The 144,179-nt window shown below is 39.3% G+C and overlaps 1 protein-coding gene across 3 annotated transcripts; it reads right to left on the minus strand.

Annotated features, from left to right (window-relative positions):
* Positions 1-68,934: 68,934 nt before the first annotated feature.
* TES (testin LIM domain protein) lies at positions 68,935-113,931 on the minus strand. Of its 3 annotated transcripts, none has more exons than XM_049893654.1 (8): positions 113,721-113,931; positions 110,676-110,792; positions 84,951-85,036; positions 76,603-76,855; positions 75,369-75,704; positions 74,193-74,408; positions 73,624-73,782; positions 68,935-70,241 (listed from the first exon to the last, which is right to left on the minus strand). In XM_049893654.1, exons 2-8 carry the CDS (start codon positions 110,676-110,678, stop codon positions 70,053-70,055), a joined length of 1,242 nt encoding a protein of 413 aa, XP_049749611.1. In that variant the 5' UTR covers positions 110,679-110,792; positions 113,721-113,931; the 3' UTR covers positions 68,935-70,052. The 3 variants fall into 3 exon arrangements, with proteins under 3 accessions (XP_049749611.1, XP_049749610.1, XP_049749609.1); XM_049893653.1 differs by having other exon boundaries at positions 110,676-110,804; XM_049893652.1 differs by lacking the exon at positions 110,676-110,792.
* Between the last annotated feature and the right edge of the window lie 30,248 nt (positions 113,932-144,179).

A 144,179-nucleotide genomic window follows, 5' to 3' on the forward strand; every position in this document is an offset into this window, starting at 1 on the left:
ATCTTAAAAAAGAGATTCAACAGCCTCTTTTGGTAATATTCTCCAGTCAGTATTTTCTCTAAGTCAAAGAGATGCCTCCACTTTAAAACGAAGGTCTATCATTTTTTTTTTTTTTACATTAGTGTAAACAGAAAGCAGCTGCCTTCATTCCCTATAAAATAACCTCTCATACATGGAAACATTCACAGTGGACCTCTCTCATTCTCTTCTCTTAATAAAATAAACCCAGTTCTTTGACCTTTTTAAATAGTCTTTTTTTCTTTTTTAATAATTGTCAAAGTTCTGAAAAATACTGAGTCACAAAACATAAAAACAGTGAAACATTTTATGACAACCCAGAAGTAATGCATTTAACACCTGAAAAAAGGGAGTCCACTTGAAAACAGTCTGATTTATTCGAGAGCTGCAGTTGTTCAGGAAATAGTCTTCAGACCATTATTATACCGGTGAGTTAAGTCTTAGTAGTATTTTCAACCAGTTCTAGTACCTAATCCTTACTTTTATAGAAATGTATTTCCAAGGAGTAGAAATGTTAATTAAATGGATATTTCAAGAACCTTAAAATATTCTATCCTTTGACATGTTAACTACATTTCTAAAGATCTAGCCTAAGAAGAATTAAGTTCATCATAGCAGGATTCAAATCAGTGAAAAATTAGAAGCAACCTAGAATCTAACAACAGGAAAAAGGTTATATAGGGTAAGAAATAGTTTGTTTCAGAAAAGTTCTTGTGTAACAGCGTTCCCGAAAGAGTAACTGAGGCCGTGTCTTTATAAGATCATTGCATTTTCATTTAAATTAATATTTTAAGGGTTATTTTTTGGCATTGGAAAATGTTCACGGTTGAATCAGATACACCCATAAGTGTAACTAGGTGGATTAAAACAATACTCTGAAGCAGAAAATAGAGATATGAGTATTTTGTTTCCTCAGGAAAAAGATCGATTCTGATTTACAGTGTGGTTTCCCGGTCTGGGCTCTTTATAAACCCAAAGACAGGTATGGGGCCGGGAGGGCAGGAAACAAGATTCTATCTGCTTGTGAAATTGGAAAAAAAAAAAAATTTTTTTTTTTTTTTTCTGAGAAAACAGGGTGATTATAATAGGATGAAAAGAATGTATTGGAAACTCAACTAGTTCTATGCAGTTTTTTTTGTTTCGTTTTTTCTGGATTTCTTATTTGCACTTCTATATATTTTTTTATACCTGTTTAGTGAAGTTTATTTTGAAAATATCAGCCTGTCTTTGCTCTTCTAAATGGAAACAACTGGAAGGGATTTTTTGGTGCTGGAGAAAGGGTGGTGAAAAGGACAAGGGAGGTAATAGTAGCAGGAGCGACCCACGTACTTACTAGACTCCTGAGAGGGAGGGGAAACTCGGGGGAGAGAGGAAGAGGCTGCTTACACATCTGGATCCTTTTGGAACTCTTCTCTGCTCAAGTCTGGGAAGGAACTGCTTTGTTTTAATTAGGGAAGCCAGCATTTATAAAAGGAGATGAATTTTATAAATGTTTGTCAGAAAGGATTCGGATATGTATATAAGGTAAGGTCGCTGGGGAGCAATTTGCAAAATAAAAAGCAAGACGAAAGCTTTAGTTGGGTCAACATAATGTTCCCATTTGATTGAACATGCAGCTTTATTGACTTCTGAGAACTTTTACTGAATTAAAAATCAATATAATAAATGACTATCTAAATGGGTTTTTCCTGAGTGAACACCTGTGAAACTAGCGCCTAGAATAGGAAACAGAGCATTGATTGCACCCCAGAGAATTCACATTCCTCCTTCCCATTATCCCCTCTCCCCTCGATCATAACCACTATCTTGCCTTCTCATATTATATAATAATTTTGTTTTTTTTGCAGTTTATATAAAGGGAACCATACAGTATGTACTACTTTTGTATCTGGCTTCTTTCACTCAACATATTTTGTGAAACTGATCCATAAAGTTGCATGAGAATATTATAATTCATTCATTCTCATCTCTGAATGAATTGAAATACTCTACTTACTGGAGTTCTTGCCTGAAATTGTCACACAAAATTTTTGTGTTTTCACACAAAAACACCTACCTTTAGTAGTGTGTAATTAACTTGAACAGGGGTACAAGTTTCATGCTTAATTTTAATGTTACTTACGTTTGTTTCATCATTCCCCTTAGGAAAGTCATTTTAATATTTTGCCAATATATGTAGAAATTACCCTGACTTTAAATTTAGGAGTTCTACCTCAGTGATATAGTACCTCTATAATAAATAAATCTGATAAATAAAAAACCCTTTCTAATGACTTTTTTTGATGCCAAAATGCAGATATACAACAGAGTTCCGTAGTAAAGAGTCTGGTCTTGTCTCTGATAGTAATTTTACTAACTAGTACATGCTGAAGTTTTTCTTCCTTAGGAATAACCTCTCTTTTCTTTAAATTCTCTTTCCTTATACACCTTACACACCCACCTAACAAAACCAAAACCCCGAATGAATCCAGTCCCTCGCCTTTGCTCGTCAACGTTGAAGCACACATCCGCCTTGTTTTCGTTCCACATCTCTGGCAGTTCTTTCTTGAGCTCCTTTGCCAGCTCATGATACTCTACCTGATGCATAAAACTTGGAGTTCCTCAGATATAAATCAAGATCCCTTATCTTCTCACTATATACTTGCTCTCGGCAATCTCATTCATTTCATGGCTTTAAATGCTATTAATACGACAGTGACTAACAAATGTAAACTTCCTCTGAATTATTAAACTGGCTACTTGAACATCTCACTTTGGAGTGTCATAGGCATCTCAAATATAAAATAGTATGTGCATAATTAAACTCTTGGTTTTCCTCCTTGAAACCTGCTTCTTCTCCAATCTTCTCCTACCCAGTTACTCAAGCCATATACATAGCAATTATAATGGGCTGAATGGTGGCCCCAAAAGAGATATGTACATGTTCCAGAATCTGTGAATATGACCTTATTTAGGAAAAGGGTCTTTGCAAATGTACTTAAGTTAAGAATCTAGAGATGAGGTCACTCTGGATAATTCGAGTAGGCACTAAATTTAATGACAGGTGTCCTTAGAAGAGAAAGAAAGAGAGATTTCAGTGAGAGGAGAGAAGGCCAGGTGAAGACAGAGACAGAGATTGGAGTTATGCAGCCACAAGACAAGGAATGGCTGGAGCCACCAGAAGCTGAACAAGTCAAGGAAAGATTCTTCCCTAGAGCCTTCAGAGGGCGTGCAGCTCTGATGACACCTGCATTTTGGACTTCTGACTTTCAGAACTGTGAGAGAATAAATTTCTTTTTGTAAGATACCCAATTTGTGGTAATTTGTTACGGCAACCTCAGGAAACTGATACAGCCATCAGGTTGGGGCTTAAGTACAAGCTGAAGGGCTCACACCAGTGCTGTAATATTCTTCCTAAAGTTTAATGTATTAACTATGTTGCTTACCTACTCAAAACTTCTCAGTAGTGTTTCATCGCCATAGAGTGTATTTTATCCTCCTCAGTCTGCCTTTCAAAGACTGGCTCTAGCATCAAGTTTGCAAACTAATTCTGTCTTAGGTATCTAGTGAAAATTATTCTCTCACAGTCTAGGAGGCTAGAAGTCCAAATTCAGGGTGCCAGCTCCAGCGGAAGGCTTTCCCTCTCTCTGTCAGCTCTGGGGGAAGGTCCTTGTTATCAATCTTCCCTGGTGGAGGAGCTTCTTGGAGTAGGGACCCCAGGTCCAAAAAGCACACTATTATCTTGGCTCTTGTTTCTTGGTGGTATGAGGTTCCCTCTGCCTCTCTGCTCACTTCTCTGTATTATACCTCAAAAGAGATTGATTTAAGGCACAAACTGATCTTGTACATCGAGTCCTGCCTCATTAACATCATAGAGGTAGGATTTACAACTCTTAGAAAAATCATATCAGATGATAAAATGGTGGACAATCACACAATACTGGGAATCATGGACTAGCCAAATTTAGGGGACACAATTCAATCTACAACAAATGCCCTATACTTTTTTCCAATACACACACTATGAGCCAGTTGTTTATTCACCCTGAACCTTTAAATTTGTTCCCATTCTCACCACCCCCATTGTAGCTACCTTGCCTACCTTTCTTGACCCAGGTCACAGCCTACTTTGTCTACTCTGCCTATAGAAATTTTTGCCTTTTGTCCATTCTTAACACTTATCGGTCAGGACATTGACTTGGCACGTATCTTGATCTGCCTTACATTATATGCTAGTATTTCCTATCCACATATCATCCCAATTCAGTTATAAATACAGTGAGGGAACAAATTAGGCCTTATATATTTCTGTATCACCTATAGTACTTGTGGCTTTACAAGGGGTAAAGCCTCGGTGAGGATTACTTATAATATATATACATACATATATATATATATAACATATATGTTTTTGTTGTTGTTAGGTGCCATTGAGTCAATTCTGACTCATAGTGACTCAGTGTGACAGAGTATACCTGCCCCACAGGGTTTTCTAGACTGTGAACCCTTGTGACGTAGTGGTTAAGAGCTACGGCTGCTAGCCAAAAGGTCGGCAGTTCGAATCCAGCAGGCACTCCTTGGAAACCATGTGGGGCAGTTCTACTCTGTCTTATAGGGTCGCTATGACTTGGAATTGACTCGAAGGCAACAGGTTTGGCTTTGGGTTTTGGAATCTTTACAGAAGCAGATCACCAGGTTTTTGTCCCATAGAGCCACTGGGTGGGTTTGAACTGCCAGCCTTTCGGTTAGCAGCCAGGCACTTAACCATTGAACAACTGGAGCTTCTTATTATATTATATATTATTATTTTTAAAATCACCCAAGAATGTTGGCAGATATTCAATGTTAATGAAAACATCCCACCCTGTAGCTGGGAAATGTTTTGAGCCTGACTTCACAATTAATATGAGAGGAAAATGAAATTTTCCTAAAGCGTGAATTCAAAATTCCACAGGGTCTTGCCAGGCAGGGACAGGCCTTGGTCCAGCTGCAATAGTTGTGTGATAGCCAGGTCCTGAGTTAGAGAAGATAAGAGTAACACAGAAAACAAATATGTCATTTAGAAAAAGCACAGGCTTTTAAGAAAAAGTGTGCGGTACCCAAGAAGTTGCATTCATTGTCAGAATAAAAAATTGGTGTTCTGATTGAAATTGAAATCTCTTCTGACTCTACATAATAAAAGATGACACGTTATTCCAAAGACCGTGTCTTACATGGTAAGATGTTAATCAAAATGACATTCAGAAAGTCAGATACTTTTTTTTTTTAATTATTTTTTTTGCTTGGGAATATCAGACTTGAAAAAAGTATACTCATTTCCCATATTTTTGTGAAGAACATTTTTTTTCTTGTCAGCGTAGAAGTAGAGAGGCATGCTGGTTCTTGAAATAATTTTAAGGGGAATATTAAATAAAATTTAAATTAAAATAAATAGGGACTGAGACAGTAAGTATCTTAGCCATAGTTTCTCTTGCTTGCCTGGTCCACTTCTTTTTGTGCATTTTCATTGAGATTAGTTAGTTTGTCAAAGATTTTGAACACAAAATCTATTTTTGTTATCAGTTTTGGTTTTTCCACAGATCAAAATAGGATATTTGTCTCATAGTTACTGTGGATTGAAAGGAGAGCTTACTATAAGACAGTATGTTTTTATGGAGTCAGAGAACTTGCTGAAAAACATCATTTATCTCTAGTTGACCCTTGCAATCTCTTAAGTACACTACTATTTTTTACTTAGTAAGAGTATCAGATGAAAAGCCTATAGATATCCACATGGTCATCACCCATCAATCAAAGGAGGCTTCTTAGAAGCTCAGTGAGGCAGAATACGGGTGAGGGAGTGAGCCAGTTGTCTAAATGGAAACAGTGTGCTGTGTCACTGTCAGTCCTACTTCCTGGCTCATCTAGAGAGTCTTAAAGCACCACCAAGTCCTTTGAGCCTCGAACTGCTGCTGGTAGTTTTCCGGTAATCAGTTTTTTTTTTATTAAAAACCCAACCCAGTGCAGTCGAGTCGATTTCGACTCATAACGACCCTATTAGTCATTTAACTTTAGCAGAAAGCATAATAGTCTACCTAATCTCAGTTTGGGCCTTGCCTATCATGTGCTCAGACACTAAAGTCATGTTTGCAGTTGATTTTTCTTCCAGAATTCTGAAATTCTCTCTTGGTGCCTGTCTCGATTGCCCAATCACCCTCTGTCCTAGTCTGAGCTAGTGTGTTTCTGCAAACGGGACACCTGGCTACAAGGGGTGGTCTGCTCCAGGTTTGAATCATTAAGCAAATATTTATTAAGCAACCACAAGAAGCCAGACAGTGCTGGTTGCTAAGGACGCAGAGTTAAATAACATTGCCCCTCCCCTTGAGTTACCTAAAGCCTAGTGGTGTAGAAATAGCAATCTATTCGTTTCTCTTGCTAAATCCCTTGATAACTAGAACAGTTGTACCAACGAATTGCGCTAAACAAAGAAAAAAGTAGAAAACACACCCTAAAAATAACAAATTGAATGACATTACAAGTCAAATGTTAATGTTTCTGAGTTGTTCTGAAGACTTAAAGACAAAATTTTAGCTCAAGTTAGATTTAGGTCAACGATTTTTTTAAAAACCTGAGACTAGTTTTATTGTTTTGTATAGATTTCCCATGTGGCCCTAAGTGAAGCTGCATTTTCATTTTCTATGGCTCTTGCTCTTTGTTGTTGTTTTTGTTAGTTGCCATCGAGTGATTCTGACTCTTGGTGACCCTATGTATGCAGAGGAGAAATGTTCCATAGGGTTTTCAAGGCTGTGACCTTTTGGAAGCAGATCACCAGGCCTGTCTTCTGAGGTGCTTCTGGGTGGATTTGAACCACCAACCTTTCAGCTAGTAGTCCAGCTCTTAACCGTTTGTATGGTTCTAATAGAATATGTTGTTAGGTGCCATTGGGACTCCAGACTCTTGCCCTAGTCTCCTGCATATAAAAGGCATCATTCTCTTTTGCCTCCAAGTATTTCTCCTTTGAGTTTTATATTATCTTGAAATAATCTTGTGCTATTTCATCTTCCCTTCCATTCCCTTCCCCACCACCCATAGCTCTACTGTCTTGTTTTCAAAGGTTGTTTCCAACTTTCTTGTTAAGACCACCTCTCCCTCCAATAAAATTTGTGTTCCACCTACTACTTCAAAGCCATAGTGCTAAAAATATCACTTATTCCTTCCCTATTTTGTGCTTCTTTCTTAGAAAAAAGAGCATCCTAATTACCAGGCCCTAAAGGAGGGTTTTTTTTTTTTTTTAAGGAGGATGCTGGGTTTTTTGGGGGGGGGGTTAAAGGAGGGTAGTTCTGTTATTACATGACTCGTAACAATAACTGATTGTACCAAGAGTGGAAAACTGACTCAAACTGGGCCCGTTAAAGTGTCCAATTTTGGAAATTTGAGATTGAGACACAACTATGTCAAGTAATAGTGAGGAGCTCAGAGTAAGGTTTGTAGAGTCCAGGCTGGAATCAAAGCCACAAAGCACCAAAGCCATGTGAAAAATAAAACTGAGGGAGCAGAGGAAGCATAAAGAAGACCATAATGAAGAGTCTTGGTCTTCAGAGAGATGCAAAATGGCAGAGAGGAGAGAGATTGAGAGAAATTTTATATGAAGCAATGGGAAGGCATTTGAGTAGGATCCAATATGATGTCAATTGTCATATTTTCATTGACCTCACAGATCATTTGTTCCTTTTGTGCTCTGAGTCCAAAAGAGATTAGAAGAAAATGAAACTTAAGCCATGGAAATATAACCATAGATTTCTATTTATATTTCTGAGCAATAAAATGAACCCATATTTCATGGAATTAGCTTAGAGAATTTTCTCAATGTATATGAAATCTGATCCTAGAAAAATTTGAAAATTACTCCAAGTGACTCTGTTACTTACTAACATGTAAACTGGGCAAGGTACTCAATATCTCTAAGTCTCAATTTCCTCATGTATAGAATGGGACTAAAAATATTATTTATCTCATAAGGTTTCTGTTAGAATTAAATGTCGTTTTTGTTAGTTGCCATAGACTCGATTCCAACTCGTGACAATCCCATGCGTGCAGAGTAAAACTGCTCCATAGGGTTTTCAAGGCCATGACTTTTCAGAAGCAGGTCACCAGGCCTGTCTTCCAAGGTGCCTCTGGGTGGGTTTTACCTGTTTGTGCCACCCAGACTCCCAGAATTAAATGAGATATGTGTAAAATATGTATCAGTGCCTGGGATTTGGCTAAGCATACTATAAATCCTAGTAGTTATTGGTAGTACACAATCAGCATCATAATTTTTATAATCAAGTCTACTTCCACCACTATTTCTTCACATCTTTCCTGCCTCCTGATACATCCATCCTCCAACCTCCTATAGCTGATGACAGATACCTGAGTCACTCTCTTCCACAGTGTTCATACTCCAAAATTACCTCTTTTTCACCATTTCATCCTTCCTCATACTCTACCCACCAACCCTATTCCCCATCAAAAATACCTTGCTTGAGATTTCAGTGAGAGCTTGGGAGGAGAGCAATCCAATTAAAATAATTCACATTAAAACTAGAATAACTCAACTATTCCAGAGTATTGGTCTTTTAAAAATAATACTTGTTAAATAAGCTTTAAACTGGAAGAACTTCAGAAAATGTAAAGAAAGAGTGAACTCTTCTGGAGGATTTTAGAGAAACGAGAGGACCAGAAAAGACTGAATCTGTATGGTATTTATGATGAATTGAAATTTTATAATAATATTGGCTTTGTAGCATCTATAAGGAATGCAATGTTCTGGACCAATACGTTTAACAGTTTCTGAAACTTACTATTTCAATTCTATATCTGAAAAAATAAAGGCAGTACCACCTCATATTTTTATGCAAGCCTTTGGAAATTGCCAGATGGGTTAGAAGGAGGTATTGTGGTAGAGTGAAATATAGGATCCACTGGCAAACTCAAACTCATTGCCATCAAGTCAATTCCGACTCATAGCGACCCTATAGGACAGAGTAGAACTGCCCCACAGGGTTTCCAAAGGGCTGCTGGTGGATTCAAACTACTGATCTTTTGGTCAGCTGACTTAGGATCAAATACTGATTCTGACACTTATTTGCTATGTGGCCTTAGGCAAATCACTTAAAGCATCTTACCCTTAGTCCTCATGTTTAAAAGAGGAACAATATTGCTTAATGTATAGCTATTATTATTAATAATTTTTGATTTCATTTTGAATATAAAGACTGGCCAAACACCCCAGCAGTTAATTGCCATTATTCAAATAGTCAACTGTCATAATATTGAAAATAAACATATTGGTAATCTAGAAGCTAAGTGGGTTAATTTGTTAAAACCACTGAGTAGTCCAGGTGTAATGTCACTACATTCTAAATTCTGAAAATCAAAGATACTTGGCTATATTTGCGTCCACTAGAGTACTGGAAAGGAGTTCTGGTTGCACAGTAATGAAGAGCTTGGCTGCTACTTGAAAGGTCAGCAGTTTGAACCCACCTGCCGCTTTCTTGGAGAAAGATGTGAGGGAGAAAGATGTGGCAGTATGCGTCCATAAAGATTATAGCCTTGGAAACCCTACAGGAAAGTTCTACTCTGTCCTGTTGGGTTGCTATGTGTTAAATTGACCCAATGGCAACTTTTTTTTTTTTTAATAATACTGGAAAAGTAGTCTATATTCAATAAATGCTTATTGATTTATGGGTGTCAGTCTGCTTGATGGTTTCTTTTACCAGTAGAATCTATGATCTAGTACCTTTGTTAATGTGCAAGAACTTTTTTACTATGAATTTATAATAGTGATGAGAGTTAATTAGTATTTTTAGTGTTATATGATAAAAATGGAACTGCCGATTTATTAAGTTTTATAATCCATATTAAGTTAAATTTCACTTCTAGCTCTGCGTATTATAAAACCCCAAATTTCAAGTTATATAATGGAGGGTTTTCATATTTTTATTATAATCTTTTATACAATTGAGACATAAGAGCATTTTCCCTCAAAATTCAGTCTAGAAGTTTATCTTTAGCACCCCTTCGGGCACCCCACCCCAGCCCCACTTGTCTTCTCAGAGTTTATCATTTATAGCTCACTGTATAGCCTTCCAAAACCTTTTCTAGGCATTTATGCAAAGAAATACAAATACATACACACATTGTCATAAATGGAATCAGATTTTATATATTGTTTTCAACTTCCATTTTAAAAATTTACAGTGTCCTATAGGTCTCTTCTCAAAGAAAAAAAAAAATCTCATACTCTGTTAGGAGTGAAAGAAAAGGAGCTTTATTGAGGAATAATACAGCTTGAGCTGGGCAGCACTAAGTATAAATAAAAAACACTCCACCATTCAAGTGGAAAGGGGGTGTATATACACAGAGAACAAAGGAAAGGTAGGAGGTTAACGACTGATTATAGATAAGATCAGCTTCAGCTTGAAGTCCTTTAAAATGTAAAGGTTGGCCACCTGGCTAGGAGGGAGCGAGTTACCACCTACGTGAATGGCCTTAGCCAGTTCAGTTATACATGATTGCAGTTATGAACATGGTTTTCCTGGGAACAAATTATTTGCATCTTGACACTTTCTTCCTGTGAACAAATGGTTTACATCCTGACCTTATGCTCCCTGGGAATGCATGTTGGCCCTGTCATTCTTACATCTGACACTAGTGCCTCCAGCTTGAAACTTTTCGACCAGCTAACTGAAAGGTTGGTGGATCAAACCCATCAGTGGCTCCACGGGACAAAGATATGGCAGTCTGCTTCCATAGAGACTTACAATCTTGGAAACTATCGGGTCACTATGAGTTGGAATCAACTCCATGGCAGTGGGTTTGTTTTTTTTCCTTTTGATCAAGCCTCGGCTAAGGGGCACCTATCACCCAAAGTGGAGTAGCCTCTCTTCTGCAAGGACTTTGTCTGTTTCCTTAGGATCTTTGGTTAATAAAAATGACTTTCTTCACCTTGCCGAGCTAATAGGCCTCATCTTCAAAGTGAGTATGTTTTATGGGAAAAATCTTAATGGACAAAGCCACATTCAAGGAACATTTCTCAGTCAGGACAGAATAATAGAGGTCAAGATGAAACATAACCAGGGAGACAAAAGGGTGGTGATTAAACAACATGATCTCTGGTGAAAGCCTATGAAATCAGCATGATTTTATGTGAAGGGTCAAATGGGTTTGCAGTATAGCATTTCATGGATAAAATGTGTTTAACTAAAGCAAAACAGCATTTTATAATTACAATAATAGAAACAATAAGGAATACAATGAATCCAAAATAAAGTAGCAATTTTTTCCACCATCCATCCCAAGAGGAAAACCAATTACTTATAGTACCAGTTAAGGAAGGAACAGGATGGTTAAGATGAGATACTACATGTTGCATATGATTAACACAGAGTGTAATATTAGTACTATTGCCAGAAATATAGACATAGCAATCAAATTTTGTTATGGCAGAGGTACCTCCTTAGAGGGTATTGAGAACGTTAAAAGCCATTCTATTTTGGAGTACTATGTCTCTCATCATTGCTATTTTAATATTGATCTCTTAAGCCCACGGGCACTGCCGTTTAGGGCAGTTTGTATATATTTGGATATTTCTACATGTTTCATAACGTCTTCAAGTTCTATCTGAGGTGCAAATACTGCTGCTTAATGATCAAGCCAATGGAACATTGATATAGACCTTTGAGCTCTTAATATGGGTATCTTAGCTGGCAAAGGGAATTCAGTTAAAGTATGTCATTAGTTACAGCTCACGCCCACAATGCATCTTCCAATTCAGCCTGGCAGAAGCCAGGGCCAGAAGATCGTTCCACATAGCCAAAAGGTGTTATTAGGGGCTACCCAATAGATACTTGAGTGTTGTAGCCAGTCAGTGGCTTAACCAATCATTAGCTTGTAAGGTTGTAACTGATGCACATTCAGACATTGGAAGCCATCCCTTAGGTCTGATGATAGATGGGTTATTCATATGGGTGTGGTTAGATTGTTCCCAGAAAAGGGGAGCAACCTGACCTAGCCTCCAGGCTTGGGGAGTTAAGCAGATGAATCAGTCCCACAGTTGTTGATATGGACCTATAATATGAAAAGTAATGTTTGTGGGTTTGGAAGATTCTTTAGCTAACTCTTCTTGGGCAACTTTATTTTGTAGAGTAAGGGTTGTGTTAAGATTAAAGGTTAAGTTATGGCCTAAGTTTTGTTCAGATCTGAAAAGAAGCCATTTATCAATTGAAAATCTAGTAATAGTAATTCCCTGTAGTAATGAACTATTTCTCCATTGTTCTTGTATTCATAGATTAAGAGCAACCCAATCAGGTCCCTGTAGTGGAGAGAACCACCAGGGAAGGCCAGGCTGACTTGAGGTCCAACGATTAAACCTTTAAAAATGGTGAGCCTAAGCATCTGCCTAATCTAGGGAAATATTAGTAGAGACATGACTGTAACAAAGGTAAAAATTAAAAAAAAAAAGATAAAAAGTTGTATTTTCAGGCCTGCTTCAGGGTCTTGGGTCAGCTGTCTGCCTCAGATGTCATCTGCTTCTGGCCGCGGGGGTGTTTAAATGTAACTTTAGATTATCTGGTGAGTTGTCTAGTCCAAAGACATATCTTAGCCTTTTTAAACTTTGACAAATAGATCCAAGATTTTATTCCCTCTAATTTGGCTGCACATGGAGAGGTAAGGAGGACTAAGTGTGGCACCTTCCAATGTGGTTTTAATGAATTTTCATTTGGTGTCTCTACCAATATACATATTCTCCTGAGGTAACATTAGACAGATTTTGGGAATCTAGTTTCTGTTTTCCAAAGTCTTCTCTAACCTTTGAAAGATATTCTTTAGAATATTGGATTAAAGACTGCCAATACTTCAGTAATTCAGGTTAAACAATGTTAGGGTTGGTGCAAGCAACATAAGGAAGGATCATGGGTCTCCCAGTAATTATTTCATAGTGGATAAGTTTGTGAAATCCAAATGGTGTGGACCTCAGATTTAAAAGAACCAAGGGGAGGACATTAATTCAGGATAAATTTAAAATTTCGCAAAGCTTTGCTATTTGGATCTTTGTTATTCCATTAGTTCTATTAGACCAGAAGACTGAGGATGACAGGGATGATGTAGACTTTGTTATATGAGAAAAACTTGACACGGGTCTTGGATTACCTGACTGGTGAAATGAGTTCCTCAATCACTTCAAAGAGTTTTTAGTGATCCACAGGTGGGTATGATGTTTCCAAGAAGTTTCTTTTCTACAAAGGCTACAGTAGCACTATCGCAGGGGAAGGCTTCTACCTAATGTGAAAATCTACAAATCATCACTAATATATATGTATAACCATTTGAGGATGGAAGCTGAATAAAATCTAGATGGCATTCAAACATCTACCTTTGCCTGGAAGGTAAAGAGTATTGGGGTATTGTTAAGATAGGACTTTAAGGTGATTTCTGGGATTGTAGAAAGGGCAAATAGGGTAATGGGTGGCAACATGTTCAGCAGCCTCAAAAAATTTTCCCCACCAATATTTTTTTAAGTCCGTCCCATGTGAGAACCTTCATGTAAGGCTTACAACATAGAAACATGCAGGAAATTGGGTAAGACAGTTTTCTTATTAGGCCAAGTCCACAATTAGTGGCAGGATCTTGGAAACAGCCTGCCTTTTTCCATGCCTTAATTTTGTCTGTTTGGGCTAATTGTTGGTGTTTTAGAAGTTTTTCTAAATTTAATTTACGAAGGTTGGAGTTATCAATAAACACGTTTGAGAAGTCCCTCTCTTTATCATAAGTGCAGAGATATAATAATTTGAGAGAGAGCTTCTTTGGCTACCATATCAGCAAGATTATTTCCTCTAATTTCTACAGTTTTGGGTACTCCTTTTGATTGGTGAGCTTGTATTTTTTCATAGTAATTCCAGAAGGGAGTAATAGAGCATCTACAAGTTCTGCTACTAAAACTCCATTTTTTGTGGCATTTCTGGAAGAGGTTAAAAATCCTCTTTTTTTTCCATACCACGCTAAAATCATGTAAAATTCCAAAAGAATATTTACTCTTCATAAAAATTGTGACAAATTTTCCTGTAGCAATTCTACAAACTCTAGTTAGGGCAATTAATTTGGCTTGTTGGGATGAAGTGGCTTCAGGGAGAGCCTAACTTTCAAGGACCTCGGTAGAAGTTGTAACAGCATATCACACTTGATAGTGAGGACTAGTAGGATTAGATTTAAATAGGAACCATCCACAAACAAAACTAAATCAAGATTAGTTAAAGGGATCTCTTTTAAGTCTTTCTGAGGGGCTAAAAGTTTCTCAGTCAAGTCTAAACAATCATGTGTAGGATAGTTATTCTCATTAGTTGCAGGGAGAAGAGTTGCTGGATTTAAACAAGCCATGAAGTGTAGTCTAAAGTTAGATACAGACAGGAGGAGAACTTTAATTGAACCTACTCACAGAAGGATGTTGGGTCAAGGAAGAATTAAGTAAGGCAGATGCAGCATGAGGCACATGGACATCTAAAAAGTTTCCCAGCACCACATCTGCTGTGGTTTCCACTAATTTGGTAGTAGGAGCCACAGCTTCAAGGCAGGGAGCATATCCCTTGGCTACAGGGTCAAGCTGTAGGCTATATTAACCTATGTATTTTTGTTGTGTTGTCCTCACTGTTTTTTGAGTTAGTATGCCTAAAGCATTTCCAGGTACTTCATGAATAAATAAGGAAAATTCTGGGTGGTAGTTAAGAAAGCCTACAGCAGTCATGCTCATTAAAGCCTCTTTTAATTGAACTATGGTCTCTTGGTCTTTGGTGTAATTTGGAATGAATCTAGCTCAGAGGTTTTTAAATATTTTTAAAGGGTTGAGGCAACAAAGAAAAATTGGAAATCAAGGTTTGACAATAGCCACAGAGTCCTAGGAACCTCCATATCTGTTTCTTTGTTTCAAGTATAGGAAAGACAAGAATAGCTTCTTTCCATTTAGGATCAACAGAGATATCTTCTGCAGAAATTAGGTGGTCAAATATTTAGCAGAAGACTGAGCCAACAGTAATTTTTCTCTGGATATCTTATGTCCACAAACAGATGTTTTAATAAAGCTATACTGTCATAAAGGCAGGCTGGCTGGGAGATTGAGCAAACTAGTAAAGCACTGCAGCAGTATTGATTTGTTTGCAAACTGTGAAGGCTGCAAATCTGCATGCAGAATCTGAGAAAAATGGGATATTCAGTAAATCCTTGGGGCATTACAGTCCAGGTAAATTGATGATTTTCTCAGGCAAAAGCAAACAAGTACAGGCATACCTTGTTTTTATTGTACTTCACTTTATTGTGCTTTGCAGATATTGCATTTTTACAAATTGAAGGTTTGTGGCAACCCTGCATTAAGCAAGTCTATTGGTGCCATTTTCCCAACAGCGTGTGCCCACTTCATGTCTCTGTGTCACCTTTTGGTAATTATCACAATAATTCAAACTTTTCCATTATTTTATATCTGTTATGGTGATCTGTAATCAGCAATCTTTGTTGTTACTATTGTAATTGTTTTGGGGTACCACGAACCGCTCCCATATAAGATGGTGAACATAATCAATAAATGTTTTGTGTATTCTGACTCACCCACCAAACAGCTGTTCCCCCCCCTCCTGTCAGACCTCCCTATTCACTGAGACATGACCATATTGAAATTAAGCCAATTAATAAACCTACAATGGCCTCTAAGTGTTCAAGTGAAAGGAAGAGTCACATGTCTTTCACTTTAAATCAAAAGCTAAACATGATTAAGCTTAGTGAGGAAGCCATGCTGAAAGCCAAGAAAGCACAAAAACTAGACCTCTTGAGCCAGTTAGTCACTTTGTGAATGCAAAGGAAAAGTTCTTGAAGGAAATTTAAAGTGCTATTGCAGTGAACACGTGAATAATAAGATAGCAAAACAGACTTATTGCTGATATGGAGAAAGTTTTAGTGGTCTAGATAGAAGATCAAGCCAACCATAACCTTCTCTTAAGGCAAAGCCTAATCCAGAGCAAGGCCCTAACTCTCTTCAATTCTATGAAGGCTGAGAGAGGTGAGTGAGGAATCTGTAGAAGTTTGAAGCTAGCGGAGGTTCGTTCCAGAGATTTAAGGAAAGAAGCCATCTCCATAACATAAAACTGCAAGCTGAAGTAGTAAGTGCTGATGAAGAAGCTGCAGCATGTTATCCAGAAGACCTAGTTAAGATAATTGATGAAGATAGATACACTAAATAATAGATTTTCAATGTAGACAAAACAGCCTTGTATTGGAAGAAGATGCCATCTAGGACTTCCGTAGCTAGAGAGGAGAAGTCAATGTCTGGCTTCAGAGCTTCAAAGGACAGGTTGACTCTCTTTTTAGGGGCTAACACAGCTAGTGGCTTTTAGTTGAAGCCAATGCTCATTTACCACTCTGAAAACCCTAGGACCTTTAAGAGTTATGTTACATCTATTCTGCCTGTGCTCTATAAATGGAATAACAAAGCTGGATGACAGCACATCTGTTTACAACATGGTTTACTGAATATTTTAGGCCCACTGTTGAGACTTACTGCTCAGAAAAAAAAGATTTCTTTCAAGGCATTACTGCTCATTGACAATACACCTAATTACCCAAGAGCTCTGATGGAGATGTACAAGGAGATTAATTATATTTTCATGCCTGCTAACACAGCATCCATTCTGCAGCCCATGGATCAAGGAATAATTTCAACTTTCAAGTCTTATTATTTAAGAAATATATTTTGTAAGGTTATAGCTGCCATAGAAAGTAATTCCTCTGATAAATCTGGGTAAAGTTAATTGAAAACCTTCTGGAAAATATTCACAAACATTCATGATTCATGGAAGGCTGTCAATTCTGAAACAAGTTCTACTTTCGGTAAAATGCTATCAAACAGTATTGCATGCTGCAGAGAAATCTTTTGTGAAAGGAAGAGTCAATCAAAGTGGCAAACTTCATTATTGTCTTATTTTAAGAAAGTACGACAGCCACCCCAGCCTTCAGCAACCACCACCCTGATCAGTCAGCAACCACCAACATTGAGGCAAGATCTTCCACCAACAAAAAGATTATGACCTGCTGAAGGCACAGCTGATGGTTAGTATTTTTTAGCAATAAAAATTAAGGTGTGAACATTGTTTTTTTTTAGACATAATGCTATTGTACACGTAACAAACTATAATATAGTGTAAACATAACTTGTACATGCACTGGAAAACCGAAAAAATTGTATGATTTGCTTTATTGTGATATTCTCTTTATTGCGTGGTCTGGAATCGAACCCACAGTATTTCTGATGTATGTATGCCTTTATTGACTTTCAGAATGCAATTAAATAGTGAAAAAGGCACTGCAAACATCCGCAACTGTAAATGAGTTGCATCTGAAAGGACATTAGAAGGTAGTAAATGAAGATTAGGAACTACCGGGAATCTAGGAGTAACAATACGGTTATGATGCAATCTTGAACAAATCTTCATCCCCTATTGTTTGATTTTTTAACTGGAAGAACAGGGGTATTACAAGGGTTGGTACAAAGGACAGTTAAACCTTTAGAAAGGAAATCTCGTATAAGGGGAGGTAGTCCTTCTTTTGCTTTCCATTTGAGTGGATACTGGGGAATTTTTGGCAGAGGTGTAGATAAATCTATTTGAATTTTAATCATCTCAGCTGACAAAACTCCACCTACATCTGCGGATGTGGCACATAAGGTTTCAGGAACTAAAACCAGCAAAACCCAGTGCCATCGAGTCAATTCCGACTCAGGAACTACGGAAATGATTTCAAGAGAGCCCTAGGCTGAGTTTTGGAGAGGCATCACAAATACTTGCATAAAGCAAATGGCTTCTTCTTCCTGAATATTGCCTAATTCAGAGCCTGTCTCTGTTGACTTAGGGATATCAGGCAGACTCAATTAATATTTCCCTCTTTTAATTGAATTGTAAATGGCATTTCCATTTGGATAAAAGGTCTCTTCCCAATAGATTGACAAGTTTATCAGAATTGAGCAAAAAAGGGTGCAAATCTTAAATAGAACTAAGAAATACCAGAAAAAGTTGAGAATGAATCAACATTTCTTGCTGATTGGTTACCCCCACTACTTTTGAAGATTTAGTACTCCAGGGCAGGTGCTTTTGTAAACAGGTGGGGTTAATAGCAGACAGGGTGGTTCCAGTGTCAGTTAAAAATTGGCAAGATTTTCCGCTAATAGTTTCTCCTTGTGGATTAAGAGGCACCACAGAAAAAGTCTCTGTTTTATTCCCAGAGCCCTTTCATTTTGAATCAGGTTGTAGGATTTCTTTTAAAGGGAGTCTATGTCAGTCTTTTGTTGATTTATTTATTTATATTTAATTAAATTTTGCTTTAGTTGAAAGCCTACAGCACAAATTAGTTTCTCATTTAAAAATGTATACACAAATTGTTTTGTGACATTGATCACAATTCCCAAATATGTTGGCACTTTCCCCCTTTCAACCCCAGGTTCCCTGTGTCCATTTGTCAGCTCCCATCTATTGTGCTCCCCTGCTGGCTGCTATCAATTCCTGCCTTCTTGTCTTTGCTTTGGTGCAGGTGTTGCCCATTTGGTCTTGTACACTTGATTGAACTAAGAAGCATGTTCCTCAGGTGTGTTATTGTTTGTTTTATAGGCCTGTCTAATCTTTGGTTAAAAGGGGGACTTCAGGAGTGGCTTCAGTTCTTAGCAGGGTGTCCACTGTTTTTTTTAACTTACACCATTCATTTTTCCAATAGCTAGGTTTTTTACAATAGTGACCAAAACCCACCTTTGTGGCATTAGAAGGTTTATCATTTTGCTTTTGACTGAGATTGTAATTGTTGCGACTGGAGCCATTAATTTATTAGCCTTAGAAACTTCTTTCAAAAGTCTGGGAAAATTTGTAGGCTAAGTTGGTTAGCTCAACAATAGGAGCTCTCTCCCAGTCTAATCAATGCCACTTTACTAAGGCTGAGAACTCAGGTTTAAGACTAGATATGAAAACAGCATTGACTGGAGATACCAGGCATGGTCAAAGTGAGGCTAGAGTGTTCAGAAGTCTTGTGGAGAAGCCAAGTTTGATAATCATAAACATTTTCATCTTTATTTTGTTTACAAGAATGGATTTTAGTCTAATCAGTGAAGGAAAGGCTTTGGGGATACCAAAAACCCACTGTCATCGAATCAATTTTTCACTCATGGCCTAAGAGTCTTCCAACAGCTCAGTGGCCATTTTATCAATACTTAAGGCTAAACTGTCCTTGGGGTCTTTCCATTCTGCCTGTTATAGCCATAATTGGACTCCCCCTGAGCCCTGTAATCATGTGAACAAGCTGATATAAGTCAGGAAGCCCAGGATGACAGACTTAAAGGATTGCAAATTCTTCAGAAAATTTGTAAGAGTCCTCATGGAGTTTAGGAAAATTTTTCACGATGCTATGTAACTCTGAGTGTGTCCCATGGGGCAAAAGTGATATGAGGGGAATCTTCAGCATCACTACTGGGATGAATTTTAAAGGGCCTTTTTTTTTTTTTTCAGGAATAGTTTATTTGCTGATTTTTTTAGGGAAAAAAGGAAGTTCATATAAAGCGTTATCAGAGGAGTAGGAAGACAATGAAGTGTACAAAGAGGTAACAGCCAGCAGGGGAGCAGAAGGGGTGGAAGATGAAATTTGACATTGTAATTCTGTATTTTGCTTAGTTAATTTAGAGACAGCATCCTGCAGGGAAGTAATTTTACTGTTTATGTCGTTTAGAAACCTCAAATACCAATCAATTCAGTAATCCCACTGAGAGTATTTAATCCGGGAGCATCGGTTCTCTAATTTACTGTACAGAAAAGTTAATTTAGAGACATCAAAAAAAAAATACCAAAGGGGCAACTGGTTTTCTAAACTGTTTCAAACAAGGTTATGCCAGACAGACAAGAATATACATGATTTAAAAAAAAAAAAAACCCAAACCAAACCCATGGCTATCAAGTTGATTCTGGCTCATAGTGACCCTATAGGACAAAATAGAACTGCCCCATAGAGTTTCCAAGGCTGTAATATTTATGGAAGCAGACTGCCACATCCTTCTCTTGCAGACCGGCTGGTGGGTAAGAAATGATGACTTCTTAGTTAGCAGGAGAGTGCTTAACCATTATACCACCAGGGCTCCTTCCCCCATAATGCTTATTCATGTAATGAACAAGAGTCCCAGAAGGTGGCTCCAAATCTCCTTTGTTGTTGTTAGATGCTGTTGAGTTGGTTCCAACTCATAATGACCCTATGTACAACAGAATGAAACACTGCCCAGTCCTGTGCCATCCTTGCAATTGTTGTTATGCTTGAGCCCACTGTTGCAGCCACTATGTCAATCCACCTCGTTGAGGGTCTTCTTATTTTTCACTGACCCTCTACTTTACCAAGCATGATGTTCTTCTCCGGGGACTGATCCCTCCTGATAACACATCTGAAGTATGTGAGTCATATTTCGCCATCCTTGCCTCTAAGGAGGATTCTGGTTGTAGTTATTTCAAGACAGATTTGTTCCTTCTTTTGACAGTCCGTGGTATATTCAGTATTCTTTTACAGCAGCACAATTCAAAGGCATCAATTCTTCTTTGGCCTTCCTTATTCATTGTCCAGCTTTCCCATTCATATGAGGTGATCGAAAATACCATGGCTTGGGTCAAGCACACCTTAGTCTTCGAGATGACATCTTTGCTTTTTAACACTTTAAAGAGGTTTTTTTGCAGCAGGTTTGCCCAAGGCAGTGCATTGTTCAATTTCTTGACTGCTGCTTCCACAGGTGTTGAATGTGGATCCAGGTAAAATGAAATCCTTGATAACTTCAATCTTTTCTCCATTTATCATGATGTTGCTTATTGGTCCAGTTGTGAGGATTTTTGCTTTCTTTATGTTGAGGTGTAATACATGCTGAAGGCTGTGGTTTTTGATCTTCATCAGTAAGTGTTTCAAGTCCCCTTCACATTCAACAAGCAAGGTTATATCATCTGCATATTGCAGGTTGTTAATGAGTTTTTCTCCAATCCTGATGCCTGGTTCTTCTTCATATAGTCCAGTTTCTTGGAGTATTTGCTCAGCATACAGATTGAATAAAAAACAAAAAAACAAAACCTGTTGCCGTCAAGTCGCTTCTGACTCATAGTGACCCTATAGGACAGAGTAGACCTGCCCCATAGAGTTTCCAAGGAGTGCCTGGTGGATTCGAACTGCTGACCTTTTGGTTAGCAGCCATAGCTCTTAACCACTATGCCACCAGGGTTTCCACAGATTGAATAGGTATGGTGAAAGAATACAACCCTGACACACACCTTCCCTGACTTTAAACACAGTATCCCCTTGTTCTGTTCACATGACTACCTCTTGATCTATGTACAGGTACCTCATGAACACAGTTAACTGTTCCGGAATTCTCATTCTTCTCAATGTTATCAATGATTTGCTATGATCCATACAGTTGAATGCCTTTGCATAGTCAATAAAATACAGGTATATATCTTTCTGGTATTCTGTGTTCAGCCAGGATCCATCTGACATCAGCAATGACATCCCCAGTTCCATGTCCTCTTCTGAATCCAGCTTGAATTTCTGGCAGTTCCTTGTCAATATACTGCTGCAGCCGCTTTTGAACGATCTTCAGCAAAATTTTGCTTGCATGTGATGTTAATGATATTGTTTGATAATTTCCACATTCAGTTGGATCGCTTTTCTTGGGAATAGGCATAAATATGGATCTCTTCCACTCTGTTGGCCAGGTAGCTGTCTTACAAATTTCTTGGCATAGACGAGTAAGTGCTTCCAGTGCTGCATCCATTTGTTGAAACATCTCAGTTGGTATTCTATCAATTCCTGCAGTGTCCTTTAGATGCGGCGTTCCCCATTTTATAATGACAGTAACAACAAAGAAATTTTACTTGCAATAACCAAAACAAATCCAAGATAAGACTTAAAAAGCTATCAAGGCTAGGTAGTAGAGATTGGATTCAAGAAGTTTTTTTTTTTTTTTTTTTTTTTTTACCTCAAACGAGTCCCAAGAATTTGCCAAAGTAGAGAGCCCAAAAAGCCTTAGCAGGTATCATGCTAGTGTGTGGATGCTCCAGAGATCGTCAAAGATAATGATCATTTGAAGTCCTATTTTCTGAAGCCAGAAATGTCAAAGAAGAAAATCTTGTACTGTGTTAGGAGTGAAAGAAAAGGAGTTTTATTGATTAATAATACTGTTTGAGCTGGACAACACTAAGTAAAAATACAAACCACTCTGTTGTTCAAGTGGAGAGAGGGGTCAATATACATAGAGAACAAAGGAAAGGTAGGAGGATAATGACTGATTATAGGCAAGATCAGCTTCAGCTTGAAGTCCTTTGAAATGTAAATGTCAGCTATGGGCTAGAAGGGAGTGAGTTACCACCTACACTAGTGGCACCAGCTTGACACATTCTTCCCGTGAACAAGTGGTTTACATCCTGACCTTTTGCTTTATGGGAATGAACTTTGGCCCCGTCGGTCTTAAGTCTGAAAGGAGTGCCTCCAGTCTGAAACTTTTCAGTTTACACTCTTGTGCCAGTATACATAAATTTTACTCTTAATTACGGCATAAATATTTCATAGCATGGATGTACCACAACTTTAACCTCCAATTGATTAGCATTTGGATGATTATCTGGTTTTGGTTCTTAAAACAATGTTCCATGACAGTTCTGTTCTTTGCTTTTTGATGCATATGTGCTAGTGTTCTTCTAGGATAGATGTTTATAGGTGGAGCTGCTAGCACAGAACATACGAGCATTTTTGATTTTCATAGATATGACCAACTTGGGTATGCCATTCTTTTCACTCCCACCTCTACTTCTCTAATATATCTGAAATAATGTCTGCCCTATCCCTAAAAATCTTTTGACTGCCTTGCTGACCACATTCCTAGTATAATATGGGGTTAGCACAGTTCCAAGATGTTGCAAGGGCTCCGAGAATCTAGAGTCATAACATTGAGCAGCTCCTTTTTTGTTTACATGGACAGGATCATAAGACCTGGAGAAAATCAGACGTACTGGCTGTCACTGCTAAACGTGAGGTATTTCACTGTTTCTACTGTGCCTCTTGAACTTTACTGAGTTTCAAATATAAGGAAAGTACTTTCTCTTTTCTGATGGATAATCTTAAGAAAAAAAATCTTGCATCTTATATTTGGCTGTAGATCTGAATAGGGAGCCATGGTTGCACAGTGGTTAAGCACTCGGCTACTAACTGAAAGGTTGGGCGTTCAAATGGACCAGCTGCTCGATGGACTAAAGATGTGTCAGTTGGCTTCCATAAAGATTACAGCTTAGGAAACTCTATGGGGCAGTTCAACTTGTTGTTTTAGGTGTTATCAAGTTGGTTCTGACTCACAGTGACCCTACTTAAAACAGAACAAAACAGTGCCCAATCCTGCGCCATCCTCACAATTGTTGCTATGTATGAGCTCATTGATTGCAGCCACTGTGTCAATCCATCTTGATGACAGTCTTCCTCTTTTTCACTGACCCTCTGCTTTTTCAAGCATGATGTCCTTCTCCAGGGAGTGGTTCCTCCTAATAACATCATCGCCTCTAAGGACCAATCTGGCTATACTTTTTCCAAGACAGATTTGTTCCTTCTTCCAGCGGTCCATGGTATATTCAATATTCTATGCCAACACAATAATACAAAGGCATCAATTCTTTGGTTTTCCTTATTCATTGTTCAGCTTTCACATGCATATGAAATGGTTGAAAATACCATGGCTTGGGTCAGGTACACCTTAATCCTCTAAGTGACATCTTTGCTTTTTAACCCTCGAAGATGTCCATTGCAGCAGATTTACCTAGTGCAATACATCATTTGATTTCTTGACTGCTGCTTCCATGGATGTTGACTGTGGATCTAAGTAAAATAAAATCTTTGACAACTTCAATCTTTTCTCTGTTAATCAAGATGTTGCTTATTGGTCCAGGTGTGAGGATTTTTGTTTTCTTCAGGTTTAGGTGTAATCCATACTGAAGGCTGTGGTTTGATCTTCACCAGTAAGTGCTTCAAGTCTTCTTCACTTTCAGCAAGCAAAGTTGTGTTGTCTGCATGTCACAGGCTGTTAGTGAGTCTTCCTCCAATCCTGATGCCCCATTCTTCTTCATATAAGCCATATAAACCAGCATCTCAGATTATTTGCTCAGCATACAGGTTGAAAAAGTATGGTGAAAGGATACAACCCTGACACACATCTTTCCTGATTTTAAACCCTGTAGTATCCCCTTGATCTGTTCAAACCACTGCCTCTTGGACTATGTACAGGTTCCACATGAGCACAATCAAGTGTTCTGGAATTTTCATTTTTTGCAATGTCATCCATAATTTGTTATCATGCACACAGTTGAATGTCTTTGCATAGTCAGTAAAACACAGAGAAAGATCTTTCCGGTATTCCCTGTTTCAGCAAATATACACCTGACATCAGCAATGATATCCCTCCTTACATGTCCTCTTATGAATCCCACTTGAATTTCTGACAGTTCCTTGTCCATGTACTGCTGCAACTGTTTTTTAATTATCTTCAGCAAAACTATACTTAGGTGAGATATTCATGATATTGTTTCATAATTTCCGCATTTGGTTGGACCACCTTTCTTTGGGACTGAATCTCTTGCTGTCAGTTGACCAGGTAGTTGTCTACCAAATTTCTTGTCATAGATGAGTGAGGGCTTTCAGTGTTGCATCCGTTTGTTGAAACATTTCAATTGTTATTCCCTTAATTCCTGGAACCTTGTTTTTCACCAATGCCTTCAATGCCGTTTTGACTCCTTCCTTCAATACCATCAGTTTTGATCATACGTTACTGCCTGAAATGGTTGAACATTGACAGCTTCCAATTTTCCTAGATTTGTATTTTGTACATTCTATGTTCCAATTATTAATGGATGTTCACAGCTGTTCCTTCTCATTTTGAGTCGTGCCACATCAGCAAAAGAAGGTCCCAAAAGCTTGACTCCATCCACGTCATTAAAGTCAACTCTATTTCAAGGGGGCAATTCTTCCCCAGGCCTATTTTGAGTGCCTTCCAGCCTGAGGGCACTATATCAGACAATGTTCCACTGCTGTTCATAAGGTTTTCACTGACCAGTACTTTTTTAGAAGTAGATTGCCAAGTCCTTCTTCCTAGTCTGTCTTAGTCTGGACCTCTGCTAAAACCTGTCCACCACCCTGCTGGTATTTGAAATACTGGTGGCATAGCTTCCAACACCACAGCAATGTGCAAACCACTACAGTATGACAAACTGACAGATGAGTGGTGTAGTTCTACTAGGTGTAGGAAAACTCGCCTCCTTTAAATAGAGAATATAGATGTCTTTCAAATATCATGAAATACTTATAAAATTGCCTAAAATAATTTTTTTGGCAACAAATAAAAACTCAATTCCAAAAGGTAAAAATTAAATGGCTTACATTCTCTTCTCTCAATGCTAAATTTAATTAGGTAAATGTTTGAAAAAAGGCAGGTGACACTATATTGACATCTATGTTGAAGATAAAAGGTAATAAAACTTCATGTGCTACATAACATAGCCTTGAAATACAGTAAAAAAAAATTTTTTTTTTTTTAAATAGAAAAGAAATTCTAAAGAAAGGGAGATTTTAACACAAATTTCTGAATCCTCGGTAAGATTGAGAACACTAAAGGTAAATGGATATAACTATTCTTGAATAAGTTGGGCTCCTTAGGGTACCATACAAAGCAACCTTATTCTCCTATAGTCCAGTTGGAATTGACTCGATGGCAACAGGCTTAGTCCGGTCAAACTCAATTAGATCTTTATTCACTTCTGAATGATATCTCAGGTAGGTCACTCAGCCGCAAGAACAATCACAATTCAACAATTAAAAGGCCAAGTCTGATGTAATAATTGCAGCTCCAAATTTCATTTAAGTTAAAGCTTTTTCTCTTTCTCTACATGTAGACCCCTGAGGGGAGGGGGCCCTACACACAGCCTCTGTTCGTCAGGATCCCTTTGCCTCTCCAGGTGGTTCTCTTGGGTGGAGGCTCTTTTAAATTTCCCAAGTATACTCCTTTACAGGGAGCTACTTGACTCTTGGGAAACTCAGGTATCCTTGCCCCACCCCAGGAAAGTGCAGCTGTGCCCAGCGCTCCTATTTCCCTTTACTGACAAAAAGAACAATTCCAGCCTTTAGAAATCTCTAGGCACGCATTAGACACCATTTCTTCTAGGGGACACATGTGAAGGCCTGGCAGCGATTCTCTCAAAGCCCTTCTCAACTTGCTCAGGTAGCGGTAAAACACTTCCTCCTGGGGTGGGGGGGAGGGGGGTACAAATGGAGACACACAGGATTTAACAACTTCTCCAGCCTCTTTATCCAAAGACTTGTGGTTTTTGAATTGAGGGGAGGGGATACAAATGCATCTTCCCTTTAAACCCTTCAACACTTTATTTTTTATCCACTGAAGGTGAATGATCACCAGGGGACCATCCACATTTCGTGGAGACTAAACTGATACAGTTTGGGGGCAGGTGTCTTTGTCAAGAAAAAGAAAACAAAGTAACAAATATAAAATTAAGAATGAAAGTGAATATTTATTTACAAGGTGAAAAGAAATCAGAACTAATTACAAACTTTAAGATGTTTACAAACACCATAAGCCTTAAATTTTTTTTAAATAACATTTAAATTATAAATATCTAAGTATAATTTATGTCTATAGATGAACTATACATGAATATAATAAAAAATAAAAATATAACATTTTTATTAATTGCCTAACACACCTCTAAAATGCCTTTTCTTATGATTTTTGGCTACATACCCTTTGATATCTTTTTCATATGCCAATAATTTAGGAATGTCATTTTCAATAGATACATGAGGAAGGTATTTTAGTTTTTACTCTGGCATGGTTAATAAAAATTTGGTTTTTATTATTGATAGTTTTATAACATCTTCTTATTTCATTATTCACTATTTCATCTTTCACTATTACATCTTCTTATTAGTATTGCCCGTAAATTTTTAGAATTCTTATAAAATCTGAGGATAACAATATCGAATTTCTTTCATACATGAGCTATAAGATTTCAGGGAGTTTCGAATTTTCAGGTGCGATGACTGATAGTAAATACTCTTTTAATTGACATTATTCATTGTTTGGGACCTTGGGAGAGGCCTGTGTAAATGAGGGGCCCTAATTCCTAATCTTCATTAATTTGTAGTAAATCCATGGTGACCTGCTAACACTTGAAGAACTGGTTTTATAGTCTCTTGGCATTTCTCAACTAGGTCATTCAGTCCCTTAATTTAGGATGGGGGCCTTTAGTACCTCAGTTGAAACAGAGACTTTCTGTGATATTACATAATAATATGTGGGTTATGCATGAGATGAGTAAGTCAGTTAAAAGACTAACTCAAACTCTATAGCCTATTGGCAGAGACTAAATATCCCATCTTTCAAAATCCATGGAATTTATAAAACATTGTAAGGGTCACAATCTCTGAAATAATGCAATAAGATAAATTCAGCCATTCAAATAGGGAAAAAATAATAATTACTTAGAAAACAGTATTAATTAAATTGTTACATACAAAGATCTATGGAATGGTATTAAAGTTGTAATTAGAGGCAAATTGAAAACATTAAGTTTTTTATTATTAAAGTCAAAAGTTTAAAAAAAACCTAACCATTAATTCTAAAATGTAATAAAACAAAACAACAACAAAAAAAAAAACATTGCTGTTTGAGCCGATTCTGACTCATAGCAACCCTATAGCACTGCCAGTAGGGTTTCCAAGGAGTGGCTGGTGGATTCAGGCTGCCAGCCTTTTGATTAGTAGCCATAGCTCTTAACCGCTGCATCACCAGGGCTCCACAAAAAATGTGATAAGGACTATATATATATATATATATATATATATATATATTCTTTATATATATAAGGAATGCAGAAGCTTAAAATTAATAAAGATGAAAGTTGAAATTCATTAATTAAAAACAGGTAAAAGTAGGGGTAATGAATAAATACCCAACCAAAAAACCAAACCCAGTGCCGTTGAGTCGATTCCGACTCATAGCCACCCTATAGGACAGAGTAGAACTGCCCCATAGAGTTTCCAAGGAGTGCCTGGTGGATTCGAACTGCTGACCCTTTGGTTAGCTGCCGTAGCACTTAACCACCATGCCACCAGGGTTCCCGATGAATAAATACAAGATAAAATAAACTAGTTAAACTATTAGCTAGTATAAGTTGGAAAAAAAGAAAAATAGAGTATATTTGTGATAAATCCTTTATCTGTGATAAATCTCAAACTGGATTAATATCTCTTTCCTCTGTAATTTCGACTGATGACCTCTCTACATAATTTTTAGGAAAAATAATGAAATCAGACAGAAGGAATGTCATCTTCTCATCAGTTATCACACCACTCTGCCTGCATTCAAACCCATATTGTCTGCCTTTCCACTGGCCACCCTGAACATGTATCCCTGTACACAGGGTTAGCAATGCCTCCACTCTCATTCAGAAGGCCTCAGTCCTGCAATTTCTTTTTCTCTCCACATTATCAATTTTCCTTTCTTAGATATTTGTTATTGTTAGTTGCTATCAGTTGGCTCTGACCTGCAGTGACCCTGTGTACAACAGAACAAAACATTGCCCAGTCCTGTGCCATCTTCATTATTTTTATATGCTCAAGTCCATTGTTGCAGCCACTGTGTATTTTGGGTGTCTTCCAACCTAGGGGGGCTAATCTTCTAGCACTGTATTGGATAATTCTTTGTTGTGATCTATAGAATTTTCATTGGCTAATAAAAATTCTTTAAGGAGCCCTGGTCGTGCAGTGGTTAAGTGCTCAGTTGCTAACTGAAAGGTTGGCATTTTGAGCCCACCAGTCACTCTGTGGGAGAAAGATGTGGCAATCTGTTTCTGCAGAGATTTACAGCCTTGGAAGCCCTATGGGGGCAGTTCTACTCTGTCCTAAAGGGTTGTTATGAGTCAGAATTGATTGGATGGCAATGGGTAAAACAATAATTCTATAAATCAGAATAAAAACCTGAAACAAGAAAAGGGTGGCTATTATTCTCACTTATATTTAACTTTATTCTGAAAAATCGTAGCCAAGCAATAAGACAAGAAAAATAAATTAGAGATATTAAAGTCATATGAAAGGAAACAAAATGTAAACAGTGGATGAAATTCCTCTTAACCAAAATTTGTTCTGCTTTCCTCTGCCACAGAACTCTAAGTCATTGCAGTATTGGCTTTTCTGTGTTCTATGTTCCTTTCATGTAATTGGTGAATGAATTATTTAGTGTGCTTCTGTCAGTTTTTGGCTAATCCTTCTTCTATCCCAGTGTAACAAGTTGCCGTGTTCTTCCTAGTATCTGCTGCACCACGTGTCTGTCAGTTTGTCATACTGTGGTGGGATGTGTGTTGGTGTGCTTCTGGAAGTTTTGCCAATGGTACATCAAATACCAGCAGGGTCACCCTTGATGGATAGGTTTCTGCAGCTCTTCCAGACTTAGACTAGAAAGAAGGACCTGGCAGTCTACTTCTGAAAAAATCAGCCAATGAAAACTTAATGAATAGCAATCAGACATTGTCTGATATAGTGCCAGAAGATGAGCCCCACAGGTTGGAAACCAAAAAAAAAAAAAAAAAAACAACTCACTGCCATCTAGTCAATTCCGACTCATAGAGACCCTATAAGACAGGGTAGAACTGCCCCACAGAGTTTCCAAGGAGCAGCTAGTGGATTCAAACTGCCAATCTTTTGGTTAGCAGCAGTAGCTCTTAAGGAACTCAAAATATGACTGGGGAAGAGCTGAAAGTAGAGTTGACCTTAAAAATGTGGATGGAGTCAAGTTTCGAGACCTTTATTTGCTAATGTGGCAAGACTCAAAATTAGAAGAAACAGCTATAAACATCCATTAATAATTGGAATGCATGCAGTATGAATGTAGGAAAATTGGAAGTTGTCAAAAATAAAATGGAATGCATAAAGATTGATATCCTAAGCATTAGTGAGCTGAAATGGACTGGTATTGGTCATTTTGAATCAGACAATCATATGGTCTACAATGCCATATGACAAATTGAAGAGGAATGGTGTCACCTTCATTGTCAAAAAGAACATTTCAAGATCTATTCTGAAGTACAACTCTGTCAGTGACAGAAAAATATTCAAACACCTACAAGGAAGACCAGTTAATATGACAATTATTCAAACTTACAAACCAACCACTAAGAACAAAGATGAAGAAACAGAAGATTTTTACCCACTTCTGCAGTCCAGAATTGATCAAACATGCAATTAAGACACATTGATAATTACTAGCGATTGGAATGTGAAAGTTGGAAACAAAGAAGGATTGGTAATAGGAAAATATGGCGTTGGTGACAGAAACTATGTTGGAGATTGCAAGATAGAATTTTGCAAGACCAATGATTTCTTCATTGCAAATACCTTTTCTCAACAACATAAATGGTGACTATACATGCGCACAATGCCAGATGGAATACCCAGGAATCAAATTGACTACATCTGTGGAAAAAGGCAATGGAAAAGCTCAATATCATCAGTCAGAACAAGGCCAGGGGCTGGCTGTGGAACAGATCATCAATTGCTTATATGCAAGTTCAAGTTGAAGCTGCAGAAAATTAGAGCAAGTACACAAGAGAGAAAATATAACCTTGAGTATACCTTACCTGAATTTAAAGATCATCTCAAGAGTAGATTTGATGCACTGAACACTAATGACTGAAGACCAGACTAGTTGTGGAATGACATCAAGAGAGCAAACAAAACAAAACAAAACAAAACAAAAAAAAGTGTTGCCATCAAGTTGATTTGACTCATAGCAACCTATAAGACAGAGTAGATCTGCCCCATAGGGTTTCCAAGGAGCACCTGGTGGATTTGAACTGCCAGCCTTTCGGTTAGCAGCTGTAGCTCTTAACCACTATGCCACCAGGGTTTCCAAAGAAAGCAAGAGGTCATTAAAAAGTTAGGAAAGAAAAAAAAAGACCAAAATGAAACTTGCTCTTGAATATAGAGTAGCTAAAGTGAAAGGAAGAAATCGTGAAGTAAAAGAGATGAGCAAACAATTTCAAAATTTTTCTAAAGATAATTTAAAAGTGGTTGCAGCAGTACTTTGACAGGGAATTGCCAGAAATTCAAGCTGGACTCAGAAGAGGATTTGGAGCAAGGGATATCATTGTTGAATGATATATTCAGCCGGATATATCATGGCTGAAAACTGAGAATACCAGAAAGATGTTTACCTGTGTTTTATTGACTAGGCAAAGGCATTTGACTGTGTGGATCATAACAAATTATGAATAGCGTTGTGAAGAATGGAAATTCCAGAAGACTTAGTTGTACTTATGAGGAACCTGTAAATAGGCCAAGTGGCAGTCGTTTGAACAGAACAAGGGGATACTGTGTGGTTGAAAGTCAGGAAAGTTGTGAGTCAGGGCTGTATCCTTTCGTCATATCTATTCAATCTGTATGCTGAGCAAATAATCCGAGAAGCTGAACTATATGAAGAAGAACAGGGCATCAGGATTGGAGGAAGACTCATTAATGACCTGCATTATGCAGACGACAAAACCTTGCTTGCTGAAAGTGAAGAGGACTTGACGCACTTACTGATAAAGATCAAAGTTCACAGCCTTTAGTATGGATTACATCTTAACATAAAGAAGAGAAAAATCCTCATAACTGGACCAATAAGCAGCATCATGATAAAAGGAGAAAATATTGAAGTTTTTAAGGACTTCATTTTACTTGGATCCACAACCAATGCCCACGGAAGCAGCAGTCAAGAATCAAACAACATTTTGCGTTGGGCAAATCTGTTGCAAAAGATCTCTTTAAAGTGTTAAAAAGCACAGACGTCGTCTTGAAGACTAAGATGCACTGGATCCAAGCCATGGTGTTTTCAATTGCCTCATATGCGTGTGAAATCTGGACAATGAATAAAGAAGACGAAAGAAGAATTGATGCCTTTGGATTACGGCGTTGGCAAAGAATATTGAATATGCTATGGTCTGGCAGAAGAACAAATAAATCTGTCTTGGTAGAAACACAGCCAGAATGCTCATTAGAAGCAAGGATGGTAAGACTTCGTCTCACATACTTTAGACATGTTTTCAGTCCCTGGAGAAGGACGTCATGCTTGATAAAGTAGAGGGTCAGCAAAAAGGAGGAAGACCTTCAACCAGATGGATTGACACAGTGGTTGCAACAATGGGCTCAAGTATATCAACGATTGTGAGGATGGCACAGGACTGGGCAGTGGTTCGTTCTGTTGTACATAGTGTAGCTATGAGTCAGAAGTGACTAGAGGGCACCTAACAACAACAACAGAGTGAGAAAGAGAAGATCAGTATGAGATGGAGAAGACTGGCTTTAGGATTAATGTCTGAGTGATCGCAACACAAAAAGAATGACGGAACTTGTCAGCAAGGAAGTTTTTTTTTTACAATTTGAGGGATTGTGGCTGGTATTCACTATGGAACTCATGAAGCCAAGGGATCCAGATAAACTTTGAAAAATACTTTCTATTGCCTATTGGACACCATTCTAAATTTATCCCAGGTTCACATTTTGATTAGAGATGTCGATTAACTGAATCAGAGTGACAACCACTCTGAAGGATATGCTTTGTTTTCTAAACATGCATAAACTTTGGTATCTAGGCACCTTAAGGCACCACTAGCCTATTCATACAATAACACTGGTTCTAACAAGAAGATTGAACTGAAAGTTAAAAGAAACTAGCAGGGAAAATGCTTGTATTTTGAACTTATTATATTAGAAATTTACCGTTAATGACTTGATGAGCCTGGACATACTTGTGTATCAATAGCTAGCAAAATAAATTCATAACTTTACTATACTTGGCTTACTTTATGCATAAGTGTATAAGGGATTGGAGAGCTGGCAGTTGGAAAAGAAAACATGCGAGCCCTTGGAATCATGGCATAAAGTTCTCGTAGAAATGTTTGCAATACTTCCTGAGAGAAAATTTTAAGTAATGTTATGAAAGTATTGATTGATTTCCTGTGATTGCGATATCTTTTTTGGGCGGTGTTTTAATTTAAAATTGATAGAGATAAAACAGAGGCTGAAATACTGGCTATACTTTGTTTTTTCATTTTTGTTTTGCGTAGTATGTTTGCAGTGCTTTTACGTCATTTTATAATCTTACATAAAGGTCCTGGACGGTTTTGCTTGCTCAGAGGAAAATGTGTGTCAAATGTAAGGCTTTCATAGTACAACTCATTTTAATTTTGAGGACTTCCTTAGCTCATCACAAAACTGTTTTCAATAATAATGACAATTTTTCTTTTAAATTGAGACACATTGTAGAAACACAGAAATAAGTGTGTTCAGAAAGAGTTGTTCAAATATTAGATTATTTAACAATGCTTCCCTAACTTCAGCCAAATCAGAGAATAGTGATGTGTGGGATTTGGAAACTTGCCATATTAGTTTGTGTAAATTGGTACAATCTTTGCATAGTCATGTAGTTGCCAGTGTTTCTCCATCAAAATATAGAGCACATTTGATAAAAATCAGCTGACAAAAATAACCACAGTAACAATACACAATGTATGACATGAGTTTATTGATATGCTACAGAATACTTACATGTAACCTAAGTATTCTGGGTTTTTTCAAAGTTTTACTCTTCGAAATTTAGATTATCTTCACAAAAGCCAAAAGTCCTATTATAAACATGTATAAATTCAAAGTTCACATTCTACTCACTTAACTCTTAACTGGTTATGTTCACTAGTCTACAGATAATCTGGGAAATTACACAGTCTTTATAAGTCTTGCATGGGAATTAAAAGAACATTTTACCAAATTTTAATAAACCTAGTATAGTTGTTTCTATTGTTTTCAAATAATATTTCCACTTACTTCAAAGGAAGTAAACATCAGGCCCAAGATCTGAACCTTTCCATGAAGAGAATTGGAAACTCCTTTTAATACAACAACTAAGTTTGAAGAACTCCAGTAAAAAAAGGCAGGATAAGGTGAATTTTTATAAGAAATACTCTCTTTAAAATTTTCCAGGAATCTTGTGTATACATTCGGTATCAGAGATAATTTATTGATTATTTCCATGGGTTGATACTCCTTCTTTAATGAAAATATAACATGGTTTCTATAAATTTAGCATATTTCTATAAATTTTTTTCATGAGAAAAAGACATTTGGGAACACTGTTACATTTTTAAGAATTTTTGATTTTAAGTAGTAAGGCTTTAAAAATAAATTTTCAACTATTTCTTATAAACATTCCAAATTCTGAGAAACATGGAAGCCAAACAAAGAACAATACTGTTATGAGTCATATATTTGTTAGAAAGGAAACATAAGGCACTGCCACGCAGTTGAATGTTGCCTTGATGAGACAGAAGAGGCTCACGTGAGGCCAGGTTGAGTTAATGTTTTGGCTGTGCTGTGCCCAGTGAGCCTCAGGGTGCTGGCACCAGAACAATGGCCTGGAGGATGAGTGTGAGTGAGACCCGTCCTGCAGGTGACCAATATCTGGGCACAGTGAAAAAAACTTCCTTTTGATCTGATCAGCCATTAGAGATGGCAGAGTGATGGGGGTTCACAATCTTTTCTCCCAACAGCTAACTAAATAATCTTTTTTTAAAGATAAAAATTCATCAGCAGTACCTTAACAAGAAAAGAGTACAGCTCTTTTCTATAAAATTTGGAAAGCGATGACCTAAGAGAGAGAATAAAAGCTGCTTTTAATAATCATGTCACTCCTCTGCAAAACCCTCTAATGGCTTCCCATTTTCCTCGCAGTAAAAGCACAAGTTGTTAGAATGTCTTTCGGGGCTCTCTATGGGCTGGCCCCACCACCTATCTGACCTCCTCATCACCTACCGGTCTGCCCCTCACTCCTTCCCTCTCGCATCGGGCTCCTCACTACATCTCAAATACGCCAATCTCATTCTCCGGGGCCTTTGCATTTGTATTCCATCTGCCTGGAAGGCTCTTCCCTGGATATCTGCATGGCTCACTCTTGCACTTCCTTCAGGCCTATGCTCAAATATCACCTTATCAAAGAGGCCTTTTCAGGCTGAACAAACAAAAAAACCAAACTCATTGCTGTCCAGTTGATTCTGACTCATAGAGACCATATAGGATAGAGTAGAAGTACCCCATAGGGTTTTCAAGGCTGTAATCTTTATGGAAGTGGATTGCCACATCTTTCTCCCATGGACTAACTGGTGGATTTGAACAGCCAAGCTTTTGGTTAGCAGCTGAAACTTTAACCACTGCACCACCAAGACTCCTATGATGATTCTAGGTGTCCCTAGAGTATAAATGCCAACAAAGGAATATAAAACTATTTAAAAATATAATAAAGTTTCCTCTGAAAAGAAGGATAATCCTTCTGAAAAAATAATTGATTGCGATATTTCTCAGCCCTGTCTATTCAGGAAGCCTTTTTACCTGGAACTTACCACATATATCAACGCCTTGGCCTCACTGCAGAGAGCTGTTTAAAATCTCTGCTGATGAATCTAAAATGTAGCCGGGTGAAGGTCCACTGATCTATTGTTTCTTATACTTACTAAGCTCGGCTGCTTTCAAAATAAATGTCTTGAATTTGTTGGAGGCTGTATGGTTAGTTCAGTGGTATGATCAACACTTCTGTTTCCAAGATTGTCATGACTGATTCAAGGCTACTACCTTTTTCAACTCTGACATTTCTTTTACAATTTACCTAGCCAGCAACTGTTCTGCATTGCTATTTGGGAACTCCTACACAACTCACCAATTGCTAGAATAATGTCCCAGAAAAAAATATTAGCATATTATATGCATCATTTCATCTTCATTCAGAAATAATTTGCTCAAATTTTTCAAGGGGAAGGTAAAGAAAGTAACATCCAAACCCACTCTGCGCCAGGGTTTAGTTTTCTACAGCGAATGTGGAGGCAAACCCTGCAGGACAGTTCCACTCTGGCCCCTCGTGTCACTGTGAGTTGGAATTGACTTGATGGCACGCAATAACAACGAAGATGTCCAGAGTTTAGCATTACCTGGGAGTTATCCAAGGCGAGATTTAAATCTCTGGCAATAAGGACCGGCTGGGGGCGGGGTGGAGGAGGGCATAGGTACTGTATTGTGGGAAGTCCCCATATTGCACAAGGAGTGAAGGGTCATAGAGGAATGCTCCTGGCTTCTTGGATGTTCCAGGATTCAGCAAAATCCAGAAAAAAACCACACTCTGAGTCACACTAAATCAGACTTTTGAGCCAATAGGAGAACTGTTCATAGAGTATAGTATTAGGTCAGATGAAGCCTTAGGGATTATCTAAAAAAGGTCTTCTCCTTTGTACAGATGAGGAAAAGGAGGGTCAGACATAAAAAGTCACTTGCAGTAGGTACAGATCAGTCAACTTGTCACCACCATATCCCATCCCACTCCCTGGCATTCTGTTTGCACACAGCTGAGTCTTCCATTTGCCCCTACTATTCAAAATGTTTTTCTTCTTAAATTGGTTTCTCCAATTGGCCAAACCTGCTCTTATCCTAGCTCCCAAGGTAAATGACAGTCTCGACCTTTGTTGGGGGGTGTCAAGTTGATTCCAACTCATAGTGAACCTACAGGACAGAGTGGAACTGCCCCATAGGGTTTCCTACGCTGTAATCTTTATAAGAGCAGATTGCCAGATCTTTCTCCTGTGGAGCCACGGGATGGGTTCCCATCACCATCCTTTTGGTTAGCAGCCAGCGCTTAACTATTGCCCCACCATGGCTCCTTTGTTGAGCATTACTCACACCCTTTTCCATGGAAGTCATCATCACCTCTGCTATTTCAAAGCAGAGCTAAAGTTCCAGTCCCGGGAAGGACAGATTCTTCTGAAAGTGTTTTCGTGTTCACAGCTTGTTCTTTTCAACAATCTCCCCTTGAGTTTCTGGAATTTGAAGACTGCTCTCGTTTGAAGAAAGCACTGGCCTACATACTTTTATTATTGAAAAAAAAAAGTAAGAAAAGGATTTGTTACAAGGGGCACTGCTCTAACAAGCACTATAAAGTCTTGGACTGTTTCCTAGTTAGCATTCTCTCGGTACTTTATTCACATGCCTAAGGAGAGTGGTGTACTTTTGTGATCTAGCTAGTGGGTAAATTAAAACTAAAAAGTTAAATAAATCAACAAATAGACTGAAGAACAGGTTTTAAACTCTAAACCCAATGCTTTAATAATGGGCTCCCTTCTGTCATGACTTTCTACAAAGCTATCCTTTTTCCTAACCACCTGTACTTTCTCATTTCTAATGCTCTCAACTTTTCTTAAATCCAGATCGTTCCCTTTCTTCTCTCTTCTTACTCTTTCCACTCACCTCTCCCCACATTTTTTCTCTTTAACTCTTTAAACCAAAGAGTAATTTTGTTCATTTTAATCATACTGATCCTGGGCTGTTATCAGTTAACAATCCATAGGTAATATTTAGGTCTTGATTTTAACTTCTTATGATTTTTTCACTCGAATTTCTCACGGTGGTTGAGATTTTTTGTAATATTAAGAATGACTATAAAAAAACCAATATATGAGAAAAAGAAATGGATCAAGAGACAGCAAAAGGGAGAGAGATTGCAAAGAGATTTTATTTTATATTATTTGAAGACATTTCAAATAAAAGCTCAAGGGACGTTAGTAAGGTCAAAGCTGTGTAATACCAAAACAAGGTTCAAAGAAAGTAGCAAAAGGTACCAGAACATTTTTTTACATTACATAACAATGGTTCTTTTGTTTGCACTAGCTTTTCTACTTACATTTTGACGTGACTGAGAAGTGCTAGTTTCCTTAAAGCCACGCCCAGCCTGCACTCAATTTCTGTTACATAAACCTTGTTTCCTCACATGTGTTAGGAAGAGAACAGGAAATCAATCATGCTGGTCTCTTATATGCCTTGGCCCCCAAGTGAGGTGTGCCAACTCCACTTCTAATCCATTGGTCAGAAGTGGTCACATGACCTCACCCCAGTCTAAGGAAGGCCAGAGGATGGAGGGAGCATCAACATCCCCTGCCACACTTGGGGTATTTGAAAAACATAGTCTTGGAGTCCAGCAAAGCTGTGTTCCGATCTATCTCAAACTCAACAGAGGAGGCAGGACTTTTCATTTGCCATGAAAAAGTATGGTTTACTTCCCTATATTCCCCAACACATTTACAATCATGTTATATCACCAAGATTTTAAACCACATGCCTTAAATAGATACTTTTTGGTGAATGGTGTGTAAGCCCTTTGTCTATCATTTTTATTTCAGATCAAAGCAATGGTTGTCTATCTCAATAAATTAGAAGGAAGCATCGGAAAGAAAAGTAGGAAAGGCATTTTATAATTTATCCTGCTCTTCTTAAATTTCATTAATGTGAAATGTACATATAGAATAGTTCATGTATCATAACTGTACAGCTCAATGAATTTTTGCAAACTGGTCACATCTGTGTAACTGTCTCCCAGATCAAGAAATAAACCTTTAGCAGCAACTCAGAACTTTCTTCTAGTCAATAACCCCCTGACAGTCACTATTCCACCTTCCAATACCATAGAAAGTCTGTACTTTATATAAATGGAATCCTATAGTATGTTTTCTTTTGTATCAGGCTTTTTTTACTGAGCATTATGCTGAGTCTTATGTCGTTAGGTTGTTTTCTCTTATCGCTATAGTATTCCATTGTGTGAATATAAGATCACTCTTGTCAGTGTTACTGTGAGCCATCTACCTCAGAATTATTGGGGTGGGGGGAGTACAGGGTGTTCCTGGTCTATGATGTTAGTTGCCCATCAAGTCCATTCCGACTCATGGTGACTGTGTTACAGAGTAGAAACGCTCCATTGAGTTTTCTTAGCTGTAATCTTTATGGAAGAAGATTGGCAGGCTTTTCTTGGGCAATGCCACTGGGTAGGTTCGAACTGCCAACCAGCCTTTAGGTTAGTAGTTGAGTGCAAACCATTTGGACTATCCAGGGACTTAGTCTATAGCTCAGATATACTAAATAAAATTCTCTGGAGAGGAGCCCCAAAATTTGAAATTTTAGCACCAGAACACTTTTATTCCTAATGATAAACAAACCCACAATATATAGACAAATGAAACAGTTCCTGCTGAAGTGAGTATGAGGGCCTGTGGTTCCAAGGACTCAGCCTTCTCTTGGCCCTTTGCAGTGGAAACCTCTGCTCTATTTGCAAATGACTTCTAGGAAACATGACCAAAATTACAAAAAGGAGTAGGGAAGAATAAAGACTCATTTTAGGATTTGATCCACGCTGCTTGCTTTCATATTTCTCCCCACCTTCACTCTCCCAACCACAAAGCCCTGGTGGGAAACTTGAGTAGAGCTGGAGCTGAGGTTTCTATTATGCTGTTGACCTTGGGGCAAGCACAGAAAAAGTATGGAATCGATAGTACGAAGGACACCTCTGACCTTGAGCAAGTGTGGCCAAAATTTATTCTTATTCTGGGACACACCCTGTAAAACAGAAATCTTGTAAATCAAACCAGTTCCTTTCCACTTTGTTTTTCTACTATCCAAAAAATTCAGAAATAAAAGATTCATAGGTGTGCCTACTTGCTGTCTTATCTTGAAGAACCCTTTAAAGCATAACTGAAAAGCAGGGATGGAAATAGAAGTGATACTCTCTGGGAGTTATGCCCAGTAATTTGTTCTACAATCTGTATTTCCAAACCACACACCTGTGTTCTTCTAATTTTTTTTCAACTTTTCCGCATTTAAGGGGGACGAAGAAAAAAGTTCTCGTTTTTCCCAGATTGTATGGCATAGCTTATTTATACTACAGTTCGTGTTCACATATTATTTTTAGAAAAGCTATACATTGTTTTCATAAAAGTGGTTTCATTGTCCCCAGTGTGGAATAAGGCTTTGAAACATTTTTGACACTTGTAAATTTATTTGTTTGTTTTCCCAGTAAGCAGTAATCCATATTACTGGATGATGGCTGTACTACATGAGCGATGTTTGAATTTATATATGAGCTGAAATATTTTTGTTGTTTGAACAGAACAAGTGGGTACTGTCTGGTTTAAAGTCAGGAAAGGTATGCTTCAGAGTTGTACCCTTTCACCATACCTATTCAATCTGTATGCTGAGCAAATAATCCAAGAAACTGGACTATATGAAGAAGAATGCAGCATCAGGGTTAGAGGAAGACTCATTAACTACCTGTGATATGCAGACGACACAACCTTGCTTATTGAAAGTGAAGAGGACTTGAAGCACTTACATGGTATATCCTATATTCTTAACCAGCACCATAATTCAAAGGCATCAATTCTCCTTAGGTCTTCGTTATTCACTGCCCAGCTTTCACTTGCATATGAGTCAATTGAAAACACCATGCCTTGGGTCAGGCCCATCTTAGTCCTCAAGTGACATCTTTGCTTTTTAACACTTTAAAGAGGTCTTTTGCAACATATTTACCCAATGCAATGTGTCATTTTATTTTTTGACTGCTGCTTCCACGGGCGTTGATTGTGGAGCCAAGTAAAACGAAATCCTTGACAACAGCAGTATTTTCTCCATTTATCATGATGTTGTTTGTTGGTCCAGCTGTAAGGATTTTTTTTTATTTTCTTTACGTTGAGGTGTAATCCACACAAAGCCTGTAGACTTTGCTCTTCATCAGTGAGTGCTTCAAGTCCTCTTCACGTTCAGCAAGCAGAGTTGCATCATTTGCATATCATGGGTTGTTAATAAGTCTTCCTCCAATCCTGATGCCACTTTCTTCTTCATGTAGTCTAGCTTGGATTATTTGCTCAGCATACAGATTGAATAGGTGTGGTGAAAGGCTACAACTCTGAAGCATATCGTTCCTGACTTTAAACCAGGCAGTATCCCCTTGTTCTGTTCAAACGACTGTCTCTTGGTCCATGTACAGGTTTCACGTGAGCACCACTAAGTGTTCTGGAATTCCCATTCTTTGCAATGTTATCCACAATTTGTTATGTTCCCTACAGTCGAATGCCTTTGCATAGTCAATAAAACACAGGTAAACATCTTTCTAGTATTCTCTGCTTTCAGCCAGGATCCATCTGACATCGGTAATGATATCCCTCATTCTCATCCTCTTCAGAATCTGGCTTGAATTCCTGGCAGTTCCTTGTCAATGTACTGCTGCAAATATTTTTGAATGATCTTCAGCAAACTTTTATTTGCATGTGATATAAATGATGTTTTTTAATAATTTGCACTATCAGTTGGATTACCTTTCTTTGTAATGGGTATGTATATGAATCTCGTCCAGTTGGTTGGCCAGGTAACTGTCTTCCAAATTTCTTGGCATAGACAAGCACTGCATCTGTTTGTTCAAACATCTGAATTGATATTTCATCAATTCCTGGAGCACTGATTTTCACCAATGTCTTCAGTGCACCTTGGACTTCTTGCCTCAGTACCATCCTGATCATATGCTATCTCCTGAAATGGTTGAATGTTGATCAATTCTTTTTGGTACAGTGACTCTAGGTAGTTTTTCCATTTTTACTGCTTCTGTATTGTTTAATATTATGCCTATAGAATCCTTCAATATTGCAACTGGAGGCTTGAATTTTTTCTTCAGTTCTTTCATCTTGAGAAATGCCGAGCATGCTCTTCCCTTTTCATTTTGTAACTCCACATCTTGGCCGATTTCATTATAATACTTTGTCTTCTCAAACCACACTTTGAAATCTTCTATTCAGCTTTTTTATTTCTTCATTTCTTCCATTTGCTTTAGCTACTCTATGTTTAAGAGCAAGTTTAGAGTCTCTTCTGACATCCAGTTTGGTCTTTTCTTTCTTTTCAATGACCTTTTGCCTTCTTCACGTATGGTGTCCTTGATGTCATTCCACAACTGGTGTGGTCTTCAGTCATTAGTGTTCAATGCATCAAATCAGTTCTTGAGACGGTCTGTAAATACAAGTGGGATATATTCAAGGTCACACTCTACCTGTCATGAACTTGTTTTAATTTGCTTCAGCTTTAACTTGAACTTGCAATTGATGGACTGTTCCACAGTCTTCCCCTGGCCTTGTTCTGACAGAGATATTGAGATTCTAAATTGTCTCTTTCCGCAGATGTTGTCAATTTGATGACTGTGTTTTCTATCCAGTGAGGTCCACGTGTATAGTCATCGCCTAAGTTTTTGGAAAAAAGGTATTTGCAACGCATAAGTCCTTGATCTTGTAAAATTCTATCACTTAATCTTTGGAGTTGTTTCTATCACCGGGGCCATATTTTCCAACCACCGATCATTCTTTTTTTTTTTTTCCAATTCCAATCATCAGTAATTATCAGGCATCTTGATTGCATCTCTAATCAATGTCAGACTGCAGAAGTAGGTAAAAATCTTCAATTTCTTCATTTTTGACATGAGTAGTTGGTGCATAAATTTGAATAATAGTCTTATTCGTTGGTCTTCTTTGTAGGCATATGAATATTATCCTGTCACTGACAGTTTTGTGCTTCAGAATAGATCTTGAAATGTTTATTTTTGATGCCATTTCTCTTCAATCTGTCATTCCTAGCACAGTAGACTGCATGATTATGGATTCAAAATGGTCAATGCCAGTCCATTTTAGCTCACTATTGCCTAGGATATCTATTTTCAAGTGTCCCATTTCATTTTTCTTAACTTCCAATTTTCCTAGACTCATACTTTGTGCATTCCATGTTCTGAGTACTAATGGAGGTTTGCAGCTCTTTCTTCTCATTTTGAGTCATGCCACACCAGCAAATGAAGGTCCTGAAGGCTTTACTTCACTCGCTTTGTTAAGGTTGACTCTACTTTGAGGAGGCAACTCTTCGCCAGTAGTATTTTGTGTGTATTCCAACCTGAGGAACTCATCCAGCACTGTATTAGACAATGTTCTGCTGATATCCTTAAGGTTTTCACTGGCCAATTTTTTTGAAAGTTGTTAGTTACCATCGAGGTGGTTCCAACTCATAGCAACCCTATGCACAACAGAATAAAACACTGCATGGTCATGAGCTATCCTCACAATTGTTGCTATGCTTGAGGCCATTGTTGCAGCCACTGTGTCAATCCATCTCATTGAGGGTCTTCCTCTTTTTTGTTGACCCTCTATTTTACTAAGCATGATGTCCTTCTCCAGGGACTTATCCCACCTGATAATGTGTCCAAAGTATGTGAGATGCAGTCTCACCATCGTTGCTTCTAAGGAGCATTCTGGTTGTACTTCTTCCAAGACAAATTTGTTCTTTCTTTTGACAGTCCGTGGTGTATTTGATATTCTTCGCCAAAACCACAATTCAAAGGCATCAATTTTTCTTTGGTCTTCCTTATTCATTATCCAGGTTTCACATGCATATGAAGTGATTGAAAACACCATGGCTTGGGTCCTCAAGGTGACGTCTTTGCTTTTCAACACTTTCAAGAGATCTGTTACAGCAGATTTGCCCAATACAATGTGTCTTTTGATTTCTTGACTGCTCTTCCATGGGTGTTGATTGTGGATCCAAGTAAAATGAAATCTGTGACAACCTCAGTCTTTTCTCCATTTATCATGATGTTGTTTATTGGTCCAGTTGTGAGAATTTTTGTTTTCTTTATGTTTAGGTATAATCTATACTGAAGGCTGTGGTCTTTGATCTTCATCGGCAAGTGCTTCAAGTCCTCTTAGATCTCCAAATCCTTCCTAGTCTGTCAACCTGCCCACCATGGTTGACTCTGCCAGTATTTGAAATACTGGTGGCCTAGCTTCCAGCATAACAACAATATTGAAGCCACCACAGTATGACAAACTGACATGGAAGTGGTTCTCCGTAAAGATTAAACCCAAAACCTAGTGCCGTCGAGTTGATTCCAACTCATAGTGACCGTTAAGGTTACAGCCTTGGACGGAAATCCTATGGGGCAGTTCTGCCCTATCCTATAGGGTGCTATGAGTTGGAATTGACTTGATGGTAATGAGTTTGGTTTAAGAAGTCCTGCTGGTGCAGTGGTTTAGCACTTGGCTGTTAACCGAAAGGTTGGTGGTCAAACATATCAGCTGTTCCCATGGGAGAAAAGTGTTGCAGTTTACTTCTGTAAAGATTACAGCCTTGGAAACCCTATGCGGCAGTTCTACTCTGTCCAACAGGGTCGCTATGAGTCAAAATCCTCTTGATGGCAATGGGTTTGGATTTGGGTTTATATATACAAGACACTGGGATGAACTAGGGGGAATTTGGAGGCAGCTGTATGGGACTTATCAAAAAAGTTTATTATATACTCTTTATTTATACAGTTATGATAAAAACACAAAGTATTTTTGAAGAGATTGAGTTTTCCCTACAGACAAACCTGCTGAATCTTTGCAATTTTTTGAATGAGGAACTTGAGTTTGCTTTGGTGAATATAACTTTTTGTATCATATTTTTTATGCCTTAAATGGTTACATACACTTCCTGTTCAAATTTTATTAAGGATCATCTTTGGCAACTCTTGACAATCTTCACTGGCAAGATACATTTTTTTCCACAAGTGATAAAAATTAAATCCACTGAAATATGATAATAGTTAAAATTATATTTGAAGAATGTAATAGCTTCTTACTTTCCTTTCAGTGACAACTGTAACATTAAAACTTGTTAACAAGGATAGATTTTTTAACCTCGATAGAATTTTTTTCATATTAAGTATTTCGTATCATGTATTTCAAAATAATTTTCCAGACATGCGCATGCATCAGGGAAGCTACCATGCAGCCAGATTGCATGACACCAAAGGGTACATAGCCTGAAAATGGAAAGAAATATTCAATATACGTGAGGCCAGAAATGGGGAGGGCACTGCCTGGAAACACCACCTTCCTAACACCCCACTTTGGATCCCTGCTCCTCCCCAGAAACCGCCAGCCTCGCTGTGAGCTCTTTGGGCATCTGGAACACCAACTCAACTGGTGGCCTCATGGGCCCTGTATGGGTTTAATGGTGTTCTCCACACCCAAAGATATGTCCACATCCTAATTTGGAGAACCTGTAAATGTTATCTGGCTTGCAAAAAGAGTCTTTGCAGGTGTAATTAAGTTAAGGATCTTGAAATGAAGAGACTATCCTGATTTATCGAGGTAAAAAAAAAAAAAATTTTTTTTTTTTTTTTGTAGAGCCTGGGTAAATGTCCTTATAAGAAACACACAGGGGAGATTTGAGAGAAAAGGAGGAGGCAATGCGACCATGGAGGCAGAGACTGGAGTCATGCAGCCAAAAAAACCAAACCAAAAATCAGACCCTTGCCTTAGAGTGGATTCTGACTTATGACAATCCCATGTGTGTCTGAGTGGAACTGCGGCTCCACAGGGTTTTCAGTGTTAATATAATGGCTGTATTCTTGCAGAAGTAGATGGAGGCACCGCTGTCCCACAGCCAACCTTTTGTTTAGTAGCTGAGAGCAGATTGTGCCACTCAGGGGCCAGAAACTAGAAGAGGCAGGGAATGGGTTCTCCCCAGAGCTTCCAGAGGGAGCTTGGCTTTATTTTAAACTTCTGACGTCCAGAACTGTAAGAGAATAAATTTTCATTCTTTTAAGTCACCCAGTTTGTGGTTACTTGCTAAAGAAGCCACAAGAAACTAATACAGGTCCCTTGTTCACAACAGGCAGTGGGCACGAGGGAGCTGGCTGCTGAAGTGGACATCCAGGCAGGCTCCCTGGCCACCGTATCCAGTCTAAGCAGAGCTCCCCACTGCCATGGACCACACCAAGCATAGTCAGACCTGCTTGTCTGGGACTGCCCTCCGAGAAGCCCCTGATGAGGCTCCGTCACCCCTGGGCTTGCTGAGCTGTCCCAGAGCCAGGGGCAAGCGGAGTGGTAGGGGTCAGGGTATTGTGGTACCCTCGACCCCTTTTGGAATGTTGCCCTGAGGGCTGTCACAGAGAGCTGCTATTAGCCTCTGTTTGTGATGTGGTTTCTTTTCATTTCTTTTTCATTTCTGGGGTTTCTGACTCTCTGAGTTGGAAACAGCAAATTATTTCCTATAAAAATGTTGCTTATAAAAAAATAGCCACCGTTTTGGTAGGCAAAATGCAGGCTTATGGTGAATCGGTACCAGGAAAATCACCCATCAGAAAATATTTCCAACTTCTATTTTGAATTTTATTTAGAGCATTCCCTGAGCATAATACAGAAGACCTTAAGAGGGGGTAGAAAGTGGTGGAAACCTTTCACTGGCTTCTATATCTGGGTTTAGGATTATCCTAAGTCCGTGGGGTAGTCTGTTTGAGCTTTTCATTTTAATTAAATTTCTGACACATCACTTTTCAAGAGGTAGCAAAACTACTGAGAAATGTTTTTCAACCCACTTCAGGTCATGGTTTGCTCTCTGCAGTTTCTTCCTCCACCCTTCTCTTCCTTCTGCTCTTCTACACGCTCTGCTCTGTTAACACCTCTGCTGCCTCTTCTGACAGCCTTTGGGGTCAACTTTCCTGAACATTACCTCATAGTTTCTCTGTTTTTTAATCACCCTGAGAAAACAACTGGACATATAAAAGAGATCTGAAGAAAAATTTTATTTGGTTCAGAGAGACCACACTGGACACCCATGAGGCAATTTTCATGAACACACAGCTATCCAAGTTATTGGGGGTATGGACTTAAATTATTGTCAATTGTCTTATAACAGCTGTTTCTTAAGTGCCCTCAGTTCTGTCAAAGCCACGCAACAATATTCCCTCAAAGCATTTTGCAAAGTGTGCATGCCTTGAGCGTTTTTATATGTAGTGTAAGGCAGAGTGATCTCACCCAGTGGAGTTGACATTGGACTTGGTGGTGATATTCTACATCTGTCCATACCCATGGCTATTCCTAAATTCAGATTATAATACTGAGAAACTGGCATGAGAAAACTTTCCCAGGGTGGCCTGTGGTCAAAATTTATTGAAGAATTTTACAAAGAAAATACCAAAATAGACTGGTCAATAATTTAAAATTAGCCATTGGCTAGCTTTGGGAGTACTTGAACTATAATGATGAGCTTATAGAGTCTACAGTTGTTGGGGCTGAGGGAAGAGAGGAGAGGTGGGTTCCTTTATCCTAAGTCAGAATGCAGTAACACTAAACAGAATGTGGGCAGAACAGGGGTAGGGGCCACACTTGCTTCTGCTTCTTGAGGTGATGGGAGAAGTAACAGCAACCACGGCAGCAGCACACAGGTTTCTGGAACTGCCAGCCTATGGCCAGTACTGTGGAGCCCTCTCATTCCCAGAGACATTGTCTGAGTCTTAGGTGAGAAGTACTAGGACTGACTCTTTGGATACATGCACCCATGTGGCTTCTTGATGTTACCACCCGTCAGTTTGCTGCACTACAGTGGCTTGCATGTAGCAATGCCACTGGTATTTTAAATACCAGCAGGGCCACGCCCTGGTAGATAGGTTTCAGCAGAGCTTCCAGACTAAGACAGGCTAGGAAGAAAGGCCTGGTGATCAGCTTCTTAAAATCAGACAATGAATACCCTGTGGATCACAACAGGATATTTTCCGATTTAGTGCTGGAAGATGAGCCCCCTAGGTTGGAAGGCACTCAGAATACACAGGGGCTACAACCATGGGCTCGAGTATGCCAATGATCATGAAGATGGCACAAGACCCGGCGACATTTCATTCTGCTAGCCATAAGGTGGCCATGAGTTGGAGCTGACTAGATGGCCACTAATAACACCAATAGCTTCTTGACGATACCAGGAACAGCTCCTCAGAGGAAGACAGAACCTTCGTTAATCTAGGCATGTGAGATTAGGTTTACTCTGGCAAACCGATGTGGCATATGCTGTGCCCCAAGATCTAAGTGCCATCATTGCTCCATTTTATAGATGGGAAAACAAGGCACAGACAGTTAATTGGGATCAGAGCCAGAATACCTACCGAGGCTCTCTGGCTAGACACACCCTGTTCGATATGATTTTATTTGTATTTAAATCCAGCAAAGAAAGTGGAAGGATTGGTCTGTTTTTTATTCAAATGATTGCTCCAAGAAACAGAAATAAATGATGCATGAGAATTTTACACTTTAGGGTGCGGTTAGTGCCACAGGAGGACGGGAGGGGATTGCTGGTGTTTTACAAAGACAAGTCATGCAAGGATATCTTGCATTCGGTCTTGGAAAAGGCGAAACTGTTCAGGTACACAAGATTGAGATAGTATTTATTTCAGCAAAATATTTTGAGCCTCTCCATCTTTATTCCCCAAGGTTTGGAAAATCTGACATTTGTTTACCCTAGTTAGTATAATATATTTTAGTGTTAATGTTCTCCATTTTAAAACTAAAATTAGAATTTGGGGTTAAAGGGAAGTCTTTATTAAAGCTAGTGTTCTTTTCACTATAACGCTGTTTGACTTTGCTAAACTGGTATCCGAGTTGAGTCCTGGAACACAAGCTGTGTAGATCGTGAACTTCGTTGTCGTTAGTTGCTGTTGGGTTGATTCTGATTCATGGAGTCCCCAGGTAAGCAGAGTAGAACTTCTCCACAGGGTTTTCAAGGCTGTGACCTTTCAGATCAGATCCCCAGAAATGTCTTCCGAGGTGCATCCTTTTGTCTAGAAGTTGAACGCTTAACCATTTACATACACCACCCAGGGTCCCCTTATGAAAGTTAAAAACATTTGGGAACCCCTGGATGGTACAAATGGTAAATGTGCTTGGCAGTTAACAGAAAGGTTGGAAATTTAAGTCCATGCAAAGGTGCCTCGGAGGAAAGGCTTGGCAATCTACTTCTGAAAAATCAGCTCTTGAAAACCCTATGAGATACAGTAGTGCTGTGACACACGTGCAGTCTCCACGAGTTGAAACCGACTTAACGGCAATGGGTGGGTGGGTTGGCTGGCTGGCTGGCTTGTTGGTTAGTTGGTTGTTTGGTTAAAAACATATGGCTGGTATTCTTAAGAAATCTTAAAACCTAAACTAATGTATTATCATTTTCAATCAACTTTCTAGAACATATGCAGAATTTTCTTTGCCATTAATGTCCAGAAAAGCAAGTCGTAAGTACTGATTCCTAATATCCATTGAGAATCAATTATTTACTATAATATACCTGAACTTTTCTACTAAATTTCATTATAAGCAAGTCATTTATGTCAGTATCTTTTTCAGGAGAGTCAAGCTCATCAAAAAGACGTACAAATTTTAAACATTATAGTTAGAGACTAAAAAGCCCGAGCTGAAGTTATAAGTTTGCTCTGGTTCAACCAAAGTTGTCTTAACAAAGAGAGACCCAAACACCCAGACCCGCTGCTGTCAGGTAGACTCCGACTCATAGCAACCTTATGGGACAGAGTAGAGCTGCCACATAGGGCTTCCCGGGCTGTAAATCTTTATGGAAGCAGACTGCCACATATGTCTCCCATGGGCTGTAACCGCGGGCCTTTCGGTTAGCAGCCAACTGCTTTTACAACTGCACCACCAGGGCTCCTATGAAGAGAGAAGCCGTCCGTTAAATAAATAAAACAGTAGGTTGAAGATAAAAAAAACCTAAGGTAAATTCATCTTCAAAATGCCAGACTCCAGTGACTCCTTCCGGAACTCCAGTCCTATATATTTAATGTCTTATCAGCTATGTTCCCATGGATATGCCATTGGTGTTTTAAAGAAACAAGCTGAAACATGCCCTAAACAGAACTCACCATCTTCCTCCCTCAAACCTGCCCCTCCCCAGGCTGTGTCCCATACGTTCATCCATCACTGAAGCTAGAAACTGCAGAGTGATCCTTGACTTTTATCTTGCCCAAGGTGGATTTGTTTCTTCAGATAAATTCCTGCAAGTGGAATTGCTGATTTTTTTTTTGACTTTTTATTTTGAAATAATTTCAAACTTACCGAAAACTTGCAAAAAAAAAAAAAAAAATACTAAGATTTTTTTTTCTGTGCCTTACACCCAGATTTTTTCTTTGAATGTTAGCCAAAAGCTGCAGGTGTCAAACTTATTTCCATTTCAAGTACTTTATAAGACTCATGAATTAAGAGGTCTGATTGTTTTATTGCCTGGTAGCCAGAGAAAACTTTGTGGTATACGTGCATTCTACATTTCTGAAACCATGATTAACTCTATAATTTGGAGGAATATGTGGGTTTGATAGCTTTAGCTGTTTTTTTTTTTTTTTTGCAAATTCTAAGCTTATAGCCAAATTTTCCAGCTCTCCTGTTTATTCAAAAAACTCTCAACAGTCTGTTTTTTATTTCAGGTAGTTGAAAGTTCCATGAGATTTAAGAAGAAAAACAAATTGGTTAGTACAGTAGGTCTAACATTTTTGAAATGAAATTTAATACTTGATAGCTGAATTCATTTTGCCAGAGAAGTGCATATTACTGAGAGGTAAACCATTTTCTTCAACTTGCTGTAAATAGGTGAAGATACATGATGGGAACAGCGCTCTCACATCTATCTCTTTTGTAAACGCACCTTATCTTGTAAAATTCTTTAGCCTTCTTGTTAAAGATGTGATCCATAATGTTTACATTTGTTTGAAGAGAACTGACAAAAGCTGTTTTCTACGGCAGCTGGATATTGTCTACTGCACATCTTTCTGCTTCAGTTCACAGAAGGACAGTCTTCTTCTGATGCCTAAGGAAGATAGATAGCTAGGTCACCTAAAAGGGTAAAAAAATGGACCCTTCCCTCATCAGAGACCTCAGAGCCTGAATGTGTGCAACTCAGTTTCTGGACCTTTGAAGATAGCCTATGGGAGTATACTTTTCCGTAGCAGAAGACACTCTGATTTTTCTGTACTGCACTCCTATTGTTTTGAGAATGTTCTAGAAGTCAATGTTGAACTAAACTCTAGTATACTGTTTTCTCTTTCAAATACATTCCATTCAGATTATGGCACAAATGTGGGTCATGTCAGTCAGCCTTCCCACACACTGTGATTCATAAGGAAACCCCTTTTATTAATTGCCAACATATCAAGAGCTTGGGATGCCAGAGTTTGAGAGAGACAGATGGATTGATTCAGAGTGAGGCTGGTCATGCAGGGACATGGTGTGCATTCCAGGTTGGCAACAGTGTACAATTTACAATTGCAAGGCAAACTGGTGCTGCTAACGCTAAAGATAAGTCAAGGATTCTGATAACGACTTACTAAATGAGGCCCGAATGAGGGCATTGGGGGTTCCATGGTAGAATTCTCCCCTTCCGTGCAGGAGACCTGGGTGCAATTCCTGGCCAACGTACCTGTTTGTCAGTGGGGGCTTGCTTGTTGCTATGATGCTGAAGAGATTTCAGTGGAGCCTCCAGAGTAAGATGGACTAGGAAAAAAGGTCTGGTGATCTACGTCCAAAAATAAGTCTGAAAACTCTGTGGATGGCAAGGATCCAATCTGCAACTGATCACGGGGCTGGCACAGCACTGGGCAGCGTTTCATTCCACTGTGCATGGGGTCACCAGGAGTTGGAGCTGATCCAATGGTAGCTAACAACAAAATGAGACCTCTATTTCTATGTCAATCTCATCTCTCTTTCTCTCTCATTTGTTTTCAAAGCTGAGACATTAGTATTTGTAAATTTTCCAATGCTTCTTATTCATTGTTAACATACAAGCCACTGGCGTTATGCTTAAACGTCTCTGCAGCAACACAGCACTGATCCATCCCTAGAATCAAAGCTAAATGTGTAAGGCTAAGTATGTGATAGTTTGAATCGCATTACCATACAAGGCAGCTTTGAATTTCTCACAGTAACCTTTTATTACCGTTTTTAAGTTTCCCAAGCACAGCACTGCCAAACATCTCGAACTTTGTGGAACGATTACAAACTTTATAAACATAAATCCTTGATTCCACTTTGAAATTGTGCTAAGGAATTATATTAAAAATTGTATTAACAAAACATGTATTTTAAAATCAAAGACCTGGATACCATTTTGATGACTTTGGTGAATACCATTGGAAAACTGATAAACGGGCATTGCAACAGCTGTGCTGGTTTTCAAGAAGAAGATTATACAACCCAGAGACATCGTTTGGGCTGCAAAGCTGGCCTGGTCTCTGGGTTGTTTGCCTTGGATATTTAGAAAGCTGCTACTTTAAAAACTCCAAAACATTTATTAGAAACATTTCATTTTGTAAGTTTGTTTCCCTTGGCATCTTAGTAGGGTAGTTCTTTTTTTTTTTTTTTTTTTTCAGCTCAGAATATGAGGAATTCCCTTGAGAAACAGAAAGGGTTTTGTCTTTAGCAGGCAGGCATGGTACTGCTGCCTGCCGATGGCCCAGAATCAATTCAATATGGAGCAACTCCTGACAGAGAGAAGGCCGTTCTCTTGAGGGCTAAAGCTTCTGGAAGATGCGAAGGTGAGTGGAAGAAATCTTTCTCTGGAAGGACAAACAAGCAAAGGAACGCTATTTTCATGTGGTCCTGACATAGCGGCCTGACATAGTTTATATGGAGGGGAAGACGTATGGCAGTATGATGTGGTGAATAAGGATTCAGACTATGGAGCCAGATTGCCAGGTGCAAATTCCAGTTCTTCTGCTTCCTAGCTTTGTGACTTTGGCCAAGTTAAATAATCTCCATGTTCTTAGTGTGCTTATCTGTAAAATGAAATCATAAAAGTGCCTACCTCAAAGGGTTGTTGTGAATATTAAATGAGTGTGTGTGTGTATGTGTGTTGTCATTGTTGTTGTTAGGTGCCATCTTGTTGGTTCCTACTCATAGCAACCCTATGTACAAGAGCACTTAACACTGCCTAGTCCTGCACCATCCTCACAATCACTGTTATGTTTGAGCCCATTGTTGCAGTCACTCATTCAGGGTCTTCCTCTTTTTCCCTGACCCTCTAATTTACAAGCATGATGTGATTCTCCAGGGATGGGTTTCTTCTTGTAACATGTCCAAAGTATATGAGATGAAGTCTCACCATCCTTGCTTCTAGGGGGCACTCTGGCTGTACTTCTTCCAGGATAGATTTGTTTGTTCTTTTAGTGGTCTATGGTATATTCAATATTCTTTGCCAATACCATAATTCAAGGGCATCAATTCTTCTTTGGTCTTCTTTACTCATTGTCCATCTTTTGCATGCATATGAGGCCATGAAAAATACCATGGCTTGGGTGAGGCACACTTTAGTCCTCAAAGTGACATCTTTGTTTTTTAACACTTTAAAGAAGTCATTTGCAGCAGATTTGCCCAATGCAATATATCCTTTGATTCTGTGATTGCTACTTCCGCGGGTGTTGATTGTGGATGTAAGTAAAATGAAATCCTTTAGAACTTCAGTATTTTCTCTGTTTATCATGATGTTGCTTATCGGCCCCATTGTGAGGGTGTTTGTTTTATGTTGAGGCGTCATCCATACTTAGTGAAGGCTGTAGTCTTTGATCTTCAACAGTGAGCGCTTCAAATCCTCTTCACTTTCAGCAAGCGAGGTTGTGTCACCTGCATAATGCAGGTTGTTAATTAGTCTTCATCCAGTCCTGATGCCGTTTTTTTTTTCATGTAGTTCAGATTCTCAGATTATTTGCTCAGCATACAGATTTAGTAAGTATGGTGAAAGGACACAACCCTGACACACAACTTTCCCGATTTTATACCATGCGCTATCCTCTTTTTCTGTTCAAGCGACTGCCTCTTGGTCTATATAAAGTTTCTGCATGAGCAGAATTAGGTTTTCTGGAATTCTCTTTGTTTGCAGTGTTATCCATAATTTGTTATGATCCACACAGTTGAAGGCCTTTCAACAGTCAATAAAACACAAGTAAACATCTTTCTGGTATTCTCTGCCAAGATCTATCTGACATCAGCAATATCCCTTGTTCCGTGTCTTCTTCTGAATCTGTCTTGAATTTCTGGCAGTTCCCTGTCAATGTACCTCTGAAAGTGTTTTTGAATTATCTTCAGCAAAATTTTACTTGTGTGTGATATTAATATTTCTGCATTCTGTTGGAACACCTTTCTTTGGAACGGCCACAAATATGGATCTCTTCTAGTTGGTTGGCCAGGTAGCTGTCTTCAATATTTCTTGGCATAGATGAGTGAGCACCTCTAGCTCTGCATCCCTTTGTTGGAACATCTCATTTGGTATTCTGTCAGTTCCTGGGGACTTCTTTTTCACTAATGCCTTCAGTGAAGCTTGGACTTCTTTCTTCAATACCATTGGTTCCTGCTTATATGCTACCTCCTGAAATGGTTGAACTTCAACCAATTCTTTTCGGTACAGTGACTCTGTGTATTACTTCCGTCTTCTTTTAATGCTCCCTGCGTCATTTAATTTTTTTGCCCATGGAATCCTTCAATCTTGCAACTCAAGGCTTGAATAGTTTCTTAATTTCTTTCAGCTTGAGAAATGCCGAGCGTGTTCTTCCCTTTTAGTTTTCTATCTCCAGGTCTTCACGCATTTCATTCATTATAATACTTTGTCTTCTCAAGCTGCCCTTTGAAATCTTCTCTTCAGCTTTAGTACTACATGTTCAAGAGCAAGTTTCGGAGTCTCTTCTGACACCCATTTTGATCTTTTCTTTCTTTCTTGTCTTTTTAATGACCTTTTGCTTTCTTCGTGTATGATATCATCCCAGAACTCGTCTGTTTTTTGGTCGTTAGTGTTCAATGTGTCTGTCAAATCTATTCTTGAGGTGGTCTGTAAATTCAGGTGGGATATACTCAAGGTCCTACTTTGGTTCTCATGGACTTGTTTTAATTTTCTTCAGCTTCAACTTGAATTTGCATATGAACAATTGGTGGTCTGCTCCCCAGTTGGCCCCTGGCTTTGTTCTGACTGATATTGAGTTTCTCCATCGTCTCTTTCCACAGATGTAGTTGATTTGAACCCTGTGTTTTCCATCCAGTGAGGTCCACAAGTACATTTGCTGTTTATGTTGTTGAACAAGTGGTTTTCAATGAAGAAGTCATTGGTCTTGCAAAATTCTATCATGTGATCTCCGACATCGTTTCAATCACCAAGGCCATGTTTTCCAACTATGTATCCTTCTTTGTTTCCAACTTTCACATTCCAATCACTAGTAATTATCATTGCTTCTTGATTGCAGGTTTGATTAATTTCAGACTGCAGAAGTTGGTAAAATTTTTCAATTTCTTCATCGTTAGTATTAAAAAAAAAACAAAACCACTGCCATTAAGTTAATTCTGACTCATAGCAACCCTATAACATTAGTGGTTGATCCTGTATCATCTATATCTATCTATCTATATAGTATTTAGAACAGTGAGTGGCACTGCTGTTCCAAAGAACATCAATGAAATTTTTAAAAAGAGATGTCCAAGAATGAACTTAAAAAAAAAAAAAAAATGGCTCCATCAATGATTAGCTGTCTGACCTTTGGAGAGCTACTTAAACTTCCTAAGCTTCAGTTTCCTCACCTATAAAATGTGTACAATAATATCCACCTCACAGTGCCTAGAACATAGAGGGACAATAATAAATGACAGCTGTATATAAGAACATGGTATAGAATGAGATTTCCAGAACCTATTTCCCATTCATCTTCTCCACTGATAAAACCAAAAAACCAACCAAACTCGTTGCCCTCAAGCTGATTCCGACTCATAGCAACCCTATAGGACAGAGTAGAACTGCCGCTTAGAGTTTCCAAGGAGTGCCTGGTGGCTTTGAACTGCCAACATCTTAATTAGCAGCTGTAGCACTTAACCACTACCTATGCCACCAGTGATTAATTAGCACAATGCAAATACAAGGTCATAGCTAAGTGAACATATTCAACAGTAGCCTAAGGTGGCATTAAGCAATATTAAAATTAATATGCTTATAATCACCCTGCAATAAGGAATCAGTAAAAATGATGAAAGTATGTGGATTTGGTTGATCAGTCAAGAAATCAACTATTGTAAGTACCAGGTCAGTATCAGGAAAACCTGTGCTTACACTGACTCACTGCATGGATTTGACAAGTCTCTGTGGGGCCCATTTCTCATTAATAAAATGGAAAGCATGTAAGTAATTTCCAATTTACTCAACTTCTGGAAAGCTATTAGATACTGAGTGACTACTGCTCTCCTACAAATTTGCCTTGTTGTTAAAACTCCCCCCCGTCCATGCACACACACACACAAACTTCCTCTACCACTGGAGCTGCCAGACTTAGGGGTTGTGGGCCTGAAAACTCAGCAGAGAAGAGGAAAACTGGAGTGTCTGATGGTTTGAAGCTACTATTATAATAATTATTGCTCCTTTAATAATCAACCATTTTGTGAGTTGATCTCTAACCTCTCATGGAGTTCCAAGCAAGTAAATGTTGCAGGAAAAAAAAAAAAAAAGTTTCAGCCATTTGCTCTCATTTCGTCCCAGCTGAGTTTTTTTTTTTTTTTCGTAATGTGAGAACGGGGTCATTCTAATGTTATTAACTGTTCCTTTGGTAAATACCATATTTAATGGTTATGAGAGAGGGGGTGGGGATTGAAAAACACTAAATAGACAAAAATAAGTGGAAACTTTGGTGAAGGGTAAGACAGTACACAATACTGGGGAAGGCAGCACAACTTGACCAAGACAAGGTCATTGAAGCTTCATAGACACATCCAAACTCCTTGAAGGACCAAATTATTGGGGCTGAGGGCTGGGGACCATAGTCTCGGAGGACATCTAGGTCAATTGGCATAATATAGTTCATAAAGAAAATATTCTAAATCCTACTTTGACAAATGGTGTCTGGGATCTTAAAAGCTTGTGAGCGGCCATCTCAGATACATCTATTGGTCCCATCCCATCCAGAGCAAAGGAGAATGAAGAAAACTAAAGATAAAATGAAAATATTATTCCAAAGGACTAATGCACCCCGTGAACCACAGCCTCCACCAGCATGAAACCAGAAGAACTATATAGTGCCTGGTACCAGCACTGACTGCTCTGACAAGGATCACGATACAGGGTGCTGGACAGAGTGGGAGAAAAATGTAGAGCAAAATTCAAATTCACAAAAAAAGACCACACTTTGTGGTCTAACACAGACTGGAGGAACCCCCGAGACTATGGACCCTGAACACCCTGCTAACTCAGAACTAAAGCCACTCTCGAAGTCCACCTTTCAGCCAAAGATTAGACAAGCCTATAAAACAAACAATAACACGTTAGGAACATGCTTCTTAGTTCAATCAAATATGTGAGACCAAATGGTCAACACCTACACAAAAGCAAACATGAGAAGGCAGGAGGGACAGGAAAACTGGACAAATGGACACAGGAAACCAGGGGTGGAAAGGGAAAGGGGAAGAGTGCTGATGCATTGCTGTAGATTGCAACCGATGTCACAAAACAATTTGTGTATAAATTTTTGAATGAGAAACTAATTTGCACTGTAAACTTTCAACTAAAGCACAATAAAATTTAAAAAAAAATTTAGTTAAAAAAAAGAACTACTGTCAGCCCTATGACAGTGTCCCAGTAGGGGTGCTGAATCCTCCTGGGGTGCAGCTCCTTCCAGGCAGAGGCTTCGCCTGCCACTTGCTTTGCTCTATGCAGGCCATAGCAGTGGTCAGAGAGGAATGCTTAAGAAGTATTAAGTGAGGATGATGGTTTCACAATAGTGCCTTCCAGTTATGTTTTAGATTTTTCAAAACTGCATAGGATATTTCTTGATATTGGAAAATGCTGGTGAAAAGCCATACAGCAAAAATAGGTGGGATGTGGAAAAGCAATTCAGAATTAAAGTTCTGTGTGGACCTACATTGTCATCGGCTCCCCCCCCGAACAAGGAAAGAAAGAGAGAAAGTGCTGGTAGAGAAAAAAGAATATATTATCTGCCTTTGTCAAGCAGGGCTGCCAATAGTCTTACTCTCCTACATAGTTACCCTTGCTTATACTTAAATACTTTGAAGGTATGATCAGTAAGTTAAACAAATTACAATTACGATGAGATGATGAGGTTTTATAGCAGTGCTATGAGTCAGCGACTCCACTTCATGGCAAATGGTTAAAGAAGTTTTAAATCTGAGAGAAAATTTTAAGAAATCAAGTAAATCACTGATTATGAATAATATTATACACCATTATTCTTTGGTAAACTATACATAAGGACAAGTTTCTGGGTTAGTCTCAGATTTTACCTTTACTCTTCCACTTCTCAAGGAGCCTGGATGACACAAGTGGTTTGTGATAGGTTGCTAACCCAAAGGTGGCGGTTTGAACCCACCCAGTGGTTCCATGGAAGAAAAAGCCTGGCAATCTGTTTTCGTAAAGATTACAGCCAAGAAAAACCCTATGGAGCAGTTCTACTCTGCAACACATGGAATCACCACGAGTTGGGAGCCAACTTGATGACTGCTAACAAGAACAACATATCATTTATCACAAAGGATTGTAGTAACCCAGTGCTGTCGAGTCGATTCCGTCTCATAGCGACCCTGTAGGACAGAGTAGAACTGCCCCGTAGAGTTTCCAAGAAGCACCTGGTGGATTCGAACTGCTGACCTTTTGGTTAGCAGCCATAGCACTTAACCTCTATGCCACCAGGGTTTCCAGGATTGTAGTAGTTGGCTTAAATGCCTGTCTCTTTTATTAAATTGGGAATGCCTTCAGGGTAAGAACTATATTACATACAGTTTTATACCCACAGTACTTGGAAGCTTGTGGGTAATTAATAAATTTCTCTCCTAATCTGCCCTAAATAAATGAGTTTTATTTCATAAAATCTGGAGAATAAACAAGGCCCTGCATTGTAAATTCTTTCCCACTAAATATTTAACAACACTAAAGGTGTGTCTCCCCTTGGCAGGTTAGGAATTCAAGAGTTGAAGACTCCCCATGGAGCCTTCTTCTTGCCCCAGGACATAGATCCTAACCCCAGGAATGGACTGTCTTGGAAACAGTGCTTACCAGATTTTCTGAATCTAGATTATTATAAACATTCCTGCTGTTTATAAACTCTATAAGTTGAGTTTATGGTCTTAGGGTTATTAGGACTGCACATCTGTATAAATCCTAAAGCAAAGGGGGAAGAAAGGTAAATGAGAGGATGAAGCTTAATATCCTAAAGGATACATTGATATAAATTATATTTTGTAGATTATAGAACATACTTACATGTTTGACCGGAATTCTCATCTGTGTATCAAGTAGATATTACAGATGCCATAGCCACCTAACAATTTACCCCAAAATTTAATGGCATGAAACAATTACTCATTATGCTCATGGATTCCGTGGTTCAGGCATTTGGACAGGACCCAGTGGGTTCAGTTTGTCTCTGCTACATGATGTCTGGGGCTTCAGCTGGAAGTCTTGAATGCTGGGGACTTGAATCATTTGAAGGATCATTCATTCAGTTGATGCTGACATTGGCCTGGGAGCCTCAGTTCCTCTCCGTATGGGTCTCTCCACGTGGGCTCTCTGAGTAGGCTATTTTGGGCTTCCTTATAGAATGGTGACTGTGTTCTAAGGGCAAGCAACCCTTGAGACATAGAACCTGAAGAGGTCATGTCACCTTTCATGACCTAGCCTAGGAGGTAATGCACACCACATCCTATTCTTTGAGGCAGTCCTAAAGTCTGGTCAAGTTCAAGGGGAGGGGACATAGACTCCAAACGGTAAGTGGTAAGGCTCTGGAAGAACAACCAGAAATATTGCTATGTCCATTTTTCAAAATGTAATCTGCCAAATAGGGGTTGATATTCCCATTTTATAGATAAGGAACTGAGGCACAGAGAGGTTAAGTGGTTGTCCGTGGCCCTACAGCTGGTGAGTGGTGGAGCTCACACTCCAATCCAGTTCTTGTGACTTTAAGTGAAGTGCTTTTGCTATTATACCACAACCATGTAGAGCCAAACCATCATGTGAACACTCCACTTATATAAAGAGATGACTTTCAGTAAAATATTTTTTCTTCCTTTAATTGTAATTGACAGTTAAAATATAACTATGATTTTATAGTTGCTAAGTTGGTTGATGCCAAGTTGTGAGATGATTTAATTTTGCCAAACACTATATTTTAAACCAAGAACATTAAAAAGAGAAAAGTACAATGAAATTCCAAATTTCATCCTATGATGTGAGCTGGAAATATTTCCACTTTTTATTTGAAAATAATTTCAGACTTATAGAAAAACTGCAAAAAAATTACAAAGATTTCTGTTTACCCTTCATCCATGTTCCTCAAGTGTTAACATTTTACGGTATTTGCATTATCATCCTTTCTCTCTCTATGTATTTTGTTTGAAACATTAGTGTGCATGTTGCAGATATGATGGCCCTTTACCCTGAAATACTTCAGTGCGTATTTCCTAAAATCAAGGATATTTTCTTGCATAATCCTAGTGGGAAAATATATGGACCTTATTATAAGCTGGAATTTAAATAAACAAGCACTAGAATAGAATAAAACTTGCTCCAGAAAAAGTAACAGAAGAAATATATTTCCTTTTACCGTCTCACAAAATGGAAAATGTTGGTGTCCACAGGAATAACTAGTACCCTGGAGAAGCTCATGATACTTAAGATATAAGAGAGAGATACAGCCTTAAAAATTAACAATGCTAATTTATTTAGGGATTTTTTTTCTCACTATGGATTTCCTTCCACTAATGGTCCCTTCCCTGCCAACAAGGTGGAATATAAGACTTCTACTTCATCAAGCAGAGACGCACATACTGAGAGGTCTTTGAGGATGCAACCTGATTGTATGCATGTGTTGTACACAACAAAAAAAAGAACACTAATCATAAAGACCACCACACATCTGTCAGTTTGTCATACTGTGGTCGCTTGCATGTTGCTATGATACTTGAAGCTTTGCCACTGGCATTTCAAATACCAGCAGGTCAGCCCCTTGTGGACAGGTTCCAGTGGAGCTTCCAGACTAAGACAGACTAAGAAGAAGGACCTGACAGTCTGGTCTACTTCTTAAAAAATTGGCCAGTGAAAACCTTATGAATAGCAGCAGAACATTGTCTGATATAGTGCTGGAAGATGAGCCAGTCAGGTTGAAAAGCACTCAAAATACGACTCTCAAAGTAGAGTTGACCTTCATGGTGTGGATGGAGTCAAGCTTTCAGGACCTCTATTTGCTAAGATGGCACAACTCAAAATGAGAAGAAACAGCTCCAAACATTCATTAATAATCAGAATGTGGAATGTATGAATCTAGGAAAATTAGAAGTCATCAAAAATGAAATGGACCACATAAAGATCAATATCCTAGGCATTACTGAGCTGAAATGGACTGGTTTGAACCGTTTTGAATCAGATAATCATGTGGTCTACTATGAGGGGAATGACAAACTGAAGAGGAATAGTGTTGCATTCATCTTCAAAAACAACATTTCAAGATCTATCCTGAAGTACAACACCGACGGTGATAGGATAATATCCATATGCCTACAAAGAAGCCCAGTTAATATGATTATTATTCAAATTTACCCACCAACCACTAATGCCAAAGATGAGGAAGTTGAAAATTTTCATCAACTTCTGCAGTCTGAAATTGACCAAACATGCAGTCAAGATGCATTGATAATTATTGGTAATTAGAATGAGAAAGTTGGAAACAAAAAAGAAGGATCAGTAGTTGGAAAATATGGCCTTGGTGATAGAAAGGACACCAGAAATAGTGTGGTAGAATTTTCCAAGACCAACAACTTATTCACTGCAAATACCTTTTTTCAACAACTTAACGATGACTGTACACATGAACCTCACCAGATGGAAAATACAGGAATCAAATTAACTACATCTGTAGAAAGAGACGATGGAAAAGCGCAGTACCATCTGTCAGAACAAGGCCAGGGCCAACTGCGGAACAGACCATCAATTGCTCATATGCAAATTTGAGTTGAAGCTGAAGAAAATTAGAACAAGTCCACAAGAGCCAAAATACAACCTTGAGTATATACTACCTGAATTTGGAGACCATCTCAAGAATAGATTTGATGCACTGAACACTAATGACCAAGGACCAGATGAGCTCTGGGATAACATCAAGGACATAATACACGAAGAAAGCAAAAGGTCATTAAAAAAACAGGAAAGTAAGAAAAGACCAAAATGGATGTCAGAAGAGACTCTGAAACTTACTGTTGAACATAGAGTAGCTAAAGTGAATGGAAAAAATGATGAAGTAAAAGAGCTAAACAGAAGATTTCAAAGGGTGGCTGGAGGAGACAAAGTAAAACATTATAATGAAATGTGCAAAGACCTGGAGGTAGAAAACCAAAAGGGAAGAATATGTTTGACATTTCTCAAGCTGAAAGAACTGAAGAAAAGATTCAAGCCTCAAGTTGCCTTTTTGAAGGATTCTATGGGCAAAATATTGAACGACACAGGAAGCATCAAAAATATATGAAAGGAATACGCAGTCACTGTAACAAAAACAATTGGTTGATGTTCAACCATTTCAAGAGGTGGCATAAGAGCAAGAACTGATGGTATTAAAGGAAGAAGTACAAGCTGCACTGAAGGTATTGGTGAAAAACAAGGCTGCAGAATTGATGGAATACCAATAGAGATGTTTCAACAAAGGGATGGTCCTCTGAAGGTGCTCACTTGTCTATACCAAGAAGTTTGGAAGAGAGCTACTTGCTGAGCTAATTGGAAGAGATAAATATTTGTGCCCATTCCAAGGAAAGGTGATCAAACATAATGAGGAAATTATCGAACAGTGTCATTAGTATGACATGGAAGTAAAATTTTGCTGAAAATCATTCAAAAGCAGTTGTAACAGTACATAGAAATTCAAGCTGGATTCAGAAGGGGACATGGAATGAGGGATATCATTGCTAATATCAGATGGATCTTGGCTAAATGCAGAGAGTACCAGAAAGATGTTCGCCTGTGTTTTAAGACTATACAAAGGCATTCAACTGTATGGATCATAACAAATTATGGATAACATTGGGAAGAATGGAAATTCTAGAACACTTAATGATGCTCATGAGGAACCTGTACATAGACAAAAGGGCAGTCATTTGAACAGAGCAAGGGGACACCACATGGTTTAAAATCAAGAAAGTGTGTGTCAGGATTGTATCATTTCACCATACGTATTCAATCTATATGCTGAGCAAATGATCCAAGAAGCTGGACTATACGAAGAAGAATGTGGCATCAGGATTGGTGGAAGACTTATTAACTACCTGCGATACCCAGATAACACAACCCTGCTTGATGAAAGCTAAGAGGACTTCAAGCACTTACTGATGAAGATCAAAGACTACAGCTTTCAGTATGGGTTACACTTCAACATAAAGAAAACATCCTTACGACTAGACCCATAAGCAACAACACGATAAATGGAGAACAGATTGACATCAAGGATTTTATTTTGCTTGGATCCACAATCAACGCCCATGGAAGCAGCTGTCAGGAAATCAAATGATATATTGCATTGGGCAAATCTGCTACAAAAGACCTCTTTGAAAATGTTAGAAAGCAAAGATATCACTTTGAGAATTAAGGTGTGCCTGACCCAAGCCATGATATTTTCAATCACCTCATATGCATGGGAAAGCTGGACAATGAATAAGGAAGACCAAAGAAGAATTGATGCCTTTGAATTATGGTGTCAGCAAAGAATATTAAATATACCATGAATATACAGAAGAACAACCAAGTTTGTCTTTGAAGAAATACAGCCAGAATGCTTCTTGGAAACAAGGATGGTGAGAATTTGTCTCAAGTACTTTGGACATGCTTTAAGGAGGGATCAGCTCCTGAAGAAGGACATTATGCTTGGTAGAGTGTCGTCAAAAAAGAAGTAGACCCTCAATGAGATGGATTGACGCAGTGGCTGCAGCAATGGGTTCAAACATAGCAACAATTATGAGGATGGCACAGGATCAGTCAGTGTTTCATTCTGTCGTATGTAGGATAGCTATGAGTTGGAACTGACTTGACGGCACCTAACAACAACAACAACCATAAAGATATTCATCCCTGTGTTTTACATAATAATGAAAAACTGGAAACAGCCTGAAATTCCAGCAACTAGACAATGGTTATTAGTTAGACATTTATAGAATAGTATCTATCCGTGCCCTCTTCCTTGGGGAATATGCTGACACTGATGTCTAGGCTACAAGCTGGCTGCTGGCTCCCTTGTTGTTAATCTTGATGACGTCAACATTACCAAAGCTCCCCATTCAACACTTGAACCTGTTATTGTCTTCTTCTTGTTGTTGTTAGGTGCCATTGAGTTGATTTCAATTCATAGTGACCCCAATGTTACAGAGTAGAACTGTCCCATAGAGCTTTCTAGGCTGTAATCTTTATAGGAGCAGATCATCAGGTCTTTCTTACATGAAGCCACTGGGTACGTTCAAACAGCCAACCTTTCTATTAGCAGCCAAGAGCTTACTATTGCACCATCCGGGCTCCTTTGTTGTTTCTTAGACTCCTTAAATCCAGCAATCTTGTCCTCTACCCTATCTCAGCTGTGACTGTGGGGAGAGAGGCAGAATAAATGGACTTGGCCAGAAGGTCTCTAGACTCCTAATCCCAGAGCTCCTTTAAACTGTATCACACTCCTTTACAATGAGTAGGAGCCCTAGTGGTACATGGTTAAGCACTAGGCTGCCAGCTGAAGGGTCAGCAGTTCGAAACCACCAGCCACTCCATGGGAGAAAGATGTGGCAGTCTGCTTCCATAAAGGTTTACAAACTTGGAAACCTATGGGGCAGTTCTACTCTGTCCTACAGGGTTGCTATGAGTCAGAATGGACTCAATGGCAGTTTTTTTTAAAATAATCAGTCAATATTGACAGGGAAATCAACTCCAGTGTCTCTGCATTCAATAATGTCTGAATCTAGTAAAGACAACTGGGGAACAAGCTGTTTTTGTTATTATCTGAAGGTTGAAATTCCTGGGGGAGAAGTATCATTGAAAAAAAAATCAATAGCACCCTTTATAAATGTCAGTATAAAATGACATGCAAAACAAGTATAAAGGTTAACGACATCCTGATTTCAGTGTTTCAAAATACATTATCAGATTCAATAGAAGCTTCAATGACATGTTGTTGCCCATGAAAGGACAAAATAATTAGTCAAAGCTATTTAGGCATCTAGTAAATATATGAAAAAAAGATTCTATATTCTATTAAGCCAGCAACGATGTGTTTCAGGTTGTATGCACAAAACACACCCACGTTACCCAAGAACATTGGGTCCTTTTCATATAAGTGAGCACTCAGTACAATCATCAAAGTTGCCATCCAGCACTTAATCAGGAGAGGTCAGAATGGGGCAGAGAGCATCTAGTAAGAAATTGGGGTAAAGTGTTTTTTTATGGTGACATTGATGGAGTCATATATTTTCCTAGGAATTAATACCCAGAAGACAAGTTCAGATATGCCAGGGTATCCTGAGACAAAGGCTTTGTACTGACATTGGGTGGTAGTGTCTCTTTAGTAACCATGGCGACGTTGGATGAGTTTAAACACTACATGCTGGAAATGCCTTAAGAATGAGTCAATAATGACTCTCTTGCCTTTGATGAAATGGGGGTGAAATATTTCAGAGTCAGATTTGGAAATCTATGCATGAAGACTTCAGAGTCACAGAAGTTTCAGCTAGGGTTGATCAAAGAAAAAAACAACACTTGGCCCCTCACTTAAAACACACACACACACAACAACAACAAATATAAAGGTCAGTGATTCTCAGGAGCAACTCGGATTTCTAAACGGAATTGGGTAACCCAAGTCTTCTGATTTCTCAAAGTTATAACTGTATCCAAGGGTTGTGTGCAAAATTCTTCTGTTTAGAGGTGAATAGGACGTGTGCGGGTTCTGTGAATGAGTTCATTAGTGATCATTCTAATATGGTCTGATTCTTTTAATTGGGAGAAAATAATGTATTACCTTAATATCCTATAGCAACTTCTGGGTCTCAGGAAAGTAACATCTCCCTTCTCTTTACTTACCCAATCCCCCTCTGCTCTCAAGTTCTTTTTGCTGATAGAAGATGGAAAAAGCAGAAGGCATCATTACACCTTTTACTATCCAAGATGGTGGCTTCTGCAGAAGGTAAGTGGACCCCGGTATTTTACTTTCTGTGGTGTCTTTAGGTGTCCCGGGGTGGTGCGAACAGTTAACGTGCTCAGCTGCTAACCGAGAGGTTGGAGGTTCAATTCCACCCAGAGGCACCTTAGAAAAAAGGCCTGCTGATCTACTTCTGGGAAGTCATCCACTGAAAACTCCATGGAGCACAGTTCTACCCTGAACACTTACGGCCATCGTGAATTGGAATTGACTTGGCAGCAACTGGTTTTTCTGGTGGTGTCTTTATCAGTGGGTTCATTTACTGGTATTCTCTCCTTCCCTATTTAGGCCCTTCAAACCTGAGAAGAGGGTCTCTCTACAGCTCACTGTGTAGACACAGTTAACTGCCTGCTATGCTCAAAGGAAAGGGCTGGGCACAAAAACTATAAGCTAAGCTATATATCTTTAAAAAACGGAACTTAAATAGGATTTTGATGATAGAGATTCTCATTTATTGACCCATAGGAAATAAGTAGAACAAAAGTTTAGTCTTCATTACATACTTTTGGAGGAGAAAAAAAAAAAAAAAAGCCCACGAATCCAGACAAAAGCCTTCATTGTTTTGCTATATCATCCCCATTGCCAGGGGAGGACTTGGCTTTGGCCCCTGTCTTAGTTTCATAATACTGCTGTAACAGAAATGCCCCAAGTGGGTGGCTTTAACAAACAGAAGTTCATTTTCTCAGAGTTTAGGGACTAGAAGTCTGAATCCAGGGCGCTAACTCTAGGGGAAGGCTCGCTGTCAGCTCTGGGGAATTATCTTTGTCTCTCAGCTTCTGGTCCTCGGTTCCTTGGCCATCTTCATGTGGCATCTATTGTTCCTGTTTGTCCTTGCTTCTCTACCTAATCTGCTCATTTATATCTCAGAAGTGACTGGTTTAAGACACATCCAACATGCATGTGGCCTCATTAATCATAATGAAGAAAATCCTATACCCAGATGAGATTATATCCACATGTATATATCAGGTAGGATTTACAACACATATTTTTGGGGGACACAACTCAATCCATAACAGCCTCTATAACCAGTAAACCATTATTTAGAATTGAGGACAATGTAGAATATATAATTATGGGAGAAGGGTGAGCAAACCGTAAATGCTCTAAGAAAAATAAATCTTATAGAATCTAGCAACATCTTACTCTCTTGTTAAATAATTGTAATATTTGAAACAAAGTATTTGAAAGACCGTTTTTAAAAACCTATGATTAACAATAAAAATGACAGAAGACCTTGAGAAATTCTCATATAGAGAGTTCATTCTCTTGTATTACAAGGCCAACCTACAAATAAGTCAGTGTAGAGCCAAATCTAGTGGTTCTGTATCTCTTAGGCAAAGCAGTTTATTCTTCTAGGAAACAGCCTAAAATGGAATGCTATCAGTACTTTGGGTAGTGAATGATGGACTTGGTCTAATTTCTTGAGCTACTAACAAGTTGCCATTAAGGCGTTGCAGACTCAGGACGAGTTCAAGTGTGTCAGAACAGAGCTGTGCTTTACAGGGTTTTTAGTGGTTGATTTTTCAGAAGTAGATCCGTTAGGTGCTTCTAGGTAGACTCAAACCTCCAACTTTTCAGTTAGCAGTTGAGCACATTAACTGCTACACCCCCCAAACCAGCCTGATTCTACCTCAGCCCCAGAGAAGTGAGGATTACATGAAGCCTGGCTGCATTACTATGTGGGGGTTTGGGGGCTTGGGGGAGTTCTGTGTCAGTTTATCCCCACTTGGAACTGGTTCCAGAGAGCTAGCATTTGATACAATGTCATCTTTGTCATTGGGACTCCTGGGAGGTGGGGGAAGGAGAAGTGAGGAACAAGGCAAACAATATTCTTGGAGATGAGAGGAAGCCTTGTCTGGGAAACGCAGGTTATTCAACCTTATGAAAAAATGCTTTTGAGAATATACCTGTTGCCCTTTGCAATAAGGGTAAAAAGCTGGGTAGGTATAAATTGATTCATTTATAGACAAGGGTGGCTTTTGGGGATGATATTGCTGATATAAAACAGAGTAGAACTGTCCCATAGAGTTTCTTAGGCTGTAATCTTCACAGGAGCAGATTGCTTGGTCTTTTCTCCCATGGAGCAGCAGGTGGGTTCAAACTACTGACCTTTCAGTTAACAGCTGAGTGCTTAACCATCAGGCCACCAGGATTCCTTTGGGATATTAGCATTTAAAATTGTATGCAGAATTAGATTACTTCCTTAGGTTAGGTGACACTTGTTCGAATTCCATAAGACACCTTCATCTTCTCATGGCTAGGAAAACAGTGCAAGGGAGTAAGTGTATCTATATGTTCGCGTGTGCAGGAAGAATGGAAGGAGAAGCACTTTCAGTCAAACCAAGTGAGCTGAAAATAAAAATTATTCTGGGCATGTGTCAGAGAAAACTGCTACCCTCACTAAAAAAAAAAAAAAATTTTTTTTTTTTCTAGGATAGAAATACTTTAGATGGGGGCGGGGGGGGGGCGGTGGACCATAGCCTGCTAATGTGAGGAAGAACAAGTTTACTACTATTCTGCATTTGTTTCCTCTCTCACAATAAGTTACGATAAAAAAATTCTTAGCCAACCAAACAAGCAGAGTAGCAATTCCAGTATAAGAGTAATACTTGTTAGATTTGCCTGAAGAGAAACTAAAGCTTTCCCAGACTTCAAAGGACACTTTCCTTTTTGGGGGGCGGGGGCGGGGTGTCAAACTCCTGCATGGCTTAAAGGCTAATGACTTAAATGCTTTGATTTATTTTAAAGTTTCATAGAACTTGTCCTTTCCTCATAACAAAAAGCCTAGATTCTGTTCTGTCCCATCAGAAGCAGCAGCCTTTGTTAGTTTTTAATCTTTGGAAACATCGCCCCCTGCTGTAACATGCATTTAATTGCAGAAGGCTCTCAAATGAAAAAGTATAAGAAAAAGATACTATTAAAGTGAAAAAAAGTTTTTATTTTGAACAATATACATAACATTCATTCCATTTGATTTCCATAGTGCATAGATATTTATGGAAGTATACAGGGAAGAAAATAAACAAGCAATGCTTAAGTAGAGAAGTATACAGGCAAAGAAGACACTCAATACATACATGAGCAGGCTTAGAAGCGCAGGCTAGGGCAGTACGTCAGGAGGGAATACGAAACATGCAGAACACTCTATCTGAACCATGGCAGGCAAGTGCAATCAGTATCTGACACGGTTTCCTGGGTACGAAACTACATGTGCTCTTTGGATTGAAAACATAAATGAGTAGCTTGGCTTTTCTAACCAAACCAAAAATCATTTATAGAGTAAAAGGTGTGGACTTTGTTATACCACATGTGGTAATAAAATATATAAGGCCACAGATGGAGGTCACCAGCTTAGAAAAAACATACTGAGAGGTAGGGCAAATAAAAAACAAGAGAGAAATGCAATAAGGAAATGATACCTCCACCTAAAGTGGGCGATAGTGGCTGCACAGGCGTTAAAAAGAGCAAGAGTTATACATACTACACCGCATTTCCATTTCACTGTCAGAGGGCGTTCACTGTGTGGTCACAAAGCGCGGTGAAGAAAAGAAGGCAATGAATGCAGAGCCTTGGTGTGGGGGCAAGTTTCATTTCCTTTTCACTTTACGCATGAAGGAAAAAACGAGTATCTATAGAACATCTTCCCACTCGTTACAGCGACTGTTAAGTGCTTCATATATACTGGGTCTGGCACAAGGGAGATGGGGATATAAAGATTAGGGCATTAAAATCAAGCCTCCAACTCAAATATCTTACAGCTGGAGAGCTAAAGAAAGATAAAATTCTTGCTTAAAAAAAAAAACAAAACTCCTTGTCGTCGAGTTGATTCCAACTCATAGTGACCCTATACGCCTTAAATCAGGTTTTAAAAGTTGAGATGAAAAAAACCAATAAAGAAAAAAATTGCAAAGAATGATACTGAACAAAATCTCCTGGTTTCTTTTAGGGTTTTTTTCCCTCCCCTTTTATTTTTTTAAATTGCATTTTACAGTAGCTAGAAATGCAGACCACTTGGGATAACTATGGCTCGGTATTGCTTGGTGCTCTCCTAAGACATCATCTTCTTACACTCCACGGAACAGAAAACCATCCCTTCTACTGGCATGAACTTCTGCCCAATGAGACACTTGCTGCAGCAGGAGCACAGGAAGCACTCTGTAGAGGCGTGCCAGCTGAAATTGTTGTAGGTCACCCGCTGCACCTCTGGGTCAATGGCATTGTGGCATCCTTGGCACACCTGTTAAGGAATAATGCAAATATGAAATGAGGGTGAAAGATCAAACCATGATGTAAAATTTTCATTTTGGAACCAAACACATTTCTTCAGATGATAAGTGAAACTGAGAATGACAACCTCAAAAGTACACAACTGAGAGAGCCCTTCTCGTTAGCCTTTTAAGCCAACAACTGTTAATGGAGGTTCATACACTGAGCCACCACCTGCCTGTCAGTTTGTGGTACTGTGATGACTTGCCTATTGCTGTGGGGCTAGAAGCTAGGCCACTGGTATTTCAAATACCAGCAGGGTCACCCATGGTAGACAGGTTTCAGCAGAGCTTCCAGACTAAGACTAGAAAGTGATCAGGTGATCTACTTCTGAAAATGAGTCAACGAAAAATTGGTTTACAACAGAATATTGTCTGATATAATGCTGGAAGATGAGCCCCCTAGGTTGGAAGGCACTCAAAATACACAGTGGTTGTAACAATGGTCTCGTTATTACCAATGGTCATGAGGATGGCAGAGGACTGGGCAACATTGTGTTCTCTTGTACACGGTGTCGCCACGAGTCGGAGCCAACGCAACGTCAACTAACAACATCAATGTGCAGTAAGCACTGTGAGAAACAAGAAAGGCTCCTTAAACCCATTGCCGTGGAGTCGATTTCGACTCATAGTGACCCTGTAGGACTGAGTAGAACTACCCCAACAGGGTTTCCAAGGCTGTAATCTTTACAGGAACGGACTGCCACATCTTTCTCCCACGGAATGGCTAGTGAGCTCAAACTGCCAACCTCTTGGTTAGCAGCTGAGCACATTAACCACTGTGCCACCAGGTTTCCTTAAGGACCTTCTGAACTGATGCTTGTAAGATATATCCCCATGGTGTTCACGGTAGAAAGTCTTGACAGCAAGTTCCAAAATAGTGCATTTGGTTCCAGCACATTCTGTTAGATTGTATATTAATAATTATAAAGAAGTATAGAAAATTATTTTTCCTCACTCTTGGTTTAAGCTTTGAAGTAGTAATTCTACCAGCCTTACCTATGACACATGAGATTATTAACGCCACTAATTCTAGACAGTAATAAATGAATTATGTTCAAAGTAATTAAGGACTCAATTAAAAATACTGGCACTGTTTGAGAATAATTAGTTTGCACTAAAAATATAACTTGTAGTTAATTGGCTTCTGTTCTGAAGGAATAATATCAGTCATAACTGATGTATAATCTGATATCATAGGACATCACTACTTACACTCCCTACACCATTAAGTGTGTATTACATATGTTATATACAAATACATATATATACCTATAGGTATATATATGTATTTGTACATAACAATAACATACACATATACACACACCCAAACATGCATGCATATATACATTCCTCCCACCCACCCCATGCAGACCCACACACACATATACATACACATACAAAAACATCATTTTCTTCTTAGCTGAATATGTATATGAAGAAAATAAATGAACATCCCTTTATAGTACAGCAGAAAACTAACCAAGTTGAGACCTCCAAAATGCTGGGTAGTTCATACGCCTTCCTGTTTGCACATGCTCTGAATGAATGTGACTATCTAAAGTTTTGTTTTAAATTTTATAACAAGCGAAGAAACCAACAAGATCGTCCGTTATTAGATGACACTGACTATAACTTTCAGCATCCTTGGTCCCTTAATGTGATTGCCAGGAATTACTGAGAGATGAAGATTAGGAATGGGTGGGTTGAGAGTCATTTAGCTCGAGCCTCCTTATCTGAAAAGACCTCAACATGTGGCTGCTACTCAGTGGGAAAATGAGTTTAGGCAGTAAAGTGAAGTCTTGTCACAAACATCTACTTCCATATTTTCTAAGGGCAGTATTACTTCTAATCCCAACAGACATTGTGGCTGCTTAATCCACACATAATGTCAACCCAGTCTTCCCTGAAAAGCAAGGGAGAGACTCTTTTTGCATGATCAGTGTTATGGATTGAATTGTGACGCCCTAAAATATGTACTATAAATCCTACCCCCATACCTGTGGTTATAATCTCATTTGGGAATAGGTTTTCTTTGTTATGTGAATGAGGCAGTATTAGTATACGGTGTGGCTTAAATCAATCTCTTTTGAGATATAAAAGAGCAGGTTAAGCAAGCAAGCACACATCCAAACTGTGGGGCAGATACATGCCACATGATCGCCAGGGACCCTAAGAACAGAAGCTGAAAAGAGGCAAGGATCTTCCCTCAGAGCCCACAGACAGAAAGCCTTCCCCTAGAGCCAGTACCCTGAATTCAGACTTCTAGCCTCCTAAACTGTGAGAAAATAAAGTTCGTTAAAGCTACCCACTTGTGGTATTTCTGTTATAGCAGCACTAGATACCTAAAACAATCACCAAGACACTGGAACTCTATCAAGATGTAATGTTATTCCTTAGCCAGGAGTCTCCTCTACCTGTTAACTCAGGGGAACCTTGATAAGTACAGATCTTCCTACATATAAAGAAGCAAAGGCTATCTTTTTAATACCCCTGGCTTATAAGCAATGCTGGTGGTGCAGTGGTTAAGCATTCAGTTGCTAATCAAAAGGTTGGTGCTTCGAACCCACCAGTCGCTCCTCGGGACAAAGATGTGGCAGTCTGCTTCCATAAAGATTATGGCCTTGGAAACTCCATGGGGCAGTTCTACTCTCTCCTACAGGGTCACTATTAGTTGGAATTGACTAGATGGCAACGGGTTATAAACCTTACCATATATGGTCAGCTCTGTTTTTACCTACCCTTTATCAAAATTACCTATCCTCTTGGGCATCACGGAATAGAAGCTGTGTCAGCAGGGCAGAACCAAGAAAAAAATAAGTACACATTAAGTGCTTGCATGTTTGGCCCAATCAAATAAATCTAGGTATGCAGGTCTATTTTTGTTGCAATAAATTATTTCAATAAAGGTGTAAAAAACAGGCACTGTACTATCTCCAGGGAGCAAAAACAAAGTCCCAGGGGGGTGGTCCAGTAACATGAACAGAAACCATGAATACTCAAATAGAGTTGAAAGTATGAAAAGCCCACAGAAACCCTTACTTTAATGGAATCTGATCTGTACCCATGAGAATAAATCAACTAATCTAATTCCCACTAATGACTTTTTTTTAGGGAGGATTTTATCATCAAACAGCACTAATAATCCCTAGTATAAACTACACAGATAGAAATCTTGGAGTGGCTCGAGTCAATGAATGTATCTTTTCAAACTGCCTGGACTTTTAACACCCTCTTGTTGGAAAATCACATGCTTACTACTTGAGAGTAGTGCTTCCTGATTCCCATTTGTAAGATGCTTCAATAGAGACATAAACTCAGGTCATAAGGCAGATGGAGGCAATGCTATCTCACCACGGCATGATTCTTCACATAGCAGGGCTTGCACACGGGCTTGTCGTTGACCATCACGTATATTTCCCCAGCTAGGATGTTGTCGCAGTCAAAGCAGCAGAAGTGTTTCAGATGCCAATTTTGGTTTTCGGCCTGGGTATATTCATTGCTGAATATGAGCTAGGAGGTGGATAAAACAAGGATGAACCATGCGCTTTCCTTTGGGCTCCAAACGACAAAGTGAGGTTCTTTCGGCAATAAGGGATTTAAACCCACAAGTGTACTTTCTTGGGGGTTGAAGTTTGAAAATGTTAACCTAAAGTTCAAACTTACATAATCATTTAGCTTAGTACAAATCAATCTTTGGTGTTTCCGGGCAGTTTGTTTTTAGTCAACATAATTAACACTGACACTCAGAATGAATGAAATGAAAAGTTCCTTTCATTAAACTTCCTTGGATGTAAATAAAGCAATTGATATTAGGCCAATTCATGTTGCCTTCTTTCTAAGGGTGGCCTGGTTATGACGGTAAGGGGACCGTATGGTGGTACAGAAAGAAGACTGCGTGAGGGCAGCCCCAGAGAACATACCTCATCGCAGCCAGCACAGCGGGGTTTCTCACTGTCACAGTAATGTCTGCCACAGTACAGCTTCCCATTCTTCCAGAAGTAGATCATGTCGACCAGGAGTTCACTGCAGGCGCTGCAGACAAAGCAAGCTGGGTGCCACAGTTTATCGTAGCCAGCCCTCTCGGCGTAGACGGCCGGGTCGCCTTCTTTCATACTCAGTTTGCAGCAGTAGCAGGACTGAAAGGGGAGCCATACAAAATCAGGTCCTCAGACAACTGGCATTTCTGATTATCAACTGTAGTTGGAATTCAGAGAAACAACTTTCAAGAGAAATAATTTCTACTGCAGTTAGCGATGTATCCACGAAGACAATAAAACGTTAATACATCTGTAGAATGGAATCTCCTGGCTGTCTCCCGACTGTTCAAACCTAACTCAGTGCAAGAATTCAGCACTGTTTCCTGAATTAAAGTCACTTCCGGAAGAAGGCGAGTAACAATATGTACCTCACTTTTAAGAGTTCTATCAATAATGATCACCTTAAAAAAATAATAATCACCTCAGAGCTTATTAATACTCTTCAAAGGACTAAGCCTGATTGGTTGATGTGCTAACTGAATATATGAGAAATACATTACAGTAAGCTTAGTACTTTTTTTGTTGTTCAACTGTGTCACTACTGTCCTCTATATTCAGGCTACAGAAAACATTTCCATTGTATTTCTCTCTAATAGAAGCCTGGGGAAAAAAAAAACAAAAACAATGGACTATACATATCCACATTAATTTAGGGATGAATTTTGGGCACAGTCTCCCAAGCAAAACCGAAGTAATCTAAGCATGTATTATTCTTAATTTACGGGGAGACATAAACATACCAAAAGTATGTTTAGAAAACAGATTCTACATTTGTAGTTGTATTCCAGCAGGATGCCAAATGCCAACTACTGTGTGTACATTAACCCTCAATTATCCTTGGCAATAGATAATCAGAAACCTCAGCTTTAGAAAGAAGTTTAAATGTGATCCTCTCTCAAGCGTAAGCTGAATTTTAATTCAATTTACTTATCTCAACTCCCTTTTGGAAACAGAGGAATGCCCCCCCCCCCAAAAAAGAGTCCAAAGGAAAGCAAAGAACCTATTAAATACATAAATAAAATATACACATCGGGCAACGATGTGACTCCTCTCACTTACATACTGAGTTCCTTTTTGCTCAGCAGACTTGTCCTCCATGGCCCCCACTGCTGCTGCGGTGCTTCTATCCCCACCTGGGATGTATATTCTGTTGGGCCCCTGAGTGTCCATCTCTTGGGGAAGTTTGACATCTCCTACCCCCAGAGCCTCATTCTTGTATTTCTTCACAAACTGCTCCATCTCCTTCACCTCTCTGGGCGTCAACTCGTGGCACTTTGAAGGGTCCTGATCGTGCGCGGGGAGCTGCTTTGCCAGCTGCTTCTTCCGGTACTGCGCCCCTTCTGAGCCCGCCACGGGCTGTTTCTCCTTGGGCAGCATCTGCATGTACTGCCTGGCCTAGACCACAGGAGACTCGTGTTAACGTGCGAGTGCCTTGGCCATTAGACGGTTCAATGTTTCATAACACACTTGCACCAAGTTACTTAAAATGAAGTTGGTTTTATCCATTAGCGACAATTCCTCGTCATAATATAAATATCTGGAGATGTTAGCACGTTCAAACGTGTCACACTAAAGAGATCTGGTTCAGCAAAAAATGAACATAATCTGAAATTAAAGTTTTCAGATTGTAAAAAGATCTGGGTTATTATTGTGTACTTGCCCTAAATATACAAATGTAAAACTGCAAGAAAACACAAATCTCCAGGTATAAATGTTCAGAACGACCTTATGGACCGGCAGCATTTTCAGCACTATATGAAAGAGACCGATGGACTGGCAATCGCAAGGTTCACTTTAATGATTTAACTCGCTTCCTTAAGAGACTTCCAGAGGCTCCATCTAGTTGTTATAGTCGTGGGAGGAACTTGACACAAAACTGCACTTCTTTGTCTTATACAGTAAAATTAATATAATGCTGAACATTTTTTCAATTCTAAACAATTGCAGAAATTATATTCTTTAGATATTCTTTACCATTTTATTAAGATAGGCCTTTTCCAAAGTAACTTAGAAGAGTTACTAGATTTATGCAAAACATTCATTTTCATCTATTTTTAAGAGCATCAAACCACGCCCTCAAAGAGATAAACACATGTAGGTAGTCAGGAAATTCTATGAGCTTTCTAGTCTTGCTCTCAAAAGATGGTAATAGGAGTTGGAAGTCAAAGTAATGGGAGCCCCAGAAAGATATCAGACTTGGGGTGTGTGTGAAATTGGTTAGGTCACTAAAGGAACGGCCCTAAATAAATAGTTCAAGAACTTTAATAAACAGGCCCTCTCACCCCTTACTTACCAGTGCCTGGTTATGGACAGGAGGAGCCCATTCATAAGTAACTGTGTTGATGGAGATATTCTTCTTGGCAGCAACTGGATTGGTCAGTATCATAACATTGCGTTTATACATGGGAATTCCATCGGATTTTAGCTTTGCAATCAGGGTGGTATACTTGGTGTCTTCAAAAAGTTTTCCCACTTTTCGATCCTCTTCATTGCTCAAGAGGACATCATGCTCTTCTTGGCCACACTTGCAGTTACGGCATATTTTTCTATAATTTTGGAGATAAGTACACAATGATTAATTGTGCCTCATAGTCTGTACTTTTATATTCATAAAATACTTTTTATACATGTTCTGTATAATGGTATGCATAAGCAAATATTTTTTGAGATACCAAGTAGCTATCCAGAAACTTAAGCAAGAAGGAAACACAAAAATTTACCTTAAATTTATAAGATTTTTAATAAAAAATTATATTATGATTTAAAAGTATATGCTAAAGGGGATATGTCTAGGGTAATCCCACATGGCAACCCCACTCTCCCATAAAAATAAAAATCACAAGAAAAAAACAAAAACTATTACAGTGAGAGCTTGCACATTGTACTGCATGATAACATTTCATAGCCATTACCTAAGGTTTTTATTTTATTTTTCTTAAGTGGGAGACAAGGAGAGCGAGAAAGCGTTTCCACTTACAGACTACAGGTCTGGATTTGAGTTTATAGCTGTTCCCATTTCCTTTCTTTGTTTTCCTTTCTTCTTCTTTCCCTCCCTTCCTTCCTTTGATTTTTTTAAAACATTTATTGACTACCTACCATGTGCTCTGTTATATATAAAAAAACAGTTATATAAAAGTCTCTGCCCTCATCGTGTTTCTTATAGTTCAAGGATATCACCTCCTTCCCCAACTGACACAGCCAAGAAATAGTTCTTACATAAAATATAAAATTTAAAGAGAATAAAAAAAAGAGCCTTCCACTCATTGAAAATGTAAAGCAAACTACCAACTCAGAAAACATTTGCAAAACATAAAAGCTAACAAACGATTGTTGTTGTCATGTGCTGTTGAGTCGATTCCGACTCACAGTGATCCTACAGGACAGAGCAGAACTGCCTCATAGGTTTCCCAAGGAGAGGCTGGTGGATTTGAACTCCCGACCTTTTGTTCACCAGTCCAGCTCTTAGTCATCGTGCCATCAGGGTACCAAATGATTAGAAAAGTATATATAAAGAAACAACATAAAGATAAAAAGTTTGAAACTGTATTTCATAAAAGATGAAACATACATGGTCAAATATCATAAGAAAATATTTTAATCACCATAGTAACCAGGGAAGAGCAAAATAAAACTGTAAGGAGACATAATTTTACATACAGAAGATTGGCAAAGAAACACAGTATCAAATACTTGCAAGGAAGTAGATTTGAGATTCTCCCAAATGGCTGGTAAGAGCGTAAATAAATTCTACCTCTTACAAAAAAGAAAAACAGCACTTCAGAAATAAATCTCTTTGCCAAATAACAAATAATTATAAATGTTTGTGTTCAGAGTTTTGAGGTAAGATATGCAAATTGAAAATACTGCACCTGACTTTACAGTCCCAGAAAGAGAGAGCACATGAGAGCCTGAGCTCCAGCCAAACTACTCTCCTTGCGCACACGTTTGCCAGAAATCTTTATTTGGTAAGACTGCTGAAAAGTCTGTCTCTTCTGGCTCGGCTAGAAAGGACTCTTTCTTACATGTGGCTATCTTATACTCCCATCTAGTGGAAAGGAGCATACTATCCTACTACAGTATGTTCTTCATTCTTATACTTCGCTTAACAAAAACAATCCATTTAAGGAACTACCATGTTGTTTTTGGATCAAGTTTAAAATTACACCTTCCTGAGGGGAAAAGAGAGGGTGGGTTTTTAATCTAGCAAAAGAGATCCTTCTACACCTATGACCTAATAATTAGCACAGGGATTGACTAAAGAAGGAAGCAGCACGTTACAATGGTACGTGATGCTCACTGGACTTCCTTTGGGAATATTTATTATCCAATTCTATACCAGCACAATATGTACGCCACAGAGCGGGGGCGAGGGGTGAGATTTTAGAATTTGAAAGACAAATGGGAAAAGTGAAATAAAACCTGCTACTTTCTAAAACACGAACATTGTGAAGATGTTACATATAATAAGTTATCATATTAACCGATGATATTTGAGCCATTCTATAATTTTTCTGGTTATCCATGTTGGCCATTCCTGACAGGATTCAGATTCTGAGGAAAACTCTGTCTTCCCTACCCATCCCCCCACCCACCCAATATGCCTTTATCATGCAAGTAAAATCAGGCTAAAAAATACACCAACAGCAGCAGTGATGAGGGAAAAAGATACAGCTAACGAAGTCATGCTATACTGTACTGTTAGTTCCCTAAGTTGGGGAAACCTGTGATTAATCCTTTATAATTTTTTAAATCATGAATATATCATAAGCCTTATGTGCATCCTTGCTCCAACGTGGTGATTTTTGGTAACAAAGCACTTGGCAGGAATGTGACTCCAGCAGGGTGGGAGGGTTCTCTTAGCTAGAGCTGTCATCCCTCAATCAGCTGGAAGGACATCCTCTCCAGACTCCTTGCTCCATCTCTACTATAGAAAGGACAGCTACAACCACTATGAAAGAAAGAAACCTATAAATTCAGGGCCAGGTGCTAAGAGCTATCCGTTCTGGGAATCTTCGCTGTTTACCATCTACCTTAATTTTTTTTTTTTCTGTATCTTTTTCTGGAGCTGTAGTCTATAGTGTTTTATGTTTGAATCTCCCATATTTAAACTGAAAGAAATTTAATTTTAGAAATACTTTTTAAGAACTTTTAAAATAAAGTAATTTGGAAGTTGCCCAAAAAATTTATTAAAAGGAAACCTTGTTGAGGAACTGGGGAAGGAATACTGTTATCTTGGTATCCAAGAGAGGGTCTAAGAATGAGTGGAACATTTACTACATGTTTAAATTTCAGCCTAAAGTAACCCAGATTCCATTCTTCTTAAGGAAATGAAAGACCTTTAAAAACTGTCCCTATACCAACCTAAAACAAAACTAACAAAAACCAGGGCATGAGTAAGCTTCCCTAGTCCCTATATGCCAGGGACTATATTTGTAAAGTTTGTGCAATAATCTCTGTTCAGATGATTCATAAATAACCTTTGATGATTATATAGACTTAAATAGTTTGTTTACTGGATATTTTTTAAGTCACACCAATTGATAGTTTTTCCGGAGTATATAAATCAGTTCCTGTATTTACTACAGTTTTCAAATCTCTGAATCTCCTGAACTGTTCTGAAGAGCAGTTCTCCCCAAACTCTCCATGGGATGTTAATAAAAGTTACGCTGGGGAGAGAAGAAGGGCAAGTGTCAGAATCTAGTTAGTTAACAGTCTTTTTTATGATCTTTTTGTAAAGATGCAAAGGTAGACTCCAAAAAACCCCTTGCCATCTAGTTGATTCCAACTCATAGCGACTCTCTATGACAGAGTAGAACTTTCCCCACAGGGTTTTAAGGAGCAGCTGGTGGATTCAAACCGCTGACCTTCTGGTTAGCAGCCAAACGCTTAACCACTAGAGTGTGGGGCCCTGCCATGTATAAAAAACCCATTGCCGTTGAGTCAATTCCAACTTATAGTGACCCCTTTAGAACAGAGAACTGCCTCATAGAGTTTCCTAGGGTTTCCAAGGCTGTAAATCGTTATGGAAGCAGACTGCCACATCTTTCTCCTGCAGAGTGGCTGGTGGGTTTGAAACACCAAACTTTCGGTCAGCAGCTGAGCACTTAACCACTGAGCCACCAGGGCATCTCCTACAGTATATAGCTTTCTCAAAATATTATGACCATACACATTCATAGAAACCCTGGTCGTGTAGCGGTTAAGTGCTACGGCTGCTAACCAAGAGGCTGGTAGTTCGAATCCACCAGGCGCTCCCTGGAAACTCTATGGGGTAGTTCTGCTCTGTCCTATAGGGTTGCTATAAGTTGGAATTGACTCGACAGCAACGGGTTTGGTTGGTTTTATACACATTCATGGGACTTGAACACACTTTGAAAAACTCTCTAAAAGGCTATTTGTATCAAAAATATTTTAGCATCATTCTCTCACACACACACACACACACACACATTAATACGCATGACAAATCAAAACTGTATACTCAAAATTTTACATTACAACTTCACAGTTACTGCATTAAATTCAAGAGAGGGAGTACCAAAATTTACCAAAAGCATTGCCGTAGTAGAAAAATACACAGATCTACAATTTCAGGCTAAAAGTGCTCAAGAAACTACCCCTCATTCCCCCCAAAGAGAAATGTTTTCCTGAATCACTATTTGTAAAAATTACTGTTTTTCCAAGGCAAGTAGTAGCAAGTGGAGTGCTCTGACATGCTGCCAACATTCACGGTGATTTACAGGCGTGGTCATGGCACTGCTACAAACCATCATTTCAAATGGTTGGAAGCTGCCCTTCTGTAACAAGGATTTACATATATGGACTGAAGCATGAGCCTCTGCTCTAGAATTCAACACAAGCATTAATCCATTTATGGTGGGGAATTTTTAGTTTTAGCCAGCTGTAAGCCAACCAGAAATTCTCAGAACAGATAAACACTATACTCAAATAATATTGTTCTAGTAAAATGTGGCTGTTTTATCGAAAGTATTTAACAAAGTTAAGACAAAAGATTAATTCCATTACTTCTATGATAATTGATTTGTGGTCCCCATGACATTACTGTGCCTTCAATATGAAATAACTGGCAATAAACTCCCTAAGTCCTGCGTTTGTATCTTGCGTTTCATAAATATTTGTGATCCCAAAATACCACTTGGAAGTGTGCCTAGCAGACGGTAGTACTGGTTTAGTAAGCATCAGGCATCCTCAACCTTTTTCTCCCTCTGGTCTTCTAATCTGGTCTTATTAGGTGTGTCCCAACAGTTGTAAGGAGTTAAAAATGAATTCTTAGGCTTATGAAAGTTGAGAGTGGAAATTGCAGCTTAGCTAGTCAGACCTCATTTTACAGATCAAAGAACTAAAACTCAAGGAAGTTAAAATGACCTGTCTGAGTCCATATTATGAGTTCACAAAGACGTCTATATGACAAAAAGTAACACTTTAGAGAAGACAAACTGGTGCAGTTCAGTCTACACTGGTCATCGGAGTGTAAACGTGGCTTCTAATTTCTGCTCTGCCATGTAGAAAGGTGCTAATAAGGAAGGTTCTGGCAAGCTTTGGCTCCAAATTCTGGTCCTGGTAACTAAAAGCCAAGACTTTGGTAAGTTATTTGACTATCCTAAATCTATGGTTTTTCATATGCAAAATGCGAATACTGCCACCTATCTCAAAAGGTCCTGTGAAGAGTAGGTACAATCAGGTTACATCAAATGCTCCAACAGGTCATTTTAACTTCCATGGGTTTTAGCTCTTTGATCCGTAAAATGAGGTCTGTCTGTCTAGTTAAGTTAAAAGTTCCACGCTAAACTTTTGTAAGTCTAAGAATTCATTTTTAGCTTCTTACAACTGTTGGAACATACTTAACAGGCAGTCATGGCTGCTGGGTCTCTTCTACTTGCCTCTCCAGATGCATCCTCCATCCTTCGGTACCCTGTGCTCTCCACCCAGGAGGCTGACCCTTAGGAACTGTACCAGTGGTCTCCCCTGTCCCTGGCAATGGGAGGCACGAGGGGGAGATTGGGGTGAGAAGAGTGAGGACTGAGTATTTATTCCCTGTCTTTCTCCGTGCTAGGTCACCTCCATAACAATCTCCATTCAGGCTGCCCTCTCAAGACAGTGCTCTCTCCTGTTCAAGAAACCGTCTCTCTATCTTTTCAGGTCCAGGGATGCTAACCCCTACCCCACTTCCCCCGGCCCTAGCCCTGGGGTGCTACACTATCTCTTGATGCTTTTCCTAAACCTTATTCATGCCTTTGTAAATAATCCCTTTATTAAATGCTCCTCAAATCACCTGTTTTGCCTGGGCTCCCCACCACCATCACCACAGATTGATGCTGTTGTTGGCTGCTGTTGAGCTGATTTTGACTCATGACGACCCCATGTGTCACAGAGTAGGGCCTTTATAGCAAAAGAAACATGTAATAAAGCACAGACATCTTAGAGAGCACCATATATCAAGGAACGTGGGAGATGAAGCTGGAAAAGCAGAAGCCAAATGTTGCAGTTTAACATAATAGGCCAAAGACTTTAAAGGATCAAGTTCAGTGGGAAAGCACAGAAGGTTTACTTAAGCTTTTGGGAAGTATGTGATGGTATCTGTTTTTTGAAGACCATTCTTTGGCTGTGTGGAAGGACGGACTGGTAAAGAGGTAGGGAATATTTAGCTCTGATTTTCCCAGTGTGCCCCTTGTAGCCCTAAGGGTCCTAGAAGTCAAGGTCCTCCTGAAGATGGAGGGAAAGGCTAAGTGAGAAGAGGTATGAGCCCCCTTGTCCACATTAACCAGAGCAGTTCTGTGCTCTAGACTGTACCTGTAATCTCTGTTGCACTCAGGACAACCAGTCTGGAATATTTTACTTCAAAGACTGTATTGAACAATGGCTACATCTTAAGGTCAAAGGCTTCTGCCTCAAGCCATCCAGTTCTGGTGAAAAAAGTCAGTGAATTATCAAGAATTTTAACTAAAACAGAAGTGTGTCTGAACTCATGCCAGGAAGAAGACAAAACTATTAAGTAATAGTGTCTGGATGGACTGTGTAAACGAAGCTGGATTAGAGGCCATGTCCAAAGCCCTCATCTTTTATGGTTCTTAACAGAGTTTAAGACTATATATCCAGGGGAATAAATCAGTCAGGTGAATAAATAAGTCTGTGTGGTAAAACTGAAAAAAAGAAAAAGCGATTTTCATGCCACAAAGATCTTGTCTTGTCTGACATATTCTTATCTGAAAATATAATAGGGATCTGCAATAGAAAAATAACAGAGAGAAAATTTAAAAATTACTATAAATTAACCTCTGTTTTAGAGAGAAGACGATAGCTCTTACTAAGGAGCTTTAAAAATCTCCATTAGCAGCTTTTGGCAACTGTGTATCTGAACTAAAAAGGACTCTCTTCAAGGACTATAAAATGAAAACTATGCCCAGTAGAGGGCAGTGGAACCCTCCACAAAGCAGACAAGGAGAGACGTGAATGAAGAGCAAAGTATTGTAATCCATGGAAACTATTTTGTCTTTAGTGACACTACCTTTCGAAAACACGACAGACATATTGCCTAATGACTATGTCCCCTGAAAACAGAGCAAAAGGAAGAGCTATTAAAGTCTTGTAACTAAAAAAAAAAAAAAAAAAATCCCTGGAAAATTTGAGCACCCTAAAAATAAACATTAAAATACACCATCATCATTTCTGGGAGGACTGAGATTTCTCTTGCCTTCACTATTTAAAACAACTGTTCTTAAAACCTATTAAATAAACTAGCTTTTCAAAGAGACTAATATCCCAAGTTCTACTTGTTTACATTTTCCTTTAACTTATACTGTTATAAAAAAAAAAAACTTTTTCTTTTTTTATACTGTACACAGCCATAATTAAATTTTTAAATCTAGAGTTTCCAATGGAAATCTGAAGTATGGAAGTGGTCTTCAAATGAGATTCATTTCAGTAATGCAACCACTGTCATAATATTGCATAGCTGATTATCAATTTTTTTCCCGTCTATCGATAATATACTGATAACTTTGAGCAAACTTATAAACATTTATTAAAGAAAATTTATTTTCTTCATAATAAAAGGTTTTAAATACTGATTTTTAGATTTAGATGGTCCACGAAATTATTTCAGAAAAAATATGCAGATAGAATCTATGCAAAATTTGAATTTTTGATCTATTAATACTGGTCCTCCACATACATGCACTTGATTCAAACCAACAGACTGACAATGAATTATTACCATTATTGTTACTATTATTTTAATTTTGGTGCTTCAAAGTTTTTCAGTAGCAAATTCACAGTTGAAAATTCCAAAGAGACCTGAATTCCACTTCATGTAAACGGTCCTGGAAGGTTGTCATAAACTTTTTTGCCACTCAGAAAAGAGACATATTCATGTTCTAGACCCACAGGAAACCCGAAGGACAGCAAATAACCTACCCCAAACATAGCTATTATTGTCCAATTAGCTCAGTCAAACTTAATGACAGGAAGACAGAACAGCTTTATTTTTGTTTCATTTCTTATAGGAGAATAGAACAACTTGGCAAGTACGCCACCGGAGAACTTGCAAGAGATCTCCATTGTCTGAGGAAACAATGCCAAACCATGTACGTTATTCATGTGGTTGTAGTTTCCAAACATTACCTCCAGAAGTGCAGTTCGAATCCTTCACATTTTTCTTTGCATTTTAAACAGGGGGCTCCAAATCCCTGTTCATGACCTAAGCCCATCTGTTAAAGAGAAAACATGTGGATCTATTAGTAAATTTTTAAAAAACCCCAAAATTCAACAAATTATACTTTCAATTCCACATATCACTCCTGTTGATATGACTTTCAAACAAATCTTTTATGAGACATGACATTGTTTAATCAACGGTAACACTCGGGTATGCATATGGTGACTCCAAGAACGTATACAAGGTACTTAGTGTTCTTATTTCTTTGATTATTATGAAAAGGAAAGTGTCAGAATATCACTGCATGTTGTTCAAGTTGATCCTGACTCATAGCGACCCCATGTGACAGAGCAGAATTGCCCTACAGGATTTTCTTGGCTGTAATCTTTATGGAAGTAGACTTTCAGGTCTTTCTCCCACGGAGTTATTGAGTAGGTTCGAACTGCCAACCTTTTGGTTAGCAGCTGAGAGCTTAAGCCGAGAGCTTAGAAGACTACAAATACTGCAAGTTCCAAGTCATGTGCTTGTCTTTGGCCACTACATGCCCTGGATACAATAAGTACAAGGAGCACTAAGAAGGCCAGAGTTTAGGAAGCAAGCCTGATCCAAAAAGAATACATGTTCCACTAAACAAATATGTGGAAAATTTTAGGATTTACAATGAAAATATTACATTCTATAATGATAAATACAAAAATAATAGCGACAGCAAACATTTATTAAATGCCAGGCACAGAAGTAAGCACTTTATTTATATTATCCCATCAAAATCTGGCATGATCTCGTAAACTATCCATAAAGTAGGCAATGTTATTCTCCATTTTTGAGATGACTTAACTGAAACTCAGAGAGATTAAGGAATTTGCTTAAGCTCAAGGTGTTAATAAATGGTAGAGAAGAGAATTGAATCTAGGTCTGTCTGACTGGAGGCCTGGGCACTCTACTGTGGCCCTTGTTATAGTAAAACTTTTTTTTTTTCCCTTTACTGTATTAAATAATCCTTGTGAACTTGCTGAGACATGACCTAGTAGGTAGAACGGGAGTTTGTAGAGAGGGGGATGGACGCAAAACAGCAACGTAAGCTCTTTTATCTAACTACTGATACTAGAGTAAAAAAGATCAACCGACTTTTCATCAGGACATTGGCAATTGCCAGTGACTGGATTAGTCCATATTTTAAATATTGTATCAGTGGCTGCTCACAAATTAGTTACTGACTGGAGCTTGGAGCAGTAGTTCAAGCCACACAAATAAGAAACCTTTTTCAATGGAACCTTTTTGTAGCTTCACCAAGTTGTCTACCACTATGTAATCAAAACCACATTGTGCCTTGTTCCTTGAAAGATCAGCCTGACATAGCTCGAAGTTTAAGTGAAGCCCTTCCTTTTTTTCTGAAGAAAATTACCACATCCGCTTATGATTACTCGGGGCACATTCAAAGCCAGCCAGTCCTCCAGGCTGCTTAGGAAAACCCACCTTATTTTTAAGTCATACTACCTCAAGCGCACTGTCTGAAGGTGGGGAACTTCTGCCCAGCATTTCCTAAAGCTCCCCACCCTTATCAAATATACATTATCGATTTTCAAAAGAATTAAAATACTCTAAATTGTATACTTAATGCTAGAGTAAAATTTTTTTTTTAGAAATAAAGTTATTTCCTTGTTACTGATGATCACAGTTCACGGTGCAGACCTAAAGTGGGCTTAAGATGATTGGGGGGGCGGGGGGAACTCGTTATTTGAGTTTTCTAATCTTTTATAAGGAATGTAATTAAGTGTTTTCTCCATTATCCACAGTAATAGCAAGTGTAGAAGAGTGTTTGTTAATAACAGAGAATCAGGCTGGTGTATTGCTTTGTACCATGATTCATACACCTCCTGCTAATCTCTGATCACAAATGGAAATATGTTTTTTAGGTTTAATCACATAACGAAGTTAAATTGGCAGCTTTTAAATCCTCTTGCATGTAATTCACAGTAAGACACACATTTTAGGTCACACATGGGGGAAGACAGCATGTGAGGATCCAACTACAAGCTAAGGAATGCCAAGGATTGTCGGCAGCCACCAGAAACTGAGAGAGGGCCCTCCGAAGGAATCAACACAGCCAGTACTCAGAATCTGAACTCCTGGCCACCAGAGCAGAAAGAAAATAAATTTCTGTTCCTCGAAGCCAAAAAAAAAAAAAAAAACAGTTTATCTTTTGTCCCAGAATATGCGTAGACACATACAAAATTGTGTATGTTAAGTGTGTGTAAAACCCTGCAACAAAGATTTACTGGCTTAGATCATACCTAGAAGCAAGTATGCCTCTAAATTAAACGGGCACTGCCACCTACACAAATTCTTACCTGCTTTCACATCTGAATCTCCTGGTCTGACCAACACAGGGCTTTCTTAATAAAACACTACAAACATAATGGAACAATACCATCTCATTCCCTCTTTTTGAATGCAATTTGGAAGCTCATCTAATATAACTGGAACATTGATTATTAGTCAGCGGAGTTTTTACACTAAGGCATCGGTATAGCTCACTGCTGATTTACAAAGTTAACCTCTGAAAGGCACACATTTTTTTTCTCTCCTACCCATTTTTTATCTTCTTATATTAGTCATCAGTTTATTTATTACAGTATTACTGGGGCTGATTGTATTTCACTGAACATCTGCTCTTTTAAAGTACCCCACATATTCTTACGACTGGGCAGTCCTAGGTATCCCCTTCAGGCAAGGGATTGGGGAGTTACACCAGAGAGGCGAGATGATTTGCTTCTGGTCGCACAGTTAGTTCACAGCAAAGGGAGACGTAAGCCTCGTCTGGCTCCTGCTCCACTGCTCTGCTGGAGCTGACCAGTACGAAATGTCAAACGGAAGCCCCCCAGTCTTCCAAAGACAGATTCTCTGGTCCATTGTCAGTTTAAGGACTCGGAAATCCAAAACCACTCCTGCAACCCCTCTAAATATAGATGATTTTCCAAGAGTTTTACATAAGGAGAATTTGAACTACTTAAAAAGGCTGGGGGAAGCATTTTGTGAGCTTGAGCTGAAACTGAAAGGATGAGCAGCATCTGACTCAGCAGAGAAGAAGGAAGTACATTCAACGCACAGGGAACAAGACATGCAAAGACCCTGTGGCAGAAGAGGGAGTGTTACGAGCCATGAACATCTTCAAGCAGTTGCAGGGGGATGGGGCCAGCCTTGTGGCAGGCAGAGTATGTTCTTGTTTCTATAATATCTTTCCTTTTCGCAAAGAAGAAAGTAAACCCACTGAAGCACTTGGCACCATGCCATGGCTACCAGGTTTAACAGACCTGAAGGCCATGGAAGGGAGGCCGGGGACAAGAGCACCTGCTCTCACACTCTGCCAGCCAAACCCTCGGTGGTGGACCGTCAGGAAGACCAGGAGGCCCGACTTTGGGAAAAGCAGTAATTGGAGAAAACAGCTCTGTAGCCTGCCTGAAAACTCAGGAAGCATTGCTCTAGTATTTCTCTACCCTCACTGGCCTGCCTGGAAGGTTAACTTCACCTCCATTTTGGCTCTTTCCAGCAGGGTCTGTGACTGCCTGGAGAAAGCTCCCCTTTCCACCTTTCTAAATACCCCCACTTTCATCTTTCCTACCTGCTGAGCCATAATCAGCCAGTGGACTTTGAAAATATCACAGACAGGAAACAAGTAAAGGAAAGAGAGGGGGATGAGGCTACAGCAATATGATACAATTTCTCCTGCTATAACCAGTTTTAATTAAAAACAAACAAAACCACCAAGTTTTCAAAAGCATTATTAAATAACAGCTGAAATGATCAAAGCTAGAGAGAAGTTTAGCGTTGCAATCAATTAATTTTCCTATGGGGATTTTGGTAAGAAATTATTTTATAGCCCCAAGTGTATAGCTATAACAATTAAACCTCAATGACATCAGCACTGAAGATCTCTAATTTACGACACATTATTGGGTGGGGACTTCCTCTATATTCTTATCCGGTTTATCAACCTCTGTTATGATTAAAACACACACACACACACACACACACACACACACACACACACACAATGCTACTTCAACAAAGATGTGGGTTTCACGCCCTAGTGTTTTCCCTTCTTACATGGATGTGGCTAGTTTCATAATGAATTATAATCTACAGTACAGTTGTTTTGTAATCCTATTAAATCCAGTGTATATGGTACAACTGTACTGTAGCAGATCTACCTCTTCTGGTATGAGGCAACTTCTGCTGTTCCCACCCCAAGTTAGCTGTCTCGTCATCTGCTTTCTTCCTCTTTACAAACCAAACATGTACCAGATGAAGAAAAATGGTACTAATTCTACTCTGTAGTAAAATGAGTTTCAGAGCCAGAATTGCCCCAGGCAGAATTTCTCAAGGTCTATTCCCAGGGCTTCTGCGGCTGAGTGTCACGGGGCCTGGAGTTCCCCAGGTCTTCCTAGTCTCAGCTTGAAGATCTAGAATCCTACCTGCCCTAAGGACTACCCTCCTTCACTGTGTGTTCAGGATACCCTGTGGTCCAGGACCCAGAATTCTCCTCACCACGCCCCCTCCCTTCTCTTTGCCCTCAGCACACAACCACACCCTCTAGGCAGGGTCCTTCTCCTTTCTTAGAGGCCATGACTATTATTACTCTTGGACATTCAAACGTGTGTGCTGGTTTCTGTCTGAGTGTCTGGGCACCATAAATTCTTGGTGAGGTTAAGAACAGGGAAAGTATTATTTAATGATACCCAGGGTGTGAGCAGAGGTGTGTGTGAGACGGGTGTGGAAAGAGGAGCCTGGAAAGTTTCGGCTCATCGGCTAAGTGAGGCAACTAACTGGCTGTTCAGAAAGCGAGATCTGGATACTAGGACTAAACTCAGAGATGTGTGCTTATATGCATCCTGAGAATTAATTATACAAGGTATGAAGGTAAGTATGATCAAGAATTACACTGGTTATAGATACTAAGAACTAACAAAACAGGAACTGTGAAAATGCAGAAAGCTCACTGCAGGAGTGAGGAAAATTGCTATTGGGCTCCAAGGTGTTGCTGCCGAGTTCAGTGATCTCAGAAGTCATGTTTTCCCTTTTGGGGTTTCATCAAGATAATGAGGGAATTGAACTAGATCAATTCCAAGATACCTCTGAATTCTAAAATTATGATGGTAAACCATGAATCAGATTCACTGTATCTTTCTTTAGCTGTTTTTCAGCACAGTCACCTGCTCAAGGTTTAAACACTAAACAGAAAATAACTGCTTGAGAAAGCTAATAAGGTAACAGTTCATACGTCAGAGTCATGTGGAACTCAGTTTGGAGGAGTGAGACAAAAAATGCACATAGGAAACAAACGATTTAAGATCTGGAGAAGAAAACTCAGTTCTTTTGCATGTAATTATTTCAACAGCAAATGTGATACGGTATTCCCCTCAGAGTCAACACTCAGTGCTGAAAAACACATGCTTTTTGTAAATGCACAAGTCCCAAAGCTGTCTACTCCATGTAATTTTAGTAACGCAGTCTGGCCGGCATCAGTACGAGGATATGACAGATTAATTTTTGTTTTTCAGTGTCTAAGAAGACAGGTCCTTTGGACTGACTATATTCAGAGAAACTAGTCGGGCTTTGGGAATACCTATCAAGGTGCTCTGAAAAAATAAAAACGAGTAACTATCCTGAAGCAGTAGTCATAGACCAAGAGGGCTTTTAAAATACCTTTAACTACAGGCTCCAGATACTGAACTTACACCCCCATGATCCATACCTCCAAACACCCTTTTATCCCCACTTCTTTTAGAGTGAGAAATGTGGATGGAATCAATTTCTCCATATTCATAATTTCAGGCAACCAGACACGTTGGTAACATTTCAGGTGATCCCACTAACCCAAGAAAGGCTATTTCATGTCAGATACTTTAAAGAAAAAAAAAAAAAGAAGTGTGCGTGTGGGGGTACAAACATCTGGTATTTCAAACACGGTCTGAGTTGATTTGGAGACAATTTGGGTCTGGAAGATATTATGCAGTATTCAGGGTGAGATCATCTGATTCAAGCTGTTTTCATAACCAAATTTCCCTCTGGAGCAAAGAATCATATATGGTTACTAAATAAGCAAGTGTTACCAAGACTTCTTTAATCATCTTGGAATGAAACTGACCAAGGTAGATTATATGAAATATACCATATTCTCTCTCTGTATATGCGCATGTTTATCTACCATACACACACACACACACACACACACACACACATTCATATCCCACTCTTTAAGAAGCATTTTGGATTTTGTTCACAGATGAATATTCTGAACAAAGTAACTACAATTCCAAATAAATAACTCCTGCCAGCACATAAAAAAAAAAAAAAATAGCTCTCTTAAACACCTAGTATAATCTGTGAAGTCTCTCCTTCACCCCATCAACATATTTTGATTAACCTCTGATATAAGATTTTAAATTGTTTGAAGTTTTTAGCTCATTGCCTGCTTTGCAATGTCCACCAAGATTGACACTACCAAAAAAAAAGGCAGGTTACACAGGAAACCAGATTTAAATACAAACTCAGAGGCAAGCACCTTCAGCTTTTAGGTAGTTTGCCAACTTTCTTAGCTGAGACGAAATAATTTATTGGGATTAAGAGCTATTATTAATCATTCCTAAAAAACTGCTATATTTTTCATTGCTATAAGAATGAAAGAACCGTCCCATCTCTCACTCAAGTCTGAAATACATGAGTGGAAGAGTGAAAAAAAAAAAAAAGTCGTTAGCACCCAGCTAATGACCCAAGCTGCTTGTCTAAAAAACCAAAACCAAACCCACTGCTGTCGAGTTGGTTCCAACTCATAGCGACCCTTTAGAACAGAGAGCTGCCCCACAGAGTTTCCAAGGAGCATCTGGTGGATTCGAACTGCCGACCTCTTGGTTAGCAGCCATAGCACTTAACCACTATGCCACCAGGGTTTCCACTGCTTATCTAATCATGCTTATTATGCTCCAAGTCCTGTTAACCTCACCTCTAAAAACTTCACAACTTGCTCCTGATTGCTTCCTTTGTATCATGTCATATTGCTGCTCCCAAAATTATTTTAACAAAACCCAGAGATGATCATAACTCTTCCCTTGTTAAATGCCTTTAACATATTCAATGAATGTCACATTTCTCACATGGCAGTGAAGGTCCTTTACAATATGGCACTGCCAGTCTACGTTTGAGGCCACCACCCTGGCTCCTACCACTTGCCTTCCTCACCCTCCTCCCCTCCAGCCATTCTGCTTCTAGGGACCACTTCCCCTTTGCCAGGATCTCCTTTCCCTTCTCCTCTATATGGCAAAATCCTTCTCCCTAATGATTCAATTCAAATGTCATTTACTCTGTGATCTGGAGCCCTGGTAGTGCAATAGTTAAGCATTCGCCTACTAACCAAAAGGTCGGCAGTTCAAATCCACCAGCTGATCCCTGGAAGCCCTATTGGGCAGTTCTACTCTGTCCTATAGGTTCTCTGAGAGTCATAATCAACTCAACCAACAGATTTGGGTTTTTTCTGGTTTAAAGACTCAATTCAAATGTCAGTTACTCTTCAACAAATCCCCAGCAAAGTTCTTCTGAATTCCCAAAGGTTTCTATACAAATTCTATTATTCGTATACTATGATTGTTTGCAAGGATCCCTGGTGGTGCAACAGTTAAGCCCTCAGATACTAACTGAAAGGTTGGAGGTGGTTTGAACCCACTCAGCAACTCTGTGGGAGAAAGACCTGGTTATCTGCTTCTATAAAAATTACAGCCAAGAAAAACCTATGGGACAGTTCTACTCTGTCACATGGGGTTGCTATGAGTCAGAAATTGACTCAGGGGCACCTAATAACTACAACATGATCATATATGATGCCCGCCCAGTGTTTGAGACTTAAGAGTAATACTGGCAAGTTTTTTTTTTTTTTAATTCATTTACTTAATTGTCAAATGACGTTTTTAACCGGGTTCCCATCGCTCTTCACAAAGCAGATTCTGGCAGGTTGGTAGCGATAACAGCAGAAGCTACTATTTAATGAGCACCAGGGAACCTTGGTGGTATAGTGGGTAAGAGCTATGGCTGCTAACCAAAAGGTCAGCAGTTCGAATCCCCCAGGCACTCTTTGGAGACCCTATGGGGCAATTCTACTCCGTCCTATAGGGTCGCTATGAGTTGGAATTGACTCGATGGCGATGAGTTTTATACTGCCAGGTATAAAATCTAAGTTTTTTTCATAGATCATCTCTTTTAGTCCTCACAACAGTCCTACGGGAATCTGAGGTATCATTATTACCCACATTTTCATTCAGATGAGGAAATTAGAGCAGAGTTTAAGTAATCTGCATTCCAGAGTCCCTATTCTTAACCACTACTGACTGCCTAAACACAGGTTATGACACAGAAAAAGCAGAATTTTTAACCTAAGACCAAAGGATTATGACTCAAGAATAGAATAATCAATCAGAGGTCTTTTGTTGTCAATACTGCTTACTCAGAAGCAAATGGGACTAAAACTCTTCACTGCAGGCTCTAGGATTCATTTCCATATCCCTTCAGCTTTTCACTGAAGAAGTAAAGCCAGAAGTGCTACATGAATCTCTATCATAAAACCCACTGTGAGCCAAGTGGACTGAAGACTTTTGGTGACATACAATAGTAAATAAGCAGATAGACCAGTCTGTCAGGAAAGAAAAGGAAATAAGCTATCTTTCAGCCTAAATCTTTTATAATAAATTCTATTCTGGAGATACTGGGTCAATCTTCCTGGAGCTTTAATGAATTAAAGTAGATGTCTCCTATCCAATGCTTCACCTATATTTCTTAAAACAGTACTTATATTAGGTAAGTAGCAGAGCTACCATTTCCCTTCGCAATTTGTCTACATGGTATGAGATTTAATAAGGTTGTATCAGATTAATTTAGCCGTATGTACAACCTTAATAAATTTGGTAATGTATTTATTTGCTTAAGTACAGAAGTGAATCCTGCTGCTTTCCTAGGAAACAATAATGTATTTTATTTTACTATTGAGTTACTTTTATTAACTCAATAGTTATTAATATTTAGTTATGAAATACCTTGAAGCACTTCTACTTGTGACTTTCTTAATTAGCACTGATGGTTGTGATGGTGGAGAGGGCATTAAAAACATACCAACAACCAACCACCATTTATTAAGATGTTACTAGTGCGAGGTATAATATACGTATCACCTCATTTAATCCCCACAACAACCAATGGGAAAAGTATTATCATCCTGATTTCACAAATAAGGAAACTGAGACTTGGAGAGTTAAAGTAACTTGCCTAAGATTACCCAGCCTCGCAAGTGGCAGAGCTGGGATTTGAATCCTGGTATTTATAACTCCAACTCCTAGGTTCTTAACTACAAAGCCACCATTTTGTCCCTCCAAAATGAGGCTTTGAACATAAGTAAAAACTTAAATGAGTAATATTTCTCATCTGTAACTTCTCTAGAACAATAGATCTTGATTTGAAAGACTGCCTATTGTTCACTAGCCAGGAGCTCCTCCTTTCTAGACAAATCTGAGACTGATTATAACAAATCTAAATGTCTGCACACTAGCTGCACTCACACTGAAGCCCCTGAGGTGATTAATTCTCAGACACACACCAGAGGGATGGGGTGTGAATCAAGGGAAATCTCCAGAGTCCTAATACAAAATAGGTCTTTTCCAATGTTGCAGCAAGAGAAGAAAAAAAAAAAATTTGTAAAAGAGAGGGAAAAAAAAAAATGAACAAATTATATCCCAAAATTGAAATATATTTAAAACACGTAGTACTAAAAATCATTTTCTATATTATATAAATGATTCTATACATTATTGTGGGGGCTGTTTGTTACAAATTACTCTAAAACTTAGTGCTGGAAATAACATTATCTCACGGTTTCAGTGAGTCAGGAATGTAGGAGTGACTTAGCTGAGTGTGTTGGCTCAGGGTCTCTTACAAGGCTGCAATGGACAGTCAGCTAGGGCTGCAGTCATCTCAAGGTTTGCTCAATTGGTAGGGGACCCACTTCTGAGCTCTCTCACAGGGGTGCCTGAGGACATGGCAGTTGGCTTCTTACAGGCCAAATGATCCCCAAGAGAGTGACAGCACCCAAGACAGAGCTGCATATTCCATTCATTGGCAGCAACTGATTAGGTCCAGCCCTCACTCAAGGAGAGGGATTACAAAAGGGTGTGAATACTCAGAGTGGGGCGGAGCATCTTTGGAAGCCATCTGAGAGGTTGCCTACCACACCTCCACTGCTATTCATAAGGTTTTCACTGGCTAACGCCTTTCAGAAGTAGACTGCCGGGTCCTTCTTCCTATTCTGTCTTAGTCTGGAAGCTCAGCTGAAACCTGTCCTCCATGGGTGACCCTGCTGGTATCTTAATACTGGTGGCATAGCTTCCAGCATCACAGCAACACGCAAGCCCCACAATACGACAAACTGACAGACACGTGAAAGCTGGGCAATGAATAATGGAGACCGAAGAAGAACTGATGCTTTTGAATTGTGGTGTTGGCGAAGACTATTGAATATACCATGGAATGCCAAAAGAACAAACAAATCTATCTTAGAAGAAGTACAACCAGAATGCTCCTGAGAAGGAAGGATGGCGAGACTGCATCTTACATACTTTGGACACATTGTCAGGAGGGATCAGTCCCTGGAGAAGGACATCATGCTTGGCAAAGTACAGTGTCAGCGGAAAAGAGGAAGACCCTCAACGAGGTGGACTGACACAGTGGCTGCAACAATGTGCTCAAGCATAACAACGATTGTTAAGGATGGTGCAGGACCAGGCAGTGTTTTGTTCTATTGTGCACAGGATCGCTATGAGTCAGAACCGACTCGTTGGCACCTAACAACAACAACAACCATACCTCCTTTTCTGTCTTGATGTTAAATTCAAAGACTACGTGATTTACAACGACAGAGGTACACTACAAAGGGAGGGGGCACAAGGGGTACTTATCTGCCATCTTTCCCTTTATTATTTTTTCTATTGCAAATATTTAAATATCTCTTTACTCAAATGGACGAACTAAAACAGAGCTTTACTCCTACCTTATAATCACTCTATTGCCCTCAGTAAAGACCAGGGAACAGTCTTCCAGAAGACAGAGGTTAAAAATCATATTCTACCCTAAGTCTTATTCTCTATCCTATCCAACACAGGCACACACTTGTGTACACACACATACACTGATGTTATAGAACAAAGTCATAAGCGAAAATACAAAATGCCAGCTTGGACTGGCAGGAAATTTCCAGAAATACATTTAAGAGAAAATTTTTACTATTCTTGTAATATGCCATAGTTCTTCTTAATGAACACAGAATAAAATAAAAATGGGGAAGCTTTATATAAGCTTTATTCTATTATATAAATCTATCTGGAGATGGAATGAAGTAAAAGAAAACAAATATAATACTTCCTCATGATAAAGAATGCAAATTACTTAATTCAAATTAGGGAGCATTTAGAGTTGGCAGTTCTTAACTACTTTCCCAGTACTGCTATTTGAGGCCTAATGCATTCTCACAATACTAAAAACAAACCAAACCCAAACCCACTGTCATCAAGTCGATTCCATCTCATTCACAGCCACCCTACAGGACAGAGAACTGCCCCATAGGGTTTCCAAAGAGCGGCTGGTGGATCTGAACTGCCAGCCTTTTCGTTAGCAGCCAAGTTCTTAACCGCTATGTCACCAAGGTTCTTCACAATATCATTAGGGGTAAAATTAGTTTTTTTTTTTTTTTTTTTTAAGATCCATATTTATTTAGGAAAGCAAATGATTTTTAAAAATGTATTGTCTGTTCAGTTTATGCTGGTTACTTATAAACATTTTTCAAACTGACTACTATCAAATATTTTTATACTATTGGGTAAAGAGAGTCACTTGAAATGTTCACCCATAAAATACCTCTTCCATGGACTCTACTCAAAAAGGGCCTCCTCCTGAATATTCCTTGAGAATGATGATGCAGGCTATAAAAACGTCACAATTAACAGCTATGACCGTTGCAGAAATTCCTTCTTAATGAGGACGGACTGAGCCTGGGCTCCGCTGCGGAACTCTGCAATGGCATGTGGTTATACATAGCCCTCAAAGCCTCCTGATTATTAGCTATAAAAGGGATTTTAAAAACCCGATTCCAAAAGGTGTTTGTAGGAGAGCTTCATAAGAATCTACATCATGGCAAATGTTCCTAATTTGGTCTTGTGTCATTACCTCCACAGCTGGCTCTAAAGAGTGGATCCCACACTTAGTGGTATCTTGTGAGGCCTTTACTAAGACATTGTATATGCAAAACTTGCCAGACCTTAGGGCTAAAGTATTATTTCTTCAGGAGTGATCCATTATAACTCATGAGTGAGGATGTGGGGAGAGTAGGTTATAGTTAAGTGATTTACTGCCACTAATTCCCTAACTGCCTAATTGGAGCACTTGCAGGAAGATAGTATCAGTGTGTTTTCACAGGCAGAAGGGAAGGAAAGGCTATGGCGTTGGCTGAGAGAGCCACTACGGGAGGCTGCTCAAGTAGGCAGGAGAATCCAAGGGAACCAGAGTAAAGCTCAATGGAGAGAAGGTACAGAAAGGAGAAATGAGTGTAAAAAGACAATCTCAATTTCCACTTTTGCCCAGGATTGGCATTCAGGGGCATTTAGAACAAAAAAAGTCTCACAGCACAGATGAAGGTCTTAGAAGCTGCGAAAGGAGGGGACAGATACAGGAACCCTATTGCCAGGTGTCTTATGCTTGCTTCTTTATTGCCAAGTCATTTCACACCATCCCTTCCTCTGAAAAAACTGAGTTATGCTTACCCAATGTGCTAGTGTAGACTCCCAGGAGTCTAAAGCTGATACTTGGCCTCAGTGCTATTTGATTCTCCAAACATTTACTCACTGGCACCAAAGTCTAGCTAACTAAACAAAACTGATCAGAGAACATTAATAATTAACACTGATCGAGCACTTGTTATACATCAGGCATTGTTCTAAATGCTTACATGTACAAGGGGAAGTCAAAAAGTATCACTACTAGGGTTCCAGTTCATAAATACACGGGTTTATTCCAAACAAAACGTGTTTAAACGTGTCTCTGTGATCAGTGGATGGCTGCAGACAAGTTCTCTAAGTAATTAATAAACTTATCTTAGTCTCATTATGGTACCTTCAAAAAACAAGATAACTTTTTGGGCCACGGAAGAAAATGATTTTGAGGTCAGGGCTAATATCAAATTTTTAACAAAATTCAAGGGGACATCTTCCCAAATCATTGAAGCTTTGCAACAAGTTTATGGGAATGCTGCCTCACATAAAACAATTTTTAGATGGATCAAGGGTTTTAAAGACGGTCAGGAAGACCTCAAAGATGAGCTGAGGAAAACCACTCAGAAGGTTATGACAACTGTTTTTTGGGGGGGGGATTCCAAAGGGGTACTCTTGACAGATTTTCTCAAAGGGCACAGGATGATCACGGGGGCTTATTACAAAGAAGTTTTAAGAAAATTGAAAACTGCCTTGATAAGAAAAAGGCCAGGAAAGTTGTGCCAAGGAATTTTTCTCCATTACAACAATGCCCTGGCTCATTCTTCAAGGGTAGCAAGGGCCGTCCTATGAGGATTTTCCTGGGAAACTTTACCCCATCTACCCTACAGCCCTGATCTTTCCCCTTCAGGCTTCTTTTTTGTTCCCAAAACTCAAAGAACATTTAAAAGGAGCATATTTTGAGTCCCTCGAGGATGCTGAAACTGCCATTTTGATGTACTGTAAATCAAAGAGCACAGAATTCTTTGGGGAACGGTTAGAGATGGAAACACTGCCTTCAGAAGTCTACAGGCCTAGATGGAGGATATGTCGAGAAACAATAGCTTCATTTTGATACTTTTGTTTAACAAAGGTTTCTGTGATTTTGTAGCAATACTTTTTTGCTTACCCTCATATTACCTTTTTTAATCCTCACCCGTTACTCATTGCCGCTGAGTTGATTCCGACTCATAGTGGCCCTACAGGACAGAGTAAAACTGCCCCCTAGGGTTTCCAAGGCTGTCATCTTTCACGGAAGCAGACTGTCACATCTTTCTCCCGTGGAGCAACTGGTGGGTTTAAATCACCGACCTTTTTGTTAGCAACCAAGTGCTTTAACCACTGTACCACCAGGGCTCCTTTTTTAATCCTCAATACTAACCCAATAAAGGTGTATTACCCAGGCTTCACAGACTAGTCCCTTGATGCCAAGGGGGCTAAGAAACTTGCCCAAATTCCTCGGCAAGTGTCAAAGCTGAGATTCAAACCTATGTCTAGAGACATCAAAGCCTGTGCTGCCTTCTATGAACTCCCTAAGTGTGACCCAGAGAAACGGGCAACATGTTCAACAGGACAATCCTATCCACTGGCTTGATTTCACCTGGTCCAGGAGAAAAGTACCAACAAATAACCTCTCTATTGTTTTACCTGTGACACTGTAAAAGAAATGTGGATATTAAGCCACCAAAATCTGTCTTGCTGCTCTGTGCCTTTAATTTCTGCCCATTTCTCTCAGAATAACTTTCTATTCTGCTACCACTAGCAGAGTGCAACACATAGCAATATTTGAATATTTGTGGAATACAGTTTCATTTTTTTTTTTTGCAATATTGAAAAGGTCAGATCTTGTTACACCCCTCTTTAAAAATGTCTAGTGACTTCCCATTTCCGAGAGGATGAGATCCATATTTCTTTATACAACATGGAAGTCTCACGACCTGGTTGGAATGAATTTGGAGAGGACTGTTTCTCAGTCAAACAGAAGAGAGACTAGACTGAAAAAAGGACCCTCTAAAAATCAAATCTACCACCCATCTGTCCGTTTGCCACAATGTGCTGGCTGTGTGTTGCTATGAGCTGGAAGCTGTACCACCAGTATTTCAAAGGACCAGCAGAGTCACTGATAGTGGACAGATTTCAGTGGAGCTTTCAGACTGAGAGAGACTAGGAAGAAAGGTCTGCTGATCTCCTTTGAAAAATTAGTCAGGGAACATCTTATGGATCACAAGAGAGCGCTGCTCAACTCACTTTGGACATGTCATCAGGTGGGATCAATCATTAGGGGAGTACATCATGCTTGATGAGAGGGCTTGGGAGACCCTTGGTGAAATGGATTGACATAGTAGCTGCAATGATGGACTTGACCATGCTGGAAATTGTGAGGATGATGCAGGACTGGCCAACGTTTTGTTGTACATAAGGTCAATGTGAGCTGAAGTAAATTGGACAGCAGCTAACAACAGCAATTAACAACAAAAAATCAAGTAAGGGTTATCACAGGTTAATTTTCCTTTAGTTTTTCGGAAGGGCCAAAGACTATCCTGTTTTGGAATATCAGTAGTCTGTGATACTATACAGAATATTGTGAGAGATCTTTGTTAGGTATCCTTTAGACCCCAGATTCAACAATCTCACTGTGTGGTAGACTGAAGCCGTGGTCCCAACTCCTCATTCCCCTGTAGCAGTATTTATTATGTATCCTCACCCTTTCTCCATCGCCTCACTGTGGCTGTACTGGGCTTCCCTTCTTGACTTTGGGCTTGAACGTGCGACTATTTTGGCATGAGCAGAGACTTAAATGTGTTCCTGCAATTGGGCATGCCCTCTGCTCCAACCTTTTGCTTCAGGTACCCACTGATTCAAGGAGGAGGAAAGAAATGGAGTCTCAACCCACAACCTGGAGCCAAGCCCAGCATGGATCTGCTAGACTCCTGGTGAAATTTCCTCCTCTACCTCAAGAGGCAAGACTATACATTAAATAAGAACCAAAGTTAAATAGAGGTGAAGATTCTCAACAGCGCTACCTCAGTGACACTCTTCCTCAATTCAAACCTGTACACTGAGAAAATAACAAATAATTACAGATCATGCACCTTTATTTTAGAAGAGTCAAAACTGAAAATGTTAATTGTGTGAATACCAAGGGTTTGTTGACTTCTCACGAGGGCTTCAAATTGGTTTGAACCATTTCGGTCATGATTTTCACAGCAAAGCTGGAACAGATCTCAACTCCTAAAATGTGGGTGTACTGGAACAATAATCAGAATGGGAAAAATCAGGGGTCGAAGCCCTGGAATGGGAGACTCAGAAGAGGCATAGTGAGCCCTTTCAGGAGCCTGATGTGGAGAAACTGGATTATTGCCTGGACTGTGGAAAGTGACACACATTCAAAGCGGCACAGTCGCTGCCATCTTTGAGTGGAGCACCACTGTTTTTGGTTGTTATGCAACGCGCCTGCTGCTCTCGTTTTCTAAAACAGGGCAGCAACCCGCAATTTTTCCCTTTACGGTTATCATTCCAGTACACCCACACTTTACAAATTTAGTCCATTTCAGTTTCACTTCGTCAGCTATGACTGAACCGGGAAGAACTGGATCAAAGCCCTGCTTCTCACAGCTACGTGCCTTTGGCTCCTGCTATTTATTCCTCCAAGAATGCCTTCTTTGCCTACTGAAACCTAATTTCTCCTACCGGAGTTAGTTTGAAGGTTGCTTCCTCCATAAAGGACTCCCAACCCTCCCAATTAAAGTTAGTAACTTCTGCTTCTGAGACTCTATAATAGTTGTATTCCTACCATTGCAGTGCTACTCCAAGTATAACAATCCAAGAAGTACTCGTTACCAGTTCATGATGAGATATATAAATAAACTGAGAGGAAGCAATTAAGAACTATTGTTAATTAATTTGACTACGTAACTTTATGTCTACTGAATTAAAAAATTTAAGGTGACCTTGTATTTGTCTTTTTTTAAATAAATAATTCATTTGTATTGTGTGTGTGTTTATTAGCCATGGTAGTTTGAGAGTTTAAAAGGAAAAAATGTTTCCTCACCAGACATATTTTGAGAAATACTGGATTATAGAATTTATTTAATCCTATCCATCATTCTAGTTAATTTACATATCTCTCTTGCCTACTCTCTTGATAGAATGCTTATTAGGATGGCGAGACTTTGTCTCATAAACTTTGGAGATGTCATCAGGAGGGACCAGTCCCTGGAGAAGGACATGATGCTTGGTAAAGCAGAGGGTCGGTGAAAACAAGGAAGACCCTCATGGAGATGGACTGACACAGTGGCTGTAACAACGGGCTCAAGCATAGCAACAATTCTGGGGATGGCGTAGGACTGGGCACTGTTTCATTCTGTTGTACATAGTGTCACTGAGTCTGAACTGACTCAACAGCACCTACCAACAACTTGTGTACTAGTTTCTTTTCTTTTTTTAATCCACCAAAGTTGACATCACAGTGGTTTGGGGGTACAAGCTCAATATTGCTGTTATTAGGTGCTGTCCAGTCAATTCCGACTGATAGCAATCCCACAGAGCAGAGTAAAACTGCCCCATAGTGGGGGTTTTTTTGGCTATAATCTTTATAGAAGCAGATCACCAGGTCTTTTCTCCCAAAAAGCCACTGGTGGGTTCAAACTGCTAACCTCTTGGTTAGCAGCCACGTGCTTTTCCGCTGTGCCACCAGGCTCCTTATAAGCTCAAGAGATGATATTAATAGAGAAATGGAGTTTATACTCTGTAGTCTAAACTTAAACTGTGCTTTTAATATTCTTTATGAACACAAAGGGCAACTTTCTTCTAATTTGTTCAGCCCCTGATTGTTTTTATTGTAAGGCAGTACCCCATAAGGAAAAACAGATCCTTTACCTGTACTTGGTGACTCATTCCATCAAGACTACACAATGATAATATCATGACATATAAAGACAAAAATCCACCTAACATCTGCATGATTACTCAGCAGTGAAACATGAGATCACTTCACCTCAAACAAAGGAAAGTTCACTGTGGCTACACACTTACTAGTGGACTCAACACGGAGGCATTTCTGCTAGGCGTTCAGCCCTCCTTTTTGCTAGGCTCACTGTGCAGATAAGAAGCTGTGTAATGGACATCCTGAACCATCCTTTTACAGTTTTTCACAGTGGTCAGAATGTCACTATAATACACATAGGCTGAATCATTCACCGCTTGAGAGTGATTCAGCATTTCAGAGATTAAATATATTTATGTAGTAGTAGCCTTGATATCTTTTAGGGTAGATCTCAGCAATTCCCATTGGCTGACTTCTCACAAAGCTCCCTTGAGTGTTGCTTAAGCTGGAGTAGTCCCTCATTCTTAGCAGACCACCAAAGGATCCGAGAAATTTGCAACCCTACACTACGCTCAAGTAAAAGCAGTGATCCTGGAATCAACTAATATTTATAGCTATGTAGTCGTTATGAAAGGAGCCCTGGTGGCGTGCTGGTTAGGCACTGTGCTGCTAAACAAAAGGTCAATGATTCAAGTCTACCAGCCGCTGCATGAGAGAAAGTTGTGGCAGTCTGCCTCCTTAAACATGAAACAGCCTTGGAAACCCTATGGCACAGTTCTGCTCTGTACTATAGGGTGGCTACAAATTGGAATTAAATCGACAGCAATAGGTTTTACTCAGTGTGACAGAAACGTTAAACACTTCCACACCACTGTTCCCAAATTGTACCTAGTGAGTTTCTTGTAGGTCTTTCCTCTAGCACTTACTATTCTTTCATGAAGCTTTTTGTCACAGGCAGTGAATACCAATTACAGAGATTGGTTGGAAAAGAAAGAGAAAAGCAATTAAGAAGACATTTTAGGGTCACGACATTAAGTTGCATTAGAAAATTGTGGTCATACATATTCCTCTCTCTCTCATTCTCCATTATTTATGCAGAGAGTTGGGTAGATAAGGTATTTAAAAAAAAAAAAAAAAAGGTAAAAGGACCCTAAATTTGACTGCAACTCTTCTGTAGAAAAGTCAAAGATTGTAGTTGGATAGTTGGAAAAGCATAACCTCTGAATTTAATCCTCCAATAACAGTGCTTGAGGCAAACTCTAATACATGGATATTTTACTCAAAAAGCAGGGGAGAACTTAGCAATTACTATACTATTTTCTTTAACATCTTGAAAATCTACTATGAGGCTTTGAAACCTGTTTTTAATTTGGTTAGTCCTTTGTTCCTCTATTTTCCTCTCCTCCAAAAAGCTGATTTCATAGCTCATGATTTATGGGCTCTTCCCTCAACATCATCACCTTTCAAAAAACAAAATAATATCCTAAATTTGCCATATATTAATGATCTCATAAAGAGATATTTTTTAAATCATAGTTTTAGTTACCATGACAGTAGTTACCAAACAAAAATTAGCAATGACTGCAAAGAGGAAACATAGCCCAAGAATGACTCCTTTGTAAGGCATTTGTAATCAGGAAGACTTAGTTTATTTCATGGGTGTGAGGCTGTAATTAGTATAGCCTTATCTATTTATGAGGAAACCCTGATAGCATAGTGGTTAAGTGCTACGGCTGCTAACCAAAAGGTCGGCAGTTCAAATCTGCCAGGCACTCCTTGGAAACTCTACGGGTCAGTTCTACTGTGTCCTATAGGGTCGCTATGAGTTAGAATTGACTTGACGGTGGCGGGTTTGGTTTTTTGGTTTTATTTATTTATGAGGTTTTTCCCATTCTAATACATAAAAGCTGTTTTTTCATTTCTTTTCCATCTGCCATTACTCAAGAAAAATGAAATGAAAATCTCTAATTACAAAGTTTGCCAAATCAGGAAGCACCACCAAAACTGCCCATTCTTTGCGTTAGAAATCTTGTGTATGCTGCCCTGTAAAGAGTTCACTGATAAGATGTAATTCCCATTGCTTTTACTTTCTACCATTTACTTTGTCACTTACTTTCATTTATTTTTTTGCTCTGTCTCTCTTCCCTAGAAGTTCTGTGACACAGGGACCTTGCCTTTTTTTTTTCCATACTACACCCCAGAGCCTAGAACAATGTGTGGCATATGAAAAGCACCCACATAGTTTTTAAATGAATAAGCGAGTCATCTTATTTTAGGTGAAATAACTTTTAAAGGCAATAAAAGCTCTATTATTTTTCTTTTTGTCATTCCTATAATTAAATACTGAAGAAAGTAATAGATCACTTCCAGGCTTATTTGACCCATGCCAATACAGCAGCCTTTGACGCTCCATACTATTATAGTAATTAAGCCTAATACCTTAAAACACCCCACAAATATGATAAAGGTGAACTAATTATGTAAAAACAAATTGAAAATAGCTAAGCTTTATGAAAAAATATTTAGTTCAGTCCGTAGGTTTCCTCATGGAATTTATTGGTGTATAACTAACATTTTGCACATTACGCCTCTTCATTAAAACATATGTGTGTGTATATATATATGAGTGTGTGCATATACACACACGTACTTACAGAGATATACATGTATATACTTATGTATGTGTATATTTATGTACGTACATATAGGAAACCCTGGTGGCATAGTGGTTAAGTGCTACGGCTGCTCACCAAAGGGTCAGCAGTTCAAATCCACCAGGTGCTCCTTGGAAACTGTATGGGGCAGTTCTGCTCTGTCCTATAGGGTCGCTATGAGTCGGAATCAACTTGATGGCACGGGGTTTGGTTTTGGTTTTTACGTACATATATGTATACATACGAATGGAAACTCTACGGGGCAGTTCTACTCTGTCCTATAGGGTCGCTGTTAGTCGGAATCAACTCGACAGCAGTTGATTCCAACTCACAGTGACCCTATAGGTCAGGGTAGAACTGCCCCATACAGTTTCCAAGGAGCGCCTGGTGGATTTGAACTGCCGATCTTTTGGTGAGCAGCTGTAGCACTTAACCACTACGCCACCAGGGTTTCCAATATATTGATTTGGTTTCTAAAAGGCTTACATTCAATGGGGTCAAATTTTATTCCTACTTCTAAATCTCAGAAAAACGTAGGAAGTACACCCTTTTTTTTTTTTTTTTAACCAATTTATCATTCTCTTTCCACTAAGCAGGCCCCTCATAGCAACCCTTGGAGCTCACTGGCCCATGATGTTAATTTCATGCTCAAGATGCTGGTTATCACCCCGGAGCTCAGAGAAGGCCTCATGAAACAGCTGATAATTTTCACGTTTCCCAGCACTTTTCAGCAAATCTTTTTACATGAAGAATGAGAAATTAAAAAGAAAAAAAAAAATTTTTCCCTCCCAGAATTGAGTTTATTATTTTCAGCTGCACTATTCTTAGCTGTCTGGTCTGACATTTTAGGGGCTAACTGAAAGGTCGGCAGTTCAAACTCACTAGCCACTCCGTGGAAGAAAGATGTGGTATTCTGCTTCCATAAAGATCACAGCCGTGGAAACCCTATGGGACAGTTCTACTCTGCCCTACAGGGTCACTATGAGTCAGAATCAACTCGACAGCAACAGGTTCATATATATACATACCAAAACCACAAAACCCACTGCCTAATCCAGGGAAAGGTCCTACCTCTCTTCAATTCTCTGAAGCCTGAGAGAGGTCAGGGAAGTGCAGAGGAAAAGAGGTTGGTTCATGAGGTTTAAGGAAAGAGGCCATCTCCAGAACATAAAAGTGCAAGGTGAAGCAGCCAGTGCCGATGTAGAAGCTGCAGCGAGTTACCCAGAAGATGCAGCTGACATAACTGAGGAAGGGGGCGGCCCTGAACAACAGATTGTCAGTGTAGACAAAACAGCCTTATGTTGGAAGAAGACGCCATCTAGGGCTTTCATAGCTGGAGAGAAGTCAACGCCTGACTTCAGAGCTCCAAAGGACAGGCTGACTCTCTTGCCAGGGGCTCATGCAGCTGGGGACTTTAAGTCGAAGCCAGTGCTCATTTACCATTCCAAAAACCCTAGGGCTCTTAAGAATTATGCTACATCTACTCTGCCTGTGCTCTATAAATGGAACAACAAAGCTGGATGACGGCACGTCTGTTTACAACATGGTTTACTGAATACTTCAAGCCCAGTGTTTACACCTACTGCTCAAAAAAAAGAGACTCCTTTCAAAATATTACTGCTCACTGACAATGCATCTGGTCACCCAAGAGCTCTGAGGGAGATGTACTAGGACACTAACGTTTTCATGCCTGTTAACATAACATCCATTCTGTAGCCCATGGATTAAAGTGTAACTTTGACCTTCAAGTCTTATTAATTAAGAAATACATTTTTTAAGGCTATAGCTGCCATAGATAGTGATTCCTCTGATGGATCTGGGCAAAGTAAATTGAAAACCTCCTGGAAAGGATTCACCATCCTAGATGCCATTAAGAACATTCTTGATTCACGGGAGGAGGTCAAAATATCAACATTAACAGGAGTTTGGAAAAAGTTGATTCTAGCCCTCATGGATGACTTTGGGGGGTTCAAGACTTTAGTAGAGGAACTACAGATACGGTAGAAATAGCAAAAGAATTAGAATTAGAAGTAGAGCTGAAAATGTAACTGAATTGCTGCAATCTCATGATAAAATGTTAATGGATAAGGAGTTGCGTCTTATGGATGAACAAAGAAAGTGGTTTCTTGAGATGGAATCTACTCCTGGTAAAGATGCTGTGAATATTGCTGAAATGACAACAAAGGATTTAGAATATTACATAAACTCATTTGATAAAGCAGCGGTAGGATTTGAGAGGACTGATTTCCATTTTGAAAGTTCTACTATAGGTAAAATGCTATCAAACAGCATTGCATGCTACAGAGAACTCTTTCGTGAAAGGAAGTGTCAATCAATGCGACAAACTTCACTGCTGTCTTATTTTAAGAAATTGCCACTGCCACCCCAACCTTCAGCAACCACTACCCTGATCAGTTAGCAGTCATCAATATCGAGGCAAGACCCTCCACCAGCAAAAAGATTACGATTCGCTGAAGGCTCCGATGATGGTTAGTATTTTTTAATTAAGGTATGTACGTTGCTTTTTTTTAGACATAATATTATTGCACTTAATAGGCTATAGTATAGTGTAAACAACATTTATATGCACTGGGAAATAAAAAAATTCCTGTGACTCACTTTATTGTGATATTCACTTTATTGTGGCGGTCTGGAACTCGTAATATCTCTGACGTATGCCTGTAATCAATCTGAGCCTTAGTTTCTTCATCCTAAAAATGGGGCTAAGGTCTACTTCATGAGATGGATTTGAACAGCAAAAGAAATAACATATAATACTTTTTGAACTGCAAACTATGCAAGTATAATCAGATACGAATTTGTCTCTCAAGAAGCCTGCAGTCTAGGTAAGGATGTGAAATATACACAAAGGGAACTATAATCCACAGGGGGGTGTGATCTGTGTCATAAGAATTATAGATAACATGCATCAGGAATTCAGGAGAAAGAGATCTTGCATCTAGCTGGGAACACAGAGAAAAATTTTCCAGAGGAGATTACGGGGTCCTTGAAGGATGGGTAAGATTTAGGATTGTAGATAGAGTGGAGTATGAGTACCAACAAAGGAAAGGAATGGGGTGAGGCAACAGTACTAATATAGTAGAAACATATATCCCTAGTTCTACTTCTCCCCATGTGTCTGTCAGAGTGTTGTACTGTAGTGGCTTGCATGTTGCTGTGATCCTGGAAGCTATGCCACTGGTATTCAAATATCAGCAGGACCACTCATGATGGACAGGTTTCAGTGGAGCTTCCAGACTAAGACAGACTAGGAAGAAGGACCTGGCGATCTACTTCTGGAAAAAATTAGCCAGTGAAAACATTATGAGTAGCAGTGGAACACTGTCTGGTATAGTGCCAGAAGATGAGCCCCTCAGGTTGGAAGCCACTCAAAATACGATTGAGGAAGAGCCGCCTCCTGAAAGTAGAGTCAACCTTAATGAATTAAATGGAGTCAAGCTTTTGGGACCTTCATTTGTTGATGTGGCACAATTCAAAATGAGAATAGCTGAAAACATCCATTAATAATAGGAACATGGAATGCATGAAGTATGAATCTAGGAAAACTGGAAATTGTCAAAAAAGAAATAGAACGCATAAACATTGATATCTTAGCCATTAGTGAGCCGAAATGCACTGGTATTGTATCCTTTCAACATACTTACTCAATCTGTAAGCTGAGCAAATAATCCAAAAGCTGGACTATATGAAGAAGAACATGGCATTAGGATTGGCGGAAGACTCATTAACAACCTGCATTATGCAGATGACACAATTCTGCCTGCTGAAAGTGAAGAGGACTTGAAGCACTTACTGATGAAGATCAAAGACTACAGCTTTCAGTATGGATTACACTTCAACATAAAGAAAACAAAAATCTTCACAACTGGACCAGTAAGTAACATCATGGTAAATGAACAAAAGACTGCAGTTGCCAAGGGTTTCATTTTACTTGGATCTACAATCAAAGCCCATTGAAGCAGCAGTCAAGAACTCAAATGACACATTGCATTGGGCAAATCTGCTGCAAAAGACCTGTTTAAAGTGTCAAAAAAGCTAAAATGCGACTTTAAGGACTAAGGTGCGCCTGACCCAAGCCATGGTTTTTTCAATTGCCTCGTATGCATGCGAAAGCTGGATAATGAATAAGGAAGACCAAAGAAGAATTGACGCCTTTGAGTTATGGTGTTGGTGAAGAATACTGACTATACCATGGACTGCCAAAAGAAAGAACAAATCTGTCGTGGAAGAAGTAGAGCCAAAGTGCTCCTTAGAGGCAAGGGTGGTGAGACTATGTCTCATATACCTTCGACATGTTATCAGGAGGGAGCAGTCCCCAGAGAAAGACATCATGCTCGGTAAAGTAGAGGGTGAGTGAAAAAGAAGACCTCGATGAGATAGACTGACACAGTAGCGTTCATAATGGGCTCAGGCATAACAATGATTATGAGGATGACGCGGGACCAGGCAGTGTTTCATCCTCTGGTACATGGGTTCGCTATGAGTTGGAACTGACTTGATGGCATCTAACAATAAAAATAATTCCATTTCTTAGGATAACATAAAGGAACAAACAACAACAAAAAAAAACTGAAACTCACAAAAACCTACTAGAGTTCTAGTCAAATCAACACTCAGGGCTAGTTAAGAGGAAGTGACGTTTCATATCCAGTCAATGTAATGGGTTACGAGAGATAAAAGTCCAGCTGCGGACCACTTCACTTTTTTCTATTTGTTCTGAGAGGCAGGCAGCTAAGACAAAGCCCTGAACATACCTTGTTCTCTCTTTCCCCTGGCCTTGACAATGATTCCCACAGCAAAAATGACTTGAAGCAGAGAATCCACCTGTAGATTTGCGCATGCAGGTCTCCCTCTACTTGCCCTTTCAGCTTCAATCAGGGACCATCTAAGAAAAGATGCTCACTCTAATTTCTCATGGAAATAATTTCTCAAAGAAATAATTGTGGTTCAGTCTTCTTTCCAAATGCAATCATTTGGTTTTACTATGGCTTTTTGGCTAATGAAAGAAGCTTTTAAAACAAGCTTTGGATGTAGAGAAAGGGGATTTTTAGTGACCTGTAATCTTTAAAATGCTTGTCATTTTTTAAAAAAGGAAAAAAAAAAAAAGAGTCCTAAGAAAAACATGCCAAGATATTTGAATGGTTCAAAAAACAGAGGTTAGAATGGAGGCAAGAAATGAATCAGGTACGAAATTAAAAGCCCTGCAGCAATTCCGGCAGTACAAGAGAAATTACTGGAGTTCTTTCTCTCTGGTATGCGTTTAAGGAGAAAGAGAGCGGGGGAAAAAAAAAGTGGTTCTCCTGAGAGAATAACACAGAAAGGAAAGAGCAAAGCAGCTGGCTGTGGGCCATGACTTACCATTCACCACAAAGTGTGACTGTTTCTGCTTCTCAAAGGCCATTGTTTTTTCCAAGCATACATGGGCTCCACTTAGACAAAGTCAATTACAGTGAAGAGACTTAAGGCATAAGGGGTCTAGATGAGTACCTCAGAAGACAGACCAAGGATGTGAAAGTCAAACTCTGTTCTAAAATATTGTTAAAACAAAAACTCTGTATAACCAAACTATCTCCCACCTCCTTGCAACAGCTTGCTTACTTCAAACAAAACAAAAATAGAGCAAAATCTAAATTATAAAAATCCCTTGTCTTTGGGATAGTGGGTTTACTGGTAATTAATCCAAAGTGGTACAAAGTAGATATCAAGTTCTTCTTTTATAACCCAAGAATCCTATAATAGTATCATCCACCTAGGTCGCTGTGTAATAAAAACAAACCTCTTTAATTCTTTTTATACAAAATGTTAGTGGAAATAAAGTAACATTTCTCATCTGCCTAGGGAAAATTCCTTATGAAATCAACAATGTAAGAATTTTAGAAGAAAAAAAATTTCATGTATCTCAGAACAGAAGTCATGTTTAGCTTTATTCAAGTGGTGTGTCTTTGTTCCAATCTCCAAGCTGGCTTTTCTCAAGGTACATTGAAACTATTCTTTTTCTTGTGTACGTGAGTTTAAAAAAAAAAAAAAAAACCCAGAGGCTTGAAAACTAGGTTTCTAAATAGGGTAAGAGGGCTCTGCTGGTAGATCAGGGATAATTTTGTGATGTTTCCTTCTTCAGGTATGTTGGAAAACAATTTCTAAAGCAGATACATGTTTCTTTCTGAGATTATGGCTAAAATCGTGAAATGTATTTCTGGGGGCAGGATCTCCAAACTCTTTTGCACAGGGAAACTTATTCTCCAATCCACAGATCATAAAGTCTGTCGAGGACTCTCCAAAGGCAAAAAGAGGGTATGACTGGCAGTCAAATTGGAGCTCTTTGGGATCTTTTAGTACTTTCCAATTTACTTGTTGAGGACTCTGCCCTAAGAATCACTAGAGGTGACAAAACAAGGGTTTGTCCTGTCAAGGGATTATCTGTAAAAGCTTTAAGTTTATGGAACCCTTTTCTCCAGGGTTGGGGAGGATTAGAGAGAAGGATAACATTCTTCATTGAAAAAATCTTTTAAAATAAAAGGTGATGGAGAAGAAAAATTACATCAAGTGTCAAGGGCATTATATTTATTCATCATAACCCACATTTTGAAAGTTTAAGGAAACTGTTTACAGATAATGTTTGGCTTTTTCTCTTGCAAGCACATGTAATTCTTACCTTTGGGTTTTTCCCCGCAGGATTACTTGTTCTTGTCTCAAATACTTTCAAAATCATTTTTGGAGGTCGACTTTTAAGAAGCAGTTTCAAATCAATACTTATATGCACAGTCAAGACCCCCAGAACTCTTGACAACTACTATTCTTACCCACTTGAAAAACAAAATGAGAGTGGTGTTCATCAACAGAAGGCTAGCAAAATGCTTTCCTTAGTGCCAAGCATGATGAACAAAAAATATCAGGGTTACTTCAAAGCAAATAAAAGAATAAGAAACCAATCAGAAAGATAAAGGACTGCAGTTAATCACACTACGTGAAGAATTTACTTTGTTTTCCAGTCCTTGGATTCCCTTTTGAGTACCGGTTTTAGTCATAACCCCAAAACCACTGCCGTCGAGTCTACTGAGACTCACAGTGAACCTAGGAATGAGCTGTTTTCCCATTGCAAATATTTATTGCTTCTTTTTTTTTTTTAACCTAATCTGCGTTCATTTTCAATAGTCCAGTATGGATCATGAAAGTGCATTAATGCTCAAGTCAGGAACTGCATCTTTAGAAGATGGAATAACAACAATATCGACAACCTTAAGTTGGCAACTAGAAAGAAAACTAAGTTTTCTGTATTATCCTCCTCATTTTTTCTGGAAAACTTCCTTTCCTATTTGATTAGGGGCAGCTAGCTTAAACTTGTTATTTTTAGTAGCCATAGAGTGGATTCAAACTCCTGGCCATCCCAAGGATGCAGAGAACTGCTCCACAGAGTTTCCAAGGCTGCGATCTTTCAGAAGCAGAGCCTTAGGACTGTCTTCTGAGGCGCCTCTAGTGGGTTCCAAAAGCCAACCTTTCGACTAGCGCCTAACCTTTTGCGCCACTCAGAGACTCTCCTTTTAAATTTACTGCAAAGTAAATATGCGCAATTCCCTAGAATGAGACCTTTCATAGGGAACGTTGCCCTGGAATGTGACATCAGCATTCCTTGTGAGTCACAGTGCGGTGCCCACCCACTTCCCCCTGAGGACCTGAGGCTCCCCATAGTCACGGAGCGGCTCAGGCAGAGCCGTCGGTCCTGACGCCCCAGAGCAGGCTGGAAACTCCTCCAAGCGCTAAGGCACTGGTGATCCAGAGGCTGTTTGGGGAAGCTGTCAGGCAGGGAGAGCGTTTTCTCTGAGAGATAACTCCCTAAGAAGGAGGCAGTGCCTTGGCAGTCAAGTAATAAATGAAAAAAAAAAAAAAAACCCTCAAGTTATCAGCCAGCCACGGGTGCGAAGGAAGTGTATGGAATCAGCACTCCTTGTAGACAGTCTCGGGGGGCCAAGCGGCCGGCAGTGGAGGAGGTCTGAGCTGTCAAAGCCGGATTCAGGCCCCTAAACCACAAAGGTTTAAAGTTGAATTTCCTGAGACAGGAAGAAGCGGTGTCACGGTCCCGCCCGGCCTCACCCTGACCTCACCCTTCCCCTTTAGGGAGGCACAGAGCAGTGGAAACACCTTAAGGAAACTTTTCCAGCACTTCAAGCCCCCGGGCAGTGGTCAGACGGCAGGGAAATGTCCCGCGCTCGGTCGCGCTCCCGACTCGCCACCGCCCCAGTTTCGGAGGCGGGGAGAGCCCGCTGGCACCTTGTGTCCCCCGGAGGGTGGGCACCTGGGACCCGGAGACCCGGCTCGCGCCGCCCGCACGCCCGACCGCCCCCGGCATCTAGGGGGCGGCGCCGCCTTCAGGTGAGGCAGCCTTGCCCGCAGCCGGAGCTCCCCTACCTTCTTCACTCGGGCTTCCAGGTCCATAGCTGCGCTTCAACGGGCTTCGCTCCGACCGTGCGGACCTGACGTAGAGGCCCGGCGCGGGCACTGGGGAAACCTGCGGGGACTCCCGAGCCCCTGCAGCAGCCGCTCGCCGGCGCCGTCAAACTTCCGCCGCTCTGCCCGCAGCAGCCGGCCTGCGACCCGGCCCCGGGAACAAAGAGGCCGAGGCAGCCAATCGCAGCCGGGCATCGCGGGCCGCGGCCAATCACGGAGCGCCGCACGCACCTTCGGCTGGGCCGCTGCGCCCGCAAGGTGAGGGGCGGGGCCTCCTGGGGGCGGGGGCCTCTTGGGGGCGGGGTCTGTGGAGCTGGCCCGGTTGCCCCGACCTCGTCTCCGCGAATACTCTGGGCCTCCGCCCGCTCACTCAGGAAGATTTGGGGTCAGACTGTCTTTCAGCTGAAGGTGGACGAGAGCCCTTTCCATCCTGCCAGCTTGTACTTATGTTTGCCGGGCACCTTTGATTTCTGTCCGGGGAGCATTTACTCCGGGACTAGCTTCCTGGTTGATTTTCAGAGCAATGAGAAAGACAAGAGCGTGAGCATATTCTTTGGCCCTAATTTAACTACTAGGCAAGCTAGAGAGTCAAGGAAAAGAAGAAGACCCTCAATGAGATGGATTGACAGAGTGGAAGAAACAGTGGGCTCAAACATAGCATCCATTGTGAGGATGGCACCGGACTGGGCAGCGTTTTGTTCTGTTGTGCCTACCGTCGCTCCCACTGGAGGGCACCTAACAACAATATCGCTCCTAAGAGCCCTGTGGTCCAATGGTTAGGCGGTTGGCAGCTGACCAAAAAGTTTGGCAGGTCGAATTCACCCAACCCATTCTGGGAGAAAGACCTGATGATCTGCTCTGGTAAAGATTATAGCCAAGAAAACCCTATGGGGCAAATCTACTCTGTCACATGGGGTCTTTATGAGTCAAAATCAGCTGAAGGGCAGTCAACAACGATTTCACTGCTGGGTTGTGGAGATGGCATTTCCTCAAATGCTTTTCTCCATAGCCCCAAAACACTGGCAGAGAATGTTATTTCAACAGTTTTATCATAAATAAAGATAGGTATATGGTTTTATGAGCATTCAATTGTTCAAAAAGTAGGGATAATGTGAGTCACTGCAGAGACATTATGAGCCATTCCTTTGCAAGTACAGGTTTGCCCTTTGTCCCTACTCCATGAAATGGTCTGAAGTTTCTCATGTGTCTCATGCCTTGATGAAGCAGAGTTTCACAGGTATCACAGCAGCCTTGCAGCCCAGAGCTGAAGCCATTCCTTTATTCTGGAGCCATTACAACACATGCCATCAGATTGTTGGATCTGGAAGGGACCCTAGAGATTAGTGAGTCTAACCTCCCTCATTTTGCAGGGAATGGAGGGCCTGAGAGGGACCTAAGGTCATTGGGAGATGTCTTAGGCTGAGTTCTCTAGAGAAGCAAACCAGTGAAGCTACACACAAACACACACACTCACACACATACACACACACACACGAGAGAGAGAGAGAGATTTATATCAAGGAAGAAAATGGTTCATGCAGTTATAGAGGCTGGAAAGTCTCAAATCCATTGGTCAGGCTGGAGGCTTCTCCTGACTCACATAGCTATAGGAACTGGTGAACCCAAGATTGGCAGGTCAGACTGTAGACTGCTAGCTCACAGACTGGAGGCTGACAAATCCCATGACCAGCAGGTAAGCTGCTAACTCAAGTCCCAAGAGCCAAAGGTCAGATGAACAGGAGTAAGCTGCAGGATGCAGGATCCAGAAAGAGAAAAAACCCTTAAGCCTTGCTAGAAAGTCGACCTATATTGGATGCAGGCCACACTCCCAAGGAAACACCCTTTTGACTGATTGGCTACTCACAGCAGATCTCATCATGGAGGTGATTATAGGGCTGCCAAACTATATCATAACTGCCAAACCACTGAGCATCATGGTCCCATCAAGTTGACACACAACCTGAATGATCACAGGTGGTAAGACAGTGTTCATGAGTCTTTATAATGTTTACAGCATGCATGGACTGGAAACAGCATTTTGACTAAGAAAAAGAGAACAAGAGTATTTTTTTCACTTTCTGGTAATGACAAAAAAATGATAAATACCAGCCAGTAGGTGGTCTTTTAATTTGGTGCATCTCTTTTAAAAAAATAAAATATAAATAAGTAAATAAATACAAAAATAAAATCCCAAACAATGCAGATATTTCAGTCCAGATGTCTCTCCACTTTGCCTCTGGAAATTTGGTAACTAAGAACATCCAAAATTTTAGCCACCAATTTCAATCCTTTGCTATTTGTTAACATTGCTCAACAGGACATTGATTTACTATGTGCATTTTTACTTATTCTATTAATAAACTAAAAATGGGATGGCCAAAATGGATCATGATCTTTTTAATTCACTGAGTGGAAAACTTTCCTATTTCATTTTCCCAATCATCCTAAAAGTACTGGGCCCCTGCATAGTTTGCCCAGTGTAAGATCACATGCACATAAGGTCTTGCCATGACAAAAATATTTGGTCTCTTTCTAGGAGCTAAACAGATGGAAAATGTCCAGTAAGACAGTTTAAATAAGGCATCAAATAAATGTAACATAAATTTTGGGCCCTTATTTGGTGGAGCAGCAGAGATGGCACTAAGAAAAAAATCTAGAAACATTTTTTACCATCCAGTTTTTCCCTTCTCCTTTATCTTTCCATTCTAGCATCACTTTGTATAGGTATCATTAGCAAAGGATGGAAGTTGAAACTCAGTGATTTCTATCTGGAATCATTACTGTGCCAAATACATAGAAAGCAAAATTAAGGTAGATAAGTGTTTTGTTAAGAGGATAAGATTGTGAGTCCTTATTTCGTTATTCACATGTTAAGCTAGTGAGATATTTAGAGGGTAGAGCATGGTTTGATGACTACATGTAGCTGATGACAGGAAAGAATAGAGGTTGACATAGGTTTCTGGCTTAAGCAAGCGTCTGTGTAAATAGTTCAGGAAGAGAGAAAATATAGAATGAAGGAAATAGTTTGCTTAGTTGTGCTTTTTCGGGGATGGTGGAGATAATGAGTACGGTTTGGAATGTATTGTGTTTGACATGTCTATGGGATATTTATGTGAAGTATCCAAATATAAACCTCAGAGATGAGACCTGAGATGGTGATTTAAGAGTCAACACCCTACATAGATAAGTAACTGAAAGCCATGATGGAAATAGGATCAGCCTGGGAGATGGCAAAATAAAAGAGAAGAGTATCAAAGACAACAATTAAGCAGTGCTGAGCAAAAGAAGCACAGAAAAGACATGAGGGCTAGTAGAAGGATCAGGAAAAAAAAAATTAAGAGTGGAGTCTCAAAACCAAGAAAGGACATTAAAGAAGGAATTAGTCAACAACGTCAAACTGTAGATAAAGGTTAAATGCCCATTGGATTTAACAACAAGATCATTGGTAACCTTGGGAAGTCCATCTTGATGAAGTTGTGGGGACAGATATTACCTTATAATTGAATCTCCTTTTGTGCCTAGCGGAACAGTTTGATAAACATTTGGCTTGGCTCCTCTCCAAACTCATGGAAACATTAGCCAAATAAATGCCCAACTCCGATATTTCAATCAAATAAAGTAGAGAGGAAATTGATATTCTGGATAATGCTAGGTAACAGTCTTGATGTTCTTTTCCTTAGAAAAGGAAATACAATACTAGGTTTTATACACACATGTGCACGCACGTACACACAATCCTCATAGGCTAAATAGAATAGCTGTTCAGCAAAAATCCAGTCTCTAGGCTATCAAGTTTTAGTCTTTGATTAGGGAAATAGGTTAAACCTTTATTATGTACCTGGAACTGTAATGAGTGCTGAAGACCTTTCCTCTGTTCTTAAGTAGTTTATAAATTTTATGGGAGTGGCAAGCATGTAGGAATTGTGAAGTGTTGCAGGTAAAGCGAAGCACAAATGAGGATCAAGGAGAGGGTAGTTTTAGGGTTTGGAAAGTCTTTAGAGAGGAATAACCCTTGCCTGAGTCTTGCAAGATGAATAGGTGTCTTAGTTAAAACTCTTTTGATTGTAAGCAATAGAACCCCTTTTGAGCTAGTTTAATCAATAACGTGGCATTTGTATAAGGATGTTGAGGTGTCTTGCAAAACCCAAGGGTCAGAATGCATCTGGGAGTAGAACCAGGAAATGGGTAACATCTGGAACCAAGAAAGGTATTCCTTCTCTGGGACCATGTCTTCTCTCATCTTGCTGCTCTGCCTGTATCAGCTTTCATTCTTTCATTCTGTAGACTATTTTCTGAACACCCCACATTCCACAAAAGCAGTCTCAGTTCGTGGGTTGACATTACCTTACCTCAAGAAAAAGGTCCAGTTTGGGGGTTCAACCCCTCCAAAGGAAATATTCTTATTAGTCCAGCTTGAATAAGCTTGGACCTCTAATCCAATCAGCTGAGGCTTGTGCCAATTCAGAGCCATGTAGGACAACATGTAGGCTGAAGCTCAGACTTCTAGGTAGAGTAGATCTCATAGAAAGGGGCCAGTGGTGGCTGGTGAGAGCCTTCCAAATGTACCAAAAGACACCTATTACCCTGTCTGGGAGGTTATGAGGAAATGAATGTGGGAGAGGCTTAGGGCATGTCGTGGATTGAATTGTGTCCCACAGAAATATGTGTTAACTTGGTTAGGCCGTGGGGGACCTCATACCACCAAGAAAGCAGTGCTGGGAGCAGAGCACATCCTTTGGACCTGGGGTTGTTGCGCCTGAGAAGCTTCTTGACCAGGAGAAGATCGATGACAAGGATCTTCCTCCAAAGCCAACAGAGAAAGCCTTCCCCTGGAGCTGATGCCCTGAATTTGGACTTCTAGCCTACTAGATTGTGAGAAAATAAATTTCTCTTTGTTAAAGCCATCCAGTTGAACTTCTGTTAGAGCAGTACTAGATGACTAAGACAGGGCATAAGAAAAAGAGATGAACATTTTGCTATGAACACTGGAGAATTAACATTTCAAAAAAATTACGTTTTAGAAAATCTACTTGGGCAAAACCTGGAAGGTGTTTCTTTTATTGAGAGGAATAGGGCTGGAGAATGAATTAGCTAGAAAGAGTCACCAATGATATCAAGGAGGTGGAAAATACTGGCCTTGATTGACTGGCTTACAGGAGAGAGGATAAAGAATCTAGAATGACTCTTAGGAATCAGTTTTGGGGGACTGGTAGAGTGGATGCAGTTCATTCCTTAAGGTAGGAAACACAAGAGAAGAAGGAAGTTTCAAAAAGATTATGAACTTAGTTTCATATATATTGATTTTTACAAGGCCAATTGGATCTGAGTCTAGTAGTAAAAATAAATATCTGGGCTGGAGATATAGACAATTATATATTCATAGGTACACACATATATACACCTATGCATATAAACACCTACATAAATTTGAGGGAGAATCTGTTCCACACTTCTCTACTAACCTCTGGTGACAGCCTGCGATTCTTGGCATTACTTGGCTTGCAGCTGCAATCTCTACCTCCGTTACCACATGGTGTTCTCTGTGTCTCTTCTCCTGTTTTATAGGGATACCACTCATACTGGAGGCGTGTATCTGTTTCCAGGTATGAGTATGGTGGAGGTGATAAGGAAGGTCCAGGGCAGTGTTTGATGGACAGAGAGATGTAGATATTCTCCAGGTATTAATGTAAATCACTGCAGGCCAATTTTATAACAGTAACTACAAAAGTAAAGATTGAAGGGGCTGAAGCAATCTGTTGTTGTTGTTGTATGCTGTCTAGTCAATTCTGCCTTATAGCCACCCTACAAGACAGAGTAGAACAGCCCCAAATGATTTTCTAGGCTGTAATCTTTACGGGAGAGATCACCAGGTCTTTTCTCTCGAGTTGCCTCTGGGTGGGTTCCAACTGCCCATCTTTCACTTAGCAGCAGAGCATATAACTGCTGTGCCACCAGGGCTCATCCTGAAGCAATTTAGGCCCCGTGATAGCTCAATACTGACCCTCCATGGCTCCTTTCTACCCGCAACTAGAAACTGCTTTGAGGAAAATCAAAACTGTCTAGGCTAAGAGCAAGAGAGACAATGGAAAGTAAAAGTTCAGAGAAGTACTATCCAAAATGGTAGCAACTTACCAGATTTGGCTATTCAAATTTAAATTTTAATTAACAACATTAATTAATTGAAAATAAAATGTTAAATTCTGTTTCTCAGTCTCTCTAGCCACTTTTCAAGGACTCAATAGACTGGGGGCAGGGGGTGGGCTTCCGAGTCAGGCAATCCCAAAAGCAAGTATTTCTTTAACTTTTTGTAAAACAAGGGAAAAGGGAGCTCTCTGAAGCTGGACAAGATTTTCTGCACCCTGCCTCTCTGTAAAATTCACTGAAACCAGTACCACATAAAAATCAGTTACAAAGATGTTACTATCCACTGTTGCTTATTATCTTAGGGCAAATATTGACACAAAATATTCATTTTTGTACTCTAGGAACAAAACTTTTTTTGATCTGATTAAGAAAACTTTATACTATTACCCCAAAATGTAATAAGATTTTATTTTAACTTGAACATATTAAAAAAAAAAAAAAACACTGAATAATTCCTATGGAATGGCTGGATAAGTTTAGAAATGACGTAAAAACAGAAGGGAAAAATATTGTCAATTTCTCCCACAAGTGAATGTTAAATGGTAATACGATGCTAAGCATATATGCAACTAATTTCACAGGCAAATAAGGAAAACATGATGTAAAACACAGGAGTGTAAAATAAAAGTATGAGACTTTATAGCACTGGAATTTGTTGGATTAATAGGCTAGGAATCCTTCTGTGTCTTGGGATGGAGAATTTCACACCATTGTTTAAGCAAATACTTCTTTGTGGATGAATACCATGAGTGCTGTGTGGTATTTGTGGAATTATACTTGATGGCAGCATGCTTCCTGGGTAGAATGATACCTTTTAGGAATAAACAAAGAGGGCTCTTTTAGTTTTACTCAGTAATTAAAATCATTGTGGAAAAGTTCTGTGAGTAGTTAGAGGACCATAAGCATCATGCAAATTTAAGCAACTGTCATCAGTTCTTATATCATTTAAGTATTGTAGCAATTTATTTTCTTAAAAAAAAATACAATTATGTTTTTTTCCAGTAGGTAGGCAATATAGTGTTTTAGTATAGCCAAAAAAAAAAAAGAAGCTGGCTTGTGTATGAGACACAAATGTCATACAGTTCCCACAAGCTTCAATGCTCACAAACATTTTAATACCACCTTTAAGTACAACACAACCCCTTGTCTTAACGGGGCATTACTACTTTTTAGTAAAATAGCAATATTTTCTTAATTGTAAAACATTATTCTATTAAATTGTCATTTAATAACTTCCTTTAAAAATTTACACAAGATCTCATTTTTTAAACTGCTTTTCCTTGGGTTTTCCATTTCTTGAGAGCTCAATGTGTTACGTCAATAGAATTGTTGTACTTTGAAGATTGTCTCTTAAGTGTAATATAAATATGAGCCTCTGGTAAGCCTCAGTGTGAACAAAAGCTCCTAATTTACTTTTCATGAATTAATTCAGTCCTAAAAAGGGATGGCACCAGCCTATTGGTGACTATTTATTTTAGTGTAGCACTTGCTGTGAGAGCTGGATAACAAGGAAAGTCAATTACAGCTCTGAAAGAGATGTAGATTTTCCTCCCTGGAAACTCAGGCTTTTAATCCCTGGATAAAAACCTAGCCTGGAATGCATTCTGAAAGGCATAACATTTACTTCTACCATAAGAGGATGTAGTAACCCCTAGATACCTATCATTTAAACAAATAGATCAGCCAAAATAATGAAGTGAGGAATATGCCAAATAAGGCCAACATGTTCTGTTTGGATTTGTGAAAAGTAAATTGTGCAATAAATTTTCCATTATATTTCATCTGCTTTTGATAGGCCACAGAAGCTAGAACAGTGTTCATGTGCACATGAGAAATTCTAAGACTATTAAAAGGCAAATGAATTAATTGATTTATATGCTTCTCATTAAGACTTAATTCCTCTGTAACCTTAAAAATAAATATCTACCCATATGGTCCAAATATGCAGACTATTAGTGTTATCCTGCTGCTTCTGCTCTTGTTAATTGCATGTGACATTTCACTGCCCCCAGCAGGCTACTAATTCAATTCAATTTAATTCCACTCAATTCGATTCAGTTCTTACTCAGAGTTCATTGGGCTTCTAGTCAATATGGCATATAGCCCAGATGAAAGATGAGCTGCTTTCTTTCAAGCCCTAGTGGGAAAAGAGTGGGTAAATAGTAGGAAATCATTAAATAGCAATTCAGTTATAAAGCAAGGTATAAGTGATAGACAGTAAGTGTTGTAGACTTTAAAAATGAGACCAGTATAAGCATGCTTATATAGCTGTATTCATATTAGCAAAACATTGGAAACAAACAAAATGCTTATTATCAGTGAAGTAGACAAGTTATGTATATTTACACATGGAACTTAACATTTGAAGTGAATCATAACACGAATCTTACATACACAATTCTGAGTTGGGGCAACAAGGTAGCTCCATTTAGAAAAAGATACAGTTGGATTCTTATGCATATGCCAATATAAACTCTAAACAGATGATAGATTTAAATAAAATAATTTAAGTACAGGAAGAAAACATAAATAAATTCCTTTATAAAAATACATGAGGAAAGTTCTTTCTAACTCTGATTCAAAGTCCAAAAGTTAATTTAAAACTGATAAAACAGATTATATCAAAAAAACTTCTTTGTGGCGAAACTACTGTAAGTAAAGTTAAAAGAAATGAAAAACCCAAGGGAAAAATTATTTATGTAATTCAAACAAAAATTAATATGCTAAGATACAAGATAAACATACAAAAATCAGTTGGATTCCTATACACCAATAAAGAGAATGATGAAAAGGAAATCAGGAAAACAATACCATTTGTAATAGCCCCTAAACAAAAAATAAAATACTTAGGAATAAATCTACCAGGGATGTAAAAGACCTATACAAAGAAAACTACAAAATACTACTGCAAGAAACCAAAAGAGATCTATATAAATGGCAGAAAGTACCATGCTCATGGATAGGTAGACTCAACATTGTGAAAACGACAGTTCTACCCAAAGCGATTTGCAAATACAATGCAACCTCAATCCAAATACCAACAACATTGTTTAAAGAGTTGGAAAAACTAATCATTAACTTTATATGGAAAGGGAAGAAGCCCCGAATAAGTAAAGCACTGTTGAAGAAGAAGAATAAAGTAGGAGGACTCGCACTACCTGACCTCAGAACATACTATACAGCTACGGTAGTCAAAACAGCCTGGTACTTGTACAACAATAGACACATTGACCAATGGAACAGAATTGAGAATGCAGATGTAAATCCATCCACCTACAGTCATCTGATCTTCTAGGCCCCAAAGTCCATCAAATGGGGAAAAGACAGTCTTTTTAACAAACGGTATTAGCAAAACTAGATGTCCTTCTGCAAAAAAATGAACCAGGACCCATACCTCACACCATATACTAAAACTAATTCAAAATGGATCAAAGATCGAAATATAAAGCCCAAAACTATAAAATTCATAGAAGAAAAAATAGGATCACTGCTAGTGGCCCTAGTATATGGCATTAACAGGATACAAATCATGACCAACAACACATAAACTCTAGAAGATAAGCTAGATAACTGGGATCTTCTAAAAATTAAACTCCTATGCTTATCAAAAGACTTCACCAAAAGAGTAAAAAGAGAACCTACAGACTGGGAAAAAAAATTCGGCTATTACAAATCAGACAAAGGTCTAATCTCTATAATCTACAAGAAAATCCAATGCCTCCACAACAAAAAGACAATCCAATTAAAAAATGGCAAAGGAAATGAACAGACGCCTCGCCAAAGAAGACATTCGAGTGGCCAACAGACACAGGAGGACATGCTTGAGATCACTAGCCATTACAGAAATGCAAATTAAAACCACAATGACATACCATCTCACCCCGGCATTACTGGCGTGAATCAAAAAAAAAAAAAGGAAATAACAAATGTTGGAGAGGCTGCAGGGAGATTGGAACTCTTATGCAGTGCTGGTGGGAATGCAAAATGATACATCTATTTTGAAAAACGATATGGCACTTCCTTAAACCCCCCCCCCAAAAAAAACAAACCCACTGCCGTCAAGTTGATGAGGACTCATAGCAACCCTATAGGACAGAGTAGAACTGCCCTGTAGAGTTTCCAAGGAGCACCTGGTGGATTCGAACTGCTGACCTTTTGGCTAGCAGCACATAGCACTTAACCACTATGCCACCAGGTTTTCCAGCACTTTCTTAGAGAGCTAGAAATAGAAATACTATATGATCCAGCAATCCCACTGCTGGGGATATATCCTAGAGAAACATGAGCTGTCACGCGAATAGACATATGCACACCCATGTTCATTGTAGCATTGTTTACAATAGCAAGAGGATGGAAACAACCTAGATGCCCATCAACAGATGAGTGGATAAACAGACTACGGTACATACACACAATGGAGTATTATGCAATGATAAAGAACAGTGATGAATCTGTGAAGCATCTCAGAACATGGATGAATATGGAGGGCATTATGCTGAGTGAAGTAAGTCAATCACAAAAAGACAAATATTGTACGAGACTACTTTTATAAAAGCTTATGAAAAGGTTTACACACAAAAAGAAACAACCTTTGATGGTTACGAGAGAGGGGATAAGTGGTGATGGAAAAACACTAAATAGACAGTAGATAAGTGTTAACTTTGGTGAAGGGTAAGGCAGTACACGATACTGGGAGAGCCAGCACAACTTGTACAAGGCAAGGTCCTGGAAGCTCCATGGACACATTCAAACTCCCTGAGAAACCAAATTGCTGGACTGACAGCTGCGGGGACAGTGGTCTCAGGGAACATCTAGCTCAATTGGCATAACAGTTTATAAAGAAAATATTCTATATTCTACTTTGGTGAGTAGTGTCTGGGGTCTTAAAAGCCTGTGAGCGGCCATCTAAGATACAACAATGGTCTCACCCCTTTGGGAACAGTGGAGAATGAAGAAAACTAAAGATACAAGAGGAAGATTAGCCCAAAGGACTAATAGACCACATCTACCATGGTCTCCACCAGACTGAGTCTAGTACAGCTAGATGGTGCCCGGCTACCACCACCAACTGCTCTGGCAGGGATCACAATAGAAAGTCCCAGACAGAGCTGGAGGAAAATACAGAACAAAATTCTAACTCACAGAAAAAGATCAGACTTACTGGTCTGACAGAGACTGGAGAAACCCCGGGAGTATGGCCCCCAGACACCCTTTTAGCTCAATAATAAAGTCATGTCCGAGATTCACCCTTCAGCCAAAGATTAGACAAACCCATAAAACAAAACAAGACTAAAGAAGCATACCAGCTCAGCAGCAAGGACCAGAAGGCGGGAGGGAATAGGAAAGCTGGTAAAAGGGAACCCAAGGTCCAGAAGGGAGAGCGTTGACATGTAGTGGGGTTGTTAACCAATGTCATAAAACAAATGTGTACTAACTCTTTAATGAGGAACTAGTTTGCTCTGTAAACATTTATCTAAAGTACAACAAATTAAAAAAAAAGATTACAGCCTAGAAAAAAATTTAATATGCTAGAATTGATAAGAAAAGTATCAGCAATCTAACGAAAACGTGCAAAGGATGTGAAAAGCTAGTGTACACACACACACACAAATGACCTCAAACATGACAAAAAACAACAAAATATATACAACTTCATTCATAATAAGAGAATTTCAAATTAAACTGTAATGAGATGCCATTTTTACCTATTATGTTGGCAAAAATAGGTGGAGCAATACAGATTAACTGAGGAGAAGCCAAGGTCCCTTTGTGGCACATGTGGTTTGTGCTTGGCTGCTAAGCAAAAAAGTTGGTGGTTCTAACCTCCCAGTGGTGCCATGGAACAAAGGCCTAGTGATCTGCTTCTGCAAAGTTTACAGACAAAAAAACTCTATGGAGCAGTTCTACTCTCCACACAAGGTGTTGACTCAATTCCAATTGATTATTTATTTTTTTTTTTTTTGAGGGGGAGTATACACTCTTACAGGAGCCCTGGTGGCACAGTGATTAAGCACTTGGCTGCTAACTGAAAGCTTGGCAGTTTGAACCCATCAGCCACTCCACAGGAAAAGGATGTGGCAATCTGCTTCTGTAAAGGTTACCTAAACCATTGCCGTCGTCAATTCTAACTCATAGCGACCCTTTGGGACAGAGTAGAACTGCCCCATAGAGTTTCCAAGCAGCGCCTGGAGGATTAGAACTGCTGACCTCTTGGTTAGCAGCCATAGCACTACACCACCAGGGTTTCCTCTGTAAAGGTTACAGCCTTAGAAACCCTATGGGGCAGTTCTATTCTGCCCTGCAGGGTCACTGTGAGTTGAGATCAATAGCAATGGTTTATTTTTTTTTTTTTGGTTTAATGTTTATCAAATTACAAAAGCATTTCTCCTTTGACCCAGTAGTCCTACTAATGGGAATTTATCCTGCAGAAATATATGCACACTTAAGAAATGACATATCTTATTATCTGCAGCATTGTTTCAGTAAAAGATTAGAAACTATACAAATGTCCTTTTATACAAGACAATACAGTACAATAGTAGGTGTGCATCATGTATAAAAGCTGATATTCTCTTGTTGATGGTCTTATTTTAGTTAATACTACAAAGGTGAGTAGAGAATTTCAATCCATATTTACCAACAACTGGGAAAAAAACAACTTTCATTTTCTCAATTTATGATTTGTGTCTAAATATATTATACACCACTGTACACTTAGGATCAGGATCAGTGCCTAACACATAATAGATGCTCATTAAATATTTGATTGTATCAATGAATGAGTGAAGCACTGAACATAACGGTATAAGTGAATAAACCACAAACACTCTTTACAAAGAATTAGTGTCACTACTTAATTAACCTCGAGTAATAAGGAAAATTAGCCACCAAATGGCTTATTAGGGTATTTTATTTGAGATCTTTTTTAAAACTTAGGCATTTACTGCTGTAAATTTACCTCGAAGCACTGCTTTAGCTGAATCTCTTAAGTTTTGGCATATGGTGTTTTGCTTTTCATTTATCTCAAAGGATTTTCTAATTTCTCTTGTGATATCTTCTTTGATCCATTGACCATTATGAATGTTATTTAATTTCTAAATATTTGTGAATTTTCTAAATTTCCTTCTGTTATTGATTTCTAACTTCATTCCATTGTGGTTAGAGAACACACTTTATATGATTGCAATTCTTTTAAATTTATTGAAATTTGTTTTATGGCTTAACATATGGTCTATCCTGGAGAATATTCCATGTAACTTGAGAAGAATGTATCTGCTGTTGGATAAAGTGTTCTACAGATGCCTATTCAGTCTAATTTATAATGTTCAAGTTTTCTGTTTCCTTGTTAGTCTTCTGTCTAGTTGTTCTGTTAATGAAAATGGGGGTATTGAAGTCTTCAATAGCTAATGTTGAATTATCTATTTCTTCCATCAATTATGTCAGTCTTTGCCTCAGGTATTTTGGGGCTATGTTGCTAGGTGAATATATGTTATAACTTTTATGTCTGCTTGATGAATTGACTCTTTTATCATTATAAAATGTCTTTCTTCATCTCTGATAACAATTTTTGTCTTAAAGTCTATTTTGCCTGATATTTTATAGCCATTCTAGCTCTCTTTTGGTTATTTTTGGCATGATATATCTTTCCCATCCTTTTACTTTCAACCTTTTTGTGATGTTGATCTAAAACGTGTCTCTTCTAAACAACATATAGTTGGATTATATATATATATATATATATATATATATATATATATTTTGATCTATTCTGCCAATATCTGCCTTTTAATTGGTATATTTAATCTATTTACATTTAATGTAATTACTGATAAGTTAGGCTTTATGCATGCCATGTTGCTACTTATTTTCTGTATGTCTTAAGTCTTTTTTATTCTTCTATTCCTTCATTGGAAACCCTGGTGGCACAGTGGTTAAGAGCTTGGCTGCTAACCAAAAGGTGGGCAGTTCAAATCCACCAGGCACTCCTTGGAAATTCTATGCAGAAGTTCTATTCTGTCCTGTAGGGTTGCTATGAGTCGGAATTGACTCGACAGCAATGGGTTTGGTATTTTTTTGGTTTTTATTCCTTCATTACTGCCTTATTTTGTATTAAACAGTAGATTCTGCCAGGGAACTGCCAAACAGGTCAAATAATGACACTTTTCTTGAAATGCAGCTTTGAAGGAGGCCCAACCCCATTCTGCCACTTTCAGTGGCTGCCATGAGGCAGATATTTACTGAAAATGCAGGCTATTACTTTTCAGGGATACTGTGAAGTTAGGCAGGAGGATCGGAAATAAGGCAAACTGAAATGCCACAAAGGTTACTGTTCTGACTGACTGAGATTCAGCTGTTTTTCTTCAATAAATCCTCCCTGGCTTGCTGCAAATTTTGGTTAATTTCCAGAGTTCTAAAAAAAGTTGATTGTGACATTTTTCGTCAATGTTCTCATTGCTTTTATGGAGAAGAGAATTTTCGGCCGTCTTTACTCCACCAATTTCACTGACGTTGCCTTATTAGGCTGGCTAAAAAACGAAAAGAAAGAGGATGAAAAGAGTAATAGTAAGCAGTGAGATCATAGTTTAGGAAAGGGATGCCAATAAAAATTATAATGGGAAATTCATTTCCCTTACATTTGTTATCTACAAAGGGCTATATTTCTATAAAAATGTAACAAACCTGTGTGGTATTAACAGGATAATAACAAAAGCTTAGAAACATATACTCACCATAGGGCTTTTCTTTCATGTTTTTTTTTTAAAAATTCTCCCTATTTGCCTACACCCTCATTTTGTTTTCAGGGGAAAAGACTGGGGTGGACAGAAGAAAACTAATGCTTTATAAAGCTCCTAAAATTTTCTATATTATGTGGGTAATTTTCCATATAAGCAATATTCTTTACATGGAAATGATAATACTTTCCAGTGATTAATACTTTCTGGGATAGCTCTATGTTTTTGTTGTCATATAATAAAGCTCTGAGTTTGGTAGGCAACACACAGAGTACTTGAAAAATAAGAAAAGCCCTATTCCACGACGTGAAAATTAACAAAAATCATTCCATAATATAGCCACTTAAATACTGATAAGCATGTTGTTAGATGTCGTGGAGTCAGTTCCAATTCATAGCGATCCTACACACAACAGAACGAAACACTGCCTGGTCCTGCACCATGCCCACAATCATTGTTATGCTTGAGCCCACTGTTGCAGCCACTGTGTCAATCCACCTCTTTGAGGGTCTTCCTCTTTTCTGCTGACCCTGTACTTTACCAAGCATGATGTCCTTCTCCAGGGACTGATCTCCTGACGACATGTCCAAAGAACTTAAGACACAGTCTCACCATCCTTGCTTCTAAACAGCATTCTGGTTGTACTTCTTACAAGACAGAACTGTTAATTCTTTTGGCAGTCCACGGTATATTCGATATTCTTCGCCAACACCACAATTCAAAGGTGTCAATTCTTCTTCCGTCTTCCTTATTCATTGTCCAGCTTTCACATGCATATGATGCGATTGAAAATACCATGGCTTGGGTCGGGCGCACCTTAGTCTTCATGGTGACATTTTTACTTTTCAACACTTTAAAGAGGTCCTTTGTAGATTTGCCCAAGGCAATGCATCTTTTGATTTCTTGACTGCTTCTTCCATAGCTGTTTGTTGTGGATCCAAGTAAAATGAAGTCTTTGACAACTTCAATCTTTTCTATGTTTATCATGAGTTTCCTTATTGGTCCAGTTGTGAGGATTTTTGTTTTCTTTATGTTGAGGTGTAATCCATCCTGAAGGCTTTGGTCTTTGATCTTCATTAGTAAGTCCTTCAAGTCCTCTTCACTTTCAGCAAGCAAGATTGTGTCATCTGCATAATGCAGGTTGTTAATGAGTCTTCCTCCAATCCTGATGCCCTGTTCTTTTTCATATAGTCCAGCTTTTCCGATTATTTGCTCTGCATACAGATTGAATAGGTATGATGAAAGAATACAACCCTGATGCACACCTTTCCTGACTTTAAACCACTCAGTATCCCCTTGTTCTGTCCGAACAACTGCCTCTTGATCTATGTACAGGTTCCCCATGAGCACAATTAAGTGTTCTGGAATTCCCGTTCTTCGCAGTGTTATCCATAATTTGTTATGATCCACACAGTCGGATGCCTTCGCATAATCAATAAAACACAGGTAAACATCCTTCTGGTGTTCTCTGCTTTCAGCCAGGATCCATCTGACATCAGCAATGATATGCCTGGTTCCACGTCCTCCTCTGAATCCAACCTGAATTTCTGACAGCTCCCTGTCGATATACTGGTACAGTCGCTTTTGAATGATCTTCAGCAAAATTTTGCTTGTGTGTAAATATTAATGATATTGCTAGATAATTTCTGCATTTGGTTGGATCACCTTTCCTGGGAATAGGCATAAATATGGGTCTCTTCCAGTCAGTTGGCCAGGAAGCTTTCTTCCATATTTCTTGGCATAGATGAATGAGCACTTCCAGCACTGCATCCGTTTGTTGAAACATCTGAATTGATATTCCATCAATTCCTGGAGCCTTGTTTTTCTCCAATGTCTTCAGTGCAGCTTGGACATCTTCCCCTCATTACCATCTGTTCCTGATCATATGCTACCTCTTGAAATGGTTGAACATCGACTAATTCTTTTTGGTGTAATGACTCTGTGTATTCCTTCCATCTTCTTTTGATGCTTCCTGTGTTGTTTAATATTTTCCCCACAGAATCCTTCACTGTTGCAACTCGAGGCTTGAATTTTTTCTTCAGTTCTTTCAGCTTGAGAAATGCCAAGCGTGTTCTTTCCTTTTGGTTTTCTATCTCCAGCTCTTTGCACAGATCATTACAATACTTTACTTTGTCTTCTCAAGCCACCCTTTGAAATGTCCTGTTCAGTTCTTTTACTTCATCATTTCTTCCATTTCCTTTAGCTGCTCAATGTTTGAGAGCAAGTTTCAGAGTCTCCTCTGACATCCATCTTGGTCTTTTCTTTCTTTCCCGTCTTTTCAATGACCTCTTGCTTTCTTCATTTATGATGTCCTTGATATCATTCCACAACTCGTCTGGTCTTCGGGCATTAGTATTCAATGCGTCAAATCTGTTCTTGATGGTCTCTAAATTAAGGTGGGATATACTCAAGGTAGTATTTGGGTCTTGTGGACTTGCTCTGATTTTCTTCAGTTTCAGCTCGAACTTGCATATGAGCAATTGATGGTCTGTTCCACAGTTGGCCCCTGGCCCTGTTCTGACTGACAATATTGAGCTTTTCCATTGTCTCCTTCCACAGACGTAGTCAATTTGATTCCTGTATGTTCTATCTGGCAAGGTCCACATGTATAGTCATTGTTTATGCTGGTGAAAATATTTACAATGAAGAAGCCATTGGTCTTGCAAAATTCTATCATTTGCTCTCTAGCATTGTTTCTATCACCAAGGCCACATTTTCCAACTACTGATCCTTCTTCGTTTCCAACTTTCACATTCTAATCACCAGTGATTATCAACGCATCCTCGTATGTCTGATCAGTTTCAGACTGCAGATGTTGATAAAAATCTTCAGTTTCTTCATCTTTGGCCTTAAAGGTTGGTACAGAAATTTGAATAATAGTCATATTAACTGGTCTTCTTTGTAGGCGTGTGGATATTATCCTATCACTGACAGTGCTATACTTCAGGGTAGATCTTTAAATGTTCTTTTTGACAATGAATGCAACGCCATTCCTCTTCAAGTTGTCATTCCTGGCATAGTAGACTATAGGAATGTCTGATTCAAAATGGCCAATACCGGTCCCTTTGGGCTCACTAGTGCCTGAAATATCGATCTCCAAGAGTTCCGTTTTATTTTGACAGCTTCCAATTTTCCTAGATTCATATTTCATATATTCCATGTTCCAATTATTAATGGATATTTACAGCTGTTTCTTCTCATTTTGAGTCGTGCCACATCAACAAATGAAGGTCCCGAAAGCTTTACTCCATCCGTTTCATTCAGGTCGACTCTACATAGAGGAGGCAGCTCTTCCCCAGTCATCTTTTGAGTGCCTTCCAACCTGAGGGACTCATCTTCAGGGACAATGTTCTGCTGCTATTCATAAGGTTTTCACTGGCTAATGCTTTTCAGAAGTAGACTGCTGGGTCCTTCTTCCTAGTCTGTCTTAGTCTGGAAGCTCAGCTGAAACCTGTCCTCTATGGATGACCCTGCTGGTATCCGAATACTGGTGGCATAGCTTCCAGCATCACAGCAACATGCAAGCCCCCACAGTATGACAAACTGACATACACGTGGGGGACTGATGAGCGTACGTATATTTATATATATAGTATATAATAGCACAGGTATAACCTCAGGAAGTCCTGATTTGGAATATGATTGGTGTAAAAAATACACATACGTTCACACACACTCCTGGTCACGCAGTGGATAAAGCACTCTGCTGCTAACCGAATGTTTGACAGTTCGAACCCAACAGCTGCTCCGCAGGAGAAAGTTACAGCAATCTGCTTCTGTAAAGATTTACAGACTTGTAAACCCTATGGGGTAGTTTTGCTCAGTCCTATATGGCTGCTATGAGTCAGAATTGACTCAATAGCAATGGATTTGGTTTTGGGGTTTATGAGTTTTCTATTGCTGTTGTAACAAATTGTCACAAATTTAGTGGTTTACATAACACAAATATATTATCTCACAGTACTGTAGGTCAGAAGTGTAACAGAGCAATCACTGGGTTAAAAATCAAGATGTTGGTAGGATGCATTTTTCTTTGGAGCATTAAGGGAGAACCCGTTTCCTTGCCTTTTCCAGCTTCTAGAGGTGTCCGAATTTCTTGGCTTGTGGCTCCCTTGCTCCATCTTCAAAGCCAGAAACTTAGCATCTCCCTGACTTTGGTTCCATCATCACGTCTCTTTCTCTGACCACAGCTGGGAAGGGTTCTCTGCTTTTAAGGATTCATGTAATTATATTGGACTCAGCTGGAAACTACAAGATACTGTCCCTGTCTCAAGGTCCTTAACCTCAGTCTTATCTAAAATGTCCCTTTTGCCTTGTAAGGTAACATACTCACTGGTTTCGGGGATTAAGATGTGGACCTCTTTGAGCGACTACTATTCCGTCTACTGCAGAAGAAATAATTGTTGTTGTTCGCCATGGAGTTAATTATGACTCATAGTGAACCCATGTGACATAGTAGAACAGCCCTATAGGGTTTTCTAGGCTGTAAATTTTTATGGGAGCAGATTGCCAGGTCTGTTCTCCCACGGAGTTGCTGGGTCAGTTCAAACTGCCCACCTTTTGTTTAGCAGCCAAGCACCAAAACTAATAGGTGAAAGGTTATAGGAACACAGCTTATATGCAGGTTGCAAAAGAAAAATGTAACTAGAATAGAGACTTTCTCCCCTTTTACGTAGTAACCACACTTAGCATAAGGGAACATCAGACATGATATGCCTTCCAATGTGATGCACAATGTTTTAGACAGCCACCCATGAAGCATTCTTGCTAAAAATTGTTTAACCTGAGTCTAATTCAGCCTATAGCTCTAACCTCCAATTTATAGGCAATGAAGGGGATACAGGATCAATTTAAAGGACACCACAAACAGATATTTCAAGCGTGTACAATATTCTACAAGACAACTGGTTATGTCTCTTTGACAAGTTTATATCATTGAGGAAGATTACAGGGGGCATGGAAATTGTTTTAGGTTAAAAAAACTTTACAGCCAAAGACAACACATGGTCCTTGACTAGATGTTGGTTTAAAAATAAGAACAGGTGTAAAATATGTTTTGGAGAAAATTGGCAATATTTGACTATGGGCTGGGGAATAGATACATTAAGAAGTTTTCTTAAATTGATTAGCTGTGATAACAGTACTTTCAGTAGGTATAAGAAGGTTCTTATTTTCTGGACATGCATGCTATTGTAAGGTCTGAAGTGCTATGATACTTATAATTTATTTTATAAAGGTTCAGGAAAAACATATGTAGAAGAAACAGATACGGCAAAGTGTTAATGAGATAGAGGGTATATGGATGATAGTTGTATTATTTCTAGTTTTCTGTATAATTAAGCATTTTCAGGTTAGTAAAAAAAAAATAAATCCAATGTAAAAATACATACACCCATAACCTACTCAATTGTATTATAACCTGTTGGAGGTAATAAGTTGTCATTACAGAAAGAATGTTGTCTGTAGGAATAATTAGAAAAGTTTAAAGTATAAATGTTTGTCAACTTTATCCAGCCTAGTCTTCTTTTCATGTTCTGGGGAAAGGCTTTTTTTTTTTTTTTTTGAAGAAAGATATTTGTAGAGTCAGTATAACATAATGGATTTTTTTTTTTTTTTTTACTTTTTTAAGAATAGTCAGTTCTTTTGAGTCTGCTGCAGAGGATCACTGAACCTTACCCAGTCTGTACATTGGGCTCCGTTCTATGCAGACAACCAGTCCCAATTCTTGAGACAAGGAGACTATGTCTCATTCATTCATCATGTGACAGCGAGATTATCTGGAAGCCGGTAAACTGCAGGCGGTGAATCACTTGAAGGACCCGTCTGAACTTCAGCTTAATCAAGGCTTTCAGGCATCTAATAAACTGCTACAATCATGAGGCACTTGGTTGTCTTGCTCAATGTACGTCACTGCTGAGAAAGCCCTTGTAATGACAGCTAAGACACTAGCTGAGGATTCTATCTGGCAGATATTACAGGAGTTGTTGGAGACCCCTGGTGGCAATGTGAAGAAAAACAACTCATCAGAAACTTTCTAGTAGGGAAAATAGAGGAAACTGAAGCACCTTCTGAATCCTTTTTACTTCTCTGAACTTCTTGTCTTGTTCTTTTTTACTGTTCCTCTTTAAAAACTATAAATTCCCTAAATTTTTTTCCATGTCACTCTTCTCATTTTTATGGTGATCCCTAAATGATCACATCCATTCTCTTGGCTTCAAACACTGAAAAATACCAAATCATACTTTCAGCATGGGCTTCTGTATTGAGCTCCATACCTGTTTTCCAACTCCCTGCCAAATATCTCCAGTTAGATGACTCTCAAACTCAGCATTCCAAGAGGAAAACTTATTGCCACACCCAAAACTTGCTACTCCTGTATTTTCTATTTCAGAAAATGATGCCTCAATACACCCAAGTTAGAGGGCTTAAATTTGAATAAATCTTACAGTTACAAAGAGCCTTTTACACTTACCATGTGCAATACATTGGGATAAGAAAACAAAGACACTTCTTAAAGTACATGGAACGAAGAAACCAATAACCAGTTGCCATCGAGTTCATTCCAGCTCATGGTGACTCCATGGAACTGTACTCCAAAGGGTTTTCAATGGCTGATGCTTCAGAACCAGATCATCGGGACTTTTCTCTGAGGAGCCTCCGGGTAAACTCAAACCTCCAGCTTTTAGGTTAGTAGCCAAATACGTTTGTACCACCCAGGGACTCCTTGAGTGAAGAAAGCAGACCCTTTAATGTGACATAAGAATTCATACCCTGCTTTGGAATTCTGAGGAAGAAAACCTAACCCAGCTTGAGCTGGAAGGGTGAGGACTGACATGCTATTTACTCTCATCTTAAAGAGGAGTCTCTGGAAGAGTGGGAGGACCACTAGACTTAGAATCAAAAGCCCAGGGTTTTATTCTTAGCTTTCCAGTTATTGGCTCTGAGATCTGAAGCAAACAAGTAAGTTAGCTTTGAGCCTCAGTTTCCTCACTTATAAAATGGGGTAATAATGCCTGCTTGAAAATGCAAATAAATATGAACATTTGAGAAATGAATTCTGATTAATTGTTGCCCTTGAAGAGTACCACTTATTACTTTGAACTTTAAGGCATGTGCTTTGCTTTAGAGTCAAAAACCAAGTGGCTACTTACAAAGAAAATCCGGGGTGAAGTTCTTAGTAACAGACTTCTAGGGTCAGCTGTCCTTATAAGTCGAATTACTGATAATGGGTTATTCCTCCTATGAATCAAATCAAGGACACAGCAGCAGTAGTTTCTGGCAATGGCCTTCCTAACTGCAGGTCTTACTGTTACGTCTTCTAAGCCTTTACATGAACAAGCAGATGGTTTTTCATCACTAGAAATTTTTGCCCTCTATCACAGTGGTTAAGAGCTGTGGCTGCTAACCAAGAGGTCGGCAGTTTGAATCCACCACCTTCTCCTTGGAAACCCTATAGGGCAATTCTCCTCTGCCTACAGGGTCACTATGAGCTGGAATTGACTTGACAACAATGGGTTTATCTTTCTCAGAGATCTTTTAATTGCAAACAACTGAAATCTGCTTAAGTTAGTTTCTGCTAGACGTGAGAATGATGGAGATTACAGGTGTATTATGGGGCCTGAGGATAGGAAGTGTTGTTGGGCTTCATAAGGGTCTTGGATCAGGAGATGGAAAACCACAGGAGTTGAGGACTACCAGAAAGCACAAATGTCCTACATATCTGGGGTGCTTTGCAATGATGACTGTTGTTTAAAATAGGGAATCTGAGACACTGAGGGCAGGCTGGATATCTATAAAAATCAGTGAGGGTACATAAAGTCTTGAATATTTGACTGTCAGGCTATAACCATCAATATCTTTTAACATTCTATTTAAATAAAAATTTTTTTGTTTACTCTCAAACTAATGTGACTGTATTACTTAAAGCTTGAAAAATAGGAAAAAGTAAATAAACCCCGCATAGTCTCATTATTTTAACGCAAACACTGTCTTCTGCAGTGTTTTCCTATATACCCTCCCCTCACCCTGCCACTGCCGCACACATCCACAGTCACAGACGTTACAGCAGGTAAGCTTGGCTAGGGTTTGAAGTCAGAGCATCCACAGAAGTTTCCTATTTGCAAAGGTCTAAATCTTTGACTTCCTTCTCTTGTGACAATCATGGGAAGGTCCAGCTTAGCTAGAATTTAAACCTGTGATTTCTTTCTGAGACTGCTCTGATATGTCAGTGAAGAAAACTATTCATATTTGGCTGGTGTGGATTCTTAGGGAGGCTGAAGGGAAGTTTTCCAGGATCCAGTGCAGAAAGGATGTCAGCCAACTGGGACAACTACTCCAGAATCCCAGATGGCAACTGGCACTACCAGACAGTGGCCACAGGGCAGCTGGCAGTGGAGTTTTCCAGGGCTTTAGAGGAATGTGCAGGGGAAACAATGCCACCATAGGCTATGGAAGGGACATGGAGAGAACTCTTTAAAAGTTAGATATTTATGTAAAACATTGGAAAGAAAAGCTGAGACATAGTGGATAAATCCAACACGTCCAGTATATGATAGGATTTCTAGAAAGAAATAGATATGTATGGCAGGAAGAAATTTATCAAAGAAATAATAGAACAAAACATCTCAAATTAGAAGAAGAAAGACACATGCATGAAAATGGAAAAAACACATAGAATTCAAAACAAGGTGAAACACAAAGAGTTCAAAACAGGGTATATATATATATATGGTATATACCCATACCTGCACATGTTAACATGGTATTTCAGAATTTACAGAAAAAGGGAAAACCTGAGTTTCAATAGCATTATTAAAATATAGCTCTATAAAACCTAGGCAATTGAGGTCAATAAAAATAATTCATATAAGTTCCAATAATAGATGGGAATAAAATCAAGGGGTGTTTTCCAAAATCTTTGAATCTTGTTCTGCATGGAAAGAGCTTATTTATGCTCCTTCTCTATAATACAATAGATGAGCCTCTCCTAAGACCAGCAAAGAGGTTATAGGAGATGGAGTGGTTTTCATTTTCACAATTGAAACAAAAAGATAGGTCCTCACTCTTAGAGCAGAAAATAAATGCAATTTAATTGAAAAATAAAAATCCTTTTGACTTTCTCTTTTAACGTTCTAAATCTTTCTGCTCAGTGTTCTACAAAAAGAACTAATTAATTTGAAGTCCAGTAAAAAGAATGTAGTCTTGCCTGCTAGTTGGCCAAGAAGTTCCTTAAAATATTTATACACTTTCCTTGATTTTTACTCCCCTCTCCAGTGATTGGTCCTATGCTTTTAATTTCTCACAGCTCACTTAGATACATGATCAGAATGATATTAATGACACCCAAGATTCACACTCCCAATGCTTAAGAGTAATTACCTGTTATGGATTAAATTGTGTCTCTCCAAAAAGGGCATGTTGAAGAACTAACCCCTGGCACCTGTGAATGTGACCTCTTTGGGAATAGGGTCTTTGATGATGTAACATGCAGTCATACCAGAGTAGTGTGGCCCTAATTCCATGTGAGTGCTCTCCTTACAAAAAAGGACACAGAAAGACAGGCAGAGGAAGGATGTCATGTGACCCTGCAGCTGCTAGCCAAGGGAGACCTGGAGTCACCAGAAGCTAGGAGAGAGACATGGAGCACATTCTCTCCCAGAGCTCTCAGAAGGAATCAGAAAGGCCACTAGTCTGATCTCAGACCATCAGCCCACAAAATTGTGAGACAATAAATTTCTTTTGTTTAAAGCTAACCATTTTGTGGTATTTCGTTATGGCAGCCCTAGGCATCTAATAGAGTCCCTGGGTTGGGCAAAGAGGTAAGTGCTCTACTACTTGCCTAAAGGTTGGCAGTTCGAACCTATCCAGGAGCACCTCCAAAGACAGGCCTGGAGGTCTGCTTATGATAGGTCATAGCCTTGAAAGCCCTATGGAGCAGTTTTACTTTGCACACATGGGGTCACCATGAGTTGGAATCGATTCGACGGTAACAACAGCAACAGCTTTCCTGGTCGGTCTGTCATTTGAGTGAGAAGCCCTTACCTTCTTTATGCATTGAGCACTGAGTCCATTCAATTTTGGGGTTAGGGGACGGGGGGGGTGGTGGTGGCGGGGATCATCACACTGTCTCTGTTTCAGGATTTCTCCCATTACACAGGCCACACTCACTCTGTAAGTGCTTTGAATCCTTGCATGTGATATAATTCTGTCTGTTTAGACCTCTTTCTGTTTTCCCTAGGACACTGATGGGTACTGAGGGCACCCAGCAGAAGGGCAGGAGGGGGATTCCATACCTAAACTTTGGGTATATACTTGGGTCTTCTGCAACACCCAAAGTTGACAGTGAAGAGAGCAATATTCTTGCTTTATTTAGGGAATTTTAGACAAAATTAGAGTAATTTTGATGATGTGTTACCATGATTTTCAAGCTTGAATTTCCAGTCAAGGAGCAACTTTTCAGAAAGAGGGAGGAGGTTTTGGTTCAGGTGATAGGAAATTCATGAGAGAGGACATGAAATCTGCAGTCAGATGGTTTTGATGCGGCAGGTTCCATGTCAAGGTCTACACACTGAAGTCAACTTCATAAAAACAGAAAGCACCCAGCATACTATTGACAATAATTTACTCTTTGGAATGTATTCTGATTTGATTTCTCCTTTTTTTTTTTTTTGATTCAAAAGATAATTTCCTCTACTAACCGGTAAGCCTTTGAATTCAATACACCGCTAATCTTGATGCTCGTAGAAACCACCTCTGAAAGAAAACAATTGAACATTTTTATTTCTCTGTCACGGTATAGCTTATCAAACTTGTCACTAAAGATAAAGGCTTTGTAAATTTAAGAGTATGGAAGAGTTTTGCTGCCACCTAATGGAAAAGTGAATATTTGTCATTAACCTGCCATATACAATTTCCTTTGACCTTACTGGACATTCACACATAACTGTAATACTTATTTTAATAAATATACATTCATTGCAAATGATTCTTTTATTTCCTTTTTCTTAGTTTGAATGCTACTGGTGTGTGCGTGTGTGTGAGATTGTGTGTTGTGATGGTGATAATGCAGCATGATAGAATATGAAAAGGAACTTTAATTTTTTATTTTTTTAATTAGCTTTATCAGTTTTAACTAAAGCATTGTGATTAGTTTTCCATACTTTTGTTTAAGCTAAGGTTTACTAAAGCTTTGGGGCTTTCATAGATGGGTGGTAAATACTTAGCTTTTTTTGCTCAAAGCACTTTAGGCAGCTTCGATAAACCTAGGAGAGAAATGAGGAATTAGTCATAATAAAAGGGGACCCTGGGGAAATTAAACAGGTGGGACTTTATATTAAAAAAAGAGGAAAGATACTATATATTTCAGCATATATATTCAGACATCTAAGCTTTATCATTGATATGCAAACGCAGGCTTTGGATTTTAGAAAATCCTTTACTCTCTTAACAAAGCCTGACTTTCAAGAGTGTTCTCTTGCTGTGGACTCAAAGTTAAACTTTTGAGCTTCAAAGAACAATGGTCTCTTTGTTTTGGGTTTTCACTTGCTCCTTTTCTGGGACAGTGAGCCTTATGCCTTAGCCTTAATGGTGGAAGGGGCAGCCTTTCAAGGAAGAAGAAAAATGGGATTAATACCAGGGAAATTTTAATGTGAGGGTATTTCAAGTATTTTCATTTTCACAAATTTATTTATTTAGAGCACAGAGTGAACCATACGGAGGAAGGATCTGTTCCATATTAGCAAGGTTCTGGGCTACCCTTGATACAATCCGAAACCAAACGGGTTGCCATTGAGTTGACCCGACTTGTGTGTGCAGTCTATAAGGTTTTCAAGGCTGTGACCTTTCAGAAGCAGATTGCCAGTTGTGTTTTCCGAGTTACCTCTGGGTGAGCTTAAACCATCAACCTTTCAGTTAGCAGTTGAGCCCTTAACCGTTTGCACCAGTCAGGGACTCTACATTCATGCAATATTGTTGTGTGCTGTTGAGTCGATTCCAATGGGTCCTTCCTAAAATGCTAAGGAGATGGACAAAGTCCACTGTTTGCAGAGGTTGCTATTGCTGTTACAAAGCCTGGATTTCATTGTTTTGATTTAGAATAACATTCAGAAGGAATGAGTAGAATATGGGGGGATGAGGATGGGCAGCTAATTGCCCCTACTGGTGGAGTGGTTAAGCACATGGCTGCTAACCAAAGGTCGGCAGTTCAAATTCACCAGTTGCTCCTTGGAAACCCTATGGGGCAGTTCTACTCTGTCCTATAGGGTCACTAAGGGTCAGAATTGACTCAACCGCAATGGGTATAATCATAGAAAAAATACATTTTTTCTTAGAAGCCTCCATTTCTGGTAGTGTGGGGTTGTGGGGATGGGCATAAACATACTAATTAAGAAAAAGCTCCTGCTCTCCTGTTTTAAAATGGTCTTTTGGTCAAATGTACTATCTTAGTCTTTCATATATTCTCTTCTCTCTGGTTTTATACAACTCCACTTCAGGGCCAGGGAGGAACACCTGCTCTACACATTGTCTCTGTCTGTATGCAGCTCCCACTGATCTTGGATTGCGCTCTTTGGGCACCTGCCTCCATGTCCACTGTTGCCACTTCTAATGTGTAACTGGCGTAACTGGTGTAGCTTGTGGTCTGTCCTCCCGGTATTGGCATAGTGTGGAGATTGCTCCTGGGGAACTTTGTCACCTTCCCCTGCTGGGCACATTCTCTCTTGGCTCTTTCTGGCACTACGTATCCACTAAGATCCAGCTCTGACTCCCACTCAATCACTAACAAGGGAAGTTGACCCCCAGCTCTGTGCTATAGTTTAACTTTGGACTTGTCCAGACCTCTCAGGTAAGCTCATTGACCATCAATTTCATCTACTTTCTACCATACATGGGGTCTCCGGGTCACTTCCCTGCTACTCAGGAGGCAAGGGGAAGATGTAGAAACCATCCAGAGATATGAATCTAGACTGGTCTGTCTGTCCTTGCTGGAAAGCATGAAAGTAGAGCACCAGTTCAGTTGGTCTCAGATTTGTTCTCAACTTCTTGGAGTTTTATCAAATTTTCTGTCAGCTGCTGAGGGCCTTCTCAGGAATCTGCAGCTTCCTTACCCTGGTCTTGTCCTACACGAATCTTTCTTCTTACTCTCTGAATTTCCCATGCGCCCTTCCCCTGGCCAAGTGTCCATGAGCCTTAGGCAGATGTGAGCTTTAGGATGTTGTGTGATATCCTGAATCTTCTCTGCCATACCTTATAGAGATCATAGAGGTTATTTAAGGAAGATTACATAGCTTGTTGATGATGAAGTCAGCTCTAGGTATGGATTTCATCAGTCCTAATTCTTATTTCTCTGTATTTTTGTTATTTCTTCTTACTCTTAGAACATTGTGAGATAGAAAGAGCACATTTTATTACCTCCATTTTATACACAATGAAACCCAGAGTCATGATTACAAAGCGATTTGTCTAAGGTTACACTGGCAATAGTGGCAACTGATTTTTTGAAATTAAATGCAAGACTGTTGTATTTCTTTTTATCTATTTATTTATTTTCTCTAGTGTGGCCCTTTAATCTGTTGAGGTAACTCTTAATTTTGACTCTGTATTTCAGTGTTTTAACCATCCTTCCCATTTTCTTGTCATCTACATGTGCAAAAAGCATATGTATCTGATAGCCAGGGTCCTGGCAGAAAACAGAAGCCGGCTCAGATGGCTCAAGGCTTTCACAAAGGCACCACTGTGGGTTATGGAAAGAGACAATCACGAGTGAGAAGCACCTACCAACCCTAGGCCTAGAGGGGCAAGAAGAGGAAATTGTATCCAAGATCCTAGCCAGAACTGGAGCAGTGGAGGAGGTACCACGGAACAGGGATTCCAGCTGTGGACAGATGCAGCTCCCACCGGGATAATGGGCTCAGAGCAAGCAGAGAGCAGAAAAGAAATACTCTGACCACTTTCACTCTCAGATGATCCCTGCGGATGCTCCCCAGTGGCCAAACCCAACAATGTGTTATTAGTTTCCTGTGGCTCCCAGAAGAAGTTATCACAATCTCGGCGGCTTGAAACAACACAAATTTTTTATCTCATAGTTCTGTAGGTTGGAAATCCCAAAGGTCTTACTGGGCTAAAATCAAGATGTTTGCAGGGGTGCATACCTTCTTAGAGTTTCTAGGGAAGAATCCATTTCTTTGCCTCTTCCAGCTTCTACAGGCTGGCTGCATCTTGAAGCACAGGCCCCCCTTCCATGAGCCTTGTGATAAGGTCAAGTCCTTCTTACATAGCATCATTCTGACCTCTTCTGCCAGGTAACCTAACATATTCACAGGTTCCAGGGATTAGGACATAGACTTATTTGGGCTGGAGCTTCCATATTAGGTGACAGTCTGTAGGGTTAAGCCTACTGGGCAGGGCTGGGTCCATGTTATTTGGTGATGAAACTTATACAGTTAGGAGGTCATCTGTAAGAAAAATAATTCAAAATTATATTAGGAACAAGGCTTGAAAAGGGTAATACCTGAGAGACACTAAAGCTGAAGCTTTTTTAGCTCTGGAGCAAATCAACTTCTGCTCCTGGACATAGAGCAGGGCAGACAGGGTAGAGAATGACCTGGGGTGGAGGTGGGGCAAATGGGCAAGAACCAGAGCCTTATTTGGAGTCCGCTGGCATTTCACCAGAGCCCCTCCTTCAGGATGATATCAATCTTCTTCAGCCAGCAGTAAATCAGTTGATGCTTGATTACCTTGTTCAGCAATCAACAGCTCAGTGAAATCAATTCATATGATGCCTTCATAGAGCCAGGACTTCACCCATTGTTTCCTCTTACTGCCTTTACGACAATTTATAGTAATGCTGGAGTCCTCTGGTGGCGCAAATGGCTACCACGTTCAGCTGCTAACCAGAAGGTTGGAGATTTGAGTCCACCCAGAAGCACCTTGGAAGAAAGGCCTGGTGATTACTTCCAAAAGATCAGCCATTGAAAGCCCTATGGAGTACAGTTCTACTCTGGCACACATGGGATCACCACGAGTTGGTAACTGGTTTACTGGTTATAGGAATGATATTTGGGTTGGTGCATTTCTGCCCAATATTGTTCCTTAGCCATTTAAGACAGTGTGGATCATTGGTTCCTTCCCTCCAGTCTTCTTCCTGTAACAAGCTGCTCCCTCACTAATCCAGGGAAGGTGCAACTGAACTTCAGATTTTTAAATTAAAGCTGAAATTTTATTGAATAGCCCATGGCAGTTCCATCTAGACACAGCCCATTCAATTCTAAGCTTGCCTCTTTCTCGTGACTTTGTGGTGTATTTAATACAGAACTTTCTTTCTAGACCTACAAATTCTAGGACTTTACAGTGTAGTCATATGACAGTGAGTCAGCAGCTGAATTCCAATATCTGCCCCACCACTACCCGGGACTTTCTAACAAGAACTAAGACAGCTATTAGTTTTATTATTACCAAATAGAATAAAGAGGAACTATGTTAACAAGAATGCAGAAGTAAAGAGTACCAATTTCCCATGTCTTAATAGTTTAAAAAAATGAGTAAACTC

The sequence above is a fragment of the Elephas maximus genome, chromosome 8 (assembly GCF_024166365.1).
Source record: "Elephas maximus indicus isolate mEleMax1 chromosome 8, mEleMax1 primary haplotype, whole genome shotgun sequence".
NCBI lineage: Eukaryota > Metazoa > Chordata > Mammalia > Proboscidea > Elephantidae > Elephas > Elephas maximus.

What these genes read in the sequence shown, in the direction of transcription:
- TES (XM_049893652.1), bottom strand. Translation starts at nt 113,747, where the DNA reads ATGGACCTGGAAGCCCGAGTGAAGAAG. An exon ending in TGGAAGCCCGAGTGAAGAAG is followed by an intron (nt 85,037 to 113,720) that starts GTAGGGGAGCTC and finishes TCTCTTTAACAG; the next exon opens with ATGGGCTTAGGTCATGAACA. An exon ending in CTGTCCATAACCAGGCACTG is followed by an intron (nt 75,705 to 76,602) that starts GTAAGTAAGGGG and finishes CCTGTGGTCTAG; the next exon opens with GCCAGGCAGTACATGCAGAT.